At 41.3% G+C, this 141327-nt stretch overlaps 12 protein-coding genes across 17 annotated transcripts in view; 8 read left to right on the plus strand and 4 right to left on the minus strand.

The window, feature by feature from the left end:
• Positions 1-4600: 4600 nt before the first annotated feature.
• Positions 4601-11357, plus strand: LOC117462274 (phosphatidylinositol 3-kinase regulatory subunit gamma-like). The gene is made up of 10 exons (XM_034104428.1): positions 4601-4915; positions 6748-6859; positions 6944-7042; positions 7127-7307; positions 7419-7535; positions 7629-7771; positions 8072-8248; positions 8364-8438; positions 8546-8716; positions 8809-11357. The coding sequence occupies exons 1-10, from the start codon at positions 4861-4863 to the stop codon at positions 9080-9082; spliced, it is 1404 nt and encodes a 467-aa protein (XP_033960319.1). The 5' UTR covers positions 4601-4860; the 3' UTR covers positions 9083-11357.
• Positions 11358-18782: 7425 nt separating this feature from the next.
• Positions 18783-27690, plus strand: ipp (intracisternal A particle-promoted polypeptide). Its single transcript, XM_034105093.2, has 10 exons — positions 18783-18923; positions 19317-19729; positions 19808-20019; positions 20755-20974; positions 21104-21259; positions 21931-22098; positions 22184-22321; positions 23073-23195; positions 23274-23494; positions 25702-27690. The coding sequence occupies exons 2-10, from the start codon at positions 19399-19401 to the stop codon at positions 25924-25926; spliced, it is 1794 nt and encodes a 597-aa protein (XP_033960984.1). The 5' UTR covers positions 18783-18923; positions 19317-19398; the 3' UTR covers positions 25927-27690.
• Positions 27691-32689: 4999 nt separating this feature from the next.
• Positions 32690-34369, minus strand: LOC117461996 (transmembrane protein 69-like). The gene is made up of 3 exons (XM_034104018.1): positions 34229-34369; positions 34005-34047; positions 32690-33923 (listed from the first exon to the last, which is right to left on the minus strand). The coding sequence occupies exons 2-3, from the start codon at positions 34038-34040 to the stop codon at positions 33228-33230; spliced, it is 732 nt and encodes a 243-aa protein (XP_033959909.1). The 5' UTR covers positions 34041-34047; positions 34229-34369; the 3' UTR covers positions 32690-33227.
• A 234-nt stretch (positions 34370-34603) lies between these two features.
• Positions 34604-53571, plus strand: gpbp1l1 (GC-rich promoter binding protein 1-like 1). 5 transcript variants are annotated; one of them, XM_034104013.2, is made up of 12 exons: positions 34604-34697; positions 36582-37857; positions 38456-38570; positions 41183-41312; positions 45684-46012; positions 48129-48204; positions 48440-48636; positions 48926-49069; positions 49990-50145; positions 51023-51147; positions 51855-51957; positions 52961-53571. In XM_034104013.2, the coding sequence occupies exons 3-12, from the start codon at positions 38511-38513 to the stop codon at positions 53132-53134; spliced, it is 1494 nt and encodes a 497-aa protein (XP_033959904.1). In that variant the 5' UTR covers positions 34604-34697; positions 36582-37857; positions 38456-38510; the 3' UTR covers positions 53135-53571. The 5 variants fall into 5 exon arrangements, with proteins under 5 accessions (XP_033959904.1, XP_033959908.1, XP_033959905.1 ...); XM_034104017.2 differs by having other exon boundaries at positions 34606-34697; positions 52964-53571; XM_034104014.1 differs by lacking the exon at positions 34604-34697 and adding an exon at positions 34704-34835.
• Positions 53572-55174: 1603 nt separating this feature from the next.
• LOC117461782 (histone-binding protein N1/N2-like) lies at positions 55175-64007 on the minus strand. The gene is made up of 13 exons (XM_034103707.1): positions 63898-64007; positions 63651-63761; positions 63248-63328; positions 63058-63167; positions 62652-62951; positions 62489-62553; positions 61945-62027; positions 61785-61858; positions 59226-59414; positions 58561-58733; positions 58249-58320; positions 58070-58144; positions 55175-55534 (listed from the first exon to the last, which is right to left on the minus strand). Exons 2-13 carry the CDS (start codon positions 63749-63751, stop codon positions 55451-55453), a joined length of 1407 nt encoding a protein of 468 aa, XP_033959598.1. The 5' UTR covers positions 63752-63761; positions 63898-64007; the 3' UTR covers positions 55175-55450.
• A 10006-nt stretch (positions 64008-74013) lies between these two features.
• On the minus strand, positions 74014-76223 carry LOC117462174 (histone-binding protein N1/N2-like). Its single transcript, XM_034104264.1, has 8 exons — positions 76134-76223; positions 75888-75993; positions 75485-75565; positions 75296-75405; positions 74890-75189; positions 74728-74801; positions 74188-74270; positions 74014-74101 (listed from the first exon to the last, which is right to left on the minus strand). The coding sequence occupies exons 2-8, from the start codon at positions 75986-75988 to the stop codon at positions 74014-74016; spliced, it is 837 nt and encodes a 278-aa protein (XP_033960155.1). The 5' UTR covers positions 75989-75993; positions 76134-76223.
• Positions 76224-85396: 9173 nt separating this feature from the next.
• On the plus strand, positions 85397-90547 carry prdx1 (peroxiredoxin 1). Its single transcript, XM_034104381.2, has 6 exons — positions 85397-85503; positions 86602-86714; positions 87565-87718; positions 87799-87921; positions 89145-89275; positions 90115-90547. Exons 2-6 carry the CDS (start codon positions 86609-86611, stop codon positions 90195-90197), a joined length of 597 nt encoding a protein of 198 aa, XP_033960272.1. The 5' UTR covers positions 85397-85503; positions 86602-86608; the 3' UTR covers positions 90198-90547.
• Positions 90548-90633: 86 nt separating this feature from the next.
• On the plus strand, positions 90634-95498 carry zte38 (zebrafish testis-expressed 38). Its single transcript, XM_034104379.2, has 12 exons — positions 90634-91551; positions 91769-91913; positions 92779-92842; positions 92970-93006; positions 93096-93116; positions 93209-93235; positions 93341-93408; positions 93502-93650; positions 93741-93973; positions 94876-94924; positions 95005-95048; positions 95144-95498. Exons 1-12 carry the CDS (start codon positions 91504-91506, stop codon positions 95186-95188), a joined length of 930 nt encoding a protein of 309 aa, XP_033960270.1. The 5' UTR covers positions 90634-91503; the 3' UTR covers positions 95189-95498.
• aldh9a1b (aldehyde dehydrogenase 9 family, member A1b) lies at positions 95253-108050 on the minus strand. Of its 2 annotated transcripts, none has more exons than XM_034104378.2 (12): positions 107510-108050; positions 105823-106018; positions 104729-104874; positions 104053-104182; positions 102147-102281; positions 100398-100594; positions 99455-99595; positions 99191-99379; positions 99028-99115; positions 97497-97638; positions 96953-97065; positions 95253-96263 (listed from the first exon to the last, which is right to left on the minus strand). In XM_034104378.2, exons 2-12 carry the CDS (start codon positions 105977-105979, stop codon positions 96169-96171), a joined length of 1533 nt encoding a protein of 510 aa, XP_033960269.1. In that variant the 5' UTR covers positions 105980-106018; positions 107510-108050; the 3' UTR covers positions 95253-96168. The 2 variants fall into 2 exon arrangements, with proteins under 2 accessions (XP_033960269.1, XP_033960268.1); XM_034104377.1 differs by lacking the exon at positions 107510-108050 and adding an exon at positions 106236-106341.
• On the plus strand, positions 106588-112935 carry uck2b (uridine-cytidine kinase 2b). The gene is made up of 7 exons (XM_034104380.2): positions 106588-106721; positions 108879-109038; positions 109668-109764; positions 110173-110315; positions 110406-110503; positions 110888-110936; positions 111695-112935. Exons 1-7 carry the CDS (start codon positions 106617-106619, stop codon positions 111829-111831), a joined length of 789 nt encoding a protein of 262 aa, XP_033960271.1. The 5' UTR covers positions 106588-106616; the 3' UTR covers positions 111832-112935.
• Positions 112936-113618: 683 nt separating this feature from the next.
• czib (CXXC motif containing zinc binding protein) lies at positions 113619-120019 on the plus strand. Its single transcript, XM_034104951.2, has 8 exons — positions 113619-113690; positions 113781-113864; positions 114098-114154; positions 114230-114311; positions 114397-114428; positions 114931-115008; positions 119404-119469; positions 119721-120019. The coding sequence occupies exons 1-8, from the start codon at positions 113685-113687 to the stop codon at positions 119796-119798; spliced, it is 483 nt and encodes a 160-aa protein (XP_033960842.1). The 5' UTR covers positions 113619-113684; the 3' UTR covers positions 119799-120019.
• A 1327-nt stretch (positions 120020-121346) lies between these two features.
• Positions 121347-141327, plus strand: part of scp2a (sterol carrier protein 2a) — a 26805-nt gene continuing 6824 nt past the window's right edge. Inside the window, exons 1-14 of the mRNA XM_034104714.1 lie at positions 121347-121518; positions 123017-123074; positions 123207-123278; positions 123596-123727; positions 124373-124437; positions 124941-125067; positions 125199-125262; positions 126168-126254; positions 126904-127054; positions 129057-129204; positions 129330-129437; positions 133227-133380; positions 134615-134711; positions 140605-140734. Of these exons, the coding sequence (XP_033960605.1) occupies positions 121465-121518; positions 123017-123074; positions 123207-123278; positions 123596-123727; positions 124373-124437; positions 124941-125067; positions 125199-125262; positions 126168-126254; positions 126904-127054; positions 129057-129204; positions 129330-129437; positions 133227-133380; positions 134615-134711; positions 140605-140734 (1447 nt within the window). The 5' untranslated portion in view covers positions 121347-121464. The remainder of the gene's footprint in view (positions 121519-123016; positions 123075-123206; positions 123279-123595; positions 123728-124372; positions 124438-124940; positions 125068-125198; positions 125263-126167; positions 126255-126903; positions 127055-129056; positions 129205-129329; positions 129438-133226; positions 133381-134614; positions 134712-140604; positions 140735-141327) is intronic.

The raw sequence follows: 141327 nt of genomic DNA on the forward strand, positions 1-141327 counted from the left end.
AAGACGGCCATTGGCTTTGAAATTCGACTTATAATAAAATAATCAAGTACTTCCCTTTGAAGCAAACGTATATACTGATATATCACACTTGTACTCTTCACGGCCAGGCCTCTTTGAATAGACAGAGGCCGCTGACACCACAGGATCATCATCGTACGCATAACTCAGACACATGGCTGGTAAACGCTATCTGGTGGCATGCCACGAGTACCTCAGATGTCTCCTCTGTTAGTAAGATTAGGCTCAGGCGGAGTGGAGTGACAGATGATGAGTGTGTGTGACCAACGGGCGCAGAGGACAGCGACAAAGAGGCAGGCACACGCTGAAGCGTTTGGGAAAATGGCATGTCAGTTTTGCTGATGTCTATAGTAACTGTAGCCTCCAATTTGACATCCACCAAACATTGGTTTTCTGTTTTGTTTTTTTCTCTTCCTGGCTTCTCTTTGACCTCCTTTAAAAGAACACACTATGTTTCCCAGGGCCCAGCTATTTGAAGCTCATAGTTTTGGTCGTCCAAAGTTTTCTGTTCCAACTCAAGCCGTTCAGACACTGTCCCCACTTACATTTCCACAATGGCAGGGTCCTGGGGGCCAGACCATAGCCGCCCTACACTCTGCCCACAGTTGAGTTGCCTCTGGCAGGACTACTGCGTGCTTTGTGTGCTGTTCTGGCCGCCGATCAGGGAAACCCCACAGTCTCTCCATGGTGAATGTCGAAGGCCCTGCCAAGGCCATTATGCAGCCCTTCAATGGCCGTGAATAGCAGCACACTACAGTACAGAAGATTTGAGAGATGTGCAATTCACCCAGGGCTGCAGCGCGAGACCATGACACAGATACCGACATGGCTAAACTGAACTCATTCCTGACATGGTTTTTCCGCGTTGTGTCTGCGCGGATTTTCCTTTTTTTACCACAACAAACAAAACAAATCCTGATCAAACGTGTCCTACGTTGCCCCGTACGGGGAATATGAAAACAGTTGATTACTAAATTCCATGACACAGTTAGTGGACAAAGTGTAAACAAGCATTAGTCTAAAAAGCCCAGAGATTATAACACTGATTCTACGAATGGTTGTTGTCATTCAGTGTGGCTGGCTCAATGACAGCGGGTGGCCTATCATGTTCGCATTAACACTCTTAAATATTGGGATTAAAGCTCTTTCCCCACATAGTTCACTTGAACCACTGACCTAATAACCTCGAGGACACAAAAACAATCCTGTTTGCCATTCTCCATGACTCCATTGCCAATCCTGACACTCCTTTCCAGACCAGATGAATGACCACATCTCTTACACCGACTCTCCCTAATATTAGCTGCCTATAATATTCACTCTAAATTGCTGGTCAGTGTCAAAAATGCAAATCTAACAGCATCACAGTCAAACTGCTATCTGCATTTAGCACAGAGAAACATCTGTCTATTAATGTGAAACTCCTGCAGCGTTTCCCAGCACTCCCACAGGCCGGTGGCATATTGCGGTGGTGGATATCAAGATGAGTCACATCAGCTAGCAGGCAGCTGGCAGGCTTGCAGTATCAGCCTATCCCGTTAATCTTACGATTAGCCTTCACTGATCCCATCAGGACTGCCTGGATCTGGGGTGCAAAGCCTAAAGGTTTATCCTGCAAGTCAGCCCTCCCTCACCCTGGTCACCACACGTACACAAACGGGGCGCACGTACAGAGGACACATACACAGGACACATACACAGGACACATACACAGGCTATGCTACATGTTTCAGTGTAGGGATGCTCACAAGTATCTCTAGTCTAACTGGGATGGCAGATAAAGGTTTTAAAATTAAATATGTCAAACAAATTCAGCCAATCTATCCGCCAATAAAACATTTACTTCAACATGACAGGTGGATATGTTACATTAACGGTTAACCTAAGAGGAAGTAGTTATGCCTTAATTTGCATAGTGAATTTGAACAGTTATTTGAGTTTGAGTTAGCTTGGGCCTTGTAACTATTCACCAACACGTATAATGGTATGACTAGCTTGAAGTGAATATATCTACACTTGTTGTTAGGAGTTTGATCAAATCATCAACTAAATTAAATGTGATTTGAAAAATGATTGTATTTTATGTTTTTATTTGCCAGTGGGCCATTATGATAGGCAAGCATCTGTGTATTGAAATACAGGAGAGCCTTGAGTGTGTGTTTCGGTTATGGCAATGATAAACGCCAAACCAGGTGGGAAATATTGGAACAAATCTAAAATCGTTCATCCACATTTTTAGGGTTTTGTAATATTTATCATAGAGGCAACATATTTAAAACAATTTCAACTTTGTGAAGATGCTCCAAAAATCTGACGCTTTACCTGGAGCGGTCGTTCAGATCTGAGCCTCTGATAGCACCAGTCCTTATTTCTAACGACAATGTGTTAAAGTCACCGAACAGTTCATTTCCTATCGGCTTTTAATAGTTGCAGTTTCTGTGTTTGGTGAAAATTAATACTTTTTTGGCTTCCCTCCCTGTTACCGGATGTTCCTACACCCCACCCGAACATGATTAGAAATAATACGATTTCTAATCCCACTTGTGATCATTCTTCTCAATAATTCACTCGTGTGCAAACAATATGTAATGTTTTTGAGTTGAGATATCTTCATTTCAGGGGACGTTCCAAGCAAAATGGGAGAAATGGGATTAAAAGCGATTAATTAATCAGCGTGTAATGGAATCAACTTGATTCACCGTTGTAATTGATAGACAGCCTTAGTTTAAAGAGGTGGAGTTGGAGAACTGCATCACAGAGTTCAGGCCTAGAAGTCAAAGGTGAAAGGCTGTACTCTTCCATCACCAGAAGGGGGGGTGGAAAGCAACCAAGTGACATGCCGTGACAGGCCTCAGGGCTTCTTAAAGCAGGAAACACATGGAAAGTACACAAGAGAACATGCACACACCTGCACTATTACATACGGTACATGTCAAATGGTGGATATAATGCATGCCAACATCTACCACTAAACATTCACTTTTATAAGTGGTAGGCTATCAAGACAATATGCATTTTTGGATACTTTACAGAAAACAAATGTAAAGTGATATCAGTTAACCTATACACTTTTGATTCCTGGTATACAAAAACAAAGTAGCAATCTGCCTTGATTCAGCTTCGACAGCTAAATCCCTTCCTATACATACAGGTGCATGTGTTGCTGTTCACTGACCTATGTTAAAAAAGTGATGCCTTTGAAAGCCACCAAAGGCCACAAATAGGTTGCCATCTTTTAAAGAGGATTACCAATGGAAATCCAGACTGTCGTGTCATGTCCCAAAATGACCATTTGGAAAGTTTGCTTGTGTGTAAACAACATTTGCACACAACATGCAAATAATACAATAAAAGAATGTGAACGTTAAATGTAAACAAATATTTGACTGAAAGACCTGCTGATTTTGTTTCTGTACATGTGAGATCAGCATTCTTCAGCATTGCTTTCGTGCCAAGATATGCCCCCATCGTGGCAGTTGGTTTAGGATGCTTCATTGGCACTGACTGGATCCAGGAAAGAATTGTCTTACTGATGGGGAAAAGGAATGCTTGAGGCAATTACTTCCCTGACACTCAAAAGGAGACCGGCCATAAACGCCTGGACACCAACAGAGACAGACCTCTGACCATTCCGGCCTTGTTTCACTCTCCCTGCAGCCACTAACGTCAGCTGGTGTTGGAGGCCTTGGTTGTTTAAATGTATGGTGCAGTATCATCATGTGTCATGAACAAACAACAATGCATGTATTCATCCAACACAATTGCAAAAGGAAATAATAATCCTGATCCTTTTTTTGGCGTATGAAGAAAGAAACTGCAGAATGCGTCACCATAAAAAAAATACTGATGTTAACAGGTGGTAACACCTATCGTGTCTTGAACAGGTCGATGTCAGAGCAGCAATAATTACGTTCCATTTTTGCTGCAGAACATGTTTGACAAGCTCAACGAGAATATAATACACAGTTGCCAAATAGGCAGGCAACTCTGTCACCTCTCAGACAAAGGGGTTGAAGTCTGGTGCTCTCTGGATGCCGAACAGCTGAAGACACTTGAATTATCAAAGAACCTAAAGCATGATGTCATCTATTGCAACCTATTCACACGCCAGTAAATGTGCGCAAATCTTAAATGGCAGGAAATAATTTAATTATAACTTGTTATGAATATTAAAACATATATGGTATATGTAAAATGGTGTTCTTTCTAAATTATTCCATGACTACGTTTTTATTTTCCATTCATGCCCTGCAAAGATTTGTTCAGCTGTTACAGTGCAGCTTGAGGAGAACTGAATGAAAAGGTCTGGAATGTTCCATTACAATTAAGGGGGTTACGGATGAGGAATACGCAGTATCTATGGATTAAATTCAAGTTATAAAATATTCCTTTGCATAATATACTTAAAATACATTATCTTTGTTTGGATATGAAATATAAACTTAACTGGGTTTGTTTTATGTGAGGACGAATCATGTATAAGAAAGACATCCCCCCCCTCCTATTGGAGCATTTTGGACGGTGCCAAGATGATGTTACGAACAGCCCTTTAAAGTCGCTCCACTTCCGAGATGAAGTAAAGTAGAGCTCCGCCGCACCGCGAGAAGGCACGAACTGACAACCGATGTGTCAGAAATAACCCCTTTAGTCAGGATATGTTGAGAACACACCGCAGGACTCTGGGATGTTTCATGGACTCGGAATCGAAGGAGATTTTTTTGTCCTCATCTATGTAGGACGTGGCGTTTGCGAATGCATTGACTCAATTTGCCGCAAAAGAAACGTGCATTCTTTTTTATTACGCTCAAAGACAGCAACCTGGACTACTCTTTTGAAACAGGAATGGTTTATCCTCCCGAAGGTCTATTCTACATCGAAATGGATCAAGCAGCACCAGGTAAGTTTAAAGGCAGCCATTGTCTTTTTTTATATATTCGGGGGGGGAGTCGAAAAAACATATTCTGCTTTCTCCTTTAGCTGCTATTATGTTGCGTAATATCTGTAATAAAGCTGACATTTCCACAAATGCTATGCAGGTGTTAGTTAAACGTTATAATGGCCAGGTCCTCAGTGCTGAGCTCCCCCAGTGGCTTTGCCCAGGCATGCATAGCGCAATTCACTTGCCAATTACGTAATACCTTTCTGTGACCAGGCGCAGTGGCTTTTCTTTTGTCCCAGCGCTTGTGACAAAACTTGGGACACAAATGCATGGCGGTTTTGCCTGTCCCCGTGAACTAAAAGCGATTTGCTGAAGGCGTATGGCGGTGTACAGATTGCATTTTGAAAGGGAATATAGTTGAGGGTGCGTTAATGAGCGCCGCATGAAACGACTGCTTTGTTCTCCTCTGCAGCCAGCCGTGGTTAATTTGTGTGCTAGCTCTCAAAGTAGGCTATAGGCAAGCAGACTAGACAGCTCGTCTCATGACTTAACTCCGGCAACTCACCAACACTTCATGTTTTAATTGTCATTTGAACTAAGCGTTATTACAAAGGCGTATAACACTTATAATGCACTGCTATTGTGGGTTCTTCTTAAAAACAAAACAAAAAAATCTAATTTGATTAGCTCATTAAAATTGCTTACCCATACTAACATTAAAGAGTATCTTTTTTAAACTACAGTTGATACGATTGAGAAAAATACAGATCTACAATGCATTGTTCCTTTAAGGTAGGCTATGTGCTGTTGCGTTTATGTGTCAATTCAAGCGTTAGCTTTTTATGTGTTTTTGCTATTATAGAAAGTGCAGAACTGCTTTTTTGGTATTATTCTTTACTTAAATTACGTGGCTCTTGTCTGTGCTGGTATGTGCGTGTGGGTTTTGGAAGCCTGTTGACTTTCTTGGCAGGAAACAGAAAGGGGGAAGGTGTGCAGATTTAATTTTGCTGAGTTCAGGAGCCGCAGCTTTGCGTTTCGTGCCTGCCACTGTGCTGCTGCACCTGCCTTTTGTTTATTTTAAGGTCAGAAAATCGGAGAGCGGATGGTGGGAGAAACCAACATCTTCTCCTCTCTGAGGGTGCTCTTGTATTCTCCCTAACTGCCCCATGAAAGGCACTTTTGTCCTGGAGTGAAATATATCGCCCTTCACCTCCTCTTGATGCGGTTTGCCCTCCTTTTTCATTTTTAGGAAAACGCTTTCAGCCAGACTCACAGGTTTTTATTCCTTTAAGGTTGACGGAAAACTTGAGAGGGGTCTGTAAGCGTGCAATGGTTATAACGATGGGAGGGGGTGATCCAAGGGGCTCAAAATGTAATTTATTAAATGCCTTGCATGCACTTCATGGCAATGGCTGCTGCAAACTTTGCTAGATGCAAAGGCAACTCGACGCTTAAAAGCAGAGAATCTCTGGAAAATAAAATAAAACGTGTTCCATATTTGTTGACTGTTAGTGCTCGTAAATGAAGGATAACTGCCACATTTCCCTTTTTAGTGCTGACCACACTTGGTAATGATTTGGCGAGTGATACATGTTGGAAACATGCCTGGGCTTGTCCTCAGATTATGACAGGCTCCATCAAGAAAGGGGTGTGACAGAGTGTGTGTGGTGGGGGGTGGCAAACGTTCACCATTTCCTTAACACTTATACATGCGCACATCCTCTATTGCAATATTGATGTTAACAAAACGTGATCTCACTAGATCAATGCTTTACAGTCTCTGATCGAGCTCTTTCTAAGAAACCGTTATCCTGATTTTTAACCTTATCTGTTCTCTCTTTTGCTTGTAGCTCTCCCTCCCAGGTCAACAAAGCCAGTGTCCTCCACCATGAACAACAACTGCCTTTCGCCCCCTACATATACCATAGAGGACGCAGAGTGGTACTGGGGAGATGTAACCAGGTAAGGTATCTTCACTCCAAACACGCCATCATTCTCTCAAAGTATGTGTGTACATCCGTTAACTGTTAACTGATTTCCCCTTAGGGACGAGGTGAATGAGAAGCTCCGGGACACACCTGACGGCTCCTTCTTGGTGCGTGACGCATCCACAAAGCTGCAAGGAGACTTCACGCTGACGTTACGGTAAAAAAAAGATCTAATCATAACATCACATCTTACTTGACGTCAATGATCTGATGGTGTTCCTTTTGCCGTTCATGTTCTCAGGAAAGACGGGCACAACAAGCTGATTAAGATCTACCACCGTGATGGGAAGTACGGTTTCTCGGACCCCCTCACGTTCATATCGGTAGTGGAGCTCATCTGGCACTATCAGCACCATCCGTTGGTGGAGTACAACGCCATGCTGGACCTAATGCTAACCAATCCCGTGTCCCGCTTCCAGCAGGTTCGTGAGCAACGTTATGTTTGCTTGACAAATTTGACAGTCAGACATTTTTTGAAAGTATTAATAGCGTGATCATTGTACTAATTTAAGTGTATTTTTTGTTAACCACAGGTGAAAGAGGATAATGTAGATGTCGCTGGAAGAAAGTTAAAGGAGGTTCACTGTCAGTATCAAGAGAAGTCCAAGGAGTTTGATCGCCTTTATGAAACTTTCACAAAGACCTCACAGGTAAAAACCAACGTATGAAATGGATCTGTGGTAACATCAGTACTTGTTTAAAAAGTAGACATGTTCTGAATGGATGTGTTCCTTGTGATTCAGGAGATCCAAATGAAACGAACGGCAATCGAGGCCTTCAACGAGACGATGCTGATCTTCGAGGAGCAGTGTCGCGAACAGGAGCGTTACGGAGAGGAGTTTGAAATGAACAATCAGTCCGAAGGAGCTGACAAAGATCTGGAGAGGTATGTCAATAATCTGTTGTTTATTTTCGACAGTAAATATAAAATAAGTTGTCCACTCTATAAGGTGTCTCAAAATGTTTACAAATGTCAATTTGTGTTTCCGAAAGCCCAAGAGGACATTATGAAAAGTCTTGTTTTATGCACTACGATATTCTCTATTAACTAATCGAATAATATTTGCAGCTTTATAGGTTTTTATTGTATTTTTATCGTCCCAAAAAGTGTACCTAAAATTGTGTAATATGGTTTCATGTAGAGCCATCTGACCGGTGTTTTTTTTTTTTTACTTCCCCCCTTTAGCTTTTTGATAAATTATGAGAAGCTGAAGTGTCGTCTTGGGGAGATCTACGACAGCAAAATCCATCTGGAAGAAGACTTGAGAACGCAGGTGGAGGACTACAGAGAGACGGACAGGAAGATTAACAGCTTGCGGCCCGACCTCATAGAGCTGCGCAACATCAGAGACCTGTACCTCAAGTAAGTCAATTATCAAAGTATTGTTTGTGGTGTCGGTGGGCATTCGTTCTGAAGCTGCTCTGCAAAGTAGTATTCTGTATTAAAGCAAACCCTTTGTTTCCACCTCTCCTTGCAGCTGGCTAAATCACAAAGGCGTACGGCAGAAACGCATAAACGACTGGCTGGGGCTTCTGAGTGACAGCCTCGATGAGTACGTTTCAACTCATGAATTATGGAAACAAAGTTCAAGAATGCTTCGTATAATCTAAAAATGAGATTACGGAGGTGTTGCAATACAACTTTTGTTTTGTTTTTCAGCACTTATGTATTAAAAGGAGACGAGAAGAATTTGCCACATCAGGAGGAGACAAATTGGTTTGTTGGTGAAATGAGCCGGACACAGGCCGAGGAGATGCTCCAAGGAAAAGCACCCGGAACGTTCCTGATCCGCGAGAGCAGCAAACAGGGATGCTACGCTTGCTCTGTTGTGTGAGTATAACATTTTTGGAAAACTATATCCGATGTGTTTGTGACGAATCTTGAGCCGACACTCATGGATGTAATGTTATTGTTTCTTACAGCGTTAATGAAGAAGTGAAGCATTGTATGGTCTACAGCACACCGCACGGATACGGATTTGCAGAGCCATACGACGCCCACTGCTCACTGAAAGACCTTGTCCTGCACTATCGCCTGCACTCCTTAGTGCAACACAATGATGCCCTGGATGTTCGGCTGACACATCCAGTTCACGCCAAACCTGCAGCCACGCCTTCCCAACATGCAGAGGAACACAAACTATTACAGACTCCCAAACACACGTCGGGGCTCCCGCCTGCCGCTCCAGAAATGTAATCCAACGGGAAAGAGACAAAAGGACATGTTTACTGTATCCTGTGAGAATGACTGCATCGAGGTGCAGCGTGTAAAGTTTTGCACTAGAGTGATTCCATCGGTTTTGTGAATGGGATTTCACAGATTGAAGTGGGACTGGAACTTGAATGTCAGCTTGAACTTGGTTTAGTTTTTTTCAAAGAGACTGTTTAAGCTTTTAATATTTTCTTTTGTACTTCCTTTATTGCCATTTGTTTAATGGACACATTTTATGGTAGGGATGTTGAAAACCAGAGAAATCAGGTGCTGCACCTTTGTTTAACTTTAGCTTTCACAAGCAGAGTTGATGTTGCTAGAGATGTCCATTTCTCTAGTTAGTTCAGAAAATCCGACAAATAGTTTAGAAATATATTTGGTTATTATGGAGTTATATTTGTGGCTAATGTCTGAGTGTGTTATGGAACATTTTGAACACAGAAAAGTAAGCTACCACATACATTATATTCAGTAGAGAAATGTAAAGAGAAAAATGCTTATATCCACATAAGCATACAATAATAACCTCTTTCACTCTGTTTTGCACATTTGCGTACATTTAAACCGTAGAGGGTACCGCTTCTTGTTTTATAAGATTGCCGACAGGTTGTATAATGTAATGAATTAATTGAAATATTGAAGCCAATACATGCCTCCAGACTAACAATGCCTTAGCCGTGTAGCTAGCAATCACGAAGCAAGCCTATAAGCTACTGCATAAACGGCTGACGTTAGCTGGCTAGCAACCTAACCAAGATAGCTTAGCTTCAAGCTAATAAATAAAGACAAGCTAACTAAGTTCATTAAAATAGGCATGTCACCAAAACTTTAATTAGAGCTGCTTATCATGCTTCCCCCCTCCCTAAGTAACTGATAAGAGTACGAATCAGATTGGAGACACAACAGCCAATCAGGAATGACCTACTCCAGTTTTCTGATTGGCTGCCATGGTGACAAATTGAACGCACATACAGATCTAATCCCAGCAGAGATGTTGAGAATAAGAGAAAGAATGAATTTGTGTCAGAGATGTAAGAGGGAGGAAATCAGTTAGACCAATGTGCCCTTATGTGAACTTGAACAACTAAGTGTATAGAACCCTAAATTCTTTGCGCAACTTTATTTTCTCTACAAAATATAATCTGTGTGATTTTAGGAAATATTTTCCTGTGTTTAAAATGTACCATCGCGTGCTCTGGAATAATAATTACGTTACTACTACTTAGTGCATTTGTGAAGGGGGATAAATGGTGCTGTAAACAGGCTGTTTCCGTCATACTGGTTTGGTGGACCAAACCATTCTTTGGGTAAATGCCACGTGTGAATATGTGAAAAAGTCGTGGTGCATCTTGACAATTTGCCCCGTTCGTAACAGACATTCATATACAGTGGATACTTATGTAGCATTAACATCCTGTAGAATACCATTGTAAGAGCATACTCAATGTTATAACCATTGACCAAAGCACTTAATAGTGAGCAAAACTTCGCCCCTTACGTTGAGTCCCGTAATCGCATTCGGGCAAAAAGGAGGGCAATTTATGTACACCTGCTGATGTGCTGATCAAAACATAATCTGAAGTACTGTATGTTATATTCTGTTACTCAAAGAAGTATAAGCTTTTTGTATTCTATATATATTTTTTCTATAAACATGCCACAAGATGAAAGCTAGAAGAAAGTGCAATCCAACAGTGTTTCTATTGTTGCAACGTTTGACGATGACGACGACGACGATGACGACGATGATTGATGATGATGATGATGATGATGATGATGATGATGATGATGATGATGATGATGATGATGATGATGATGATGATGGTGGAGAAGGTAATGCTGTTATGAGAGGTTGACATTTGCCACAAAAATGCACTCTCCTTGATGGTGTCGGTATGATGTGGCCTCCGATGTTTGTGTGAACTGCCAGAGGTCCGGAAGTATCCTGCCTCCATTACTTGAACTGTGGCATTGCTCGAGCTATGAATGTTTTTCATGACATGCAGCCTACATAGCTTAAGAGGAAAGGAATCCATGTTGAACTTGGCACATTTTTCAAGTTTGAGGACAATAGATACTCTGTACAGAGAAACTGTAAAATGTATTTCTGAGGTTGGTATATGGAAGGAGCGTGATTAAGCCTCTTATAAAAATATAACTCCACTGGGGGATTGAGGAGACTCCTCGGGTGAAGCGAAGCAATGTGAGATCCTGACCTTTTTCTTGCTGAAAGACAATAAACTGATGAGGGTTTTGTCAACTTGCGTGATCCACTGCTTTTTGTTCTCAGTATATAACAGCTGATGTCCACGAAACGTCTAACCTTTTTATCGTTTGGGGTGAAACATGTTCAACCTGGGTAGCAAAAATATTAAAATACAAAGCAAGACAAGTTGTTATCTGGTTTTTACCTCCTGTCTCTCGTGGAGCCATTGTCGTGCGATGAGCTTATCCTTGGGTCAGCAGAGATAGGAGGCGGCGAGGGCACCGGAGGACGCACTGTGGACAGATGGAAGAGAAAGGAAGTGATAAGACAATAGCAGGATATGTGCAGGCCCTTTCCCTACTCAGCCGGGCCGCCGTTGAGTCACGACAAAACAATCCATCAAACTTTCTTCACTAATAACGTCCAGCATTGTTCAACACCACTTTCCTGAAGCTCCTGGAAAGAATGCTGCTCCACTTTGAGTCCCAGCGAGCTTCAGCAGATTGAGTGTAGTCTCTTATCATGCTCTTACATTAACATTTCTATTGGATACTCCATTTATTTTGTCTGCCACTTATTACATCTTTGAGAATGATTTAGAATTTTAAACTGAGCTCGTCGTAGTAGACAGCAGAAATATAAAATAAGTCATAGATTGTGTTTTTAGGAAACATGTCCCAGAATATAGAAGAAACCACACTATGAATACAATCTAAAACATGTTCAGAACAGTGGATTTGCATTTACCACAATCATTGTAACATCGTCTTACTTTTTTTGCAATTTGAATCTTTGCAGGTAAACCTTATTCAAAATCAACCAGGTGTTTTAGGGAATAACTTTAGTATCACAAATCATAATATTGCAATACTCAAGTGTATCAATATCATCTCACACCCCTATGCCATGTTTACAGGGGACATGACATTTGTACCTGCTGCGACAGGCAAAGACACGTTGCTCATTTTATTTAGAACCGAGCTGAAATCGTAGTTACGTTTTATTACCACAACTTTTTTTATTGTATTAACTTGAGCACCATCCACCTGTTTCAACCAACGATACAGCAACTGATAATGAGGACAACCCTGGGTGACACCACCATTGGTCCTCCCCCGTGACCTAGCAACAGGTGGCCTCTTTCATCCATCACATAAGGGCTGTGTTAGGTAGGGATTAATGAGGTGGAGAGGGCATGGGTGTGCTTGGGTGAGTGTCAGTTCCAGGCAATGGATTACTACCTCTTACCTGTGTCAGCAAAGAGAGCTGGTAGACAGGCAAGCATCTGCTCGGACGGCCCATAGGCAGAAGAGAGGGACCAGATGCAGAGGAGATGGACAGGACAGACTGTACCAGCAGCGCTGACTCAGTCAGGCTTCGTGAGTGTCCAAAAGACAAGGAGAGTGGGTAGAGAAAGTGTGTGGGGTAGACAGGCAGGGAAAGAGGAGGGGCAGGAAACAGTGCATTTTTCTAGCTCATGTACAGGATGGTACAAAATAATGAAGGCTGAAAAGGTCAAGTTAGGCCTTTGCTACATTTCCGTTGCCTTGAAACACACTCCCACCTAGCTTGTCCCCAAAGCTATTTGCTTTCACAGCAATTTAGCTTCCACTGCTTGCCAAGTCCTATTTTCCTTAGCTCCCTGAATGGGTTTAATCTATGTAAAAGCCCAGCCCCCACATCTTTTATTGCTCATTCCACATACACAGTATGTCTCTACTTTCCTCCCTTTCCTTCTTCCTTGTCGGTAGTAGCCCTCAGTCTCCTAACTCGGTCGTTTAAATTCATAGACATTTTTGCTTTATAGTTCTCAATTCAAATAAGCCCTGGCTGGGGGGGGGCAGCAGGACGAATTACCTTTGGAGTAACGCCTAAAATACACACACCATCAACTGTCTCGCAGGCTCTCAGGAAAGAGGTTTTCGCTTTCAGTTTGCCCTGAGCCAATCGCGTCTGTCCTCCCCTCTGTCTCCGTCCGATACCAACGTTTTCACGCTGCCCGATGAGCCAATGGGAAGCCGGGAACGTGCCGTGCGTCAGCCAATCAGCGACCAGTTGCTATGTTGGAGGCAGAATCGATAAAACGGATTTTTTTTCCCCCTCTTTTTTACTAGCTCACATTATAGCTGGCTTATAGGCTGAAGGCAAGCGATGCTGTTGCCTGCCAAGCAGCATGTAGGCTACGGACTGAACCATTTAACATACCAGCTCTACATTTTCTTTGAAGCCTCTCTAAAAAACAGTTAGTCTGTATGTTGTGTATATGTGTGAATTAATGTATCTATTTCTTTTTATAATATAGCTGCTCATGTTATTGGGTCGTAAAGGTAATGGCAAAACTGAAAAACTAGTAAATAAAGACAGAACATTGTTTCAAAGCCTGGAGGAGTTATGGTAAATGATGCACATTAAACAAGTTTGAAATTATGCTTGGAAAGTTTTTAATATAGGCCTATATTTCATTGTTTTCTTTTCAGGCACTATTTTATTATTTTATATATATATATATTTGCTATCATTTTAAGGTATAGGCAAGATCACAACATATCTGATTGCTTACAATAAGGACCAATGTACAGTAGTGGTTGAACAAAACCTTGAAAGCAGAATGCTGTACATATTCTACAAAATATTTAGGATAGTAACACTTAAGCTCATAGGGGTTTTTAAGCTTTATGTCATCCTTTTGACCCAATTCAAACACCAGTGTGTCTCTTGCATTAATAATCTGTGTCCTAAATTACAGAAAAATGAAGATTACACTGTGTCATGAACCCTGAATGTAATCAGTTTGAAACATGGGAGCACAAACTTTTTCCATGAGGGCCTACACTGACACGTAATGGTGGACCATGGCCCAGAAGCAAACAGCTTTGCATTTGATTGTATTGTTTAGACCCAAAGTGCTTCTAACAGGATTAATAATAGGGCACCCTACATATTTAACATTTTTACCTGTAACGGTACCACTTTACAATTATAAAGGGTTTATAATTAGATGATTAATTAGGTTGTAAACACTTTATTAATCATTAAGAACCATTTATAAACCAGATCTAACATGTGTTCATACATCAACACAGGCTCATTTGGCAAGATGACTCAGCCTTACATTGGATACTTAGTGAATCAACTCGGTGAACAACACATACCAAGGATGCTGGCTGATGAAGAAGACGAAGTAAGCTAAGTAGCCAATATAAGGCTTAGCAGTACAGATACATGTGGGCTCACTATTTGGCAAGCAACCGGCCCTGTTGATCTCATGTCTTATAAAAGCTTATTAATGATGTATACAGTGTTCACAACCTAATTAATAAATGAATTACAAACTATCCGTAAGCCCTTTATAAGGGTAGTCTTATTGTAAAGCGGTACCGACAAAAGTATATAAAATAAAATACCTATAATAAAAGAAGAACCTCTGTACTCCTCAAGCTCTCGGGACAATGTCACTGCAGGAGTTCACATCTCAAATAGATGTTGCAAAGGACTGACACACGGCAGAGAAGCTTCAGAGTTCAAATCAGAAACCAGGTTGGTCTGAAAGCACAATACTGTATGTACATTGTAGGTGATGAACCGAGCCAAGATAAAGAAGGGTTACGCGGTTTACAAGTCCTGTCAGGTGAGGAAAGGAGCCTTGTCTAGCAAGATAATAACAAACATGTCGACACCATTTGAAATACAATCGAGGGCTATTAGAAATAAGAAAGAAGATGTATTAACAACAGAAAATTGAATGCATTCATCATAAAACAGGGATTTTCCGAGTATACGTTGTGCGCAATATCATGGAAAGAATAATAAAACGTTATTCCACAGAGGGCTTTAATGACTCGTTTTGCATTATCTGGTTTGATGGCCAAGTCGTCAGTAAACGCTGAACTCTACCTACTCCCATAAGAAGCCTTAAGCTCAATTAATGATGTTTGTCTTTCCTGGTCAAAGCATCGTCGAGCCAAGAAGACAGAGCCCTGATGAAAAAGTCAGACATACCCTGCACTTAAACCCCAATGGTAATTATGGTGACCGCTTTCCAGGATGACCCTCACACTATTGACTTTTTTCTCCCACTCCAGTGGAGATTGTGGGAGCAGGGAAGTCGCACTGCTCCCATCACCACAGCGAAGGGATATTATTATTGGTGGAAATAATCCTCATGCGCGTGACAAGCACAAACATTTAGAGAGACTACAAATGAAAAAACCATACTGTAACAGAACAACTCTAACCAAAAGAAGGCGGTGTCACTACGTTCACATTTATTTTAACACCTCACCTACTTACTAAAACCTGTTTTACAAGAGGCACCTGCCCGGGCAACAGCCGAAAGAACAAAAGGCAAAAGAAAAAGCCACGTGTTCATATTGGAAATTAAAGCAATGTCAATTTGCTTAAAAGATTGATTTGATATAAAAAGCCAGAAGCCACACACAACAAATGTCTCAGTTATTTACACCAACTTCCCATGGACATATTATCATCCTGGACTTGTAGAACACATGTATGTTCCTCAATAGCATGTACCGTCCATTGATGAATAGTGGCTGTGCTCAAACTTCAATGAGAAACTAATGACGCTCTTGAATTGCAAAACAGCTCTGATCACTTCACGACTGCTAAAAATACGTAATGTGATCAACACACCTCAGGCTTGTGCTTGTGCTACCATTGAGAAAAAACGAATCTGATTAAAAGATAAAGTAAACATCCTCCTTTGAAAACGTTAATATTTAAGTTGAAGACATTTTGATCAACATTTCAAATGGGATACATTTGGAAAACATCCCAATATAGCTTGGTTTAAAAAGGTTCACGTTTATTCAGGATAAGATCAATTGAAAGCTGAATATGACAGATCTTGGCAGTATATAAATGTATTTTCTTTGTTTTACTCCATCATTAAACGCTATTTATTAATTTGCTTAAGGGTAGGCTGTCATGTCATCATAATTATTTTCATGTTCTGAAAATCTCCATAGTCTCTCGGGATGAAAAGGGACATTTCAAGACTAGATTTTCAGTTATTTGGATGCAAAGAAAGGGGGGGACATTCCAATTAGTGTTTGCTTTTTATGAGGTTTTCACAGCTATGTTTGGGTTTGTTTGTCCCAAGTAAGTCTGGAATCGACTTGCCCAAAGTACATTTGTACTTGCCCCGATAATTGTTTATTTATGTGTGGAGTTTCACCCACATCCTCTTACACCACCTAAATAATAGTGTGTTTCCAGGATAATTCAATAGCTTGCCGAGGCTGCAGCTTCGACTTTTTCTTTTTCCCACATTGGCATCTCTCAACTTTATTCTTTTTTAGAACTCACCAAATTGGGCAAATGAGTTTCTAGATTGATTAGCTCGACTTGGCTTTTCATTTGCCCCTGGGCAAGCGGGCAATTGTTGAGCCCTGCATATAGTCTATGTAAGCTGTGTCCAATGAGCTTATTGTTTAGTTAAGATAATGGCAATGGAGGATCACCTCTAGCATAAAAGGAAAAGCTGGAAATGTAACTAAACAGGGCGACGGGAGTTGCCAGGTTGGCACATATCTGTCTTTGAGTTTTAGTTTGCCAAAGTTGGTGCCACCACATATTTTCTAGTACAGCACTGGCTGTTAGATCCTGGGTGACACTTTGACATATCAGGAAATACAAGTCAAGTGACAGTTACAGGAATTTTTTCTGTAACTGTCACAGGTGTGTTTCACCTCAACTCAGAAAGGTCTGACAGGCCCAAGCAGTGCTAGATTTTGTTTAATAACAGGTTTCCCACATTATATTTAAATCCAATTTGATGTCAAGCTACTGATTAAAACAAACTGGACTACCCATTGCTAAGAGTACGTTAGCTAGCTCATAGAGGCCAAGTGTCCAGTGAATGAGGTTACAGTTTAAAGGTCCCATGTCATGGCCATTTCTACTGATCATAATTCCATTGTTGAGGTATACTAAAATAGATGTATAGCCGGAACACACACACACACACCCGCAGCCTGGCTGGGAGTTTGTGTGTGTGCTCAGTGCTGACCATGGTGCTCACACACAAACTCACAGCCTCGCCGCGTCCCGCCGTCTCAGGGAGGAGAAATCGGCGGAGCTGCAGCTGAGAAAAGATTGAGTGTGTGTGTGTGTGTGTGTGTGTGTGTGTGTGTGTGTGTGTGTGTGTGTGTGTGTGTGTGTGTGTGTGTGTGTGTGTGTGTGTGTGTGTGTGTGTGTGTGTGTGTGTGTGTGTGTGTGTGTGTGTGTGTGTGTGTGTGTGTGTGTGTGTGTGTGTGTGTGTGTGTGTGTGTGTGTGTGTGTGTGTGTGTGTGTGTGTGAGAGAGAGAGGAAGTCCGTGGATTGACATTTGGACCATAGACTGTATATATCAGTGGTTCTCAAACTTTTTCTGTCAGGCCCCCCCTTTGGAGAAAAAAAAAAGTCGGCCCCCCCCCCAACACAAATAGTCAGGCTCAGTGGCGGCGCCAGAGATTTATTTTGGGGGTACTGTGGGGTAGCTTGACGTTTCATAGAGGGTGCTAAAACATTTAGAGTTTCCCATTAATGTACCGGGCGCTACAGAGGAATGTTCTACTGCAACACTCTCCACGCATATACACAATGTACCCGCGACTGTTACAATGAAGGCTCGATAATCAGCTCACGGCATATAGATGTAAGCAGGGGTAAAGTGCTATTTTTATAGGTGGTGTGTGGACCTCACATAGGGGGGTCCGGGGGCAAGCTCCCCCGGGAAGATTTATTTTTAAATATTGAAGTTAAAAGCATCAATTTGGTGCACTTTGAGAGCAAAATGAAGAGATCTATGGATACATCTCTCAACACAGAACTGTAAACAGATTTACTATTTCTTTATGGATATTTTACAAATCACTCCCCTTTTAAACTTTATACATTTTTTAATGTCATATAGTATTTCATACCTGTTTTTAATTTAATTTAATTTATTCCCTGATCATATAAACGTGTGCCTCGGAAATAATTGTTTACATTAATGGTGACCAAAACGTTTGAGACCCACTGAGATAACACAGAGAGTCCTTTAGCTCACTGAGTCTCTCAGTCTGACAGGAGAGGACTCTCCTCCACTTTGTTGTTAGCGTAGCTCGCTAGCACCAGAAGCTAACATCAACGATCTCTGGTACCAGTGCGATCTCTGGTATCTGAAAAAGTACTATTGTGCTGTGGGCTGGTATGCTATGAATACTATGATAATGTAAATGTACAGGTTTCTGTGGCTGTTGTCAAGGACTTCCATTTGTTTAGCTGCTTGTTCAAAGGCGACACTGCCATCTGGTGTAGTGTGTTACAACCAGCCTGGCGAAAGTTATTGAGTAAACAGGCCAACATTAAGGAAGGAAGCACAACATAATTCAAACTTAGGCTAAATAACTCATACCTTCATGTTAAGCTCTGTCTCTCCGGACGGACATGCCGACAACAAGGGTCAGTGACGACAGAAAAAAATTGTTCAGGTAAAAAGCGTGTACCTCTATCGGGGATCGGCTAGTCATGACTGGACACATTCAACCGCCAGACCAGAACAGTCGATCGTGGAGGATGTGTTGACAGTCTGCAGGGCGACGGAAGTAGCCTGCATCCTCATCAGTAAACTTATGGGTAAGTCACGGCTAAAAACAAGCTGAATTTCATATATTTTCCCCCCAATACAAGTGGATTTGCACTCTTATAGAAGGGGTTGTTTCGTGGTAAAGTTGTCTCATTTCAGTGGAGTATTAAACTGATGAATATGATGGTTGAATGGCTGTCTGTGTTGGCTAGCACCTCTGGCTAACGTCATTTTTCGTTAAATGTTTAATAGCAAATAATAGCAACAGGAACGTACAGTAACTTCTCTATAAATGTACTAAGACTTTAGCAAGAGACAATCAAGGAAGTCCGTTGTAAACGTATATTCTTTATAATATGTCCGACTAAGCCTCATTGTTGTGTTGTTACACAACAGCAAAGTGTGGGTTTTGTTGTTAATGCATGAGCTTGTATGTCTTGCAGGTGTGTTTCATGCTGACACCCACTAGAGAGGAGGGTTTGGGAATACTGGCCTCCATGTTAGCACAGACCTGCCCCAGCTGCTATGTCCTCCACCTCCATGTCAGCATCCACTGGTTGTGGTGGTGCTGTCATGGCAACCCAGGCGTCGGAGCAGGCTCTGCTGGCCTCAGATCGCTACGCCAGACTCATCCTGGCCCAGATGAACAAGATGCGGCTCCGCACAGATTTCTGTGATGTGGGTCTGAAGGTGGGCAGCCGGGTCTTCATGGTCCACCGCCTGGTGCTCGCCGCTAGCAGCCCTTACTTCTCCGCTCTGTTCTCCGGGGGGATGAGGGAGGCGGATAAAAAGGAGGTGCAGATCCTCGGACTGGAGACTCAAGTGTTTGAGATTCTCCTGGACTTCATATACACAGGTCTGCATCTCCTCTGATACTCCCCACATCATCATGTTCCATCAGATCTGTTTTATATCATTGTTGCTTCCCTATCAGGCGTGATCAGTGTGACGGTGGAGAACGTCCAGGAGCTGATGGTGGCGGCGGACATGCTGCAGCTGAACGAGGTGGTGTCCATCTGCGGAGGGTTCCTCAAGGGCCACATGGACCCGTCCAACTGTGTGGGCATCTTTCAGTTCCTGGAGCAGATCGCCTGCATGGAGATGCTGGAGTTCACAGAGAACTACATTCAGGTTCACTTTCTGGAGGTAGGAGACAATATAATAATAAGAGGCACTGTTTCTGACAGGGATAATATTTGTATTTATTGATACCTGGGGTGCGACCCAGTCATTCATTTTGAAATTAAGTCTTAAGCCTTTGCAAGTCCCAGGCCATGCCTGAAAGCCCTTAACTAATGTTGAAGCCCTTATCAAATCTTAATGCGCCGCCAAGTCTTAAGTCATCAAATCTGTGACTCGAATCTGACTCAAGTTAACACCTCTGATTGATGCAAAATCCATTCTTTATTCTACTTATCAGTTTGATTCTCTATCTAGTTCCCTATTGATGTAGGTTACATTTTCTCACATGAAAGACAGTAGTCCTACACAGGTTTTTTAGCGTCACCACAGCTGTTTTAGCATCTCTGAGTCTGGACACAGTATTGAATTCCTGCCTTATAACATTTGTTAAAATACAGTACACCAATTTTACAGACATCACAAGTTGCACTTTTGCTTACTTTTTGAGTTTTTTCCCCTTTTGTCTTCCTCTCCGCAATGACTCCCATTTGTTTGAAGTTCAAGTTGCGTAGACACAGATTCTGACGTCATACCGCACATATTTTGCAGCACAAAACTGTCAGAAAAACATGCTGGCATATATCCCTAGTGTTTCTGTCAAAATCTGTTCCTTCTTTTTCTTGTAAAAAAAATTCTGACCATCAGCATTTCATCCGAATGGAAGCATTTCAACTCTGCCTATCATCTGCTTCCTTTTAGGTGTGTGTGACCGATGAGTTCAGGGGCCTGTCGAAGGATCAGCTGGTGAGGCTCCTAAGAAGTGAAGAGCTGAGGATCGAGGATGAGTACCAGGTGTTCACGGCAGCCATGGACTGGGTCCTCCAAGACATGGCAAAGAGGAAAAAACACGTAGTGGAGGTGTTGGAGCCGGTGCGCTTCCCTCTGCTGTCCCCACAGAGACTGTTCAAGTACATCGAGGGTGAGGGAACATAACATTTGGCATCCCAACGTTTATATCTTACACATGTATTGATGTAGCATTCACAATATTGCTGTAACGTTGATTACGAGCTACATTGTTAACAACATCTTGAAATGCTTTTTAAAGGTATTACCGACTTCAGCCTGCGGGTGGCACTGCAGACTCTTCTTAAGGAATACACTGAAGTCACAAAGTCTCCCAAAGAGAATAAGATGTACAGCCAGCTCCAACCAGCCAAGATGAGACCCAGAAGAAAAGCCAGAAAGTACCTCTATGCTATAGGTGCTGTTTCACATGACCTTTGTCAACATTCAAAATGCACCTGATTGATTTCCTCTAAATAAGAAACACCAGAAAAGTTACTCTGAAGTAACACTGTGCATTTTACATTTGTTAAAGTGGCCCTGATGCTTTTCAAGGCTTCCCTTTCCCGTAGTGTGTTGTATTGTTTTTTGTGCATGTCATTTGTCTGCAACGGCTAAAATCTCTGTGTTCCCTCCAGAGGGAGTTTTCTCTCAGATAGACACGTAACGGTACGTCCACACGGCAGCGTCGCGTGCTTCAACGGAGACGCTTCTCATTCACTTTCATTGTGGTTCCGTCGCGTCGCTTGGCCTTGCGACGCGACGTTGCTCGCTTCAAAAGTTGAGAAAAGTTCAATTTTTCAAGCTTCGATGGAAGCGTCAGCCAATCAAATCATATGCCTGTGTGTCCGGGGCCAGAGATTAATGTGATTGGTTGTTGGTCGCACGCCAGACACGCACACCGGCAAGACGGTGGACGTACCGTAAAAGAGTATCTCTGTTGTCTCCATCAAACTAAATATAACAACGTTAGTCTACACCTTCTTCCTGCACTCTCCCCTTGCTGTAACAATGTAAATGTCCCCACGTATGGAGGGATAAAGGACTTTTGATTCTGAAATGCCACATTATCTCTATATTTCTCCCCAGGGGGCTACACTCGGCTGCAGGGCGGCCGCTGGAGTGACAGCCGCGCGTTGAGTTGTGTGGAGCGCTTCGACACCTTCAACCAGTACTGGACCACGGTGTCGTCCCTGCACCAGGCCCGCAGCGGGCTGGGGGTCGCCGTGTTGGAGGGCATGATCTACGTGGTGGGAGGTGAGAGAGCTGTCGTGTTTCAAACCCAGGAATGAAATAACCTCAACAGTCTTCAGTCTGTAAGAAAGAATCCGTGTTTCCCCAGGGGAGAAAGACTCGATGATCTTCGACTGCACTGAGAGGTACGACCCGGTGACCAAGCAGTGGGCCGCCGTGGCGTCTTTGAACTTCCCGCGCTGTGGGGTCGGCGTCTGCCCCTGCCACGGAGCTCTGTATGCACTTGGTAAATGCCACAGTAGCACCATATTTGTCAAACACACAATGTCACACAATCTATTAGTCGTGTAGCTGTTCTTGGTCAAATAAAATGTATTGACAAAACTCTAGGTAGGGAATGATAAGGGCTGTTAAGAAAAAAGGAGGACTCTTAAAGGTTTTTTGTTATGCTTTTGAGGGTTTTCCCCTTCCTGTAGTGTGTTATATAGTTTGTGTGCATGTAAATGGTCTGCAAAGGCTAAAATCCAAAAGTTCTCTCCGGAGGGAGTTTCCCCCCCCTGCCTGAAATGCCTCCGTTAGACTCCTTTATTTACTTCCGTAACATAATGACATCACTATGTTACACTCGCGCTTCTATTGGCTAGCGCACCAACGTATGTATGTGATAGGTTAAAGGGCAGGTCATCAGACAGAGGGTGAATAGAGGTGCTGCAGCATAGACAGTATGAGGAAAATAAAGACCTTGTTGTATATTAAAGCATGTCAACTTTAAGCCTTACACTGAAATAATTAGGAAAAAAGTTAATAATTTGGAGGTAAAAATACAAAAACCTTTTTTTAAGGGCAATAAAATACATGCAATGACACAGCTGGATGGGGCAATAGAATAACATAACATGAGTGCAAAACATGGGACAATGAAAAGTTGTAAAAATTCAACCAAATAATTTAGTCCAATGATAATAAATACATAACGAGTGCAATTTGGGAAACATCATAAAAACGCACAAGCTGAAGATGTTCCTGTTCTCCTGCAGGTGGTTGGATTGGCTCGGAGATCGGGAAGACGATGGAGCGATACGACCCGGAGGAGAACCGGTGGGAGGTGATCGGAAGCATGGCCGTCCCTCGGTACTACTTCGGCTGCTGTGAGCTACAAGGTGTGTGCATAGCCTTTTTCTTTGTTATTTAAAGTGTGAACGATGACACTGCAGTGAATGTTTTACTTTTCCTTCCAGGCTTTATTTACGTGATTGGAGGCATCAGTGACGAGGGAATGGAGCTGCGTTCAGCCGAGGTGTATGATCCCATCTCTCGCCGATGGAGCGCTCTCCCCGTCATGGTCACGCGTCGGGCCTACGTGGGCGTCGCCTGCCTCAATAACTGCATTTACGCCGTGGGTGGCTGGAACGAGGCGCTGGGGGCACTGGACACGGTGGAGAAGTACTGTCCAGAAGAGGTGAAGTGGGATCAATTAATGTTCAGTAATACCTTTAAAAACAATTCAAAATCACAAATCTTTCTTAAAAGTTATTTTAGACGTTTTCAAATGAATGCTCTACTGATGTGTTAATATTCAAGAGAGAATATATATTTATTATTTGCTCAGTGTGAAAACAAAACCACAATCGAAATAAAAGTTTTCTCAGGGTTACCCCGAGCATAACCATTAAGCTCCACGATGACTATTATACTACACTACCAGCTTGTTAAAGGTCCCACGTCATGGCCATTTCTACTGACCATAATTCCATTGTTGAGGTCTACTAGAATAGATTTACATTGTGCAATTTTCCAAACTCACATTGGTTTCTCATACAGCATCTCTGCATAGTATGTGTATTCACTCTCTGTCCTAAACGGCTTGTTGGAGCTCCTGCCCCCCCCCCCCCCTTGCGGCTTTCACACCAGCGCTTTTCCCTTTCTAGCTCCGAGCGGGAGCTTTTCTGGTTCAGCTCCGGTTTCCCTTTTCAGCTCCCGCTCTGTTCACACCGCCCACTGGCTCCCCAGAGCTGCCCTTGCTGCGTCATGACGTCACCGTTTACATCGCTGATTTGCTCCCCAACGGAAACCATTACGGCGCTCACAACAACAACAACGGGGAACTGCGTCGGGTCGATGATCGTGTTGCTTTTAATCACACGAAGCCAGAACAAAATAACGACTTCTCCAACCTTATACTTTTCTCCAGAGTGCCGTGGTTCATTGTTTATTAATGTGTTTCTGCAGCATTTACCGACCGCTGCAGTGCTGGCTGCTCTTCCACGGGAGTTTATTCTCCCGTTAGCTCCCGGTTAGCTCACACTGCAGCGGCCGCTCTAAAGTATTCACTGTCCGACTCACACAAGCAGCTGATGCATATCCCCAGTTCCCTTAGCCTAAGTGAATGTGTGTCAGTCTGAATTGACGCTGTTTGGTATCACAACGCTGTTATGAAAGTTTCTCTGGTATAAAACGGGTGATGTTGGCATAGCAACCGAAGCTAAACTAACTACTTGCATCCGATAGCTGCAATAATACAAAACAACACGTCTGCCTCTCTCCACAATGATCGATAACAGTGAACGGATGGTCAAAGTAAGGCACAAATAAACAGAATCACACGAAGCCTGGTTAGTGTTGCCTGACTTTATAAAGTGTGTTTATAGGCACTACTGCTTGTAGGCAGGCATAACAGTCGACCCATGTTCAGGGGAGGTGGGTTTAGTTTCCTGCACGGCTCGACGTGAGAGAGACGTAAGCGACGTCACCTCTTAGCTCCAAAGCTCTTGCCTCTGGACCGACAATTTTTTGGAGCTGGAAGTGAACCGGATTCTGGAGCTAAGAGCCGGCGCCGCTGCGGTGTGAACAGGAAAAACCGGCGCTTTTCAGGCTCCAGCTCCGAGCCGGAACTGAAAAAGCGCTGGTGTGAAAGGGGCACCTGTGAGCCCAGTGGCCTTCTGCGAGACAGCGAGACACAGCGAAACCCAGCCCGAACACACACACACACCCGCAGCCTGGCTGGGAGTTTGTGAGTGTGCTCACACACAGCCTCACCGCGTCCCGCCGTCTCAGGGAGGAGAAATCGGTGGAGCTGCAGCTGAGAAAAGATTGAGTGTGTAACGTAACGTAACGGCTCCGCGGACGGAACGGAACGGCTCCGGCGGATTGGTCCATTTGGAGCAATTGGTCCATGGAGTCGTCGTTACGTCACTTGGTTCCCGGAAGAAAAAAATGAAAAAGAAAATGTCCAACGAGGCGTTCTGGGGCAGCATAGACAGGTCTTTTCTGTGTTAGAGTTTTACTCGCTACAGGGTGTACTTTGAGGGCTTTTGACCCGTTTACATGCATACAGACCTTCATAACACACAAGGGGACGGGTAATAACCGGAAAAGCATGACATGGGACCTTTTTAAGATTTATGTATAATATTTTGCTAGCTTGGAGTCCATTTTGCTTCATTTTGCTGCGATAAGGAAGTGCAGACTCAAAATACAATGTTTATATGTGGTTGAAGTTTCTCTGGTTCTTTAAAAAAAATGACCAGCAATCTGATTATTCTTTTGAATGTAACTGTAAGGCAATACAGTTAACTATTTTTGTATCCTGATTACGTAATCCCATTATATGTAATCCATTACTCCCCAATCCTGTTTATATCTGTGTGCCAACATTTGTTCTTACAGGAGAAATGGATGGAGGTGGCGTCGATGTCCACTGCTCGTGCCGGCGTTTCAGTGTCAGCGGTCAACGGGATGCTGTACGCCGTCGGGGGCAGGGCGGCCAGCAGAGACTTCTCCGCCCCGGTGACGGTGGACTCGGTGGAAATCTACGACCCTCACCTGGATACCTGGATGGAAGTGGGCAACATGATCACCAGCCGCTGTGACGGAGGGCTGGCTGTTCTTTGAGAAGCTAAACATTTTCAAACTGTGAACAGCCATGTCTCCTACAAACAGCATAAACTGAAGAAAAGCGGCACCTTAAGGAACACAGAAGTGTGTTTCTGCCTCGAATAGGCTTTACGTTACAACATCCTAAAACGTTTCCATTGGGAGAAACGTGCTGGAGTTTCAAAAACAGTGCAAATAAAAAATAACACAAATGTGCCAAAAAACACATGCAAATCAAAAAAACATCTTCACCAACTTGACATGCCCAGCGTTTACTAAAAGCGCTGCGTAAACAGATCGCTGCAAATACAAAGCACTGAAAATAAAAAAATCGCTGCGAGAATCTCAAAACACATGAAACGGACTATCTTCTTGCAGCGTTTCGTCTCCATAGCACTTTTAGTAAATGTGTGTCAAGTTGGTGGAGATGTTTCTTCATTTGCATGTGTTTTGGCCGTTGTAGCGTGTTTGCACCTATGAGCCACCGTAGTCCACACGTTTCTTTTCACATTCATCAGGCATATGACAGCGGATTTCAAATGGAAAAACTGCCAAAATGGCTACTTGCCTTTGTCACAATTTTTATAGTGACAATTTTATCCACTTGACACTTTTACAAGAAAATCAGTTCCCATGTTGTGTATGTAAAGAAAAAGCGACGGACCTGAGTTTTTTCTTCCTACGTGGAACATTCCTTAGACAAGATGTGAAAGCACTGTTTTTATGTTTGTGTTTTCGCCTTCTTTTTTCTTAAAGAAAGTGCATTGCTACTCGGAAGACTGATCAAACCACTTGAGCCTATTGTATTAATGGAACCGAAGTTCCATGGTAAGTGATTCCTGAACAGCACACCACCGTTAATATTCACTGGATTATTTTTGGCATGTGATTCTGTTAATAATAGTGCCTCTTAGTCACTATGTACACTCGAAAAGAGTGTTAGATCATTTCACCCATCAGTGGCATCTGACATTACTACGATATTGCAATATAATTATTAGACGTAGAAATGTTTTTACCTTTTCATGGTAATTGATGTCATCATTTGCAAGCTGAGTGCACATTAACAGTATTTCCTTTCATGTACGGTTCTCCCTTTGCAAACAGCAAAATAACAATGTTACATAACATCTTTTAGTGGTTGCTTTTCAGGCTGAATAAACTTCACAAAGAGTTATAGAGTGGGTGGACCTCTTTTCATTTAGGATGATAACAAAGGAGGGTTAAAAAGGATACTCAGTTGACCATTGTTTGCAAGATAGATAGCAAACACAAAATGCAGACACTCACTATGACTCGCGCATGCACGGTTGTGGTATGACCACCAAAACAGAAAGATTTGGACACAAGATGTGTGCAACTGTATTTAGTATCCTATCCATTTGAACATGATTCAAGTGAGGGGGGAACCTCACTTCCTCTAGGGGGGTCCGGGGGCATGCTCCCCCGGGAAGACTTTTTTTTTTAAATATTAAAGTTAAAAGCATCAATCTGGTGCACTTTGAGAGCAACATTAAGAGATCTATGGAAACATCTCAACACCCAGATGAATATACAAATATTTTACAAATCACTCCCCTTTTAAACTGTATTCTTGTTTATTAACAACTTTTTTGTATTGTCAGTATTTTATACCTGTTTTTCATTTATTCTCTTATTTTTTTATAACTATAATAATCATATAAAGGTGTGCCTTTACCTCACTGAGCTGAGGTTATCAGAGCCTCTCAGTCTTTCAGGAGAGAGCTCTCTAAAGCTCTCCCCCCGTGGCCGCTTACACAATAAATGCAATGTTAATAAAAGCACACAGAAGCTGCATACGTTTTTTTGGGAGTTTGATTTATTTTAAATGAACACAAATACAAAATTAAAACCTATTATTGCACACTAAAAGCATTATTTAAAAAAAAAGAAAGAACAATTTCACATAAACCTCTGGTTTTTACTGGGGCTGGGTCAGTTCAACTTGATTTTTTGGGGGGGGTGTGCCATAATTTATGGGCGCTGTACGCAATATAGGCGTAGTTCTGTTAGTATAAGATAATAAGATGTACTCTGTTGATCCAAAATCGGGAAATTGTGTTGTTATGAAATTTAAAATTTCTAACTTTTTTTTTTTTTTTCCCAATTTCTGGCGCCCCCTATGGGTTGATGCGCCCTTAGCATTCGCCTATACTGCCTATGCCGAGGGCCGGCCCTGTGTGGCACAAGCAAACGACCAGTTTGTAAAACAGTATTCAATATGGGATAGAAGAATCATGCAGTGGAGGTATGACTTTGCAGCATTGATTTGTCTCCGTTGACCAAAACACACTGTTTTCTGTTTGATAAGTAAGACAAAAACCAATGTATCGAAACTGCCGAAAAATTGAAATGAGTTAGCTTTGTACGGAGCACTTGGTGGTCAATAGTGTCAAAAGCCTTCCTGAGATCAAGGAAGACAGCATGGGCTCGTGTCCAACATCCGATGTCCGATAATTTTTAGGTCGATAACATAATATTTCAATATTGTGAGTCAAGTCGTTGGTTTATTTTGTATGTGACCATATCATAAGCGGGATAATAATCATCCCTTACATAAAATCGCATTGCAATGAAAATATCACAAGAATACATTGAAGTCAATGGCGAGAGAAAGATTATCTTTCGATCCCGTTTGAATTGTGCCACGAATTACACATGATATAATAATTTTAGTAAAAAAAGTAAAAAAAATTAAAATGTGTCGTAAAACTGTGAAGTAACACTTTTTGTGTGTGAAACCGCTCAATGAACTACATCTCCCGTCTCGCACCACACACCAAGACGGCCGTCACGTTGGCACATTTCACCTCTTTCTTTCCGAATGAGGCGAAAAGTATTAAAAGAGTCTGAGCATATTGAGAGCTGTACATACACTCAAGGGGAGTTAGTCGGTTCCGTAAGAGCCAGCATGCGGGACCGGGATTCTAGGATTTGTAGTCTTTCTAGTTGCGTATTTTTTGCGTCTTATATTTCAACAGTTTCACGACAAACTGTGACTTTTTTGACATGGAAATGATTATTTAAGATTGACAACATCATATGTGTAATTCATGGCACAATTCAAACGGGATCGAAAGACAATCTTTCTCTCTCCATTGACTTCAATACAAACTTTTTATAAGGTCCCATGAGTCCCACCGGAAGGGGAGGGACTTCGCCTCTCTATGGGCTCGTGTCGAACATAGATTTAACCTTTTCCACAAAGACACAGTTAGCTGTCTCAGTGAAGTGGTGAGCACGAAAAGCAAACTGCATTGGGTGGAGTGGAGCGAAACCTTTGTCTAAATGTTTGGTGATTAGTTTTGACACCAATTTCTCAGCTATCTTAGAGACACAGGGGAGGATGCTCATTGGTCTATAATTGGACATCATTGCCTTATCCCCAGATTTAAAGATCGGTGTCACCGTGGCCCACCTTCCAGGATGATGGGACCTCCCTAATGCTGATAGATTGATTTACTAGCATAGTAATTGGTTTTATTAGACCGTCGATATGTTTTTATAAAGTTGGTGTCTAAATAATCTGCATAGCCTTAGAACCTCTTAACCCTAATATTATATTTTTTACCTCAACCTCTGTGATTTCCTCCAGCTGGTTCTGGGTCTGCCCCTTCTCTGATCGTGTTTGTGAACAATGGTGTAATCCAGGGCACACCACTATTAAAGAACGATGATCACAACCTGGTTCACCTCCAGCCTGTGTATCAACCTCTGGTCCACAGACAGCCGGTGCCCACACGCACCGTGAAGAAGTGGTCTGAGGAGACTGAGGAGGCCCTGAAAGACTGTTTCGACACTACTGCGTGGGATGTGTTCACTGACTCTCACGGGGAGGACATCAACGGCCTTACAGACTGCATTACAGATTATACGAACTTCTGTGAGGAAAACGTCGTACCCACCAGGACTGTACGGTGTTTTCCCAACAACAAAGCCTGGATTATCCCTGAAATAAAGGCTGAGGTGGAAAATCAGAGAGGGGGAAAACAGCTACAGGAAGAGGATGGAGGAACAGCTGCAGTAGAGGAACGTCAGCAGAGTCTGGAGAGGCCTGAAAACCATCTCTGGCTACAAAGAGCCAGACTCCCAGGTCCGCCAAACGACTTGAATAACTTCTTCAACAGATTTGATCAGTTATGCTCCTCCCCCCCTGACCCATTCCCCCCTGCTGCACCCCCCGTTGTCTCCACTGCCTGGAAATGGCCCTATTACCTCTCTCACCTCTACTCAGCCCCCGGCCATCAGCTCACAGACACTTCTCACATCAGCCCCTGGTTCCCCTCCACCCGCTGACGACACCTTGTCCCTCACAACCAACCAGGTGAGGAGGGAGCTGCAGAAGTGTAAGGCGAGGAAAGCGGCGGGTCCAGATGGCATCAGCTCGAGGCTCCTCAAATCCTGTGCGGATCAGCTGTGTGGGATTGTGGAGCTTCTATTCAACCTGAGCCTGAAGCAAGGGAGGGTACCACAACTGTGGAAGACGTCCTGTGTGGTACCCCTCACCCCAAGGAATTCAACAGCTACCGGCCGGTGGCGCTGACATCACAGCTGATGAAGACCCTGGAGAGGCTGGTCCTTGGACACCTCCGGCCCCTTCTGAGACCATCAATGGACCCGCAGCAGTTCGCCTACCAGCCTGCCATCGGGGTGGATGACGCTGTCATCTACCTGCTGCAGAGGTCCGTCTCCCACCTGGAGAAGCCTGGGGGGGGGGGGGGGGCACTGTGAGGATCATGTTCTTTGATTTCTCCAGTGCCTTTAACACCATCCAGCCCCGCTCCTGGGGGACAAGCTGCAGCTCTCGGGGGTGGATCAACACCTCACCTCCTGGATCCTGGATTACCTCACCAACCACCCACAGTACGTGAGGACCAGGGAGTGTCAATCAGACACCATCATCAGCAGTACGGGGGGCCCCCAGGGGACGTTGCTGGCACCGTTTCTCTTCACCCTCCACACTGCAGACTTCACCCACAACACTGCAACCTGTCACCTGCAGAAGTTCTCTGACGACTCCGCCATCGTTGGCCTCATCACCAACGAGGACGACAGGGAGTACAGGGAGCTGACGCAGGACTTCACCCTCTGGTGCCAGAGGAACCACCTCCAGAGGAACCACCTCCAGCTGAACGCAGCGAAGACCAAGGAGCTGGTGGTGAATTTCAGACTGCGCCAACACTCCCCCCCGACACCAGTGAACACATCCAGGGAGCGGACATTGAGATTGTGAAATCTTACAAATACCTGGGTGTTCATCTGAACAATAAACTGGACTGGACTGATAATTCTGCTGCTCTGTACAAGAAGAGACAGAGCAGACTCTTTCTGCTGAGGAGACTGAGGTCTTTCGGAGTGCAGGGGGCACTCCTTCAGACTTTTTACGACTCTGTTGTGGCATCAGCCATTTTCTATGGTGTGGCCTGCTGGGGCAGCAGCAGCTCGGCTGCTGACAGGAAGAGACTGAACAGACTGGTAAGGAAGGCCAGCTCTGTCCTGGGGAGTCCTCTGGACACTGTAGAGGTGGTGGGAGACAGGAGTCCTCTGTACACTGTGGAGGTGTTGGGAGACAGGAGTCCTCTGGACACTGTGGAGGTGGTGGGAGACAGGAGTCCTCTGTACACTGTGGAGGTGTTGGGAGACAGGAGTCCTCTGGACACTGTGTAGGTGGTGGGAGACAGGAGTCCTCTGTACACTGTGGAGGTGGTGGGAGACAGGAGTCCTCTGGACACTGTGGAGGTGGTGGGAGACAGGAGTCCTCTGGACACTGTGGAGGTGTTGGGAGACAGGAGTCCTCTGGACACTGTGGAGGTGGTGGGAGACAGGAGTCCTCTGGACACTGTGGAGGTGGTGTGAGACAGGAGAATGGCAGCCAAGCTGTCCTCCCTGCTGGACAATATATCCCACCCCCTCCAGGACACCCTGTCCTCACTGTGCAGCTCCTTCAGCGACAGGCTGCTTCACCCCTGCTGTCTCACGGAGAGATACCGCAGGTCCTTCCTTCCTGCAGTGGTCAGACTGTACAACCAGCACAGCCCCTAGTAGACCCCCCCTCCCCTAAACAAACCACAACACAGACTATATCACCCCTTGCTGCTAAATACCTATCAACTATATGCAATATGTGCAATATATATATATATATATATATATATATATATATATGCCGTTAATAACTGTAATTTATACCTGGCTGCTAAATCCTTAGAACCGTTACAAGGTGTGTTTTTTGCATTTTGTAAATTGTGTAACTTGCTGCTGTTAAATACCATCAAACTATGTGCAATATATACATTATTATATACATATGCCATTAATAACTGTGTAATATATACCTGGCTGCTAAATCCTAAGAACTGTTACAGGATTTGTATTTTGAAAAGTATTTTGTTTTTTTATTATATCATAACTTAGTACTTTTTTTTAACATATGTAACATTAAGCTGTCTGTGGCTCTTTCCTGCTGTAACGATGCAAATGTCCCCTCTGTGGGACTAATAAAGGTATTCTGATTCTCTCCTCCAAGCTGGATGTGCCTGAAACACCTCCCTAGGAAAGCAGTCAGGTGGCATCCTTACCAGGTGCCCGAACCACCTCAACTGTCTTCTTTCTACATAAAGGAGCAACTGCTCGACTCCGAATCCTCTCACCTTATCCCTAAGAGAGATGCCAGCCCCCCTCCAGAGGAAACCTATTTCGGCTGCTTGTATCCGCGATGTTATTCTCCTTGTACTTTTGACAGCAAGGAATATGATTCTGATTAATGTTACACTGTTTTTATTCATTTCTTTGTAAGATATAACACTTTTATACATGTCACGTTTGTCCCAAAAGATATTAGAACTATTTAATATGTTACAGAGTTACAGTTCAGGGATGATGTATTGTACAGTATGAACAAATCACACCAGACTTATTATTGAGTCCATGTGACTCGGAGTAAAAACTGTCCTCGTAAATTCAGTTCTGAACGCTTTTTCTCAGTGCAGCATTTCCTCATGTTCAGGCTAGCCACCAGTGAGAAAGAAGCGGCCGAGTGATCAGAGTACGCACGGCTATTCGGCTAATAATAACTTTTCACAAACAATGTGATTCTACAAATGTTTTCTTTCAAAGCCTTTCTTGTTTTACGCTTGGCAACTTATTTGTTTTCTAAATGATATTTCACTCACATTCGTCCTAAAAGTGAAAAAACTATTACTTAGTTACATAATTACTGAGTGTCTTCACAGCTGTGCATAATTTCAATGTTTTATTGAGTCCATGTGGTTTCAAAAGTACACACTGTCCCTTTTGAATCATTTCTTACTCTCTTTAAGTTTCTTCTCAGGACAGAATTTCTTAATTGTCAGGGTAGCCACCAGTGAGAAAGTGGCGATCAGAGTGAGTATAGTCCGCATGGCTTTAAACCAGGAGGGGTAGCCCGGCAGCAGGGTCAGGTCATAGTGCAGAGACAGGCCCAATCCCATAATAACCACCAGAGCTCCCTCTGCTATATTGTCCCTGCAGAGCAGCGCCATCCAGGCCAGGAGTGCAGGAACCACACTGTTGCCCAAGTTCATCCAGTCAGGCTTAGCAGGACTACCGGCTGGGATGGCAAACCCCCAGCGGGCGCCTCCGAGGAAGGACACTATGGAGGCTCCGTAGACCATCTGAGCATACGCCACTTCCGGGTAGAAGGTCTGTGTGGCAGCCATCAGGAGAGGGGCAGACAGGAAAGGGATAAGCCCAGAGACACCGATGTAGAGGGCTGGTTTAGGAGCCTGGCTGAGGGCCCTCAAACTGAAGCCGTCTTTCCTGTCACCTCTCCCTGAGGTAGCTCTTGAGTCCCCGTGGCACAGGCGTGAGGCATGCCAGCTGATGCTCAACAAACTGTTGGTGGGAGTGAGTCTGGATGACATCAACACTGAGGAGGCTTGAGAAGGAAACAGCTGAGATGTTGTTGTGTAGTGTGTGGCTCTGGTTATCTGCTGAACACACCTCCATACTGAAACCTGAGAACATGATAAGCATCAAAGTGCATAAAAAACATGTTTTTATCAGTGCATGTGCATTGTCAAGAGTGGATTTCTTACCCCAGAAATTAAACGTCTTCCAGATGTAGTAATCATTTTGAATCTGTAAAATAAACGTTATTAATTAGTAATGACATAATCCCCATAAGACATGCACAATGGAATTGTATACATAACCACCCTATACCAACGTTGTGCTATTAACAGTTAGCATACACCCTGATGCAATACAGAGCTTTCATACTGTAACAATCAATAAAACACAGAAGTGACGTATACGTTACCCTTTAATTGTTTTGTCATTCAATGGCCACTACACGCACAATTACACAGAGTTAGTGGTCACAAAGTTAACGAGCTTAATTTAAAGGTCGTTTGCATGCTGCCATTGTATCCTTGCTCGATTAAATGCCTGTCTTCTTATATTCTCAAACTGAATGAGACTGTTCTGTTATCGACTGGTTTGGCTGTCAGTGGCGGGGGAGGTATTAAGTTATATTCAGGATAGCAATATTCCACTTTACGTGCTACCGACATAGTGTCCTTGGAGTACTTTAAATATATATATATTGTATATCACTGCAGATTTCCAGGTTCAGCCATGTATGTTATTTCAAAAGAAACGTATTTACAGAGACTATTGAGCCTGTTCGACTTTAAAAATACTAAGGGACCTCTTTAGGTTGCATATTCGCAGCAGATCTTGAACGTAGCATCATTGAGGCTGTTCGAATCCCTCAGTGGCAGCGAGTGGTAAGAAAACCCAAACAAACGTCAATAGCGTATCAGTAAAGAAGTGCATAGTTGTAAAAAAGTGCAATCTCGTTAATGTATTCAGACTATTGATATCCTTGAACATTCTGTATTGGAGACTATGTTGCTTCGGAGAAGGTACACGTCACGAAATACTGCAAGTTAGCTCGGTAGCACTTAGCAGGCTGATGAATGTGTGCTGCCGCTGCTAAGGAAGCCATTTTGAAACTGTGTTGTTCCAACGAAGCCAGGTCTGTTTACCTCTATATGTACGTGACAGCTGCCTAAATAGACAGTTTTAGTTGCAGTTAGCATATTGGATACGTTTGTGCTTTGCTTAGCCCTCTAACTGTCTTAAGTAAAGTCAACTACCTCGCAGTTATCAGTGGCTAACGTCACTTAACAGGCTGACTAACGCCAGCTATGAGCTAACAAGTGCTACGCTAACGTTAACCTTAGTTAACTAAGCAGAGTTAGCTAACGGCAGAGCTGACATAGATCTGATAACGTTGTTAGTTGGCGATTGACTTTGGTTATTAAGCTCACACCACGGCTGCATTGCTTCTTAACGTATTTCAATGCACTTTAATACATAACATTGCTCGGCTAGCGTTCGTTAGCTGGGTGAAGCGTGCATGTAACGTTACTGTGTGTTGCATGCTGCAGTGTTTGTGGACATGTGGGGGTTTCACAGTGAATACTAATGTTAAAATCCGTGCATTGTGTTGCCGTCATTTACGTGAACGTTGTTCACAGTGAAGTAACGTTAGATGTGTGTGTTGCTCTTTGAAGCCCGTGTCCGTGGCAAACTCGTTGATGTTGAGCTGTTACGTAATAGTTCAGTGGGAATACGTTAACGGTGTCTCTGAGTGTGTGCTGGCATACAGGAATGGATTTGGTGTGAACTGTATTTTATTGCATGGTTGGTCAAGGTGTAGGGGTGAACAATCGCTATTGAGGTTGTAGACCTTTCCTCCAGCATTGCACTGTCTGCACGGCCTGTTTAGATGCGCAGCAGTCTGGAGGAAGAAAGTGTTTTGAGTTATTTTTACACTGTTATAAATATTTCATTTACCAAAGCTGACACAATTTTTTTTTTAAAAGAGCCAGCTTTCAGCATGAGATCACTGAGTCATGATTTTTTTTCTTATACCACTCAAAAATGTATTTCAAGTGAGCTTTGAAGGCATCTCTTGAACTGGAAGCTATTTTGGGTTTTAAAAAAGGAGTATCTTACTCACATCCCACATAGCTGTTTTCAGTAAAAGAAGTATAAAAGAAGATATTACTTTAAGCCAAATACCGTATTATGTGAAGCAAGTTTATTATAACAGCCCTGCCTTAAACATGTTACAGAGAGGTTTCATTAGATGGCTATTTTGCTAGCTGTTGCATTGTGGTGGTGTTTTCTTAGGTGTTGATCATGTTTTTTTTTGTTTCATGTCAAAAAGGGTGACCTAAACATGATACACTCAGTAATGCAAGCCTTCAAAGAAAGCTTATAGCCCGAATCAAGACTCTTCTAAATCAGGTTTAGTGCCAAGGTTTACACATATGAGGAATTTGTCTTGGTGTACATGACGCTTACATAAACATATTTAATGAAGATAAATTGTTAAAACCAACAAACTAAACTATTATAAAAAACGATATTTATAAAAAGAAATTGTTATAACATTAAAATATAGAGAAATATTTGCAGTATTTGTAAAAAAAGTTTGAACAAAACTGGAGATTTAATTTTCGTAAGGAAGGATTATTTTTGTTGCAGGACTGGTGAATTTGACAAGCTATGTGTACTAAAGAAACTAACACCTTAGTGTTAATACGTTTATATTTGTTGAACCTGCTTTTCTGAATGAAGTCTTTTTTTCTTTTATTCAGGTCCAGTGTGTTCCTGTGCTGATACCGTAAACCCTGAGCAAGAACAACAGAAAACTGCATCGCAGAAACTTCACGTGTGGGAGAAAACATCATTGAAGAAGGGAAATACCCTCATGACACATTTTGGACGTATTCTATTTTTCAACTCGGAAGAGGACGTTGAATTGGCTCTCGTGGATTTCTGTTCAGACACTTTCTATTTGTCAATGAAGGACTTTTGAGCATCGTATGACACGCAGAACCCTTTTCTTTGGAAGATTTGCTGTTTCGCTTTTGAGCTTGCATACCTATGAAATCAGAGCTAAGCCCTACATCTGCTTCAATCATAAAACGGCAGATAATTAAATGGGGATCTTACAAATGTGAAATTAAAACGTATACAGATAAAAACGGCATTATAATGAATCATCCTGCAGCATCTATATTTCACTAACCAACACTGAACATGACGGCGATGTAACATAGGGTTTTACTTCCTTCATTGTCATGTGACTTTGAACCCTTTTGAGCATTATTTTCTTCAAACTCAGACAGTCTTTTTCAGCCGTTTAATGAGGTGAGCAATGGTTTTCAGTGACCTCCATCGCCAGTAAGAGACTGTCTCTGAACTCCTTTTTTCTTTTCTGCGTGTGTTTCGGTAGATCTTAAAATGATTCGGTAAAAGGCGAATCGAGGACAAAACATACTGGCACGCAGTGTGGCAGCTGTCTGTCTCCCCTCGTCTGGTGTCAAAGTGGAACTGCTACACAAACGGCTGTCCATGTTCCAGGGCAGACAACTTTCACAGACTGCTTCCCATAAGAATTTGTTTCATTTTTGCCATTCAGCATAAAGTCCTATCAGGGTTGCTCCTGACGATAAGAAACAGTGGCTCAAATGAGTTTGTGAAGAATTCAATCTGCCTGGGAACGAAATACCTGAACTGGAAACGGTAGCACTCGGAAATTCATCGGAGACGTGACCCGCATAGGAGCTGTTAGGGGAATCTGGTTCAAGAAGGAGAATCGCTTCTGCTTAACAATCTGACTTCCTGCTTGGCCATTCCAGATCATTCCTGCAACCTTTTGACCCATCTCCCAGTGTTTCACCCTGGAAGAAGGCATCTGCCTCTGGGGAAAGGGGCTGTGCTTTCCTGTGGGAGGTGGAGAGGGGGTCGTCGGTGTGCCGCTCCCCGTCCGTCAGTGCACACACTCTGTGATCAGCGCCAACGGGCCTGAGGAACCGAGCCACGCCGGACCGAGAGAGGAGGCAGAGGACTTCAGAGCCAGACTCTGGGGTAATGATGCAGTCTGATTTCACGCTGCAAAACATGCACCGGGTACTCTATAGCGATACATGAAATGCTGTGACTTGGCCATTTGTCAACATTGTGTCACTCGCAGGTGTTCATTTTCTACAAAGTATGCATAATGTTTTAAAGGAGGGCTGCACAATTAACCACCATTTAATGATCTGTGGCAAACATGCAACTTACACATTTTATACAACAGAATAATCTCCACCGATTTTACCATTTTTGAAGTTGAAATGCGTTGGGCAGAAGTAAAAAGAAAGTGCTAGGCTATAAACTAAAGTGGTCACATAGCTGCTTATCACCACAGCTATTCTAAATGAGCTAAATACATTTATGACATACACACTTGTATTATGGTGCACAAGATATCTACCATCCAAGCTGTCAACCTCCTTCACAGCTGCATCAAGTCGAGCTTTGTTGTGTTCTGCTAAGAATAGAACTCCTTCTGGCACTTGAGAGAGCCTTTATGCAGTGAATGTCTGAATATCTATCGGTAGACAAAACTCCTTGAAAGAAATGTGATGGAACTGAATTCCTAAAGATGTCATTCCTACTGTCTCTTCCCTTTCTGTATCAGATCCTGGCCATGAGGTTTGATGCCTCGATCCACTGACCGGAAACACTGGACCTAAATGGCGCAGCATGACTTTGTCCCTGCCTGGCTTAACTTCTCCACGCCCCAGCCTGCCAAGGTGTGTGTGTGTGTGTGTGTGTGTGTGTGTGTGTGTGTGTGTGTGTGTGTGTGTGTGTGTGTGTGTGTGTGTGTGTGTGTGTGTGTGTGTGTGTGTGTGTGTGTGTGTGTGTGTGTGTGTGTGTGTGTGTGTGTGTGTGTGTGTGTGTGTGTGTGTGTGTGTGTGTGTGTGTGTGTGTGTGTGTGTGTGTGTGTGTGTGTGTGTGTGTGTGTGTGTGTGTGTGTGTGTGTGTGTGTTGTGTGTGTGTGTGTGTGTGTGTGTGTGTGTGTGTGTGTGTGTGTGCTGTTGAATACAGAAGCACATGGTAATTGAGATAGACAGAGCTTGACAATATTGTCACTGCTCTAAATGTGTACCTGAGTGAACGTGTGTGCAGTTGGCAACATGTCAGCCAGCTCACGGTTCAGCTGAGGGTCACTGAGATATTGTGTGCTTTCATTTTAAAGTCTCGCAAAGGAAGGAAATAAACTATTTTAATAACATCAGAGCCAGAAATATTTAGTTTTCACTCAGCAGGGAAATTCTAAGCATTACAAAAGCAAAGGAACTGTGCAGACAAAAGGAAAAATTAAACTTTCATATTTAAAGGGGCCCTATTATGCAAATGTCCAGGTTCATATTTGTATTTTGTGCCTCTACTTTGACATGTGTCCATGCCTTAAAGGTCCCATGTCATGGCTATTTCTACTGATCATAGTTCCATTGTTGAGGTCTACTGGAATAGATTTATATTGTTCAATGTTCCAAACTCACATTGGTTTCTCACAGCATCTCTGTATAGTCTGTGTATTCACTCTCTGTCCTACACGGCTTGTTGGAGCTCCTGCCCCCCCCCCCCCCCCCCCCCCTCCCTGTGTGCCCACTGTGCTCTGATTGGTCAGCTCGCCCACTCTGTTCTGATGAGTCTACCACCGTTACAGCGGAACATCAGTGTGTATGTGTTACAATGGCGTTTGTTAGCAACCAGAAAATGACACCAGTAAGGACAAACAGATGAGAATGCTGCGTGGGGTCTGGGTGCCGCATTTGAGGGACGTTGGGGGGCTCGCTGCTGCGAGGAGCGGACAGTGTGAGCTGGCATACTGGTGTGGTTTCCTAGTTGCTGCGTGGGGTCGAAGAGACACAGCAAAACCCAGCCCGAGCACACACCCGCGCCCCGCCGTCTCAGGCTGAGAAATCCGCGGAGCTGCAGCTGAGAAAAGATTGTGTGTGTGAGCAAGTCCGTGGATTTGTCCATTTGGACAAATGCGTCCATTTGGGTCGTTGTCACGTCACTGTGACCAGGAAGAGAAAGAGAAATGTCCAACGAGGCGTTCTGGGGCAGCTCAGACAGGTCTTCTCTGTGTTAGAGTTCTACTCGCTACAGGGTGCACTTTGAGGGTTTGTGACTCTGCAGACCGTTACATGCAGAAAACCCTTCATAACACAAGGGGACGGGTAAGAACCGGAAAAGCATGACATGACACCTTTAATGTTCAAAAAGGTCTTTATTCTTCTCATACCCCCTGTGCTGCAGCACCTCTTTTCACCCTCTGTCTGAAACCAGAGCCCAGTCTGTTCTGATTGGTTAGCTGGCCTACTTTGTTTTGATTGGTGAACTGCTTAAAGATGTCCATCGCCTATGCGCCCATCGCATCCATTGTGTTGGAGTGCTAGCAAATAGAAATGGGAGTGTTACATAGTGATGTCACTATGTTACAGAAGTAAACAAAGGAGTCCAATGGTGTTTCAGGCAGATGGAGGGAGGGGTGGGAGAGAAATTCCCTCTGGAGGGAATACAGGGATTTTAGCCTTTGTAGACCATTTACATACAAAACCTATATAAAACTCTAAAGGAAAGGGTAAACCCCCCCCCCCCAAAAAATAGGGTCTTTTTAAATGAAAGTGTTGAATGCTCTGATTGTCCTTTTTAAGACCTTAAATGTGTTTCTCCTGTGCAGAACTCAGTGTATTCTGTGAGTCAAGAAGAAGCCCAGCTTAGTGGCCTGTCTGTGAAATCAAGAGTCAAGACAGTGAAACAAGTGCACAGTCCTTGTCCTGTTGACACATGACTTCACCTCAATGTCACCTGTCTTCAGGGATCAGTCTGCACTCACCTGTCAGGGTCGGAGCTGCAGTTTATTCTCATGGTTTGATTGCACATCATAACGCTGTAAATCTGCGGGGGGGGGGGGGGGGGTGGTATTTCCCTGAGGTGACTCTTGCAGGCATAGGCTGAAGAGAAGTCGTATTTGATCTTTGAACCTCGAGCTCATGGCGAGGATATGATTCAGAGGCTTTCTGGTCTCTGCCACGATCCTCAAGATAAAGCATTCCCAGATTCTTCTCAGTTCCTCTGAAGTCTGCTTTTGGGATCTCCAAGAATAGATCCCTGCATTGCTTTCACTTTGAGTTACTGAAGTTGTCTGAGGGAGTAAGACACCAACTATGGGGATGATTTATAAGTTTCTTCACAAGATCAAAGATTTTAAAAAATGATGTCATGGAAAATGGGCTCGGGGTAGCTGCTTCATCTATTTTGGCAATTTGTTGTCCTCAGTTTACTTTGACACATAATTCATTGTCCAGCATCTCCCTTTGACCGACCCGTCCCCTTGTCTGTCCTCCTCCAGTCCCCTGCTGCCAACCTTGAGAAACAAGGCGAGCCCCACCACCACAGAGACGGCAGAACCTCTGTGAGCCGCCGCCGCCACAACTCCTCCGATGGCTTCTTCAACAACGGCTCCCTGCGCGCTCCAGCAGGTAACCGTCACAACCGTTTGCCTCCGCTCTTGTTGTTAACACTGTTACCGTTAGCACGTGGCAGAGACGGTGAACATATGAATGAAACTGTGAGTGAATCTTCTTACAGTGAGGTGCTGGATCAAAGCTATCATAGGCGTTATTGGAAGTCTTGTTATGGGTAACCTAGAGACTGGTGCAGTGGTGTTTTTGTGTAGACCAGGAAGTTGGCATCGTCGGGGCTCCTTCGACTAAAAGCAAGGAGACTTCTCCATTGAGTCTGGTATATTCCAGAAGGAAAGTTCTGCGGCGCTCACGCTCCTGACACTCCACACGTTTTGTTCAGCAGCATAATCTTCACATATTGACCACTTTGTGATTTCTGAAGCGTAAATTCTATTACCAGAAATAAAAAGCTAATGTTAGGCTTTAACGAGCTAAATGAAAGTTGCATGTCTGTTCATCACCACAGCTTAGCTAAAAGGGGACTCATGTCGGAGGGATCTCATTTAGCCACTTGTTAGGAGCTGCAGTTATGATGACACGTTGAAGCTTCAGACAATCACCAGTGGGCTATTTACTGACATATTCTATGCCGTGGAACGACGGGTTATAATCTCTTAAACTTGTGTGAACCACAGACCTTCGTTCAGGAGTCTAGCCAATAATATGAACAAATAAACGGTAACTTCGAGAAGAGGGTAAAAAGGTAGTCAATTCCAGGTTTTAGGACTCAGTCCTGCACCACTCTCTTAGTGTGTAGTGGCTTTAATTTCATGTTGTTATTTAAAGTCTGCTGCTGACCATGTCCTGTAATTAATGAACGTTCTGAACTTGTGAGCAAGCTAACCTACTGAATACTTAAACAACAATCAAAGATGACTTAAAACAGAACCACCAGAACCAGGTTCTTCGGTTGCTGATTATAAAGACAGACACTAAAGTTAAAAACTTTTTTTGGAGCTTTCAAGACAGACCTAATGCTAGGTATGTTACCAAAATGTCATTAGTTAGTTCTAGTAAAATAATTCTGCTGAACTTTAAACTGTGTGGAGCTGAAGACGATGGAGAGCTGCTAACTCCACTTAAAGAGGACTTATTGATCTCCCTGTAGGACATGAGGCCAGCTGCTCAGAAGACAGTGGTGTTTTAATGAGTTAGACATTTACCAGTTCTGATTCCCCTTGTCTCAAAGTCAATGTGTTTTTGAATTAGTTTTTGTTTAGTGGCCTGAATTAAGGGCTGTGGTTTACACTGGCTTAAACCATTCTCATGTTTTGTGATGTAAATACCCCACTGGTGAATGTAGGAAGGTTCTAAGGCTCAGTTTTCACGGAAACAAAAACGATCAGAATTCGATATCAAAAAAGTCTTCTGTCCACACGCAATCGGCTCAATAAACGTGTCCCTTCACACGAGACCCCTCGACCCGCTAGAGACGCTGTAGTACATATGCCGGGCCTATAAGTGGCGCCGTACTTCCGCCACAAAATACACCAAAAGCAGCGAAGAAGACCCCGAGCATGGTTGCCTGGTTGCCCTTCTGTTTATTCTCCGCGGTGGATGTAGTAACATGTGGTTCATGTAGTTCTCCATGTCCACTTGTTGCTGATGGTTGTGGTAGACTCTAGAGGAACTGTAGATTTGACGCGGGGCTGAGCAGCAGAGGTGGGTTTGAGGGAGGGCTCTGGCTGTTTCGGTGGCCTCTGTTTCTCTTTTTCTCCCTCCCCGAGGCGAGCGTGTGCTTCTGCTGTAAAAGGCAGGTCCACTGCCACTAACTCTGAGCCTGGCTCCCGAGTAGGGATGGGAACGCTTTAATTGAATATTTGAAATTATTCATGTATTCGAATATGAGTTATTAATGAATTTTTTATTAATTTTTTTTTTTTTTGGGAGGTATGCCTAAGTTGATTACATATTATCAAATTGAATAATGCAATGTATACGAATATTCAAATATACATTTGCTTTCAAATTCCCAACCCTACCCGAGCAGGACGTTCAATCTCCCGGTAGTCCACCAGCAGATGGAAAACGCCCACCTCTCCGCCTCTTCCAAGGGAACCGCGCAGCAGAGTTTCCGTTAGAATTTTTTTCCGCCTGTCACCATGTCCGTTCAAATTTAAATCTTCCGGACAAAATTTAGAAAAGTGCCGGTCAGAGGTCTTCTTTGTTATTTATTGAGCTTTAAAACAAATTAATAACGACTCTATATAATAGTATAAGAATAATACACGGAGTCTCTCTTTTCCTCCCCCTCTCCTGACAGCCCGTCAGTATCCGTCTCATGCAGCTGGCTGATCCAGTAATGAGTGACCCGACAGTTAAAGTAAACATATTTATAACTAGTTTAGGTAGTTTGAGGGGTAATTAAAATAGCTACGGGTGATGATCTAACTTGGAAGTGTGTGTTTTGCTCTGCTCACCGCTCCATCACAGCGGGCGGAGCTGCAGGTGATCATGCAGAGCTGCGTGTCCATCAGCAGCAGCTGATCTCTCTCTCTCCTGTACGATTAGACTTCACTCTCGTTTATGTCCATATCGATCAAATCTAGCTAGTTCTAGCCAGAGTTCCCGTTAGCCGGTAATTACCGGACTACGACCGGTAATATATGCTGAAGACCGGCAAATCTAAATCTCTCCGATCAAAGTGTCCGTTCAAAATAATTTCCGCTTAGCGCAATACCACATCAGTTGCGCAACTTGCGCCATTTATGTGACAGACAAGAAGAGTATGTGACAGACAAGAAGAGTCAACTCTAATGTCTAACACTTCATGTGGAGAAAGAGATGTCCTGGATGGGTTGATTGTGCGTTGATCTGTTGGTAATGCCTCAGGGTTCCGGTGGGCATGTAAACAAATGCATAATGCTGCGCTATACTTTGTGGCCTCACCCGGTTGCATAGCGACACTTATTGTTTAGGTGTTTTTTAATAAGCAGATAGTCATATCAATTAGGGATGCACGATATTGTTTTTTTGAAACCGATACCGATAACTTCCTGCTTCTCAAGACCGATACCGATACCCGATAATAATATAATATATATATATATATTAAATGTACCTGTAGTTTTTGCACACCTGGTGGTAAGTGAGCAAATGACATGAGCATTACTACTATGAACAAAACAAAGCCAAGAACAGTTTTGACTCTTCAAAGTGACCATGTTTATTTTCCCAAATAAAGTTCTTGCCTTTTTCAAAAGCCTCGTCGATAGGTAAAAGCCCCGGTGCCTTTGCAGCTGGCTTTGGATTCGCCGCTAGTTTAGCAGCGCAGGCGTCTTCGTACGCTGTTAACACACCATCGTAGCGATGGCGATGTTTCAGGTGACTGATCAGGTTGGAAGTATTATAGCTCGTTGCCTTTTTCCCTCCTCGTGGAACTTCTGCATTGCATTTGTTAATACAAATAGCAAGCGAACTATCTAACTTTGAAATAGTCCCATACGACCGACGACATGTTTGTTTACTGTCCTGGCTTCACGGCCGCACACCATTTACGTCACAGCCAGGCATGAGTTAGGGAGCGCTGGACTTGTGAAGAACTCCCCTCTTCCTAAACCACTAACACCACAGTACTGGCAAAACGGGAGGAGCCGAGTGAAAAACAAGCGCCCCTCATCCCAATCCACCCACACCGCAGGATTTTTTCTTTTTTTTACCCAAAAAATAGCATGCGCTTTCACCCCTCCCTAAAAGCCCTCTCGGCCAGGTTGTGTTGTGACTTGCAGCTCTGTTTAATAAATCCATATAAACACGTTACAAGGGAAGCTTCAGTTGCCATTTCTCTATTCTCTGGTCCTCCATGCTCCGGGGTTACCAAAATAAGAGTACTGCATGTAGCAGTATAATTAAACATTACAGGTTGTGAGTGACATTAGTTATCATATTTATATATGTTTAGTAGGTTGTGGAAGTGTGCTCCAAAATATTTGTTTATCTTCTTTATTGGTATTTATTATTTTGATATTATTTATTTAAATGTAGATATAAATGTATAATTTTCTTTTTTTATTGTTTTTTCAGTTGAATTAAACTTAAAGTTCAGGGTAATCAACTGTTAAAAACATATTGTTCAAATTATTATTTTAACTTGTTTTCAAGTTCAATAAATGGATGTTTTCAAAGTCAAAGAATAATTGTATTGAATAATCGTGATATCAATATTGACCAGAAATAATCGTGATTATGATTTTTGCCATAATCGCACAGCCCTACTTCGTCACTTCAGGGTTACCCAGCATCCTCTCTGTTCAGGCTAAATGGATGGTTGGCTCACTATGAATGAACTTAAGACTCTAACTGCTGGTGTGTTTTGTAAAAAGTTTATTGTGATGTTTGTTTGCCCCGTATTGGCATCATTCTTATGTATATTTCTTCTCTCTGAAGGTGACGGGTGGCAGCAGCCTTCTCTGCTTCTGAGGCATGACTCGGTGGACTCGGGGGTAGCCAAAGGGGGGCATGGCGGGCTGGCGGGGGGCTCCTGTTGGAAAGAAACACCCAGCTGGCACGGAGTGCCGCGTGGAGCCCAGGACGGCCACCACCACCAGGGGCGCCACCCCAAACGGGTAGGAGTGGACAGGGACAGGCAGGGGGCGCACCGGCAGCGCAACGGCAACTTTCATCCCCGCAAGGGCCCCTCGTACCAGGACAAGTTCCCCAACGAGGAACGCAAAGACGGCAAGGACGACAAGCTGAAGTTCGTGGAAGAGGACTTTGTGAGTGGATCACTGCGTTCACTGACCTCAACGTAGCGCTTACATGACCAAGCTCTGTTGAAATATCAGATACTCAGTGGCAAAGCTACTCGACATTTAATAAAAAGAGGGTTCCCTTAATATAGTTGTACTCTCAGGGTGTTTATTGTTGACACTGGGTAGTAAACAATTATGTCAAACAGTTTCACTTTCCATTTTCTCCCCATATTTACCTCGTGAAAACGTACATTTCAACACTATTTTGTATCACAACAGTTTCCTCTTCTCGACCCATGAGGCTTAATCCGGTTAGCAACAACATGCTTAGATTATTGAAAACTAACATTGCTAAGGTTGTCGCTAGAGATTCTCTGATCGCCAATTTTGGGGCCGGAATCAGTATCGGCCGATCCGATCGAGTGGGCGGGGCCTATGGGGATCTTCCATTTAAAGTGATGTTTAAAACTCAGTTAACGGGGCTCATTCACTGGCGCTTCCACAAACAACAACCAACATAATTATTACATTCAAATGAAGTACATTATTCAAGTTTACATTAACTTTGGATAATAACACGGGAGCAATGAGCGGAAGCGCTCTCTTTTCCTCTCTCCCTCTCCAGGATCTCATGCAGATCACTGATCCAGTAATGAGTGACCCGACAGTGAAGGATAAACATATTTATAAGTAGGGATGTCCCGATCACCTTTTTTTGCTCCCGATCCGATTCCGATCATTTGATTTTGACAATCTGCCGATACCGATTTTTCCCGATCCGATCTTTATGCAATGCATTAAGAGAGAAAAAGGTAACCGATAACGGCTGGTCATCCAACGCGATGAATTCAGCTATCTTGGCTGTTATTTGTTTGGCCTTTTCACTGTTCTGGGGCAGTTTCTCTTTCCTTTTGAAAGTCTCTGAAAGTGTCGGTTGTTTCAGTGCCGTTACCTGAGTGGCCGCTGTGTACTCGCCGTGTTGTTGTTGGTGTTTGTTTCTCAGGTAGCGTATTAGATTGGTCGTGTTGAACGTAGCTCTGTTCTTTCCACCACGCGGAACCTCAGCCTTGCAAACATTGCATCTGGCTGTTACACTGCCTTCGCTTTCAATTTTATAATACTTCCAAACTCCTGACATTTTCGCTGTCCCGACTCCCGAGTCACCAGCTGAACGTAGCCTCTCGTTAGCTTGCTGCTACTATTAGACACTGCGCCCACTCTGTTGCCAGCTTTGAGAGGAATAAGCAACCAGGTCTGAAAACATGCCCAAAAGAAGCAACACATACATGATGTTGTGTCATTTTAAACCAAAACTAAGTCCTCAGGATGACTTTAAGACGTGAACATGGTCATTTTTGTTTTGTAACATTAAATTAATAATTAAAAAAAATTATTAAAAAAAAATCCCGATCCCCGATTTTTTGAAAATCACGTGATCGGCTCCGATCAGTGTGTTGCTCCGCATACCGCTATCGGCGGCCGATCGATCGGAGCATCCCTAATTGTCGCTATACCAGAATTTTAAACTTCGACACACTAGACTTAAGAAAACAAGGCTCTGTAACTCTTTCAATACCACGAGAAAAAGAAAAAAAGGCCTAGTCCCACATCAAATGTAATGTTCTTAACCTGCTCATAGTGTTGGTACAGAAAGTCAATAAACACATACCAACACATTTGAAATGTTTATAGAATTTAAATGACTTACATTTTCAGGACTTTCTCTCACGTCAACTAATCTCAAAAAGGTTACTGCACAAATAAACTCCTAGTGTAAAGGAATAGCATTTATTTTCCACTTTCTGTCAAATGCTTTACTTTATTAAAAGAAAGCAGGTGCAGCCGATCTATACAACAACACAGTTGCAGGGTTGACTTGTGATGCTTTCACAGAATCGTCAGTAATGTGGATTTACAGAAATAAATGGGTCAAAGCAAATAATAGATTGAAAAGTCTGTTACGTTAAGAAAATGATTTTACTTTACTGTGATACAGCCTTTAAAGAAAAGACACACTTTCGATATCCAATATCCCCAAAGGATGAATCAATATCCATATCTAGGCTTAGTGCAGGCTCACTGGGAATCAGTTTTGTGTTTAATAGCTTCCTTATTTAATGCGGGTGTTTTGTCTTTTAAGCCTTCCCTCAACCCTGAAACAACTGGAAAGCCTGGGACTCCGATGCGAGCGGTGGCTCCCCATGCTGGAGTGTGGGGTAAGACTGCGTTGATTCTCTTAAAGGGGCCCTATTATGCTCATTTTCAGATGTGTGTGTTTTAGCCTTTGCAGACCATTTACATGCACACACACCTATATAACACACTACAGTCAAGTGGAAACTCCAAAAAGCATAATAGAGCACTTTTAAATAAAAAAAGCGATGGTTGAAAAGGCTAAGCTTAGTGTTCCACTGCAGCTGGGTAACATTCGATCACTGATTTGTGTTCCAGAAAACCCCCCTAGTGGCAAACAGCTGGTGTCCAAAATGTTGGTTATCAAGAAGCTTTCCAAGGAGGACCCCGGCACCGCCTTCTCTGCGGGGTTCGCCTCCGCCGGCATCCTGCCCATCAACGGCAGCAAAACCCCCATGGCCAGCTCCAGCATTTACAAGAACCTGGTCCCCAAGCCTGCCGTGGCCCCCACCAAAGTACGGATATGTTTAGATGACATAAGATTCTTAATTGATCCCAAATTGGAATATGCTTCTTTTTTTTACAGCAGCATGTTAACTTAGCGTTACAAACGAGGTCAAAATATAGTTAAATTCTGTATATTAATATCAACAGGTAGAGATACTGTATCTATCTGAACAGTGTCTTTACAATATACATAGGTGATAATACATTTTATAATAGCCTTCTACTAAGAAATATAAAAATGATAGTGTGCAAAGTGTGTGCTTTTATCCCTTTTAACTCGTATGTCCTCTTTTCCAGAGCAACCAGTGGAAATCCGGCGGTAGAGAGATCACTAAGTCCGGCCTCCACATGCCGGGCCGAGACTCGGTGTTCACCAGCCCCATCTCTGCAGCCAAACCCAGCCCCCCCCTCAGCGCACCACAGCACAACCCCACGAAAGAGGTGAGGAGGGAAAAGACAAACAAATATCTTTTAGGCCAGAGAGTGCGAGGGGGGATTTCCAAGCGCCATGAGGATGCATTTCTCTTTTCTTTTCAAACTGTGGTGCCGTATGAGTGCGGAACTTAGTTAGCATTTAGTCACTTCTCTCTCTGGTTGAAGTCAACATCTTCCCGTAGCGTTATCGGTCAGACGCCTGGACGAAGATCTGTTGTCAACACAAAGACATTTTCACGTTGGGTTCTACGATTTTTAAATATGTAGTACCCCCACTCGTAGATGTCAGAATTGTGTCCCTACTGTGTTTCATGGGGGGCGTGTGGCGCAGTGGATAGAGCCTTGGTGTTGGGATCAGGGGGTCCCAGGTTCAATCCCCACTGCAGTCAGCATGTCGTTGTGTCCCTGAGACGCTTCACCCCAAAGTGCTCCTGTGAAGATTTCCCACAGTGTTGAGTGTGTGAGTCGCTTTGGATAAAAGCGTCTAACAAGTGACTTGTCATGTCATGTAATAAACACAGTGGTTGCTAGCAAGTGACTAAATAATCAATGTGATGCGCAGCCATGCGACCGTGATGTTGCTTGTTTACAGCCTAACATCAGCTTTATTACTTCCGGCAATAGCATTTACACTTTAACAATTACATGTTAATATGTGGAAATTATCCTGCCGAACAAAACGTGTAAATGACAACGTGTGGAATGTTCCAAAATCCCCTTGCTTTTTGTTGAGGGAGCGTTGGTGTGAAAGTCCTTGTCTGCGTCCGGCTCTCACGCGGGGCAGGAACATGTCGCTCTCTATGCTTGTTGACTGTAAAACACATCCAACATTTCTGTTCTGGCCGAGTGGATTTCGTAGATGATCATTTAGTGTCTTAAAATAGGATTTTATGAACTCTCTTTTCTTTTGCTCCCGGCCCCTGCAGCACCCTTCCAGCACGACTCCTCCCATAGACATCGCCCCGTCAAGGCTGAAGCTGATGCGCCGCGGTCCGGACCGTAAGAGCGAGTTTCTGCGAGCTCTGAAGGACGAGGGCACCGGAGAGCGGACGACCAGCAGCAGCCCGGGAACCTCAGGAGAGGTGAGCTGCACCACGCTCTCATGTCTTTCTTTGTGCTTGCTTTGTCTATTTACATATGCAGAGTTCCTCCCCCCAAACTTCATCTGTTACAAGTAGTGTCCTGCAAAATGTATGGATTTTAGCAATACATATTTTTAAAGCCCATTGTCTCCAAGTGCTTTGTTCATTTGTATCAAATGTATTCTTAAAAAATATGTACTTGGCTGTTTGCAGTATTTCTTTTTATGATGCAAAGAGATATCAGAATACCTTATGAGTCCCTCAGAGGGGAATGTGAATTGTTGCAGCAGAAAAGAGCCACAGACGGCTTAATGTTACCTAAGAAGCATGCAGTGACATCTCCACATTCCCTCCTTATATAAACTTCTCACTCTAATGTGTCAAAGCTCTTTCCCAATGTCTGTACATCAGCACATTTTAATGAGATAATTTGTATTTTTAGTGCAACCTTTTGTATATAATAAATAATGACCTTACTGTACATCATCCACGGTGTAGTTTCATAGTAACATCTAGTGCTGTGGGAGTTGAGCCTTTTGACCTGAAGCCTCTCCTTTAACCAGAACACGGCACAGTCGCTATGGAAAGGACCAATGGGCAGGTTTTCATAGTGCTGTTGCATTATATCCTGTAAAGCTGAAACCCCATTATTCTTCACAAATAGAATTCAATTGTTGTATGTAATGTCCCAAAAGAGAGACATTCTTTCTGTCGGCACAAAGACCGTTGTTGCTGATATTTAGTGGTCTTTTTTCTGGAAAAGTGCTAAATATTGCCGAAATGATAATCCACAAGAATTACAAAGTCCTGTTGTCTGCTCCACTCCATTGGTTTGTATTTACTGAATAGTGTTGTGGTGCTGTGTGAATGTCCTCAGGGTGAGAGCAGCACCCCAGAGCCCAAAGTCTACCGCGAGGAGGTGTGCCACGAGAACGGTCTGTCCTACTCGCTCAGCGACTCTGACACCGAACACCTGTCCAGCTCCCTGGAGGCAGAGCACAGGTACGACCGCCTGACACTCACTCGCATAAAGACGGGCTATTATGGTGAAATAAAACATGGAATAGCAGTGGAAAATATTCTTGTAAACAAAAACGATATTCTTTAAGAAAAACTCAACTGAATTTTTTTCAATACATTACATGTTAGACGCTTTTATCCAAAGCGACTTTCATACTCGATACTGTGGGCAATCCCCACAGGAGCCATCGGGGGTGAAGCGTCTCAGGGACACAACGACATGCTGACTGCAGAGACTCGAACTCGCTATCCTCTGATTCGAAGATCAGCGCACTAACCACTGCGCCACACGCCTATAATAGATATCCTTAATTGTATTCCAGGAGAGGGCGCTATGCCGCAAGTGTTTCGCCTGTTTCACATGCAGTCTCATCTCAAGAATTGACAACAAGAACATGATTTAGTGATTGTAGCCGATCTGATGTCTCTTCACCAACTCGTGAAGGAAAACAAGTTGATTCCAAAATCTAAATATTTAAACATTATGGCCACCGTTCTCCAACCGTCTGTTCAACCTTTATATGTAGCTACATATTTCTAAGATTATACACCTAACAAACTATCACTAAATATATACAAATACAACTTTCTGAGAAACTCGAAATTAAATGATTTGAAAAGTCAAAATGTATATAAAAAACGTCACCAAGCAACCATCAATTGAGCAAAAGCTGTTTTTGTATTTGTAGGTTGCTAAAGGCCATGGGCTGGCAGGAGTACCCGGAAAATGATGACAGCTTCCAGCCTCTAACGGAGGACGAGCTGCGAGAGTTCCAGACTAAAACTGAGCAGGTGAGCACCCCAAGGTTCTTTAAGATCTACTTCGACCCAGAGGCCCAGTTCCAGCCAGCCACGTCGCGCTCTGCCTCCATGACGCTTGGCTTGGCTTTTGAGACACTCGCTGTAAACGTACAACACTTTATAATCATATGCAGTTAACCATGTTCTAGATTGGACACATTAGACACTTATATGTGATGTAAACATTTTGTATAATTTATCGTAACCTGTGAATTTGTTTACATCTGTGTAAAAATGTCAATTTGTGCAGTTTAATAGTAAATATGTGCACTGACATTCGTACGCCGTGTGTTGCCTAGGGCACTGACTCTCGAGGAAGAGATACCCGCTCTTCCCTCATTCTTCCTGTGATCTTCAGCATAGAGCATGCGCACTTGACTTCTACTCAAGCCCCGCCTCCAATCCGCTCCAACGCGGCAGCATCACAGCCTCTCTCGGCTCTAGATTTGGCTTTCAGCAAATGTTCCAACTTGTAGGACCTAGTTATTTAAATAACGGCTATTCAAGTGTTCGTCCTGGGTAGTTCATTTACCTTAACATAAAAGAATACTCTTAATACTCCAATGTAAGACAACGGGAAGAACTCTTTTTGGGACAGATGCCGTCACGTGACTGCCACAGAAGTTGTAGTACGACCGATTGGCCTAAAATGTGCTTCAATGCCCCGACACTTCCTCGGGGCTTGGGTAGGGTAGCTGGTTAACTCAGCACTGATGCAGACTCCCTGTTGGAAGTAGTTTTCCCTCTCCTGTAGTGTGTTGTGTAGGTTTTTGAAAGAGGTGCTGCAGCACAGTGTGCAAAATAAAGAGCTTTTTGAACATGAAAGCATGGAGACACGTCACAGTAGAGGTACAGAATACAAATATGAACCTGAAAATGAGAATATTATGTCCTCCATTATTTGGAGCGGCACTTAATGTGGCCGACCGCAAGCTGAGTAAGAGTGGGTAAGGTTTTGGATTGCAATTGAGTCTGACTGTGTGTGTCCTCCAAGCAGCTGAAGAGGAACGGCCTGCAGAGGAACGGGGCTCTCCCCAGGGCGCGGGGGGTCACCCTCCACTTCACCCCCTGGAGGAGTGTGGCGGAGGAGAACGTCGAGGAGGGCTCCGAGTCCGAAACCAGTAGCAGCAGCCAGACCTCTGACGACGACGACTGCATCAAATCCTAACGTGGCTTTACGGAACAAAAACAACAACACAACATCCCAGCAAGCAATCCCCCCTCTTCCTCTCATCTTTGTTTTTAGAGCACCATTTTGACTTTCTTCCGTTTTTTTGATTTTCTTTTTGTTGTCATTCTTGCACAAGGGAAAAACCAATCATATCCCAGTGAAGGGGGAGATTCCTGCTCCGCCAGACGTTGTTTTCCCTGCGTTTCCCCCTTCACTGCAGTCCCCCCCCACTCTGTCCTCCACCTTTACCCCTTCTTCCTTTTTTCTTCCTCGCTTTGTGGAACTGACGTGTTCATCAAGAAAAGAAGGGCAATGAATGCACACTTGATTCTGCTTTAAACAGACTAACTCATTTCATTGATGATGCTGATGACACATTATTAATGATATTAATAAAAATTGGTTCCTGACAAGCTGATATGTTTCAATATGAATCTGCCTCCTGTGCTGTTTGAGTCACTTTGTTACACACTGCCTGCAGGCACATTATTCCCTTCAGTCCGTCTGAGAGGCAGATCGTGGATATTCAACAACAGCCAATAAGGCGGTAGTTTCTCGCTATAGTATTTTGTATTTGTGTTGACTGATGCCTATTCTTTTAGCTGCTACAAAAAGGACGGTAGCTTTAGGCATCATTTGGCTCCTCGGTTCGGAGTTGAAATGGGTGATCAAACATAATTCTGTACAAGCAAGAAATTGGGTTTGTAAAAAAATTACAAACTAATCAAGATGACTTCCAGCCATTGTTTGGATTCATTTCATATTCAAACAGGATTTCAGTAAGGAATAGGTTACTTTCACAAAAGCAGAGTTCAAACACATTATGGAATATGACTTAAAGGTGGGGTAGGTCATTTGAGAAACCGGCTCGAGATCGCTAGAATTTGAAAATACACAACCGGAAAAAATCTGCCACTTCCTCACAGAGCCCCTCCTCCACACACGAACGCGCACATGACCAATGAGGGCACGAGATACGTTTGTGCACAGATGAAAGGCTGACAGGCAGGTAGGCCATCCAGTTACTTTAGCCTGGCCGGCTAAAATGATTGGTTGTGCTTTTTACAGTACCACGGCTTCCACAGATGACATTTTATGTATTTATTGTCAAAGCACTTAAGATATTCATTGCTATCGGGATGTTAAGAACATTCCATGGAATATGACTGTTTCTGAAATAAATTACATGCCCACCTTTAATTATTTTCACCACCGGGGGTAAAAACACAAATGTTTCCAGGCTATTGCCCCTAAATAACGTAATATGAATACATTGATCAGATAATACTTTAACCATATTCTGTCAATTATTTCACAACATGGTCAGACTAACATGCATTCTAAAGCTGCATACTATGGGTTTTCCCTCTTCTGTCGTTCTATAGGTTTTAGTGCATGTAAATGGTCTGCAAGGGATAAAACCCCTATGTTCCCTCCCCCTTCACCTGGTCTCTCCTTTTGCATTCTCAGCATTGTGGTTGCCATAAATATACTTTATCTGGCTCTGGGTTTAAATCAAACGGCAGCACTTGCATTCATATTTATGCTGATAATGTGAAGCTCCACAGTAACTATGTACATTTACTCAAATATTGTACTTTTTTACATTTTCACTTTATACTTCTACATTTCAGCGACATAAGTACTTTTGACTCTACATTGACAAACTACAATACTCATGCAGGCTAATATAGTACTGTAAAGAGCCTGCAATAGTACTTGTACCCTTGATACTTGAAGTACATTGAGCTCATAATACTTAATTGTGCAGAACCAATACTTTTTGATGCCGATATTGACTTTAGTAAAAGTCCATTTTGAAATCGGGATCTCACTTGTAATACAAGACAAATATATTTGTACTTTTACTTAAGGATCTTAGTTCTTCTCCCACGACTGATCGCAACCAATAGTTTGCACATTTATTGCACAACGGGTAAATAGTTTGGGCTCCTTCTGCTAATGACAGATTGAACTACTCTTTTATTTGAGTAAAAAAATAAACCCACTGAGCAACTCTTTCAAGGAAAAAAAGAGTTCCAAGATTTATCAAAAGATATTTTTAATTTCTCTTAATAGGTTACATGCGTGAACAAACACAAAGATCACAGACAAACAATATTTACAGCAGCAAACGGGCGTCGGGACGGAAGAGCTCGGCCTGCTGGGGGAATTCTTCTAAAGTCCAGATACATAGTGTAGGTTAGACTCAAAAACAATCCTGTGCACTGAATCACTTGTTCTGACAACACGGTTTTGTGACCAGGTTGTTGCCGTGACGATAACTCTTACGTCTTGAGGTCAACATGTCCGTTAGTGTCCGTTGGCCTGACCGTTGTTCTGCTTCAGCTTCTTCGTCACGCCCTCCTCCTTCACTGGACTCTCCTCTGGTTTCCTCTGAAACAGACAGCTTTGTTCAGATGGAGACAATACATGTTAGCCACCAAAGGAAAGGCTAATAAAAAAACTAAATCTGTTTAAGTGTACGCTACATTTGACATCATCTTAACTGCTTTGACTTTATTTCAGACAGCCATTTATGGCAGGAAGTCGAAGTCTTGGCCACCAAACTCCTTGGGAAAACCCCCAAGGAGTTAAACTTTTCCTTTCTGCTCAAACTACTTCCTCTGGAGCTCAGAACTTTGCTGAGATGATCTTTAAAAAGGATTCCATACAGAACACTACACAGTGTGCTTGTGATCATTCTAGTGCAGGCCTAGAGGGCTTCAATCAAAGGCAAAGGATACGCAGCGTGCTTTGTTGTCATAACACACAAGTGGAGTGGACTGCCACGTCGACTTAAGCTGCATTCACATGATATGCCATTCGCTCAGGTTAGTCTTGCAGTGAAAACAGCCAGTTAAATGTTGTTCCCATGGTTACCTTCCCTGCTAGCTTGCTCCACTGAATACAGCAGTTATCTGATCGGTTGAATGGTAATCTATGTTGATATCATTTTAACTTTGAGTGCAGCGCTTTGGTCAATTTCGAGTGGCACCAAGAGCATGGAAACAGGACCGTCAGCGCAGAGCCGTTTCACCGCTGGTCATGTGAAGGCATCTTAACAGTGGCGGTTCTAGAACATTTTACATGGGGGCAAGAGGTCATGCCAGGGTGGCATGGGGGGGCGGACAGTACGTGGTATTTTATACTGTATATATATATATATATATATAACCTTTTTATTGTTAAATCATCACACAAGGTGTAAAGACAAACAAACTCAAATATAGTAGAAAACAGCAGAAAATACTCATGATACCCAATAATTCTGTTTACTGTAAGCACAGTAAAAGTACTTAGTTATAATTAAGTACACAAATGACATCACCCATCTCTTAAGAGAGCTAAAGGTGACCTGTGCAGCAACACATTTCAATATGTGTCAATACTAAGAGCCGCTAGATTGAGCTGCTGTAATGGTATATGTATGCAAGGAGAATACGAACATACCATGTGGTCCAGCTGGGGTTTCATCTGCCTCCTGATCCCTGCCTCTCTTTCTGACACTTCATCTTTATTCCTCACATACATTTCTTCTTCTTCACCAATGTCTTCATCTCCTCCTGGCTTCCTCCTGCTCTGACCCTCCTGGTCTCTTCATCTCCTCCTGGCTTCCTCCTGCTCTGACCCTCCTGCTCTCTTCAGTGTAGCCTACTGTCTTTTCCTCTTCGTCCTGATCACTTCTCAGATAGGTCTATGTCTTGTTGTTGTTGTTGACTCACTCCAGCTACTCTGTCCTGCAAGAGTCTACTGGTGAAAAGCACTGGTACAAATGCTTGTCTAACTTTACACGTTAGGGCCATGTAGCTAATAAGTAGCATAGCCTACAATAAATGTAAGATCAGAAAGTATTTATCAAGCGCACACAGGCAGCTGCGTTTAGATCCAGTTTGACGGTAAAGGATGTATCCTGATTTCATTTATCAGCCTCATTGCTGTGATGTGTAATTTACGTGGATTTAATAGTACCGCATAGTTTAGCAAATAAAGTGATCGATCTCCCAGCTAGCGCTGTCTGCGTAGTATTTTGTAACGTAGCACCCCAAACAGCTATCGATTCAAACGGCAGAGCTTTATTCATATTTTTCAAGCTCTCGTCCTTATTAAAAACAAGACTAGTGGAAGGGGAACTGCTCCCAGGGGAAGCTGATCCACCTTCAGGTGCTGGGACAGCTTGGTCTCTCTGCAGCGGTGCGAGCCGCGGTCTGTGAGAATGCCGCTCCGCAGTTTAATGCAGGGCGTAGCTGCGTTAGATGGGCCTAAGATGATATTTAAAATTATTCACTGTTAATTAATGAACTGCTTGTTTTGTTGCTTGAGAAGCTTGTGGACATAGTGTAGGTTTGGTTCTACAAGTACAGTTTAGGGACACAAAAGTTAGGGGGGCAGCTGGGGGGGACAAGGTTCTACAGTGGGGGGGGGACGCTACCCCACCTTGCGCCCCCCCCCCCCCTGTAGATCCGCCCCTGCATCTTAAGTTTGTTTCTATGGAGTCAGAGTTCTTTTGAGTGTTCAAACTAAAATTGCTGCCTAATCACACGTCTTTGTATTTAAAGATTATTTTGGGCCAGTTTAGCCCTTATAGCTAGATTTGAAAGGGTGGGATACAAGTAATGCAGCGCATATAAAAAAGGGACCCGAGAACTGAGCCCCAATATATGGCTGTCCAACTCTGACCACTGAGTTATGATGCAGCCCATCACTCTTTATTTTGAGGGCTTAAAGGACCAGATTTGACTACACGCTAAGGAGGCTAAAATAGCTTTCACTGCTGCCCCGTGCCCTCATGTTTTGCACCCATGCACCAGTAAGACTCCAAAAGAGGAGGCGTGCTGACCTACTGAAGGTAAGACACAGATTATAAGGAGGATAAATACCTCATACCCACTCCAAACTATCCCTTTAAAACCAAACGTGTGGCTCCCTCACCTTCTTTCTGACCAGGTGAGAGATGTCCGAGGCTGGAGATTTGGAGGCGTGTCCGTTGGTAGACGTGACCTTAATCTGGGTGGAGGACAAATAAAGTCAAAAACAAATAATCCAACCGTACAATTCCTGTGTAATCATTTCCTTATTAGTCCTTCAGATACTACCACTATGTGATTTACCTTTGAGCTGCTTGAGGAGTCCCCAGGGAGCGCAGTGGAGCCGGGGAAGGCCGAGGAAGTGGAGCCTCCGTCCTGACAGGAACACAACATGTAGTTAGAAACAAGCCTTGTTCATTTACACCTGTGATAAGTCTCAAAACAGGTCAAGAGTGTATCCAGTAGAAGCAGACATTATGTGGAGAGAAACCCCAAATGTCTCTTCATATGATGAGGTTTTTCTAAGTTTTGTTCTTCGACATAATACATAAATATAATACCTCCACTCATCTACTCTTAAGATTTGAAGTGTCTTAAACCCCACCCATAGCTCACCAGCACCCCCCTTGCTCCTTCAGCAGCAGCGCGGGTTATTTTCAGACCCTCCGTGGCATCCTCCACCTTCTCCTGGATCTCTGGCAGCAGGGCCTTCAGCTCCTCCATCTCCTTCCTCTCCTCCGGCAGAGCTTCCGGACCCTCGGCCTTTTCCAGCAGCTGCTTCAGTTTGTCTGTCGGGGTCAGATGGAATTTAAGTATTAACATTAAGGCTCGCCATAGCAACAAAGATTGAGAATGGGGGAGTTAAGGGACAGTGTCACCACAGTAGGAACAGATAGTGCGCACAATATGATAGCGGCTACAAGAAGACTAACAGAGGCTGAGCCCAGCTGCTCCGTGACTTCCGCCTTGTCAACGCTTAAGATGCAACATAGTCTGTTTGACAGCTCATAGAGTCCTGTTGTCCACCAGGAAATGTTGAGTAGCTACAAGTTTTATGATAGAAGTGTACGGGTCCTAAGAACATAGAAACTTCCGGATGCCAACTTGCATATGTTGGGCAATTTGCACAATTAGCATAAGTTACATATGCATACAATTAAAAGATGGTTTGGCCGAGTAAGAGAATTTTGGAGGTTATTGAGGATGAAACCAAGCTGAGATGTTTTAATTAAGACACCCTCGATCATTCATCATCATGTTTTGCCGGCACCTGCGCTTACCCAGCCTGCTCTTGATGACGGAGCTGGAGCTGTTGAGCTCCTCGATGGCCTGGCGGTACTGCAGGTTTAGGGCGTAGGTGAGCCCCAGCTGGTAGTGCGTCTCTGCCAGCAGGCGGCTGTCTGGGTCCAGGTGCTTCACCTGCAGCTTCAGACACTCCTGGAAGTCCTCCATCGCCTGCGTGTAGTTCCCTAGAAGAGAGGCAGCATCTCTCAGCAAGGACATGAGGACAGTGTCGGCTGGGAAAGGGGTTCAATCTTTCAGACATGTCCGTTTTGTTAAAACTCATTGGAGAGTTTTAAGAATTCAGGGACCAAACTGAGGATTTCAATTTTTAGCCAATACTTAAGTAGGGAGCGATAGGGTGAAAATGCTTCAACAGCAGCAAATGGACACAAAACAAGAGTTTGAGTAGACAACATTTAAAATGTAACAAAAGCTGCAAGGGTTGCTACCACCGGTTATTATTGTTTAACATTCAGGGATGCAAACTCATCAGGTATGAAAAAGGTGACAAGGACCCGAGCCCCCCGACCCCACGGACTATCGGCTTTAAAATGAGGAATAACAGGATGTTAGCAGTCAGAACAACTAAAGCAGCAGTGGTAATAATAACAGAAACGCTAAAGAGTCACATCTAATAGAAATATATAAAAGCATTTATTTTAATTGTGTAGCAGTCAGTTTATAATTTTGGCAGCACTGTTGAGCATTTTGAAAATGTATTTTCATGCCTCTGTGCAAGGCTTAGTCTTTCTATCTTTATGGCCACTGGTGTAAAGTAACTAAATTCATAAACTCAAGTACTATACTTGGGTACAATTTTGAGATACTTGTACTTTATTTAAGTATTTCAATGTTTTGCTACTGTGTTCTTCTTCTCCTCTACAGTTCAGAGGTAGATGTGTACTTTTCCTCCACTACATGTATTTAATACCTTTACTTACTTCACAGATGTGGATGAATGATGTGAAATCAGACTTTAGTTCCACCTGGAGTAAATCCACCAGCTACCCTGCAGTATACAAAGTCATTCAAACTAGCTGCACCTTTACCAGCTTTGAGAACACTTTCATGATCAATCATTATAAAACATATCATATATATTACTCTGAAATGGACCAATCTGCTCAATCGCTACTTTCACTATATTTTGATGATAATCCTTTTCTACTTTCACGTGAACATTTTGAATGCAGGACTTTTACTGTAACAGAGTATTCCTACACTCTGGAACTTCTACTTTTACTCAAGTACAAGACCTGAGTACTTCTACTTTTACTCAAGAACAAGATCTGAGTACTTCTACTTTGACTCAAGTACAAGATCTGAGTACTTCTACTTTGACTCAAGTACAAGATCTGAGTACTTCTACTTTTACTCAAGAACAAGATCTGAGTACTTCTACTTTGACTCAAGAACAAGATCTGAGTACTTCTACTTTTACTCAAGAACAAGATCTGAGTACTTCTACTTTGACTCAAGTACAAGATCTGAGTACTTCTACTTTTACTCAAGAACAAGATCTGAGTACTTCTACTTTGACTCAAGAACAAGATCTGAGTACTTCTACTTTGACTCAAGAACAAGATCTGAGTACTTCTACTTTTACTCAAGTACAAGACCTGAGTACTTCTACTCAAGTACAAGATCTGAGTACTTCTACTTTTACTCAAGTACAAGATCTGAGTACTTCTACTTTTACTGTCGCTACTTTAACTATATTTTGATGATAATTCTTTTGTACTTTTATTTGAGGAACATTTTGATTGCAGGATTGTTCCTACACTCTGGTACTTCTACTTTGACTCAAACCTGAGTACTTCTACTTTGACTCAAGTACAAGATTTGAGTACTTATACTTTTACTCAAGTACAAGATCTATATACAACCTTCATTTATAGCCTATGAAAAAAACTATTAGAAAACGAAGGCTCAAGCTAACGTTAGCAGATAGTGACAATGTATGCTAGCTAGCTAGCTCAACGATAATATTGCAACAGAAACACTTTTCAGTGCACATCACGCTCTGCCGCTCCGACAGGGAGCTCTGCTCACCAGCGGTCCAGTCTGTGCCACAGTGACTCCGGACCACAGTTAATATTAACGAACGCACCCGTAGGTAATGTGGCTGCTGAAGCTAGACCATCATCGCGGCTGCAGATTACCCCCCCCCCCCCCATACCCCAAAAATATTTTTATTGCAGATCTACATGAATCACACACACGACCTATTTTGGATTAAAAACGGCGAATTTCACCGAAAGGTGACAAGTTTGCATCCCTGAACATTAACCAAGGTGTGGACAAGAAAAGACATTTCCTGCACCCTTTTCGGATATTTGATAGATCAGTTACGCAACATCCATGGTGACGTCCGCACATGTCTTGTGTAACTCCAAAATCTATTTCATAATGATATTAAAACAGAAAAGCATTGCATCTCCATATTGAGATGGTAACGAAAAAGAAAATGTGTGCCATTTTGCATGAAAAGTGACAAACGTTAAATCAATTATGAAAGGAGTTGGGCATTTGTCTGTTTGAAAACGTGTAAATACCTGATTCAGACGAAACTTCCCCCAGTTTCAGGTAAGTCTGGGCTGCCATGAGTTGGTCCTCTTTAGACTCTTTCCTTGTGTTAAAGAAAATGAAAGAAAATCAGTAAACACAGAAGCTGTATCCTCAGCCATCACTCAATACAGCCGGTGTTTCCTTTACCTTTTGTAGATGACTTTCGCCACCTCCAACATCTCCCAGGAGAGCTGCAGGTTCCCCACCACCTCATCATCATCATCACTGTCCTGAAACACACATTAAAGAGGCCCGATTATGCTTTTGGGGTTTTCCCTTTAAATGTAGTGTGCCATCATATAGGTTTATGTGCATGTAAATGGTCGGCAAAAGCTAAAACCCTAAGTTCCGTGAAATAGGGACATCGCTACACAACAGTTGCGCTTCTATTGGCTAGCGCTCCAACACATTGTTTGTGATAAGGGGCGGGATATCTCTAAAACATTCACAACAGAGCCGGCCAGCTAACCAATCAGAGCAGAATGGGCTCTGGTTTCAGACAGAGGGTGAAAAGAGGTACTGCAGCACAGGCAGTATGAGAAAAATAAAGAGCTTTTTGAACTTTAAAGCATGGAGACATGTCCCAGTAGAGACACACAATACAAATAAGAACCTGATAATGAGCTTAATATGTCATCTCTAACATCCTACACTTCTTTTTCGTGCGCAATTGTGAGCTTTGGTAAAGTACCTTCTCTGCAGAGTCTCCTTCACCTCCTTCTGTGTCACCCTCCATTTCTGCCTCTTCACCCTCCTCTTTCTTCATCTGAAAAAGGTCAATAACGTCGTTAGTGGTTATCATTACAAGTGTTAGAAAGTAGTTTAAAATATTTTTTAAAGGTCTGTAAATTCACCTTGCGCGTCCTCCTCCTTATCTCCCGATTCTTTCTCGGTCTCCATCTTTTCTTCACTTTTATCAAATTTGCTTTCTTTAACTTCGACATTCTTTTCGTCTTTCTCTGCAGCGTCCTTATGCTTATCACCCTTTTCTACGTCTCCCTTCTTCTCTTCACTGTCGTTCTCTGAGTCTTCAGTTTCCTTTTCGGAGTCTTCAGTTTCCTTCTCGGAGTCTTCATTTTTCTTCTCGGAGTCTTCATTTTTCTTCTCCGCCATGGCATCATAAACCTGAGCCCTCAGCTCATCTCTGGTCTTCTCTGTTGAAGTTTGAGAGGACAGTTAGGATGACAGTAGTAGAGCAGCTTAAACAATTAAACAAACCCCAATGGAAAGATGGAAATGACTAGTTTTGTTTTTTCTTACCATCCATGTTTTCTGTGCTGTCAACGTTGGAGTCCTTGGGTTTCTCGCCTTCATCCTCATCCTCCTCTGGTACTCCTTCCAGGGCATTACCAAGGACAGAGTTCTCCATCCTACAACAATACTGTCCGTTAGGTCTCTGATCTTATTCCTACATTTAATTAAAGTTAAGATTGATGGACGGGGGGTTTACCGTGCCAAATCCAGCAGGGCTCGACCACACCAGAAAAAAGCCTCTCCACACTCATCTGCTGTGTCTCCATATTTTTTGGCTCTGAAATAAAAACAATGCATTGAATTTGATCTACATAGTAAAAAAGCTTGTTTCTTTATAATGTCTATAAATAACCATGCAACATAAATACATACTAATAATATGTATCTGCAAATATATTTGTGCTATTTTTATTTAAAAAATGTGGGGGCTTGATGTTACATTTTTACATCTTATAAGGATCATATACATATTAATGCAAGCAGAGGCGAAGCAGCACTTCTGACTAGTTTGTTTAAACCCATTATCTGTAGCGGTCAGAATTAAATATAATATTGTGTTTGAAGCTTTAATAGTCCCTTTTGTTAGTTGGTTAACTCACAGCAGGCCGCAGGCCTCCTGCAGGGCGCCCACCGCCTCCACCACCTTCCCCATCACCAGGTGCTTCTTGCCCGTGCCGATTAGTTTCTTGGCCTCCTCCATGTTAACTAAACTGGGCAAAAAAGAAAACTTTTTTGAAATGAAGAGTTTACAACGCAAAAGACGAACTCAAACACTAGTTGGTCCCGTATATCTGTTGTATGGCGAATTTCTTGTATGAAACATACACATTAAACTAAACAGCATACCTTGTTTTTGTTATAACGGGCAAAATGTCAATAGCAGTTGTTGTCTCCAGCTCGTTCCTCGTGACTCAGCAGACTGCTCAGTTGTTTCAATTTGGCGCGAAATATTGCTACCAGTTCCGGTCTATTTCCGCGTTCTAAAACCAGCGCGGGAGAATTCTTAAAGGCACAGAGCCAGAAATACAGCCATTCACAGGAAAAAATGTAATAAATAAAAATATTAAAATGACGGTTTTGTTGTTCGGATGCATCATCATTTATTTTAACCGTGTAAAGCCTAACACATCAAATAATAGTCAGAAATGTTTTATTAAAATGTGTATTGCACCTTTTAACAAAAATAAAAAATATATATATTTGGTAATTATTTACATAGGCCTACATTTGAAAAACAAATATTGAACATTACATTTGTAAGATTTTGAACATTTCAACTGATTTTGTTCAGATTTGTTAAACTGGAGCTCTTTTGCATGCTCTCTATTTGGCCTTTTTGTATGGTGGTATGTTGTTATATTGTATACACAAATTATGTTGAACTCTCTGAACTAGCCAATGCATTTTTTGAAGAATCAATAAGTATTACGAATTATTATTTCAACATTGGAGTAATTAGCTTGACAACAAAAAAACACATAAATATCTAAATTTCTACTTTTAATACATTTGAACTATGACATTTTAATCTTTAATTAGTTTGATTAAATTATTTAAAACAGTATTTTTAACATTGTGGTGAGCATAATGCAGACTTCATCATGAAATGCAATACAAGACACTTATACTTTATACAGAATAATTTACTCAAATACCTGCTGTATAATATTTGATACACACATTTTCAACACCATTTTTCTATGAAATAAGCTACAAAATATAAACTGATCAGAACTTGCTTAAATTCAGGAAATATTTATATTGAAATATCAGCAACAATATGAAAGTTATTGTCACCGTAACTTTTTCAATATTAGCAAAAATGGATTTGCCTTTTAAAAACACTATGCGTGCTGAGCCTGGGTAATCCACCAGAGGGCCAAAGACATGCATCACATTGCATACAACAGGGTTTTCAGGAAAGTACCAGTCATTTGGAAAATGTAGAGGTCTCAGAAATACATGTATCAAATATGATACACTTAAGTAGATGATACATCATTTGAAAAAAAGAACAGTATGAAACTTGGGTTGAGTTTAATCTGTTAGCTGTCTTCACTTCGATATGAAACTGCAGAGATGTTGAAATGCATCATCCTTTCATTCTGGTTCTTTTCACAATACCTTATATATATAAACATATATTTGTATGGTTTTTCCCCTTTCAGCAAATTTTTCTAAATTAAACATTTGCATTAAAGCTTCAGTACCTTAAAGATTAAATGATAAAATAATATATATACGTGTGTTTGTGTTTTCTGCATGTGTGTTGTGCTGCTGTCATGTCCTGCTGTGAGGGGCAGGGACTCCTCACTGTGTCCCTGCCTCCTCAAGACAAGTCTGGACCTGGCATCAAATCAAGCTCCCACTGAGACGATCCCATCGAGTCCCCTCACACTGCCACCATTAGAGACAACAGCTATAATTCCCCAGTAAAATCTACCAAAACAACGAACCACAGCTCAATGACCTTACATCTTTTCTGTCAGTGCCAATTGGTTAAAGTGGGAATATTCCGGGAGGATATTCTTAGGTAAAGGCTAAGATTGAAGCTTAACGAAACATTAAAGGCGCCCTATTATTCTCATTTTCAGGTTGATACTTGTATTTTGTGCCTCTATTTTGATATGTTTACATGTTCCCTGACACACTGGGGACACATATGTATGTATAAAAAACATAAAAAAGTGCATTTTGCAAGATAGGAGACCTTTAATGTTCAAAAAGCTCTTTATTCTTCTCATACTGCCTGTGCTGCAGCACCTCTTTTCACCCTCTGTCTGAAACCAGAGCCCAGTCTGCTCTGATTGGTTAGCTGGCCGTCTCTGTTGTGATTGGGTTAATTGAACTATTCATATCTTAAACTGCACTGTAACTTTTATCCATGTATTTTTTCTTTTAATGTTTATTTTATTATCCTTGCTTTTTAATGACTGGCCATATTCTTAATGTCTTTCATTGTTGTAAAGCACTTTGAATTGCCTTGTTGAAAGGTGCTATGTAAACTTGCCTTGCCTTGGTCAACCGCTTAGAGATGTCCCGCCCCTTAGCCTATCACATACAATTTGTTGGAGCTCTGGCCACTAGAGGCATGGGTGTTAGATAGTTATGTCATTATGTTACAGAAGTAAACAAAGGAGTCCAATGTACTTGTTTCAGGCAGACATTATTACATTACATTGCATTTAGCTGACGCTTTTATCCAAAGCGACTTACAATAAGTAAATTCGACCAGGAAGATACAACCTTCAGACAGTGACAAATGCGTTACAAAGGCCAAAAACACTTTTATTAGGAGAAACGCTCTGCAGTTTCAAAAACAATGCACTGGAAAATGTCCTTTTATTGTCTTATTTTCTTATTTTAACAATGTGATCACATGATTTCTTCCAACATTATTGCAGATCTGCTGTAAGCTTGTCACTTCAAATATACTGACCAAACTTTAGTATTGAAATAATCCCCAAACATCAACAAGCGCTCCGGTCCCAGCTGTGTGCATAACGTGTCCCTGTTTCCGTTGTGTTTGGAGTTTTTGAAGCCTTATTGTTTTTGCAGCGTTATTGTTTTTGCAGTGTTTTGTTTATTCAGCGCCTTTAGTAAACACTGTGCATGTTTCGTCAAGTAGGCACATGTTTTTTAAATGCTGCGTATGTGTTGTATGCGCATGTGTTTTGGTACATTTGTGTTTCCATATTTACATCGTTTTACCGGTAATACACATTTGATGAAATCCTACATGTGAAGCTTTTAACAATTAATGTTTATCCTCACATAAATGCACAGCACTGCATGCATTTACATTGGATCAAATACTATTCAACCGTTTTTCATCCATTAAAAAACCTGTTGTGATGATCTGCACAGCTGATGTGAGCAGGGTTATGGACAGACAGGCCCTTCAAACATCCAGGTGCTTTGCAAGCAGCAGCAGATGCACTAATTATTGGCATATTGTGAAACAGGAGATGAACGCAGGTTTGATCATTAGCCCACCACGGTGCTTCTAACAGGGTGTTATTGTCTGTCCCCCTCTTATCTAGACCCTTGATGTGTTGCCCATGGCAACCACATGCAAAGACCTCAAAGGGTATCAGCGGAGAAAGGAGGCGCAGTGGAGGGGCTGATTGAACAGATAACAGCTTTAGGAGACAGACTCGGTGAGGTGACCTAATACTCTCAAATGCCGTGTTGAGAACAAACAGTAGAACTTCATTTTGTGAAATACATGTGTCTTCATCTCCACTAAGGTACTTGATTTGTTATGGAGTCCAATTTGGCTATAAGATTTACATTTGTAGTGAGGAATTTTTAGGGTCGGAATCAGAATCAGAATACCTTTATCGCCAGAATACCTATACGCTAAGAAGGGTTCAATTATGATGAAAAGCAATGGTACAAATTAGACAAATATTATTATTATTTAACATATATTTTCCTTTTATGGCCCCAAAATGTTAATAGCTTCAGTAGTTAGGAACACAAAAACCAATAAAAGAGACATAACCCGGAACCTTTTTTTTGTTTTACGGGTTTAACAGGCACACACTCAATATTAAACAAACTACAAAAGTTTTTCTATAATAAAAGATTATTTACAAATCATATACCAGTATTTATAACCCACTGAGACAGATCCCCTAACAGGAAATGATATGCCAGAAATGGTGCCAGTCAGTATGACCAAGCAAACAAAGTTAGCTGTTCCTCTTAGCTGGGGTGAGGAGGAAATGAAAATGAAATATGCCTTCTGCAACCCACAGGAAAAGTACAAGATGATGCAACATTGCTCCACACCCCGATTAGTACAGTATATAGTATAAAGTCGTGTAGGGAATGACATTCCAGGAAACCTTGAGGAAACTGGCTGGCCTGTGCAATACAAACGGTACAATACAAGTCGTCTGTTGTCGAAAGTCTCTAATTATCATAGATTTAGTGTATTAATTTTTGCTATAATTTAATTCTACTTTGAAGAAATTAGACTTATTTTCTTAGAACGGGAAACAAATTCCCTATGATCCCTCTGAAATATACTCTGCTGACCATCAATGTGTAAAATAACAGTTGAATGTATTATGTTAGATCATGTTTATCTTTTACAAGGCTACTTGTAAGGGTCTCAGTCCTGGGAATCAGTCAATCATTGATGAGACACTGAGATGCTGCAATACAGAGCCAAGGTTGCAGCTGCAGTCTGCATGGGATTTTGAATGTCTGTTCATGAAGACAATGTGTTGGCTCCGTAACCTGAGAGAGGTTGAGCCATGTGATGAAACATGGCTGTTAGCTTGGATTAGAGAAACGCATGACATCAAATAACTGCTCTGCTTTTTGGGTTTTAAATGATTCAGTGTTATGTATCACAATTGGCGGTTGAACTATAATGTCGGTCCAGGACCAAGCCCAGGGTCTCACATGCCACATGTCACTCAAAGATACACGTAGCATCCAGGAAGATGCGCAAAATGACCACAAAAAAACATTAAATGACTAATAAAAACCAAACAAAACAACCTCAAACAAACAGAAAGCGACCACAAAGACACACACAGTTAAGAAGAGGAAACAACAAGACTTAAAATGGTGTAAAAAGAGATAAAAGCAACCTACCAAAAGAAACAGAAAGGGGCAGAACAACCAGAAAGAGACCATTTTTTAAAACAAATACACAAAGAAAACTTTAAAAAAAAACTTGTGCATTGTCTTACTAGAAGGGCCCTTTAAATGACATCTGCCCATGCATATCTGACGGATGAATATAGAGGGACAAAAAAATGGTTGTGAGACTGTAACTTTAATTGTGAAGAGTACTTCCTCCTGGTGGTTCACACAAGCTCACAATTTCCCAGAAAAGTCATAAAGGAGAAAGTGCTAAGTCATGCCTGTGTCGTGGGAGGTTGAGGTTGATACTGGAGGACTGAAGCTGGTTGTGAGCTATGGGCTCAGAACAGTCTCATAATACACACATGCATTTTTTAGACATCTGATTGGCTATAGGGTTAGGGTCCGGCGGCCCTCGGTCTTTAGTCACACCGTATGCAAGCTCTGTGCATCACTTTATTTAGCTGATTCCGGTTTGTACTGTGTCGGTTAAATCCAGTGTCCTCCTTGCCGCTGTTGTGACAACACATAGACTGGTGACAGGGTCATGTGTGTTGCTACCTGCAAGATAAGATAAGAAACTATCGCCCTACTTTCACCTGCACCCAGCAGCAGCAAGCTGGAGCGGGAGAACGATATCATACAGTTACAGTCGACCCCTAAAACAGTTCACACAGTAAATGGAACAGTGTTCATTTGTCCAATAGTCTACATTATGAATTTGATGTTTGTCTAAACTGCTAAGAAGCTGACAGCTGAGTTAGAACAGAAAGACATGCAGGCCATAATCACTAGACGCTCAAAAGAGTGTGTGTAAGGGTTACATGAACTGAACTGAAACACTGTCCATTAGTTGATTAATAAACAAGACATTCAAGTCAAAGTTTTAGGCATTTTCATTTGTAGCACTGCTGTAAATATGGACTATGAATGAACACAGTGCAATGTGGAAACACACAAATAGGTGTATTCTCAATACTCATAACAGTATCAGACACAATGACTTCACTGAGAGTGAAGATGACATGAACATATAGTTACTGATTGGTACTGAAGACAAAATACAGTATATTGCATTTACCTCTTCCTCTAATTCTCTCTCCAAAAGTGGCCTCCATTGTTGCGCACAACAAAGTGTTCAAGCTCAGGTTTCTAAGTGATCTAATTGTGTAGCTTTTAACATGTGCATTCTGGGGGCAGGGGTTTGATAATTGAGTGTGGGTATTTCAGTGGCAGTGTTTAGCAAACAACACACAGGCTGTGGTTTTGAATAACGTGTCTAATGTAAATAAGAGTGTGTCGTTATTGGTCAATCCAGTGTCCAGCTTGTCGCTGTGTGACAACGTCATGTTTGTTGCGATACCCTACAAGATGTACCTGTGACAAATGTCAGTGATGTACAGAAATGTCGACCTACTTTCACCTGCACCCAGCAGCAAGCGGGAGACATGTTTCAAGTTTTACTTGTGAAGTTACGTCTACAATTAGGAGGGTGAGTAATTAAGCTTTTATTTCTGTAACGTTAAACTTATTGTTTTTCTTCAACAAGTTTGACTACATTGAAAGACAGAGGAGGGACATTATGTGCATTCTTAATGAACATACTATGTATTTGTGTACGTGTCAGGGTGTTATGCTCCAGGTCCATGAGGACAGGCCCCACAGTGAGGTCAGGATGAAGTGTTACTGTCTTAGTTACCGTCTGGTTCAACATGTTCCTGGGGATTCGGCTCATTTCAGACAGGTTAGACACAGCCAATAGTAAAACATCAACTTTAATATAACTAGCACAAGGTAGCTACTCCCCAGAAATGGACTGACTGGTCTGTGTGTGCTGCACAGAGGTCACAGTTGTGTCTTTTTCTTCCTGTTCTGTTGTTAAAGAGTTATTTTTCTTCGTTCATAGTGTAAAAGTAAATCAATTCATATCAGTATAAGAAGTTGTAAGTATAGAAAAGAACAAAGTCATATAGGAACAAAGATATGACTTATTTTTTACTCCTTAAAATAGCACAATGTTATTAAACCAAAATGTTACCATAAAAGAAATAATACAAAGCAAACTGAATACGTATTTATTTTGTTTCTCTTCTTACAGGTGGGGCTGAAAGACTCGACCCCCGTTGAAGCTGGAGCATCATGGCTGCAGGTGTGGCGTGTGTTACTCTCCTGCTCCAGTCACATGACTCCCAGTGGGTCCCCAGTACTCAGCTGTACAGAGCAGAGCAGCAGTGGTACAAACCAAGAACTATGGCAAGTCTGAGAATAATGTCATTGTAATTCAAATGCTAAAACTACACACTCATCATGTCTCATCATTTCTATATCTTGCTTAAACCCACAGTGTGTTAAAACCAGGCCCGGAAGAGAACATGGCTGGGATGTCCACAAATCCAAAGCAGAGAACAATGTCAGAGAGAGTAAAGTGAGAGATTAGTAGTTATGTAAAGTAAGCTATGCACACAGAATAGTTGATGTGTTGATGTCTCTGAGAGCTGAGAGCTGCTGGATCTGTCTGCCCTCAAAGTGCCAGGGATCTACAAGGACTTCACCGCTGCTTCTGCACCATAGGTATCCCTGTGAGGTGCCACTAGTGGACTCTGCTCTCGGTAAAGTTCAAGCTGGCAGTCCCTTGTCATATGAACATCACCATGACAGCTAGAAGTCACACTGCTGCCCACCACCATGCTCCATCACGGCCAGATCTGCCACTGTCTGGCTACAGACTACAACCATCTGCATGCGTTTTTTGTTGTTGTGAACATCAACAGCTGCCCTTAAGGGGATAGTTCTGGTCTTTTGAAGTGGGGGTAGTGTGTGGTATATATCCATAATCAGTGTATTACCTACAGTAGACCAGTGGAGAAACATATAGGAGCATAGCCATGTACTGCTGAGGACGTGGGCAGAAGCAACATTTATTTTATTCACCCAAAAAAGCTATATCAGTTTAAGTGTACGTTATTTAATGCTAAATATAACGATTTTTTTCAGGTGGGCCTTCATTTTGTGGTGATTGCTGCTGGATTAGGTTTTGCTGCTGTGCTGGTACTCCTGTCTCTCCTACTAACTGGGGTCGTGCCGACCGCTGTCTTCTGGAGGTTATACACTGACTGGATAAGAACCTCAGCCCCATTTCAAACAATCCAAACTATCATCTTAAAGTCTCTTGAGGTCAAGAGTTATGTGCACAACAATGGAGGCCAATATCGGAGAGAGAGAGTTAGAGGAAGAGGTAAATGCAATATAGTGTATTTTGTCTTCAGTGCCATACAGTAACTATGTGTTCATGTCATCTTCACTCTCAGTGAAGTCATTGTGTCTGATTTGTGTGTTTCCACATTGCACGTGTTCATTCAAAGTCCATATTTACAGCGTGCTTCAAATGAAAATGCCTAAAACTTTGACTTGAATGTCTTGTTTATTAATCAACTAATGGACAGTGTTTCAGTTCAGTTCATGTAAGCCTTACACACACTCTTTTGAGCGTCTAGTGATTATGGCCTGCATTTCTTTCTGTTCTAACTGAGCGGTCAGCTTCTTAGCAGTTTAGACAAACATCAAATTCATAATGTAGAGACTAGTTGGACAAAATAATGCTTAACACTGTTTCATTACTGTGTGAACTGTTTTAGGGGTCGACTGTATGATATATTGTTCTCCCGCTTGCTGCTGGGGTGCAGGTGGAAAGTAGGGTGACAGTTCTGTTCACATCGCTGACATTTGTCACAGGTAATCTTGCAGGTATGCAACCAAACATGACGTTGTTCAATGGTTGTCACACAGCGACAAGCTGGACACTGGATTTGCCGACACAGTACACAACGGAAGTCAGCGAAATAAAGTTATGCACAGAGCTTGCCATACTTGTATTCATCTCTATAAACGCATATCTGCATGTCAATGCAGAAAATAACGTATCCTCGTCAGCATGGGTGCCGGAAGCAGGGGGCCAAGGGTCGTCAGACTTCTGGGTCTTTTACAGCATTGCCATTATATCCTCGTGTCTTTTATTTGAAATATGTTCTTTAACTTCCGGTCCACCGGACTGCTTTTCTTCATTCTTCAATACAAAACGGAAAATTGAATGAAGTTGTTATCAAAAATCAAAATCAGACCGTTTTTTGTATTAGGTCTTCTTGTTATCCGTTTTTTGATTCAGACAACATAAACAGGAAAACGGCTTTGGTTTCACGTTTTTTCGTTTTTGATTTAAAACGAAAAAAGGCTGGTATTTTGTTTTTTTTGGTTCAAACGAAAAATCAAACTAACAAAACGTACAGACTTTTTTTATTAGGTTTTCTCGTTATCCGTCTTTTGATTCAGACAACACAAACGGGAAACGGCTTTGATTTTCCGTTTTTCCGTTTTAAATCAAAAACGAAAAAAAGGCTGGTATTTTCGTTTTTTGGCTTTTGGTTCAAACGAAAAATCAAACTAACAAAACGTACACGGACCCTGTTCTGAGCCCATCGTGATCAGTTATCGCGAGAAGTGAGTCGTGCTATAAATACCGCATTCGAGCCTCTCACCGCCTGCAGTGCAGTCCGCTCTCCTGCTTCTGACTGTGTGGTGAGGTCAAAGCTGAGGTATGTGTCGTAGAATACATTTAATTACGTGCTGTTTTACACTTTACGTTTTTTTTGTAAGTGTTCTTTTGTAAGGTTTACTTTTGTTTTTAGTTGAGTAAGAGTATTAGGCTGCAGTTATAGTTCAACAAGTGGTTCTTCACTAATATGTAACGTTATTGTTGATTTAGAAAGTTTTCTTTAAATTTGCTTCGAGAAATAACGTTAATTTGTTGATAAATGGAAACCGAGAGACTAACTCTCGGAAAGTTTCGGGAGAAATCGACCTTTTTCGAGTTTAACGTGAATTAAATGAAGATACCAAAACGCACTCGGGGATATTAATTTAAATTTGACCATTACAAATAAAATGTACCAGAAATGTGTATCAAGAAAAAAACATATTAAAAAATCAGTGCAAGGCTAAATATACATTTGCGGAAACACCTGTGTGATATTAAACAGAAGTTGAAATGGTTCAATTCGGTGGTGTGTTGTGTTAAATACTGTAATGGCGGTCTGAGCTAACTGGGTGCAGAAGGAGCCTTAATGACACATTGTATAACGCTTCCAACAGACACAATGTGTGGTGGTACATTTAAAGTTTAGCAACACAGAAAAATGGCTCTCTTCCACAATATAACAGTGTATTGTAAAGAAGTGAAAGAAGTACTCACATCCTCTTCTTAAGTAAAAGTACTAATACTTCAGTCTTACAATTCTCCATTATAACTAAAAGTGGGATATGTTATTTAAGTAAAAGTACAGAGTTATCAACAGCTAAATGTTCTCAAATATCAAAAGTAATCAGACGAAAACTTTCCCCCAGTTTCAGGTAAGTCTGGGCTGCCATGAGTTGGTCCTCTTTAGACTCTTTCCTTGTGTTAAAGAAAATGAAAGAAAATCAGTAAACACAGAAGCTGTATCCTCAGCCATCACTCAATACAGCCGGTGTTTCCTTTACCTTTTGTAGATGACTTTCGCCACCTCCAACATCTCCCAGGAGAGCTGCAGGTTCCCCACCACCTCATCATCATCATCACTGTCCTGAACACACATTAAAGAGGCCCGATTATGCTTTTGGGGTTTTCCCTTTAAATGTAGTGTGCCATCATATAGGTTTATGTGCATGTAAATGGTCGGCAAAAGCTAAAACCCTAAGTTCCGTGAAATAGGGACATCGCTACACAACAGTTGCGCTTCTATTGGCTAGCGCTCCAACACATTGTTTGTGATAAGGGGCGGGATATCTCTAAAACATTCACAACAGAGCCGGCCAGCTAACCAATCAGAGCAGAATGGGCTCTGGTTTCAGACAGAGGGTGAAAAGAGGTACTGCAGCACAGGCAGTATGAGAAAATAAAGAGCTTTTTGAACTTTAAAGCATGGACATGTCCCAGTAGAGACACACAATACAAATAAGAACCTGATAATGAGCTTAATATGTCATCTCTAACATCCTACACTTCTTTTTCGTGCGCAATTGTGAGCTTTGGTAAAGTACCTTCTCTGCAGAGTCTCCTTCACCTCCTTCTGTGTCACCCTCCATTTCTGCCTCTTCACCCTCCTTTTCTTCATCTGAAAAAGGTCAATAACGTCGTTAGTGGTTATCATTACAAGTGTTAGAAAGTAGTTTAAAATATTTTTTAAAGGTCTGTAAATTCACCTTGCGCGTCCTCCTCCTTATCTCCCGATTCTTTCTCGGTCTCCATCTTTTCTTCACTTTTATCAAATTTGCTTTCTTTAACTTCGACATTCTTTTCGTCTTTCTCTGCAGCGTCCTTATGCTTATCACCCTTTTCTACGTCTCCCTTCTTCTCTTCACTGTCGTTCTCTGAGTCTTCAGTTTCCTTTTCGGAGTCTTCAGTTTCCTTCTCGGAGTCTTCATTTTTCTTCTCGGAGTCTTCATTTTTCTTCTCCGCCATGGCATCATAAACCTGAGCCCTCAGCTCATCTCTGGTCTTCTCTGTTGAAGTTTGAGAGGACAGTTAGGATGACAGTAGTAGAGCAGCTTAAACAATTAAACAAACCCCAATGGAAAGATGGAAATGACTAGTTTTGTTTTTTCTTACCATCCATGTTTTCTGTGCTGTCAACGTTGGAGTCCTTGGGTTTCTCGCCTTCATCCTCATCCTCCTCTGGTACTCCTTCCAGGGCATTACCAAGGACAGAGTTCTCCATCCTACAACAATACTGTCCGTTAGGTCTCTGATCTTATTCCTACATTTAATTAAAGTTAAGATTGATGGACGGGGGTTTACCGTGCCAAATCCAGCAGGGCTCGACCACACCAGAAAAAAGCCTCTCCACACTCATCTGCTGTGTCTCCATATTTTTTGGCTCTGAAATAAAAACAATGCATTGAATTTGATCTACATAGTAAAAAAGCTTGTTTCTTTATAATGTCTATAAATAACCATGCAACATAAATACATACTAATAATATGTATCTGCAAATATATTTGTGCTATTTTTATTTAAAAAATGTGGGGGCTTGATGTTACATTTTTACATCTTATAAGGATCATATACATATTAATGCAAGCAGAGGCGAAGCAGCACTTCTGACTAGTTTGTTTAAACCCATTATCTGTAGCGGTCAGAATTAAATATAATATTGTGTTTGAAGCTTTAATAGTCCCTTTTGTTAGTTGGTTAACTCACAGCAGGCCGCAGGCCTCCTGCAGGGCGCCCACCGCCTCCACCACCTTCCCCATCACCAGGTGCTTCTTGCCCGTGCCGATTAGTTTCTTGGCCTCCTCCATGTTAACTAAACTGGGCAAAAAAAAAACTTTTTTGAAATGAAGAGTTTACAACGCAAAAGACGAACTCAAACACTAGTTGGTCCCGTATATCTGTTGTAAGGCGAATTTCTTGTATGAAACATACACATTAAACTAAACAGCATACCTTGTTTTTGTTATAACGGGCAAAATGTCAATAGCAGTTGTTGTCTCCAGCTCGTTCCTCGTGACTCAGCAGACTGCTCAGTTGTTTCAATTTGGCGCGAAATATTGCTACCAGTTCCGGTATATTTCCGCGTTCTAAAACCAGCGCGGGAGAATTCTTAAAGGCACAGAGCCAGAAATACAGCCATTCACAGGAAAAAATGTAATAAATAAAAATATTAAAATGACGGTTTTGTTGTTCGGATGCATCATCATTTATTTTAACCGTGTAAAGCCTAACACATCAAATAATAGTCACACATTTTTTTATTAAAATGTGTATTGCACCTTTTAACAAAAATAAAAAATATATATATTTGGTAATTATTTACATAGGCCTACATTTGAAAAACAAATATTGAACATTACATTTGTAAGATTTTGAACATTTCAACTGATTTTGTTCAGATTTGTTAAACTGGAGCTCTTTTGCATGCTCTCTATTTGGCCTTTTGGTATGGTGGTATGTTGTTATATTGTATACACAAATTATGTTGAACTCTCTGAACTAGCCAATGCATTTTTTGAAGAATCAATAAGTATTACGAATTATTATTTCAACATTGGAGTAATTAGCTTGACAACAAAAAAACACATAAAATATCTAATTTCTACTTTTAATACATTTGAACTATGACATTTAATCTTTAATTAGTTTGATTAAATTATTTAAACAGATTTTTAACATTGTGGTGAGCATAATGCAGACTTCATCATGAAATGCAATACAAGACACTTATACTTTATACAGAATAATTTACTCAAATACCTGCTGTATAATATTTGATACACACATTTCCAACACCATTTTTCTATGAAATAAGCTACAAAATATAAACTGATCAGAACTTGCTTAAATTCAGGAAATATTTATATTGAAATATCAGCAACAATATGAAAGTTTATTGTCACCGTAACTTTTTCAATATTAGCAAAAATGGATTTTGCCTTTTAAAAAACACTATGCGTGCTGAGCCTGGGTAATCCACCAGAGGGCCAAAGACATGCATCACATTGCATACAACAGGGTTTTCAGAAAGTACCAGTCATTTGGAAAATGTAGAGGTCTCAGAAATACATGTATCAATATGATACACTTAAGTAGATGATACATCATTTGAAAAAAAGAACAGTATGAAACTTGGGTTGAGTTTAATCTGTTAGCTGTCTTCACTTCGATATGAAACTGCAGAGATGTTGAAATGCATCATCCTTTCATTCTGGTTCTTTTCACAATACCTTATATATATAAACATATATTTGTATGGTTTTTCCCCTTTCAGCAAATTTTTCTAAATTAAACATTTGCATTAAAGCTTCAGTACCTTAAAGATTAAATGATAAAATAATATATATATACGTGTGTTTGTGTTTTCTGCATGTGTGTTGTGCTGCTGTCATGTCCTGCTGTGAGGGGCAGGGACTCCTCACTGTGTCCCTGCCTCCTCAAGACAAGTCTGGACCTGGCATCAAATCAAGCTCCCACTGAGACGATCCCATCGAGTCCCCTCACACTGCCACCATTAGAGACAACAGCTATAATTCCCCAGTAAAATCTACCAAAACAACGAACCACAGCTCAATGACCTTACATCTTTTCTGTCAGTGCCAATTGGTTAAAGTGGGAATATTCCGGGAGGATATTCTTAGGTAAAGGCTAAGATTGAAGCTTAACGAAACATTAAAGGGGCCCTATTATTCTCATTTTCAGGTTGATACTTGTATTTTGTGCCTCTATTTTGATATGTTTACATGTTCCCTGACACACTGGGGACACATATGTATGTATACAAAACATCAAAAAGTGCATTTTGCAAGATAGGAGACCTTTAATGTTCAAAAAGCTCTTTATTCTTCTCATACTGCCTGTGCTGCAGCACCTCTTTTCACCCTCTGTCTGAAACCAGAGCCCAGTCTGCTCTGATTGGTTAGCTGGCCGTCTCTGTTGTGATTGGGTTAATTGAACTATTCATATCTTAAACTGCACTGTAACTTTTATCCATGTATTTTTTCTTTTAATGTTTATTTTATTATCCTTGCTTTTTAATGACTGGCCATATTCTTAATGTCTTTCATTGTTGTAAAGCACTTTGAATTGCCTTGTTGAAAGGTGCTATGTAAACTTGCCTTGCCTTGGTCAACCGCTTAGAGATGTCCCGCCCCTTAGCCTATCACATACAATTTGTTGGAGCTCTGGCCACTAGAGGCATGGGTGTTAGATAGTTATGTCATTATGTTACAGAAGTAAACAAAGGAGTCCAATGTACTTGTTTCAGGCAGACATTATTACATTACATTGCATTTAGCTGACGCTTTTATCCAAAGCGACTTACAATAAGTAAATTCGACCAGGAAGATACAACCTTCAGACAGTGACAAATGCGTTACAAAGGCCAAAAACACTTTTATTAGGAGAAACGCTCTGCAGTTTCAAAAACAATGCACTGGAAAATGTCCTTTTATTGTCTTATTTTCTTATTTTAACAATGTGATCACATGATTTCTTCCAACATTATTGCAGATCTGCTGTAAGCTTGTCACTTCAAATATACTGACCAAACTTTAGTATTGAAATAATCCCCAAACATCAACAAGCGCTCCGGTCCCAGCTGTGTGCATAACGTGTCCCTGTTTCCGTTGTGTTTGGAGTTTTTTGAAGCCTTATTGTTTTTGCAGCGTTATTGTTTTTGCAGTGTTTTGTTTATTCAGCGCCTTTAGTAAACACTGTGCATGTTTCGTCAAGTAGGCACATGTTTTTTAAATGCTGCGTATGTGTTGTATGCGCATGTGTTTTGGTACATTTGTGTTTCCATATTTACATCGTTTTACCGGTAATACACATTTGATGAAATCCTACATGTGAAGCTTTTAACAATTAATGTTTATCCTCACATAAATGCACAGCACTGCATGCATTTACATTGGATCAAATACTATTCAACCGTTTTTCATCCATTAAAAAAACCTGTTGTGATGATCTGCACAGCTGATGTGAGCAGGGTTATGGACAGACAGGCCCTTCAAACATCCAGGTGCTTTGCAAGCAGCAGCAGATGCACTAATTATTGGCATATTGTGAAACAGGAGATGAACGCAGGTTTGATCATTAGCCCACCACGGTGCTTCTAACAGGGTGTTATTGTCTGTCCCCCTCTTATCTAGACCCTTGATGTGTTGCCCATGGCAACCACATGCAAAGACCTCAAAGGGTATCAGCGGAGAAAGGAGGCGCAGTGGAGGGGCTGATTGAACAGATAACAGCTTTAGGAGACAGACTCGGTGAGGTGACCTAATACTCTCAAATGCCGTGTTGAGAACAAACAGTAGAACTTCATTTTGTGAAATACATGTGTCTTCATCTCCACTAAGGTACTTGATTTGTTATGGAGTCCAATTTGGCTATAAGATTTTACATTTGTAGTGAGGAATTTTTAGGGTCGGAATCAGAATCAGAATACCTTTATCGCCAGAATACCTATACGCTAAGAAGGGTTCAATTATGATGAAAAGCAATGGTACAAATTAGACAAAATATTATTATTATTATAACATATATTTTCCTTTTATGGCCCCAAAATGTTAATAGCTTCAGTAGTTAGGAACACAAAAACCAATAAAAGAGACATAACCCGGAACCTTTTTTTTGTTTTACGGGTTTAACAGGCACACACTCAATATTAAACAAACTACAAAAGTTTTTCTATAATAAAAGATTATTTACAAATCATATACCAGTATTTATAACCCACTGAGACAGATCCCCTAACAGGAAATGATATGCCAGAAATGGTGCCAGTCAGTATGACCAAGCAAACAAAGTTAGCTGTTCCTCTTAGCTGGGGTGAGGAGGAAATGAAAATGAAATATGCCTTCTGCAACCCACAGGAAAAGTACAAGATGATGCAACATTGCTCCACACCCCGATTAGTACAGTATATAGTATAAAGTCGTGTAGGGAATGACATTCCAGGAAACCTTGAGGAAACTGGCTGGCCTGTGCAATACAAACGGTACAATACAAGTCGTCTGTTGTCGAAAGTCTCTAATTATCATAGATTTAGTGTATTAATTTTTGCTATAATTTAATTCTACTTTGAAGAAATTAGACTTATTTTCTTAGAACGGGAAACAAATTCCCTATGATCCCTCTGAAATATACTCTGCTGACCATCAATGTGTAAAATAACAGTTGAATGTATTATGTTAGATCATGTTTATCTTTTACAAGGCTACTTGTAAGGGTCTCAGTCCTGGGAATCAGTCAATCATTGATGAGACACTGAGATGCTGCAATACAGAGCCAAGGTTGCAGCTGCAGTCTGCATGGGATTTTGAATGTCTGTTCATGAAGACAATGTGTTGGCTCCGTAACCTGAGAGAGGTTGAGCCATGTGATGAAACATGGCTGTTAGCTTGGATTAGAGAAACGCATGACATCAAATAACTGCTCTGCTTTTTGGGTTTTAAATGATTCAGTGTTATGTATCACAATTGGCGGTTGAACTATAATGTCGGTCCAGGACCAAGCCCAGGGTCTCACATGCCACATGTCACTCAAAGATACACGTAGCATCCAGGAAGATGCGCAAAATGACCACAAAAAAACATTAAATGACTAATAAAAACAAACAAAACAACCTCAAACAAACAGAAAGCGACCACAAAGACACACACAGTTAAAGAAGAGGAAACAACAAGACTTAAAATGGTGTAAAAAGAGATAAAGCAACTACCAAAAGAAACAGAAAGGGGCAGAACAACCAGAAAGAGACCATTTTTAAAACAAAATACACAAAGAAAACTTTAAAAAAAAACTTGTGCATGTCTTACTAGAAGGGCCCTTTAAATGACATCTGCCCATGCATATCTGACGGATGAAATATAGAGGGACAAAAAAAATGGTGTGAGACTGTAACTTTAATTGTGAAGAGTACTTCCTCCTGTGGTTTCACACAAGCTCACAATTTCCCAGAAAAGTCATAAGGAGAAAGTGCTAAGTCATGCTGTGTCGTGGGAGGTTGAGGTTGATACTGGAGGACTGAAGCTGGTTGTGAGCTATGGGCTCAGAACAGTCTCATAATACACACATGCATTTTTTAGACATCTGATTGGCTATAGGGTTAGGGTCCGGCGCCCTCCGGTCTTTAGTCACACCGTATGCAAGCTCTGTGCATCACTTTATTTAGCTGACTTCCGGTTTGTACTGTGTCGGTAAATCCAGTGTCCTCCTTGCCGCTGTGTGACAACCATAGACTGGTGACAGGGTCATGTGTGTTGCATACCTGCAAGATAAGATAAGAACTATCGCCCTACTTTCACCTGCACCCAGCAGCAGCAAGCGGGAGAACGATATATCATACAGTCGACCCCTAAAACAGTTCACACAGTAAATGGAACAGTTGTTAATTTGTCCAATAGTCTACATTATGAATTTGATGTTTGTCTAAACTGCTAAGAAGCTGACAGCTGAGTTAGAACAGAAAGACATGCAGGCCATAATCACTAGACGCTCAAAAGAGTGTGTGTAAGGGTTACATGAACTGAACTGAAACACTGTCCATTAGTTGATTAATAAACAAGACATTCAAGTCAAAGTTTTAGGCATTTTCATGTGTAGCACGCTGTAAATATGGACTATGAATGAACACGTGCAATGTGGAAACACACAAATAGGTGTATTCTCAATACTCATAACAGTATCAGACACAATGACTTCACTGAGAGTGAAGATGACATGAACATATAGTTACTGATTGGTACTGAAGACAAAATACAGTATATTGCATTTACCTCTTCCTCTAATTCTCTCTCCAAAAGTGGCCTCCATTGTTGCGCACAACAAAGTGTTCAAGCTCAGGTTTCTAAGTGATCTAATTGTGTAGCTTTTAACATGTGCATTCTGGGGGCAGGGGTTTGATAATTGAGTGTGGTATTTCAGTGGCAGTGTTTAGCAAACAACACACAGGCTGTCGGTTTTGAATAACGTGTCTAATGTAAATAAGAGTGTGTCGTTATTTGGTCAATCCAGTGTCCAGCTTGTCGCTGTGTGACAACGTCATGTTTGTTGCGATACCTACAAGATGTACCTGTGACAAATGTCAGTGATGTACAGAAATGTCGACCTACTTTCACCTGCACCCAGCAGCAAGCGGGAGACATGTTTCAAGTTTTACTTGTGAAGTTACGTCTACAATTAGGAGGGTGAGTAATTAAGCTTTTATTTCTGTAACGTTAAACTTATTGTTTTTCTTCAAAAAAGTTTGACTACATTGAAAGACAGAGGAGGGACAGTATGTGCATTCTTAATGAACATACTATGTATTTTTGTATGTGTCAGGGTGTTATGCTCCAGGTCCATGAGGACAGGCCCCACAGTGAGGTCAGGATGAAGTGTTACTGTGTTAGTTACCGTCTGGTTCAACATGTTCCTGGGATTCGGCTCATTTCAGACAGGTTAGACACAGCCAATAGTAAAACATGCACTTTAATATAACTAGCACAAGGTAGCTACTCCCCAGAAATGGACTGACTGGTATGTGTGTGCTGCACAGAGGTCACAGTTGTGTTTTTTTCTTCCTGTTCTGTTGTTAAAGAATTATTTTTCTTCGTTCATAGTGTAAAAGTAAATCAATTCATATCAGTATAAGAAGTTGTAAGTATAGAAAAGAACAAAGTCATATCGGAACAAAGATATGACTTATTTTTTATTCCTTAAAATAGCACAATGTTATTAAACCAAAATGTTACCATAAAAGAAATAATACAAAGCAAACTGAATACGTATTTATTTTGTTTCTCTTCTTACAGGTGGGGCTGAAAGACTCGACCCCCGTTGAGCTGGAGCATCATGGCTGCAGGTGTGGCGTGTGTTCTCTCCTGCTCCAGTCACATGACTCCCAGTGGGTCCCCAGTACTCAGCTGTACAGAGCAGAGCAGCAGTGGTACAAACCAAGAACTATGGCAAGTCTGAGAATAATGTCATTGTAATTCAAATGCTAAAACTACACACTCATCATGTCTCATCATTTCTATATCTTGCTTAAACCCACAGTGTGTAAAACCAGGCCCGGAAGAGAACATGGCTGGGATGTCCGCAAATCCAAAGCAGAGAACAATGTCAGAGAGAGTAAAGTGAGAGATTAGTAGTTATGTAAAAGTAAGCTATGCACACAGAATAGTTGATGTGTTGATGTCTCTGAGAGCTGAGAGCTGCTGGATCTGTCTGCCCTCAAAGTGCCAGGGATCTACAAGGACTTCACCGCTGCTTCTGCACCATAGGTATCCCTGTGAGCTGTGAGGTGCCACTAGTGGACTCTGCTCTCGGTAAAGTTCAAGCTGGCAGTCCCTTGTCATATGAACATCACCATGACAGCTAGAAGTCACACTGCTGCCCACCACCATGCTCCATCACGGCCAGATCTGCCACTGTCTGGCTACAGACTACAACCATCTGCATGCGTTTTTTGTTGTTGTGAACATCAACAGCTGCCCTTAAGGGGATAGTTCTGGTCTTTTGAAGTGGGGTAGTGTGTGGTGTATATCCATAATCAGTGTATTACCTACAGTAGACCAGTGGAGAAACATATAGGAGCATAGCCATGTACTGCTGAGGACGTGGGCAGAAGCAACATTTATTTTATTCACCCAAAAAAGCTATATCAGTTTAAGTGTACGTTATTTAATGCTAAATATAACGATTTTTTTCAGATGGGCCTTCATTTTGGGGTGGATTGCTGCTGGATTAGGTTTTGCTGCTGGGCTGGTACTCCTGTCTCTACTAACGGGGGTCGTGCCGACCGCTGTCTTCTGGAGGTTATACACTGACTGGATAAGAACCTCAGCCCCATTTCAAACAATCCAAACTATCATCTTAAAGTCTCTTGAGGTCAAGAGTTATGTGCACAACAATGGAGGCCAATATCGGAGAGAGAGTTAGAGGAAGAGGTAAATGCAATATACTGTATTTTGTCTTCAGTGCCATTCAGTAACTATATGTTCATGTCATCTTCACTCTCAGTAAAATCATTGTGTCTGATACTGTTATGAGTATTGAGAATAAACCTATGTGTGTGTTTCCACATTGCACGTGTTCATTCATAGTCCATATTTACAGCATGCTACAAATGCAAATGCCTAAAACTTTGACTTGAATGTCTTGTTTATTAATCAACTAATGGACAGTGTTTCAGTTCAGTTCATGTAACCCTTACACACACTCTTTTGAGCGTCTAGTGATTATGGCCTGCATGTCTTTCTGTTCTAACTGAGCTGTCAGCTTCTTAGCAGTTTAGACAAACATCAAATTCATAATGTAGAGACTAGTTGGACAACATAATGCTTAACATTTGTTCCATTACTGTGTGAACTGTTTTAGGGGTCGACTGTATGATATATTGTTCTCCCGCTTGCTGCGGGGTGCAGGTGAAAGTAGGGTGACAGTTCTGTTCACATCGCTGACATTTGTCACAGGTCAATCTTGCAGGTATGCAACAAACATGAGGTTGTTCAATGGTTGTTGTCACACAGCGACAAGCTGCACACTGGATTTGCCGACACAGTACAAACCGGAAGTCAGCGAAATAAAGTTATGCACAGAGCTTGCATACTTGTATTAATCTCTATAAATGCATATCTGCATGTCAATGCAGAAATAAACGTATCCTCGTCAGCATGGGTGCCGGAAGCAGGGGGGCCAAGGGTCGTCAGACTTCTGGGTCTTTTACAGCATTGCCATTATATCCTCGTGTCTTTTATTTTGAAATATGTTCTTTAACTTCCGGTCCACCGGACTGCTTTTCTTCATTCTTCAATACAAAACGGAAAATTGAATGAAGTTGTTATCAAAAACCAAAATCAGACCGTTTTTTTTATTAGGTCTTCTTGTTATCCGTTTTTTGATTCAGACAACATAAACAGGAAAACGGCTTTGGTTTCACGTTTTTTCGTTTTTGATTTAAAACGAAAAAAGGCTGGTATTTTGGTTTTTTTTGGTTCAAACGAAAAATCAAACTAACAAAACGTACAGACTTTTTTTTATTAGGTTTTCTCGTTATCCGTCTTTTGATTCAGACAACACAAACGGGAAACGGCTTTGATTTTCCGTTTTTCCGTTTTAAATCAAAAACGAAAAAAAGGCTGGTATTTTCGTTTTTTGGCTTTTGGTTCAAACGAAAAATCAAACTAACAAAACGTACACGGACCCTGTTCTGAGCCCATCGTGATCAGTTATCGCGAGAAGTGAGTCGTGCTATAAATACCGCATTCGAGCCTCTCACCGCCTGCAGTGCAGTCCGCTCTCCTGCTTCTGACTGTGTGGTGAGGTCAAAGCTGAGGTATGTGTCGTAGAATACATTTAATTACGTGCTGTTTTACACTTTACGTTTTTTTTGTAAGTGTTCTTTTGTAAGGTTTACTTTTTGTTTTTAGTTGAGTAAGAGTATTAGGCTGCAGTTATAGTTCAACAAGTGGTTCTTCACTAATATGTAACGTTATTGTTGATTTAGAAAGTTTTCTTTAAATTTGCTTCGAGAAATAACGTTAATTTGTTGATAAAGTGGAAACCGAGAGACTAACTCTCGGAAAGTTTCGGGAGAAATCGACCTTTTTCGAGTTTAACGTGAATTAAATGAAGATACCAAAACGCACTCGGGGGATATTAATTTAAATTTGACCATTACAAATAAAATGTACCAGAAATGTGTATCAAGAAAAAAACATATTAAAAAATCAGTGCAAGGCTAAATATACATTTGCGGAAACACCTGTGTGATATTAAACAGAAGTTGAAATGGTTCAATTCGGTGGTGTGTTGTGTTAAATACTGTAATGGCGGTCTGAGCTAACTGGGTGCAGAAGGAGCCTTAATGACACATTGTATAAACGCTTCCAACAGACACAATGTGTGGTGGTACATTTAAAGTTTAGCAACACAGAAAAATGGCTCTCTTCCACAATATAACAGTGTATTGTAAAGAAGTGAAAGAAGTACTCACATCCTCTTCTTAAGTAAAAGTACTAATACTTCAGTCTTACAATTCTCCATTATAACTAAAAGTGGGATATGTTATTTAAGTAAAAGTACAGAGTTATCAACAGCTAAATGTTCTCAAATATCAAAAGTAAAGGTATCAATTGTGCCTCTTATAAATGTGTTGTATTATTATAAAATATTTTATTCTGTTTATCATAGAAAATAGATAAGAGTTTTTCAATGAATCACCACCATGTCAATTGATTATCAAAATTAATTCTTTTTTTTGCTCTTTTTGACAGACATCATTATTTTAAAATTGATTATTTCTTTAGGTCATTTAATGTAAACTTAAAATGTTTGGGTTACAACGATCAGTACGCAAGCATGAGTTCTTGAAATGCTGTCATTTGGAAAAGATGTAATACATCAACGTTTCCTACTTCCGTTATCCTGTTAGACTGAAGATGGCTGCAGGCAAGGCACACATTGGAAAGCTGGCCCCAGACTTCACGGCTAAGGCGGTGATGCCAGACGGACAGTTCGACGACCTGAAGCTGTCCGACTACAGAGGTAAACCTCCACCTGTGTCTCCTCCACCCCTAGAGTGGAGGACATGCTTTGATGAAGCTCTCTTTTTGACTGTAATTCACTTTGCTTTGAGATCCAACAATTGTTATTTAGACATGTATTTACACTTCTAAAGACCAGCATGAAAAAGCGTGCAATTACCTTATAGAGTATTAGGGCAATGACTCCTAAAACATGGAAATTAGTTGGCATTTTATCTCTTCCACTTCCCTCGTCTTCAAGATTAGGGTTTTGAAGGTATTTTTGGTTAGAGGCCCGTCTGTAGTTAACACAAACTTTAGATATTTTCTGTTTTGATCTCAGGCATAAAATATGTCAGTAAATACCTCACTCGTAAATGTAAGAAGCTTATATGTGTCATATTACATTTTGTTTAAACCGTAAAGCTCCCTGAGACAATATAACATGTGTGATATTGGTCTATATAAATAAACGTTGATTGATTTAAACAGGTTGCTAACAAGTGACTACTAAAGGCATCACGCCAAAGATTAGCCACCTTTAGCTTATCGGTGGTGACCAAAAGTCATGCTGACGTGATGTAGTTCATTTATAGCGGAACGTTAGCTTTTAACGCTTCAAAAATCACAAAGTGGTGATAAAATGTGGACATTATCCTGCCAACAAAATGTGCAAGTATCATTAAAGTCTCTTTGCCAGAGACATTATTTTTGCAATATTCTGAAATCCAATGGAAAAATCCCATTGCATTTTGTTGAGGGAGCTCTTGACATGCTAACTTCCGGGTGTCTTCATTTATACATCAGAGAAGCACCACTATATTGTGATACATTTACAAAAGCCTTACTTGTTTCCATTTCCTTTGGTGCAGGGAAATATGTCGTCTTTTTCTTCTATCCGCTGGACTTCACCTTTGTGTGTCCAACTGAGATCATCGCTTTCAGTGACGCTGCCGAGGACTTCCGGAAGATCGGCTGCGAGGTCATCGCCGCCTCTGTCGACTCACACTTCTCCCATTTTGCATGGTAGTTACCAGCTTGATTTCTTACACAGCAGATTTGATGGATTCACTGTTGCAAAGTCCTCACTTTTTCTTACCTCTTAGGATCAACACGCCACGGAAGCAGGGCGGTCTGGGTGCCATGAAGATCCCCCTGGTGTCTGACACTCGACGCACCATCTCCACAGATTACGGTGTCCTGAAGGAGGACGAGGGCATTGCCTACAGGTGGGTTTTACAATGCAGAGTTTAAATATGCTTTGAAAAAGGTTCGAAACATTGTTAATTGTTTAGGCACAATTAAAATAAATACACAACAGATAACTTATTTAAAGCTTTTACCCAAAAATATTCAGAATGTAATAGAGTAGTGGTTCCCAACCTCTTTCTCTTTGGTGACGTGTATCCCTTGAGCTGTTCTTTAAGAACCCCCCCACTCATCGGTGATGATTCACATACATTTTGTCTTGTGTTAAACCCTGTAATCGTATTCAACCCAACCGCTCCTTAGATGAAATTCACTTGTATGACTCGCCCTTAATAAAAATCAATTTAGACTTGAGATTAACACTTATTGTGAGTGGAAAAATAATAATATTAAGACTCCCTTTTAGCACTGTCAACATCTTTTGTTAGGACTAGAGCTTTTAATTAAGACACTTGAGCTTGCTTTTCTTTCATAAGTTTTAATAGTTCAGGACATCAGGATTATAAAAATAATAATGACACATTTTATTTATAAAGGCGCCTTTGAAGGCTCTCAAGGTCGCCGTACAAGGTACACAAAAAATGTTTTAGTTGTTCCAGGGGTCCCCGTTCCCCCGGTTGGGAAGCACTGTAATACAGAACACAAGATACAAACAATTATAATAATTCAACTGTGATGGCAAACTATTTTTTACAAGCTATAATAAAAAATATAACATTTAAATTCAATGTGGAAAAAATAAAATAACTATGATTGTGAAAAGAGTATGTGTGATATTTCAGTGTGTTTGTGAGAGGGATAGTGGTTTATATAGCTGCATTGACTGCTTAGCAATAGTAATGTTAAATGCCACCAAGTAAAACAAAACAGAAATACAATATGGATACACGCATATCAAAAACACAGGGAACAGCAGTTACAAAACAGCAGTTAAATGCTCTTTTGGTTGATTTTGTAACATTTTATATAGGAATAGTATTTTGTAAGTTTGGGAAAAGCCATTCTATAAAAGGGTACCTCTGCATCTAATCGAAAATGACCCCTGCAAGTGATAAACTTGATTGAGCTGCATAAGAATGAACCTGTGATTTTGCTTAAAGTCGTTTTTGTGGTAGTTGGTGTTTCTCGCTGAGTGAGATAGCAAAAATTCAGAATATATCATGAAATTCACAACCATTAAAATGCTCTTTTACAGGACTTAATTTTTTGGTGACTGATAACCTGCTCTTTTTCTCTCTTTAAGGGGTCTGTTTATCATTGACGACAAGGGCGTCCTGAGACAGATCACCATCAACGACCTGCCTGTTGGACGCTCAGTCGAGGAGACCATGCGCCTGGTCCAAGCCTTTCAGTTCACTGACAAGCACGGAGAAGGTAAGGTAGCACTGTTACGTTATGCAAATGTGTGGCACCTGTGAGGCATTTTACCACGTATGGTAGCATCCAACTTGAGTTTGACTATTCTGACACTAAACATTTTCAAAATTGCTTGAAATGTTATATTCTGTGAGTGGTGTAATCACTCTCACCTCACTCTCCATGACCCTTATGGATATTTTAATCATTTAAAATGTAAATATTTCAAATGTTAAAATGAAAATGGGTAAAAAATATATATAGACTTTTTACCAAGTTTTAAGCTACATCTTAAAAATACAAAACGTTAGCCGTTAGCTTGTAGCCCACCCATCCCGTGTCCACAAGAGAAACACAGTCTTTTACTGCAAAACTGCTTTATTCAGCATTTTTGCCTTTTTTTTCATCAATGCGTCTGTTTGTTCAGAGAGGGGTAGACCTCTGCAGATCATTTGGCTCCTGGAGAATAACCTTGTGAACAGTGACAAATAAAAAGAAAACAAACTGGAAAAATTGACAGGGATGCCAAACTCCTCTGATCCCATACTACTTCATGACACAACTCAACTCCATCTTTGGATATTGTTTTGATTGAGGGACCCCAAGCGGCATAAATTACATATATTGTGCATTTGACAGTATTACTTCTAGTACAAATAAATCCAGAGTTGTTTGTTTGGAAAGGATTTTCCACATAGGCCTACTGTATGTCAAACAGGGAAAAGACCAGCCAACAATATGATGTTTTTCCTTGCTTTGAATCCGAAGGAAATAGATGTTGAATTATACGTTTGTCATGTTTTTTCCATATTGTTTCATCTACCGAGCCAGGACTCATTACAGGCTTATCTTTTCAGTGTGCCCAGCCGGATGGAAACCAGGAAGTGACACCATCAAACCCGACGTCCAGAAAAGCAAAGACTTCTTCTCCAAACAGTAAAAAGGCCAAGCCCAGAGTCTGCAGCCTGCTATAAGAGATTTCATTTAGAGATAATATTTAAGTCAGTCCCTGTGCCTGTGGAGGACTCGTTGTGACAGTTTTTGTAGTGTTATGTTGTGTGTACAGTGAAAAGTGCACTTATGACCAAAGTATATCAATGTGCTAGTAATGTATGCTATTTTTACTTTCAGACTGAGCAAAATTCCTGCATGTTCTTTCTTATCCTTCCTTACTGTTGTTAGATGCAAATTGCCATTCAAATTTTCATTTGAATGAAACCACAAGCACCTCTCTAAATGTCATACTTTTTTGTGTTCTTTAATCAAAATAAAAACATATTGTTTATAACACTCCTAGAGGAACATGTTTACTTTATATTTTCGTGGTATATCTAGTATAAGTCAGCTGTTTTTGTGTATTCATGTAAGATCATGATGCCCTAAACACTTTCTTAATGACAGTATTTTATTGAGGTAGTATGACGTCCTTTAATCTATCACATCTATAACCTCAGTGAACAATTACTGCACATAGTCAAACAGATTACTAAATGGAGGAAGATAAACTGCAATCTATTATAATATGGAGGCTTAAGTAGGTCCATGAATGAAGCCAATGAGTAATCATTATGTTCAAAATAAATCTGCATTTCCTTGACAGGTGTTTTTAGCTGATAAGACCTCTTCGAACACCAACTTTGAATCTTTTAATATGCAGTTATAACATATTGGGTGTTTTTGCTGCTATACTGTTAAGAGTAGTGTTGGTAACTGATGTAACTGGTTGGACATTTCAGTGAGTTACCTTTCCCTTATTTTTGACCTACATTTTCACCTACACACTTTCACCTGTGATTGAATGCCTTGAAAAGGTAATATGTCAATTTTGTATTAATTAATTACCTATACTTATTTATTTCACAGGCGTTTTAGCTTAGATAAAGTAATGTGTAATGTGTAATTAACATCAGTCAATTCAATGTAAAAATGACTTCCGGTCATTTACGTACAGTAAATCCGACAATCTACTGTTGGTGTACCGCACGCAGATTAGTGGCGGGAAAAATAAACAAAGATATCCTGCCATAGGTCGTTTTTGTGTTTTATTAACATAATCCTAACCTGCTACTTCCGATAGGTGTTTTAATACAACATAGCATAAACATATTAAAAATGAGCCCGTGAGGAAAGGTTTCATTACTTTAATAAGTGTCTGCGTCACTATCTGATATTGAATGTGTGTATTCATCTTGTTAGTTTAGTGTTAGTTTAGGTAATTAATCAGTAGCAATAGTGATAAAGTGAAAATGGCTGCTGGGAAGATGTGCACCAGGAGCAAGGAGGAAACTGCCGAGGTTTGTCCACCACACATTTAAGCTAAAAGTAACATGTTTACCATTTGTTTTAATTAGCGTGTACATCTATAAGTGTACATTAACTTGATGTTTAAGTAAACTCTGGAGGACATTTTACGTAGACAACGGCGCCATCGTGTGGGCCTTCAAGTCAAATTTAGCTCCTGTTTTCTAATTTATTTAACGTATTTGTTTGTTCCTTTTAATGTTTTAAAAGTGGATAGGATTGTTCCTGAATGACTTGAAAACGGAGCAGGAGTCTCTCGTTTTTGTCAAGAGGATGATGGCGGTGGCGGTGTCCTCCATCACCTACCTCAGAGGGATCTTTCCAGAAGATGCCTACAGGTCCAGATATCTGGAAGGTAAATATTAAAAACCCTCAAATAGCCTAGAAGTTTAGGAAAATAAGGACAATTCAGGCATTCATCTCTCAATGGGTGTGTTGTTGTGTAAATTGTAGGCTACCCCTAGCTGTACTGTGAGTGTGAACCCATGAAAATCTGAGAAGAATATACATTTTTAGGACTTTAGCCAACACGTAAAGTAAGGCAAGGCAAGGCAAGTTTATTTATAGAGCACTTTTCAACGCAAGGCAATTCAAAGTGCTTTACACAACAACAACAACAAAAAAAAAAGAGCAAGCATTAAAAAAGAAAAGCTAATCAAATAAACATTAAGAAAAAAATACATGGATAAAAGTTACAGTGCAGTCTAAAATATAAATAGTTCAATTAAACATTACAAGAAAAAGTACATGGATAAAAGTTACAGTGCAGTTTAAGATATGAATAGAATTACCTAGTAGTATAAACTTAATAAAAGGCTCTTACATATCTAAACTTTAAACAGATGTATGTGTTCTATAGGATATATGTGAAGACATACTGTACATCTGTTTGCACTCCAAATATGTACTTGTATTACAATATGGAGTAAAATACTCCAATCCTCTGTACAACAAATGTTACTTATTTCTACTTGCACCCTTTTTGTCACTTGCACTATTTTATTTTATTTCTCCTCTGACTATTATCATTTCTTTGTATGTCTTAAGTTTCTAGTATGTTGCAGTGCTGGAAGAGCCTAGGACTTTTGGGTTGGGGACTGGATATTGATATAGCTATTGTGCATATAACAATATTGCCTTGAACTTTATATTGTCTCGGTGGTAATCATTGCTCTTCATCAAAAAGTAATACATGCTGTTTTATTCTGCCATTCCCACAGATTTGTGCATCAAAGTTTTGCGTGAAGACAGCAACACTCCTGGTGCCAGCAAGGTTGTGAAATGGTAATTACAAAATTCCTGCCTTAATGCTCCCATAATAAACATTAGTACTGGCCACATTAGCTAGCTCAAGAAGTAGGAAGTAATAAGCACTTGGAGACTGAAGGTCTAATTATTAATTTTTTTGCAGGATGATGGGCTGCTTTGATGCTTTAGAGAAGCAGTATGTAAGTTAATGCATCCGTGAATAATTTACATTTGTATAATATGTTTTCTTTTCTTTTTTACTAATTTTCAATGTTGTCCTTTTTAACAGCTCCAGGTTGTTTTCATTGGGGTAAGTCAATCGATAAAGCAACATTTAATGACAACACATTGCTTACAAGAAGAAAACAGAACAATAACTCCGTACATGTTATTGCAATATAGGTGTACACCAATCCAGATGAACCTAATGTAAGTCATTTTAAAAATACAAAAAAATAAACAAACCCAATTTTGTCAGATCCCAGCGTGAAGACTGATCATCATTGAAATACATTTATCTTTCTTCTTTTGCAGTGCATTATCGAGTCGTACCAGTTCAAATATAAATACACTGAGAAGGGGCCTGAGATGAACATACTCAGGTTAGGATTATACTTTCTATGTTTGAGTAAATAAGTTAGAAAAGGCTTCCACGTGACCAAACTGATGTCGCGGTTACCTCCATGAAACCTCAGGAACAACGATGTGGAGATGCAGGTGACATTGGAGGACACCAAAAAAGCCTCAGTGCTGCTCATCAGGAAGCTCTTCCTGCTCATGCAAAACCTGGAAGCCCTCCCCAACAACGTGTACATCACCATGAAACTCTACTATTATGATGACAGTAAGATTTTGTCTCTGCCCAAACAAATAAATAAGAATCTTAGCGTCATACCTCGGATTATAGGAATCATCTCCTTCTGCTCTTTCAAAGTCACCCCGGCCGACTACCAGCCCCCAGGCTTCAAAGAGGGCGAATGTGATAGCCTGTGGTTCGAAGGCATGGCCGTGCACTTCAAGGTGGGCGAGGTGCAGACGGCGTTCCACACCTTGCTAGTGCGCGTGTCAGCCGAACAAAGCCGGCTGGAGAAGCTTCAAGACGGGAATCACCTGAGGGACAGCAAGAAGGATTCTCTGAGACATCCTGCAGAGAGCGAGACCATCGAGGTGGGGCAGGAAGGAGGATTTTTAAAGTGCTGGAATTAACTTATATATTTGTCCCACTGTAAATTGGCACAAAATTCCCTTTTTCTTCTTTTTTGTTGTAATTTATCCTAAAAAGAACTAAATCTAGCTTATTCATGTTAAACAAATGCACAAAATGACTATTCGTTTATCAGTTAATCATCCCGTGGTACCTTGAATTCTACCACGGGATGAAATATAGTATACGAAGAATAAACTCCCAATTTCACAAACTCCTAATCAACTAGTGCAGTATATTCCAAGACCCATTAGTTTGTAAACTCACTACTTCCCACTCATGCATAATTCACAAACACCTTACTATTTAAAACATTAGCATGCCTGCCCAAGTGTGACACTGCTGGTTTGAGCTGTTAGTCGATTTGTATGATTTAATAGTCAAACATTTATTTTATTTCTGTTTTGCAAAGAGTCATCTCAGTGAAGTTAATTTGAGTAGTCGTTCACGCTTTTATTTTGAGGGCTGATTCCGGCACCAGGTGAAAGTGAATCCCTTTGGAACACCACAAAGGCATGTTTTGTTTGACCAGGGAGCAGGAGAACAGGTAGAGCCATTATTCATTGTACTGTTTGATCGTCTCGTAAATGAGACTTGGATTATACTGCATGAGTTTGTTAAATAGATATGTTTACATAGTGCAAACCCGATTATCAAGGCTTCCTCAAGGTTTGTTTGAATCTTTGTTCACCCTGGAGGTGAGAAAACGTTTTCTTCAAGAATTCAAGTTTATCGGGACTGAGTAATTCATTGACCAATGGTCGTTTTGGTGGTTGAAGTATTCATTTAAAGTCATCTCATGCATCAAGGTTGTTTTTCTTGTTTGCTGTATGTTCCTTTAAATAGTTTTTAATACCGGTTACAGGACCCTCTTAAGAAAACATACGACGAAGAGGATCTGCCTTCTGAAGATGGTAAGTCTTCGCTGATCTCAAAGCTGTACATCTGTAAAAAAGGTATCCAAACTTAACGCTGCTGACTATCCTTTGAACAGAGTCTGCTGCACAGTTCAAGAAGCCTAAAAAGCCCATGGCGAAGGTACAGTGTAACGAGCAGAGGCATAATTATATTGAAGTATTCAGGTTACCGAAAAATGTGACGCAATGAAAACTTGACTCTCTTTTTTATCTTAGAGAAATGCAGCTACCAGAAATCTGTCGCGGAAGAAGAGGATTTAGCCACAACATCAAACAACACAATAAGCTGTCGGCAATGAACACACAAACATAACATAATTCTTCATTTGATTGCAATGTTAACACTGTTTAATGTTATGTTACAATTGGTTACATGTGAAAATGCGTTGGACAGTTTCTTTACATAATTAAAGTTCTAATTTACACTACTTTGTACAAAAGACACATTTGAAGTGTACAATCTAGTCTATTAATCAATACCTGTTCAAGTAGCTTCATTTATTATTGTATTTTGCATGTATACACATATTTATATGATTGTTGAGGAAATAAAGCTTGACTTGTAAACATATTTGTTCTCCGGTAGAAATATTATTCTGCATACGGATTAAAGAGGATTTTTAGCAAGAATACATACGGTGCAAATCATATAAATCAATACATGTATGCACAACAAGCGGAACATTCATCGTCCAGCAAATACTGAGGACCTATAGTTTAATCCATTTGGAGCAGATGTTAATTGAAATGTGCTTTAGATGTAAATGTCAAATTTCCGCTATAGGGAATGGGAACCGCGGTGCATTCTGGGGCAAAGAGAAGATTTAGGCAGAAACAGACAGTTGGTGTCTACAGTCAGTCAGTCACACAGACAGGGGTAAGATAGCTAATGTTATGCTAACAAAATGTCGACTTATCATGCATAATTGATCTGCCAGTACACGTATGTGCGTATACTGCGATATTTCATGTTGTAAATCATATTCCCCGTTAAGTGGTTTGTGTTGCTGTAGTTCAGCAATTATCACCACTTGCAGTATACAGTCAGCAGGCAGCTACTTTAAGGTTTAAAGGGACTTGCTGTTCATGATGTCACTTTCCGCCTCAGTTTAACATTAAAATGACATTCAGAAAAATAGAAATGGCTCATTTTCAGGTATTCCCCTGAAGCTTTGTACTGGTCCACACTTTGAGTCTCTGTCGCAGTTACAGCTCCACCTTCCTTTCCATGCGTCTCTGTCCTAGAAGAGGCTGTCCACATCTCCCATCTCCACATACACACTCTTCAGCTGGGAGTAGTGTTCAATGGTCACCTGACCGTTCTCCCGCCCTATGCCTGGGGAATGTAAAGAAAAGGAAGTAGTCTCCACAGTGATCAATCAGCCAACGACTCTTGTTTAGGGAAGGTTTTGTATACACTGAAATTATACCAATAAAACTAAAATCGCCTATGATTGCGTGCTAACCTTTATGTGTACAGTCTAAGGTCCTAAAACCCAATAATGAGTTAGCATTTGACCACCTAACCTCATCAGCCTAAAAGTGAACCGTTTTTTGAACCGGCTTTTGGTTTGACGCCTGAAATATGTTCCGTGGTTAACATCTTGTTTTATGATATGAAATATATCAATACATAGCCCATTTGTAAATCTCTTAAGCTTTTATGAGTCATAAAAACAACGGTGGCTTATAAGTGACTAAATAAGACCAAACATCATCACGCTGAACATTAGCTCAGCGGTGGCGATGCGCAGCCTTCTGATTGTGTTGTTGTTTGTTTATAGCGGAACGTTGCATGCTTAAAAAAAAATCACAAAGTGGTTAAAATGTGAAGTTTCCTGCTGAACAAATTGTGTAAGTATCATAAACGTGTGTTTGCCACATAGCTTAGTTTCTGCAGTATTTGAGAATTCCAATATTAAATCCCATTGCTTTTGTCGAGGGAGCTCCTGCGATGCTAACTTCCTGATTGGACTACAACAACAGGTCGTCACGGCAACACTCTACACAGCCTACGGTCTGTACCTGACATTTTGAAGCCTCCGAAGGGCACCTCCACAGGGGTGATGTTGTAGTTGTTGATGAAACAGGAACCAGCCTTCAGGTGTTCCACCACACGATGCGCTCGCTTCACATCACTACAGGAACATAAAGAAACAACATCTAAAGGTTCAAAACAATCTGATTTTAACCACTATTTACCCAAGCCTTTGTGGTCTACCAATAGTTCAATTTGACTTGTTTGTCCCTTCACTCCTAATATTGCTTCTTTCGACCTTAATTGTTCAGAAAAGTTAAAGATAATAACCATTTAAACATTTTCTTAAAGAAAAGATGGGATGGGAACTACAGCGCTAAGTGTTTTGACCTATGATCAACACGTCTGCAAATATATTGCAATAATATGATGAGATGTTACTGTATTGTATTTAACACATTTGTTATAGGATATTTCTGTTTAGCCCAAAATAAAATCTCAAAAGATGCGGCTCATACTTCACCAACACCACTTCTTCAAAAATCTAATTTGCTCGCCTGCGAGACGGCCCTGAACGCACGCCACACCCACCTGGTGAAAACTCCTGCAGCCAGTCCCAAGTCGGTGTCGTTGGCTCTCAGCAGCACCTCCTCTTCACTTTCAAAAGACAACACGCACATGACAGGACCGAAGATCTCCTCCTTCACACAGGTCATCTCATCCGTGCAGCTACCTTAACGAGGACAAAGAGAAAGCCAGTGGTGTAAAGTAACTAAGTAAATGTATTCAAGTACTGTAGTTAAAGGTCCCATGACATGGCCATTTCTACTGATCAGAATTCCATTGTCGAGGTCCACTAGAATAGATTTACAATGTTCCAAACTCACATTGGTTTCTCACAGCAACTCTGTATAGTCTGTGTATCCACTCTCTGTCCTACACGCCTTGTTGGAGCTCCTGGTCCACCACCGTTACAGCGGAACATCAGTGTTTGTGTTACAATGGCGTTTGTTAGCAACCAGAACATGACACCAGTAAGGACAAACAGATGAGAATGCTGCGTGGGGTCTGGGTGCCGTGTTGGCGGGACGTTGGGGGGCTCGCTGCTCCGCCCGTTGAGGCTCGAGGAGCCGACAGTGTGAGCTGGATTACTGTGTCGTTTCCTGGTTGCTGCGTGGGGTCTGCGAGACACTGCAGAACTCTGAGCACACACACACACACACACACACACACACACACACACACACACACACACACACACACACACACACACACACACACACACACACACACACACACACACACACACACACACACACACACACACACACACACACACACACACACACACACACACACACACACAGCCTAAGCTCCGAGTGTGTGTACGGAGCTCCGTGCTGCACCGCGGCTGAGATAAGGCTGAGTGAGTGAGTGTGTGCGGAGCTCCGCAGTGTCACGTCACTGTGACCAGGAAGAAGAAAATGGAAAAAGAGAAATGTCCAACGAGGCGTTCTGGGGCAGCTCAGACAGGTCTTTCCTGTGTTAGAGTTGTACTCGCTACAGGGTGCACTTTGAGGGCTTGTGACTCTGCAGACCGTTTACATGCAGAAAAAGCTACATAACACAAGGGGACGGGTCAGAACCGGACAAGCATGACATGGGACCTTTAAGTATCAGAGTCAGAATAACTTTGTTTGTCCCACAGGGGAAATGTACATTGTTACAGCAAAAGAGAAGATGGAGAACCTTTACCAGCTTTAAAAACAATTAACAATCAACAATTATAATCCAAACTTTTACTTTTATATATAATATATATTATTCTAAAATGGGCCAATCTGCATAATGAGAACTTTTACTTTTGGTACCTTGAGTATCTTGATGCTAATACTTTTGTACCTTTACTGAAATAAGATTTTAATTGCAGGACTTTTACTTGTAATAGAGTATTCCTACACTCTTGTACTTAAGTAAAAGGTCTGAGTTCTCCTCCCACCTCTGAAGAAAGCACACACACTGATGTCACCTAAACTGCATTCAGATAGTGATGAATAGTGCGCCACACTTTCAGACATCTTCTGAATGCATTACATCATGGAGGAATTGACAGAAGTCTTACCCAATACACAAGGAGTCATGTAGTATCCTCCTCTGAGCTTAGGATCTGATGGCACAAAGGGTTCACCTCCGCACAGCACCGTAGCGCCCTACAAACGGTACGATTCACGTCAAGGATATCAAAGTGTACTTGCTTCACACGAGCCTATGAGGACGAGCCTTACCTCTTTCTTCGCCTGGTCGACAAAGGACAGGACTCTCTCCAGGTGTGACCGGCTGACCAGGGCTCCCATCCTGGTGCTCTCCAACAGCGGGTCTCCTATCTGGATCGCCCGCGTCCTCTTCACCACCTCCTCCACAAACTCTGGCAGAATGTCCTCATGAACAAACACCCGCGTCCCGTTGCTGCACACCTGTGACACATTTCATTCAATCAAGTATGCTTCCATGCGCAGATTGGACACACAACATGCAAACACACTATTCACCTGGCCTTGAGACAGGAAGTTGGCCATGAGCGCTCCCTTCACAGCGTTCTCCACATCACTGTCCTGAAAGATGAGCAGAGGAGACTTCCCCCCCAGCTCCAGAGTCACGTGCTTGACTCCCTTGGATGCCATCTCCATAATCTGTGTTATCGAATTATAAGACAAACAATTCATGTTCCCATTTATTACCTGTATGTACCAGGATGTGTTTATTCAATATATCATGCTGAGAAAAGCAACACAAAGTTGACAATTCAATTCATTTTATCGTCAAATAAGACATAATGGAGATATGTGAAATGACACCCCGATAAACTATCCAAGGCTTAAAGTAGGGGACGCTAAACATAAAACATGTACAATATATATGACTAACACATGGGGATTTGGAGAGGTCATGTATCGTACAGGAACATCACAAGCTAAACAAAACTTAGAGGGGCCTATCCTGCTCATCTTCAGGATCATGTGTCCTCTGTGTCTCTCCTGTGACATGTCTCCATGCTTTAATGTTCAAAAAGCTCTTTTTTTCTCATACTGCCTGTGCTGCAGCACCTCTTTTCACCCTCTGTCTGAAACCAGAGCCCAGTCTGCTCTGATTGGTTAGCTAGCCGGCTCTGTTGTGATTAGTTAACCACTTAGAGATGTCCCGCGTACACTGTGTTGGAGTGTTACGTAGGGTTGTTCCTATGTTACAGAAGTAAACAAAGGAGTCCAATGGAGGCGTTTCAGAAAGGGGGGGGGGGGGAGAGAAAGTCCCTCTGGAGAGAACTGTTGGATTTGAGCAGACCATGTACATGCACACTAACCTCTAGGACGCACCACAGAAACACAATCGAGCTCTGTAATCAGTCCAAGGATGGATTTAGAACAGGCTTCTGATAATGAAGACGGAGACAGATAATAGTAAGACTTTCAGTTCCACCGTGTACAAAACACCGACCTTCTTTCCTGTGGGCACGCTCCCGGTGAAGGACACCTTAGCTACATCAGGGTGGTGGCAGAGCAGGCTGCCGGTCTCCTGGCCGCCCTGCACCACGTTGTACAGCCCCTCTGGAGCTCCGGCCATGGCGTAGCTCTCTGCCAGCAGGACCGCCGTCGCAGGGGTCAGCGGGGAGGGCTTGAACACCATGGAGTTGCCTGTTTTAAACGACAGACACAAGATTTGAACAGTGAGAAAAGGCAGCGACTGTGATATTGAGAACAAATCCAATCAAATGTACTTCTTCACATATGTTTTATATAAAGTTATATCAATTTAGACATGTTAAAAATAAACATTTGTCAAGGCCATTGGTGGCGCTGTGTCCCGTGCAGCTTTGCTTCCTGAAATGTCTGCTGACAAAAGGTTACGCCCGCCCACACAGCCATGGCTGGTGATATATTTTGATTTATACAAACAAATGAGAGGGGTGGTGGAAGGTCCAAAGGGTTGTTTGTTTGCAGCATGCCAGAGGTTTGAGATGCTTTATAAAGAAGGCGTGTCTTTACCAGGATGCAGTCTTCACTGGAAGGGGACATTTCGTAGAACCTCGTCAGTGAGAGCAACTCTTTGGACAACAAAGCTCTATGGAAAAGCCCCAGGACTCTTGACATTCATGAGAAAGGCTGCGACACGACACAAGAAACTAAAATAACAAGAACGTGATTTAAATATTATAGCAGATCAAATGTCATTTAACAATTCAGCTCAGGTCTAATGTTAAACGTGTGTGTGGTAGTGAAAGGGAATTCATGTGGTTTCTCACAGTTTTCCAACTATGTAGACATTATACATAGCCCTAACAACAACAACAAAATAAGACTTGTTATATATCAAACTAAACCATTCTGAAAATCTATAACTCAACGAGGAAAGACTCACTGAAAACTGTCCAAAACTTAAACAAAATGGCAAATTCCAAAATGTCTAAAATATGACCCTGCTGTAGTGCCATCCATAGCAGGTGAAGTGCCAGAACCTTTTTCAGGATTGCTCCGGGCAACTAGCATACCTAGCCTGACATGTACCTGTGGCTTAAATAGCAGAGTATGTTTGAATACAGCTCCACCTGCTTGGAACAGCCTACAGTCCAAATTAAAATGGAGCAATTTTATTTCTCTGAATGTTTTGAAGGCACGTCTGCACGGGATGCTTTCTGACACTATGGGTGTTTGTAAGTGTTGGTGAAAATGTACATATGATGTCCTCTATTGTTTGTTTTTATGTTTCATGTGGAACTAAATGGATGCAGGTCTTCCTTGTAAAAGAGATCCATGATCTCAAGGGACCTATCTGTCTGAATAAAGGTTTGAAATGAAATGAATGAGTGAGTTATAGCAGTGTTGTCCAATAAGCCACATCTAAAAGAAAACACTACCAATTACAGAAAAACTTTTCCAATATTGATCCAATAGCACAGCATTCAAGAAGGATTGTATGCAATGTGTTGAAGATGTTTGGTCCAATGTATAAAGTACTTTATAATGTTTTAACTTGTAGGTTTATCCAAACACAAAAAGGCTTTGGGATCTTCTTCACATATTAACGCCACGTTTATGATTTTTGTCGCGTTAATGCAACAGGCAGAAGTAAAAAGCTAACGTTAGGCTAAATAACAAACAGACATAGTTGACCTTACGGAAGGAATGGTGTACATATGTTGTGCTAAAGCTAATTGTTATGGCTAAGAGCTTTAATAGTCTCCGTTACCACAGGCCAGGGCTGGAGCAGATTTCCAGGCAGCGATCTGGAAAGGATAGTTCCAGGCCCCGATGCCGACGCAGACGCCCAGAGGCTCCCTGCGGGTGTAGGCGAACGATCCCCCAGGCAACTGCACATGCTGGCCTTGAGACACGGAATATAGGTGACATTTTTAGGATTCACGTTTCAGATGTGCAGCGTACTTTGGAATGTGTTGCCTAAGCATTTTCTCTTATCAACACATACAATATGACAGCAGTACTTCTCAGGGTTCAGGTTGAGTGATGTTAAATAGATCTGACAACTAAGTCATATCACAGTAACGGTGTTAGTAGCTTCATATTTTCAATTTGTATTGTTGTGCTAACATTTTGATTATGTTTCAGTTGAATTCCAGTTTTGATTGACTATCTTTGTTGGGGTCAGATATACATACAGAATAAACGTTTAGAGAACTTTGTAGGAATGGCCATAACTTTAAAATCTTTAGATGTGGGAATAACCTCAAGTTCTCTTACACTACTTCACAGAAACTAAATTGAGGTGATTAACAATAGACCTGCGAGGAAGAGCTTGGTTGAATGTGATTTGATTGAGTACAATATATCATGTTCTTGTTATTAAAGTGTAATAGACAACAACAGGGAGTATATTGTGAAGTATTAACGGTGTAGTGCCATCTCCTACAATATCATGTCTGTTCGAATTCTGTGGAATTTTTTTACAAATATTTATGATCTCTCCTTTTTTTTGGTAGTGATATATTACACCAATAAACCTAAAATATTTAGATTTTTTTTAACCAATTGATATCATTTGAGCTTAATGTTTCTTAAATCATATCGCTTTATTTCATTTTCAGTTTAATCACAATATTTCTCACTACATACAGCAACATCTTATTGGTGGCTTTCCACTAAGTGATTATATAGTTAGATATTGAGTAAAATGTCTTTCTGTTTATTAGCTACTATATTGGTTTCGAGACCTTCCACTTTGTAAACTGATATACGGCACATATTTTGATTCTAAGAGTAAATGTTCCTATTCTTATTGTCCTTCCATTTTTGTATATTTATATTTATTGTAAACATTTATTTTTTATAATCGTTTTTCAACTTAATTCCTCCTATTAGTCTCGCTGCCAGCTCACAGAGTCCTGTTGTGAACCCGGAAATGTTGAGAACCCAACGGTTTTATGAGAGAAGTATATAGGACGGGTCTCCAGCACATAGAAACTGCCGGATGCTAACTTGCATATGTTGGGCAATTTAAACAATAGGCATAAGTTGAATTTATAAGCAGGAATGACTATTTTAGCCTTTTTGGGTCGGATTTAAAGATTTAGAGGACGCTGGATCATTTGCATTGGAAAGATTGCCTATTGATTCGAAGAAAAGTTGTCCAGAGTAGAGATAATAATTTGTATCTTGTGCTCTCTATATCCAATGCTCGCAACACTACTCATGGTAGTCAAAATCAGCCCACTGAGAGTACTAATATGGCCACTTTATGGTGAACACTGTAATGTTTTATCCTGAAAATGTCAGACATGGATTCGGCATTCTCAATAACACCAAAACCAATCCAAAATTGTACAAATCCGCCAAGTCATTTTTTAAACTATTGTTTACATAGGCTATAATGCCATTCATTTCAATTAACGCAAATTATGCTAACTGTGCAAATTGTCCAACATATGCAGGTTAACATCCAGCAGTTTCTATGTGCTGGGGAACCGTAATATACATTTCTATCATAAAACGTTGGTGTACTCAACATTTCCTTGTTCACTAAGCTGGCAACTGGACTATATGTAAATTATTTACATGAGTAAACCCTACTGGGCAATAAACCTGATTCTGATCGAAAGTGGGAAAGCACGTAAGTAATGAGCGAGTTGTATTGTACCAACCTGCCAGAGTGGTGGCCAGCGCTGCATAGTACTCGATACACAGTCTGGCCGAATCCACATCCAGACGAGCTTCTGTGATGGACTTTCCGTTGTTGACTACTTCAATTTCAGCTATCTCCTCTCTCCTGCGCTGTGCATGAGATCCAGGGTAAGTGTTACACATCGTGTTTGTGTAATCAAACAGCTCAGATCCATAACTGGAGTTACAAAACAGGCCACTCTTTGTTCATCAAGTACAGGCACTCTGTGACCTTTTAGGGAACCAAATTTGACCTACAGTCAAAATACTCTCTGTTAGGACTGCATGATTTAAAGAATATGTATGGGAGGGACTACATTTTTGCAGTCTTTTCATTTAAAAAAATGAGTAAAATGTGATTTTGTAAGAGGCTCTGTAGCAAATACATGTTTTATTAAGTCTGATAGAATACTATTCATAGGCCGGGATATCTCTGCAATAAAAATATACTGCATTAAATAAATAATATTTTAACAGATATTCTCCTTCCTGCGACTTGAATATTGCACTAGTCCATATGGCGATGACGATAAAAGGTTAATTCCTTATGCAGCCCTTCTCTCTGCAACAGTTCTTATGTCATCCGGGGAAATGTACATATTCTAGTAGCAGAGACTGAATAATAATAATTTGGAGAAAATAAATTAAGAAAAACACCTCAATGATGTGAGCAGCTTCTATCATGATCTTCGCCCTCTCCATCCCAGACATTTTGCTCCAATGACCAAAGGCAGACTTGGCAGCCTCCACAGCCTGATTGACCTCCGCCGCACCACACGGCTCCAAAGGGCACAGGACTCTCCCTGCAAAGTGAGACACAAGATGGTAATAACAGTTAAGTACACAGGTTATAAATAAAATAGCATTTTCTACTTTGTTAGGCCATGACTTGTTCACATAGTATGCACTGGTTCAGCCATCCTTCAATATAAGGAAATTAAGTTTAGGCCTGGACACCACAGGATCTAACGCACTGAGAATACAGCTTAGTCTTTACACTGTCTTTTCCAATGAGAGGCAAAATAAGGAGCACCATTCCGCCTGATGAGTGGGCTGCACGCAAGCTGTGCTCAAATGGAGTCACGAAATCTGAATTAAAACAAGAAACCCAGCCAGACAGAGCATTCTAGCAGAGCACTTTTTACAGTGAATTCTAACTTATTCAGTTGGTTTTAAATTGGGTTTTATACAGATACTCTATAGGTATTTATATTTCTACTGTTGATATGTATATAGTAACTGATTATGTTTATTTTAGATATTAATGTTGTCCTTTTTGCTTATTTCTTAAACTTATTTGCAATGCATTGTAAACATGATGCTGCGGCAACACAATTTCCAATAAAGTATATCTAATCTAAACTAATCTATAACTAGGTTTTTAAAAACAAAGACATGAAGTTAATGCAATAAAAGGCTGACAATCAATCAGTACCTTTCCTTATTTTGAGGTGTGTTGTCCTAAACAAGCTAAGAAGGAAATGATCCAGCTGAATGTGGCTGACAGGTTGACAGAGAAACCCATTTTAAGTAGCATTTAAATCAACAAGTCTCTGCTGTGTAATAACGAAGTTATGTTTAATAGCCAGGAAGCGGGAACTTTTTCTCTGCTCCACTGACACTGCTCAGGGTCAGGGACCATTCAACTGGTTGCACAACAAAGGTGCCATGTGTGGCTTTTTAAGAATAGGCATATTAATAATCACACTAGAGTACTTTTGATCTGAATATCAAATAATTGTGTGTCTCACCTGTTGCAGGTTCGTAAACATTTTCCTTGTTGCATTTCTCTTGGCTCGTCCGTCGTTTCCCTGCCCAGAAGTTTAGCGGGACCTTGATGTCCACCGATCCCGAAGAAAGGCACCGTACAGCCGGCCGCCGCAGAGACGTAGCGAGCCTATGGAGCATGCTCAAAAATGGCTCTGTTGCTCCAAGTTTAGCCGATAACTGAAACATATACATTCTATGTGTAAATGCTATGCAGACATTTCCCTTATCTAAAGCAAACCCGACTACATTGGGAAACGTCAAAAGCTGTGTTACTTCAGTAGTTAAACATTAGCTTCAGCAAGTGATTCTGTAACAAGCAAGCTACTTTTTCTCGTTTTGTATTGTTTGTCATTCACAACGTTTCACGAATATATGTAAGGATTGTCAAACTTACCTACAGGCTTCTTCCCACGCGTACTTTAAGTTGATGTATCTAAATAACGCTTATGTGTTAGTTATTTTTCTGATAAGCTACAAGGGGGAGGAGCAACTAATACGACCGTTGCTGGGAGTGCCATTGGTTGATGGGTGCTGACGATTGGTTATTTTCACTGCCAATCACAAAAAAGAAAAATGCAGATAATGTCTATAAATGTATATTTTAAGTCGAATATGAACAACGTAGATCACAATTGACCCTTTAAATAAAAAAATACATGTAAATAAATTAACTTAGAAACGAAAAAGCGGATAAATAAAGTGAATGTTGATGCTGTGGGAGGAGCTCTACTTCAATGATCTTCCAGCACAGCAGCTCTGACTGTACACTGCAAGCATGGCCGGGGACAGTGAAACACATCTTAGGGACCGTGGCGAGAAAACCGACGTTATCCGACAACCTTTTCTCATCGGTGTATCTGGAGGCACCGCCAGTGGCAAGGTTGGCATCCTAGCTAGCTAAATTGACGGTTTTTGAGAATTGTCAGGGTTCCGTTTTGAGCTAAATCACAGCCAGAGGTTAGCCTGCAGCCGGTGGCTAGTTGGCCGCGTGGCCAAAGCAACGCGACGTTGAGATTTGATTGACAGGTCTCTCCTCTATTTAGCCATCGTGTGCTTGTACCTCTTGCACTCATGGCTGTAAACCGGCTGCTTTAATTGATTTCGTGTTTGTTCATTTTCCCTTTTGTACTGAGTGGGCGGTCAATTTAAACTACGTAGAAACACTGTTAGCCCACTTAGCTGTCTAACATTAGCTGAATTCCATCACATTCTAGCATTACTGGTTGTGCTAACGTGAAACAATAGCTACTGCTAGCCCTATTCTCCATACTGTTCGTACACATTTTGAACCCCACTAATGAATGTCTAGGACATATTTATGATAACACTATATACCATTGATCAGATACACGAACAGCTTGTAGCGTTAATTGTGTTTTTAAGTTCGAGTGACATGGAATAACCGCTTACGTGTAAGACCGTTATAGATGTTAGTGTAATGAATCATAACACAGGCGCTACCGGGAAATGCCATCTCTAAACATTTCCCTGAATGCGCCCACGTCCTTTGTCTTGTATACTCTAACCGTATACAGAAAATCTGACTTTGAACCGTCGATTTGAGTTCTGTAAAATGTAATTATTCAAGATCAACTTCTTCATGAATTCACCGTTATTTTAAAGAGCAAGTTCATTTTATTTTGATTTGCGCAGTAGTGCTGAACTTACGGTAGCACTGACGTCCTTCTTGTTCCAGTGAGAACACAGAGGTGGATGTTATCGAAGACGTCATTGTTTTCCTTTGTTATGAACCGGGTGGAGTATATGTGGCCTGACAGCGGTGAAAAAGGGACCTCGTGTTATCAAAAGACACCAGTTGAATTGATACGCTTGACACAACCAAACCGCAACAGAAACTAAAGTGTCTTATCCCGACTGTTAGTGGCTGTAATGGGTCTTACTGTGAGAGATCTAGGTAGCCTACAATACAGAATGAGACAAGAGGGGCCATAGCCCCGCCTCCCAACTTTGTCCCAGATACCAGCACGCTGGCAGCGGGCTTGTGTTGTGCTTCCCATAGACTGCGTGTGTATATATATACTTCCTGATAGCCCCACACAAGGGACTGGAGGAAGGAGTGACTGTAGTGATATGACGCCAGACAGGACCAGCCTTACTTGGAAAGGTGACTGCTCATTGATTGGACGATGCCAGCTTGTGCTTCCTGGTCTGTAAGCAGACTCCAGCACAGTATGCATGGAAAGAGAGGAGGGCAGATTCAGCACTTTCATCCGCCCTCTAATTGATGCTCAGTTATCACAGAAAAGCTTTTATTTGTGCTCCATCGGTATTGAACATTTTAATTTTCTTTGAAAAAAGTGCCATGTAAAATAAATGACCAGCTATGAAGTGACTTTGCTCAAATGAAAGCAATTATTTGATGTTTATGACATCTTCTTAATTACAGTTATGGCCTTAGTGGTGCAGGAATGAGTCCCAGAACCTGGAAATAAGTGAGCCTTTTCCACATTAGCGATAGCTAACAAGTGGCTACATGAGACCTTTAAACACCAAGCTGAACAAGAGTCCGCCTTTAGCTTAGGAGTGGTGACATGAAGTCATGCAACCGTGATGCAGTCTTAAAAGTAGTTTATATGTGGATATAATCCAGATAAACAAATGTCTAAGGTATTGTATGAAGTCTAAGTATCATGGAGTGTTTGCAACCAATTTTCTGCAATATTCTGAAATCCAATGGAAAATCCCATTGCTTTTTGTCGAGGTAGCAATGCTAACTTTTTGAGTCGCCCTACTAAAAATACGCCATCAATGCACCACTCTATTGGATCAAGATTAAATATGGACTGATTATCAGTCAGAGAATTGACCCTTTGATGCCACGTCCTGTGAAATGTTGCAAATAAAACAACCACCCAGCTCTAAAGTGACTGCGTCCAAATTCATTGTATTTTAACGGAGACAAAGACAACAGAGCCCCGTGGATCTGCCCAGTCAGCACTGGGTATGAGAACATTTAGTTGTGTAGGTCAGCGGGGCCAAACATGGGGTGGTCACTTATCATTATCTGTTTCCGCAGTCGTCAGTATGTGAGAAGATCATGGAGCTGCTGGGCCAGAACAAGATCGACCACCACCAGAGGCAGGTGGCCATCCTCAGCCAGGACAGCTTCTACAAGGTGCTGACCCCGGAGCAGAAGGCAAAGGCACTGAAGGGCCAGTTCAACTTCGATCACCCAGGTATGCCCACACTGGATATGGTGAAGCAGCTAATGCACTTCTCTAGAGTATACCACCTCCACCGGCCGCAGCATGCACATGTTTGCTCTCCTTATCACAGTTTGCAGTTGCCTCAAGTACTTTTTAAACAATTTGAGACCAGATACGGAAAGTGGGTTAAGTATTGACATTTTCAGACTTCTACCAAGTTAGTTTTGTATGTAAATGCAATAATTTTTGCAATAAGTAACAGCTGAGGCTGTTTAAGCGTAACAGATTTTTTAAAATGAGGCTACGGTGACATTTAATTGCTTATTCATACAAGCAATCGGGCTTGTGTGCAGCAGCATTTCTTCCAGCGTGTTTTTGGCAGATGCACTGACTCCATTTTTGGTGCCCAACTTTGCCCCCTCACGCTCCTGCTTCCTTTCTCAGCTGGTTTTAAATCCCATCAGTCAGCAGGCCTTTCTCCGAGACAGCTGCTGTACGGCTCACAAACTGAACCCAACACCTGTTACAGGAAATAAATTCCTCGCTTACTAAACATGCGGCGCGGGGTCGCACATGTCCATAGGCGCACACAAGGCCGGTTTAACTAGGACTAAGTAATACGAACATCCAAGCTGATAGTTTCTTTTCTTTCTTCTCAGATGCCTTTGACAGTGAGCTCATAATGCAAACACTCAGGAAGATCCTGCAGGGGGAGACGGTCCAGATCCCATTGTATGACTTTGTTCATCATTCCAGGTAAGCGCCTCACAGGAGATATACAACAACTGGCTCCTGAAGAACTTTGTGGTGTGTGTTGTGTTTAGAACCCGGGAATGAGTTGGCCTTTAGCATTACTGACTTCCCTTGTTTTGAATTAAATAAGGTCTGTGGCTAACAAGCTTAAATAAGACTACTAAAATGAATCACGCTGAACATTAGCCACCTTTAGCTTAGCGTTGCTGACGTGAAGTCATGCAACCATCACGTCGTTTGTATATAGCCTTACGCTAGCTATTTACTTATGGTGATTGCATTAACGCTTCAATCATCATACCAGTGGGGTAAATATGTAACTTGAACGTGTAATCGGTTAACATTGGCACCAGTCCAAGTGCAGTCGCTGACGGACATGAGGGAATCTCTTCCATGTTTGTGTTGTTCCAGGAAAGAGGAGTTCATCACGGTGTACCCGGCTGATGTGGTGCTGTTCGAGGGCATCCTCATGTTCTACTCTCAGGAGATCAGAGATCTGTTCCAGATGAAGCTGTTTGTCGACACGGATCCAGACACACGGCTCTCTCGCAGAGGTGTGTAGTTTTGAGAAGAGCACCCTCCTTCCTGTTCAGTTATTGCATTGAAGGCTTGTATTCATATTTGTGTGATATTCTCTGTTTCAGTTCTGCGAGACATCAGTGAGCGTGGCCGGGAGCTGGAGCAGGTGCTGGCTCAGTACATCACTTTTGTGAAACCGGCCTTTGAGGAGTTCTGTTTACCAGTAAGTGATGTGCCGGCCTTACAAGCGCCTTTAGTTTTTGGAGTAGAGCCTCACTGATGCACTGGGATGCCAAACAGTACTAGCCAATATTAGCTTCAAGTTTTCTGTTGGTTTTAATGTATTTCATCCCATGTAAAACAAGACATGACGGCACAGAAAAGCCAAAGATGTATTTGAGGTAATTAAGAAGTCCACCAGGGAGCACTGATTGCTTAAATACATATAATTCAAGTGTCCTTTACGAATTCTATCAAAAATGTTTGTATATATTTTGTGTTATTAATGAACAACTACTTACTAAATAAATGACTCCCAAATGTCAGTCTTCCGTTGTGCAGTATACAACTGTTACAAACATGTTTTCTCTTTCTCTATTTCTCACAGACAAAGAAGTATGCAGATGTGATTATTCCACGAGGAGCAGATAACCTTGGTATGGCTTTGTATTCTACAGTACATGGACACTGCCTTCGTGTTGATCAGGCCACAGATTTAGCACATCAAAGTCAGTTTACAACCGTGTCGAGTTAAATAAACATCAGTTGTGTTTAAAGACTAGTTTAAAAATGATGGGGTAAATCTGGGGATTTGGAGGCTACATTAGCTGCTACAGAGTGGTGCAGGAATGAGTCCTTAAACCCGCAAATGAGTTGGCGATTTAGAACTTCCGGCTTTCCTCATATCAAGGGAACATTTACAATTTATTCTACAGCATACAATACGTCAGAAAATACATGACTCGAAAATGGCTGACGTTTTTACGCGTCTTCAAACGGGACTTGCTAACAAGTGTAGTGTAGTTCGTATATAGCCTTACGCAAGCTATTTACTTATGGCGATTGCATTAATGCTTCAATATCATAACCGTGGCGTTAATATGTGCAGATTATCCCGCTGAACTAAACGTGCCAGTATCGTAATCGTGAGTTTTCAAGAGGCTTTAATTTCTGCTATATTTGGGGAAAACATTAAAAAAAATCCCTCTTTGTGTCAAGGTAGCGATGCTTACTTCCAGGCCATCCTACAAACATACATCATCACTGCATTACCATAAATCCCTGTCAGCTAGTTGGTTGCATACTTATTTCTGCATCCATTTTGATATATTCTTTATTACTGTCCATTGTGATGAATCGGGTGAGGACATTTTCCAAGATTTCTAACCATCTCTCTTTTCCTCATTCCCTGCAGTCGCCATCAACTTGATAGTACAGCACATCCAAGACATTATGAATGGCGGACCAAGCAAGCGCCACAACGGCTGCACGAACGGCCACGTTGCCCCCCGTCAGCGGCGGACCTCGGAGTCCAGCAGCCGGCCTCATTGACCTCGTGGCACCTCTCTCACAGGGCGGAGAGGGGTGTGGGAGCTGCCTGTAAATAATGCCTGTCGGCATCACTGTATTTAAGAGAGGAAAAAAAGAAATGCAAAAAGAATTGAAATGCCTATTATTATTATTATTATTATTATTATAATGACTACTCATGTTATTGGTTACCTTCATTGTAATTGTTGATCATTTTTTGCAGGAGGTTTAAAACGAGTTGTTGTGATGGGTTTAAATGACCTCATGCATTTTTCCTCCCAGGTTGCTTTTTGTTTTTTTATGTATCCCCGCTGCTCCATGGAGTTTCATGCCGCTAATGAATAAAAGAGGGGAACCCCTTTTTGTTCCCTTTTTTTTTTGTAATGACTGATAAAACTTGAAGCCGTAATGCCAGCGGGAGTCTGATAAATGTTTGGGTGTGTTCCAAACGATAAGGATTTGAAGAAGAGTTGAAGAAAACCAGGGTTGCAATGTGTATTTGTACTGACAATCTATGGGTGTCTTTCCAGCCCTTTTCTTCAGTGTTAAAGATGTGTTATTCAAGAGGTCTGTTTACTACAAAGTGTCCATCACTGACTACACACGACAGGATTTTTATAGTACTGATTCTCATGTGCGGATTAATGTGATCACCAGACCAATGAAGCCTAAGGCTGGAAGGATCAGCTGACTACTGTATCAACCCAGTCTAGGGTATTGTTACACTCTTAATGAAAATATTGATATATATATCCCAATCAAAAGAAAGCAAAGAAACACTTATTTTGAGAGTGAGATTAAATTAACTATTTCAAAAATGTAGATATGTGAATTCCTCTATGAAGTCCCTATTTTTTTTGGCTGGTTTTTCTAGCTATCACATGGCAAAAAAAGCCCGCAAGATTATATGAAATATATACTCCGGTTAGGAATACCATCATGATATTAAAATGCCAGACAAAGGTGTTCGGTGCCACAGCTATATTAGTTTCCCCCAGTGTATGGCCATTAACCACCAAGACCTACCGCATTGCCTCAGGTTAATATGTACAGCAAGTATCCACAGTAGGGGCCAGTTTCCATTCTTTAAGTTAAAGATACAATAAATAAAAAAAACCTGTTGAATCAATTTTGTATTCCATGTGCTGTATTTGTTGTGTATGGTGTAATTGAATGACTGATTTGTACCATGAGATTTGTACTGTATGGCTGTTGCATTGTCACGTTTTTTTTTTGATGAATTGTGACAGATTGCTTGGTGTTCAATAAATTGATGCAGCCGAATTTCCTTGTCTGAAACGTGGGATTATTTGGTATCAGATGCGTTCATGAGATGTTAGTGATGCGAACAAAGGAACATTCTTATTGAAATACAGTATGTTGCATAGTAGGTAATTGAGCGTCAGTGTCCACTAGAGGGCGCAATAGGCTATTAGAGTAAAGGTCCCTTCAAGTGCTAACGGATATGTGAGTATTTGGATGGTGGTTATCGTCCCATATAACTAAAAACAACCAGAAAACAATACCCGACAAGCTAGGCTTAGCACAAACTCAATGGTTGACGTACTGTAGGCTATGCGGTATTAAATGACAAATTAGTTATTCTAATAAAAATAAATAAATTGCACGTAATGTAAGAACGGTGAACGTTTTCTATATTATTTTTCTGCTACATTTTTGCCAAGGCAACGCTAGCCTATGCTACTCGACTTCTAGAACAAAAAAGCTGTGGACACGTTACTATTTTCACTCACTACTTTGTCATGTATTCATCCCAAAAGCCAACACCATCAAACAAATAAACTCGTTCCTTTTTGACTCAGAAGCCAGAATTTACGAGGGGTACTTGAAGAGGGCAGTAGGGGAGATCCAAGATGGTGGTATGTGTCACCGTAGCATGCTTCAGATGTAAACAATTAAACAATTTAGCTAATATTACTGGATTTCAAACTATTTGTCTCTCATTACAGAAATTTGGACTCCAGTTCAAAGCCACTTTGGAGAATGTCACCAATGTGAAACCATTGGGCGACGACTTCCGGTGGTTTCTAAAGGTAGGATGGCTGTCAAGCTAGCATGCTACTTCACTTAAGACTTTAGTATAGTATTATTAAGTAATTTATTTTCCTCTGTTTTCGCGAATGTTGTACACTTTATCCTGTTTTTTGTAAACGTATTGAATTTTCACCCTACGTGACAACTAAATATGGGAACGCATTTACATGGCAAATGTTTATTTAGTTTTGTTGTCACTATTCACTACTAACCAGTACAGTATGTGTTACAGCTGAAGTGTGGAAACTGCGGAGAGATCCCAGATAAATGGCAGTATATAACCCAAGTGGTAAGTACATTTGTTAACCTTTAGTGTGGCAAACTTTGCACACGTATTCAACCTGATTTTTTTGTTATTCCTCAGGAGAGTGTGCCACTAAAAGGAGGAAGAGGCAGTGCAAGTATGGTGCAGAAATGTAAACTCTGTTCCAGGGAAAATTCAATTGGTATGAGAAACTCACACCCCATATTTTTTCTGATGTAAAGTCTCTGGTGGAAGTATAACTTGTAAACTGTTTCCTTTCCTTACAGATATCCTTGGAGATACAATCACACAGTATAATGTAAGCAAACATCTCATGCTTTTACTTTGAAAAAACTCCCAAGATACACTACATACGGTGGCCCTGAAGTGCAAGACACCACAGCATTTCACAAAACGCCACAGCATTTCACATTGGATGGAAAGGGTATTCCTTAGGGAGAATACTTCTTGTTTGTGATTGGACAGAGCCAGCCATAGAAGCACTGCTGTGATTGGTTGTTTTTGCTGCCAGTCAAGAAATTACGCTTCGTGATTCGCAGAAGGATTACAAGCAAACCCTGTTTCCATGTTCCTATGGGTACCTGCCTTTGTTTTAAGACAAACTACATTTTGAACCAATCCCTTTTTTTTCCAGTAAGTTTTGTAACCTTTTGTTTTCATTTCTGCAGTTCTTAAAGTAAAGTGATTCCTTAAGATCATATCATCACTCTAAAAACACATGCAGGACACTTGTCACATACATTGGTGAGTGCTTTTTCTTTCAGCTGTGTGGTTTTCTTTTTTTGTTTGCTGGGTTAAAGGCAGAGGACAGTGAAAGATTCAAGACGATGGTGCAGTTTGAATGTCGAGGTCTGGAGCCCATTGACTTCCAACCTCAAGTAAGATACATTTTCACAGAAGAAAACAAGCACAGATCACTAATAAGATGAAAGGGATAGTTCAGACCTTTTGAGGTTTGGTGGTATAATGTCCCCGTACACAATCAGTTACAGTATGGAAGCCAAGCGACATACTGCTGTTGACAGAAGCAGCAGCAAAAAATAAACAACTTAAAGGAAGGGTTACCTAAAAAAATATCAATACAAGTTTAAATGTACGCTATATTTAAATGTTTTGGATTGCTTTCACTTGCATCCATTAGTTGTTTATTTGTGTAATTATGCTACTTTTAGATTCAGCAAAGTCACAGACACAAAGTCACTGATTGAAGCAGCGGTAGACCAGGTTCCCTTGTGTCCCCGATGCACCGTGCTCGGGGACATGAACCAATGTCGCCTGGAGACTGTGTTACCTGGGTTCGAACAGTATGTTGGACAAATGCTTTGTTAATGTTAAAGGAGCCTATGTGACTAAATGTAGACCACCAATACTGAACTCTGATCATAATGTCGTGAATATGATACCAGTGTATAAGACCACACTGAAGAGGAGTCAACCGGAAAAGAAAGTAATAAGGACATGGACAAATGAAAGTAGGGAACAGTTGAAAGCCTGTTTTGATTTGACAGATTGGGACATTTTTCAGGAAGGTTCACTGGATGAAATAACTACTGTTACCAATGACTATATCAACTTCTGTGTAGAACTAGTTGTTCCCGCTAAAGAAATACAAATCTATCCAAATAATAAATCTTATGTGACCAAGGACATTAAAACCGTTATAAATACCAGGAAAATAGCTTTCAAAAACAAAGACTATGGAGCACTTAAACAGACAGAGCAAGAACTAAAAGTCAAATTGAGGGAATCAAAACTGGCACACAGAGAGCTTTTGGAAAATGCTTTTAAATCCAAAAACCCCCAAAAAGTATGGGACACCATGAGAACCATGACAGGAATGTCCCCCTCAGCTAAACCCATTGTGACGGAAAATGAATTTTGTTTTGCTAACAAACTAAACACGTTCTTTACCCGTTTCGAGTCACTGGATAATTCTGCAAAGTGCACTGAAATGCTCGAAACCATAATACCTACTTCCTCTGACACAATTACCATCAGTGTCGAAGAGGTCAGAAAAACATTTCAGTGCACCAACACCAAGAAAGCGGCTGGGCCAGATGGGTGCAGCGGTGTTCTGCTGAAAAACGTTGCTACTGAGCTGGCTCCTGTGTGGCACCCCGTCTTTCAGGCTTCCATTGACACGCACACCATCCCTCTGTCATGGAAAACTTCACACATCAAACCGCTGCCCAAAATGCCATGCCCAAAAGAACATAAGGACTACAGACCAATAGCCCTCACATCAGTGATTATGAAATCACTAGAAAGAATTCTGCTCCGATTCCTTATCATTCCAACACGAGACAAACTTGATCCATACCAATTTGCCTATACACAAGGGTGCGGTACGGAAGATGCTGTGGCCACTTTGGTTCACATCATCACTAAACATTTAGACAAACGTAACACCTATGCAAGAGCCCTCTTCCTAGACTTCTCATCAGCATTCAACACAATACAAGCAGACATCTTGGTCTCAAAAACGGCCAAAATGGAAGTAAATCCATACCTGATTTACTGGTATGCTGCTTTCCTCACCAGTAGAGAGCAACTTGTGAAGGTTAACAAAACCCTGTCATCTGCCATCACAGCCAATGTAGGGCCCTCCCCCCCCCAGGGCTGCGTGAGTTCCGCTGTGCTCTTTACTCTCTACACTGATGACTGTCGTACCAACACACCAAATCAAGTCATCATTAAGTACTCTGATGATACTGCAATAATATCTGTGCTCAGTAACACAGACGACCCTGAGCTGCACCAACAGGCTGTACATCAGGGGCCTGTACTACGAAGCTGGTTCAACCTAACCTGGATATGTTTGAGTTAGCCGGTTGGCCTAATCCAAAACATACGCGCTCTCGCTAAACTGTACTCCGACGCTGGTTATCAAGTGGATCGCTCAAGCCAGCCGTGTCCTATCTAGTTAGGTGCGCGTTCACATGAAAGGGGTGGGATCTGGAGCATTCGACCAATCACAAACATGGAGAAGCGCACTGACAGCGCAGCGTCATACTTCCTGAATGAAAAGTGCACTTTAATACTAGTCAAAAATGAAGAAGTTAAACTTTAAACATCCATGACTTAAACACTTTATCCAGGATCAAAGCCACATAGCTGCACCTGCAAGGTGAACACAGCTGGTAAAATAAAAAGCGTTTGAATGCGTACATCAACAGGTTTATGATATCACTGCCCCGTCTAAAACACGATCTGACTTCAATTACATTTTTCTCGAGTGTTTCGTCAACTTATGTGTTGCTTAAAATAATACTTCTGCATACAGTCTGTGACACTGTGAGTGTTGCACGGCCAGATACGGCTCAGCTGACTCAGATCAGGAGATATATGATACATTATGAAGTGATATGCCGCGGACTGTACTTAATGTACTCTGATCCGGTTACTTATGTTGAGGCCGATATTTAAGTAAGCTTTCTTAACGCTAATGTTATAATAGTCAGATTGCTCTGAAGATGGAGGTGATATTCTATTCATGTTCACGTTCACACAGTCGGTGATTTTTGCCGGCCGTCTTTCCTGCGACGGCAGTTTTTCTGTATTTGCTTTCTCCTGTAATATGACTTGATCGCTTTAAACTCCGCACACTGAGCTCTGATTGGTCAGCAGGTGGTGCTTTCACTGAGTTGAGCTCTTAGCCTGCAACCTAACCTGGTCCCGACCAGGTTAGCTGCTTAGCATATATTACCATGGAGATCTAGCTGCTAAAGAGAGAACCAGCTTCGGATGACCGGAAAGCCAGAGTTTTCCCTGAATTTAGCCGGCTAAGCGAAAATCCTGCTTCGCAGTATACCCCCCTGGTGGTCGAGTGGACTGATAGCAATGCTCTTGAGATCAACACCAAGAAAACTGAGGAAATCATTTTTGGCTCACCATCTGACTCCCATAAAGTCCCCATTGTCATCCATCCAGATGAGATCAAGCAGGGAGTTTCATACACATACCTGGGTGTAATTATTGACCATCTGCTGTCATGGAAGGATCACATTGATTATCTGTGCAAAAGGACAAAACAAAGATTTGATTTTCTCCGCCGTCTTAGGTCTTTTGGCGCGAGCAGAGAGATTCTTCTGTTGTTCTTTACATCTGTGATCATGTCCATTCTGCAGTACTGCAATACTACCTGGTACAAATGTCTGTCGGCAGCGTTAAAATCAAAACTGCTCCACCTGTTAAAGATCTGCTCAAAGATTGTTGGTCCACCCTGTCAGAGACTCGATGACTCAGCCTATCATAACAACCTAGTGAGGCTGTCCAACAACATCATCTCCGACCCAAACCATGCTCTGAACAGTGAGTATGAACTGCTACCATCTAATGGGAGATACAGGGTCCCACCATTCAATAAAGTCAGACTGAAGCATCCTTTGTGCATCAGTCAGTCCTCACAGTGAACACAGAGCTGAATCCCAGACCAAGTGCACGCTGAAGGCTCTTTGAGCATGTTGTCTCTCACTGATTGTGCTGTTATGTTAAATGTTTGTGTTTCATGTATTTGTGTATGCATATTTGTCTGTTGATGTTGGATATGGAGCTGCTGTGACGTAAGTCAAATTTCAGACTTGATCTGACAATAAAGTAATATCGTATCGTATCGTTATGCCAGGTCAAATGACTGTTTTTGTCAATGGAGTCGGTGGATTTGGCAAAACCTTAGATGGAAATAATGGTTTGAGTTCCCCAGTGGAAAGGGATATCTGACGGCAAGGTAAAGGGGTAAGACACTTCCACTGCCTTGATCCACAGCAGTGTAACTCCAGTGTTGTTCTATTTACAGAGGAGGAAGTCCTGACTGCTATGTCTTGTAGGAAATACATTGACTATGAAAAGTAACCCCACTTCAAAACATCTGGACTATCCCTTCAATAAAGTTACATTCACTCCATGACCAGAGTTAGCATACACAATGTCAGGACCCCAAAGCTCCATCATTGATTGGCTTATTGACACCTGGTAATATGCAACCTAAATTGGTTGAAATGGAATAATGTTATTAGATACTCATTCGTGCTCTCTGCTATGTCAACATATTTGCTTTGGGAAAGAAAAGGATATGTTTCCAGAGTCAGAGAGTTTACTTAGGCAAGGCAAGTTTATTTATCTAGCACCTTTCAACACAAGGCAATTCAAAGTGCTTTACAAAAAATGAAAGACATTCAGAAAGTGGCATTTAAAAACTTATGTTAAGGTAACAAAATCCATGAACTGAACTAATGTCATGTGACTCTTCTCGATTTCCATGAAACCCACTCCAGGCTGGCTTCGCAGCACAGGGGGCAGAGTCTGGAACAAAGTTTCCGGAAGTCAACCTGCTAGAAAAAGTAAGTGCGGAGGGAACAACGCGTTCCTCAGTGGTTGTCGATTTTGTTTATTCTAAGAGAATATTAGACTTAAAACTACATTTTAACCGCGGTACTGCATTGATGGATATCTTTCAATACTTATTTAGTTACTGACTCTTTCATGTATTTCCACTCCTGCTTCTGTCTGAAAAGTACTTGCCAACTGTATTTACAGATTGTGAAGGCCTCTTTCATCCCTGCTACTTTTAAAATACTTGTGTGAATTTCAGGACTGGACAGACTACGATGAGAGAGTCAACGAGTCGGTGGGAATATATGATGTCACACATCAGTTCATCAAGTGTTGATGTCATCATGCGCGAAGCCTCAGAGGCGGAGTTTGAACACTACAGCCAAATATCCTCAGGCCAATTGCTAGCCTCAAGGATGCTTCATATGCTGCGGTTGGATTGATGATGAACATTAAAGGCTGTGGAATGATACCACATATCCATGTCCATATACATTTTGGATTAATCAACATGTTTTTTTTCACTGCCTCAATAAAACTGAAAGGTGTACATTTTGAGTTAAGCTTTTTCTTTGCAAATGTGAGTGTCACGTTTAATTATCAGTAGGTGTATTAAACCAAGATACAAGACACACAAAAAGCCCAGAACATCATAAAAAGGCTGTAGAAACGGAAATGTCTTTAAATGAAGACTGATCAAAATGAATGATTTACATCCCAAATTGTGAAAATGCACGACTTGAGCTGATAAGAAAGAATGTAGATGATTGTTAACCTGCTCCTGATCTTCCTGATGGGCAGACCCCAGGCTGTGTGGGTGGGAAACATCACATCCTCCACCCTGATCCTCAATACTGGAGCCCCTCGGCCTGGTACGGCAGCTGCACCGCCCTCAAGGCTTTACAGAGGGTGGTGAAAACTGCACAGAACATCACCAGGACGGAGCTGCCATCCACGGAGGACCTTTACTCCCAGCGGCTCAGGAAGAAATCCCTCAGGATTACAAAGACCCCCATCACCCCCGGCCACAAACTGTTCTGCCTGCTGCCGTCTGGCAGGCGGTACCGCAGCATCCGGACTACAACCACCAGACTCCGAGACAGTTTCATCCCACAGGCCATACAACTATATAACACCTGAGGTTGCACTATTTTTATTTGTTTGTTATATGTTTTTTTATACATTTGTTTTTATGTCTTGTAAATTGCACTGTTGAGGAACATGCGATCTAAGTTTTTCATAGATTACATAACTACACCGTAGTTGTGTACATTATATGGCAATACAACTTTGAATCTTGAAAAAACCAAGGAGAATAAACTCTGTCAGTATTTCATGGTACCGTGAGCTGTCCAGAAATGTTTATCAACGTAAAGTGGCTGGGAAAGGATTGTAACAAAGCAGATCCCACTCTCCTTCATGTTATTTGGCAAAATAAAAAAAAGTTGGGACAATTAAAAGTCAAACTGCATTTCAAGAAACACTTCTAGCAGCCATCATGCGAGAGACTGAAGATACAAACTCAGAATAGTATGGCTTATTTGCACAAATGTACCTGCAGGTTTGTTGCTATTCTAAGTGCATTAGTATCAATTAAGCTTAACCTTTTAGGTAGTCCAACTTTATTTTTGTTTGCCTACCATACCATATTGTAGGATACATTACATTACATGTTACTTGTTAGACGCTTTTATCCAAAGCGATTTACATACTCAATACTGTGGGCAATCCCCACAGGAGCAATCTGGGGTGAAGTGTCTTGGTAAATCATGTATATCTCAAGTAATCTCATCCTGCATCAGTTTGTGGAAATGTAAAAATATTTTTGGATTTAGTCAAGCTAAATATTCCTACCGAGTGACGCATCGTCTTGCGTGCAGAGGATCTTTGCTCTACAGTTGAATCAGTTGGATCCTGTCAGTGCTAATGTTGTGTGCTGTCCACAGACCTGTCTGTCTCTCTGTGTGGATCAGGTGTTGATCAGCTGTCGAAATAAAGCAACTATGGCACAACGAGGCAATAACAGGGTGTTTGTCATCGGTGTGGGCATGACGAAGGTAATATTATTTAACATGTATGCTGTCCTATTTCGCAAGACAACACCATACAGTCTATGGACAACACGTAGGACCCTAGTGAAGACTTGAGGCTAGCATTGTGGGCTGACAACAGTTTTCTGTGCATTAAACGCCTGTTTTGTTAAAATTACCCAACAGGCCATAGTGTATTGAACTGTTTATAAGTGTTAACAAAGTACAAAGCAGCTAGCTATGTTAGCTTCAACCTATAATAAACTCTGTATCTTATGCCTAGACTGTGAGTCCATAGTTCATGGCCAACAGAGTTGACAAACTGTGCTAAGGGTCATCGCTGCTGCAGGCTGCTAACGCGAGGAGCTGCTCCCCCAGAGCTTTAGCTGCTCAAAGCAGAGATGGGACAAGTACTCAGATTAAGTACAATTAGCAATACTACAGTGTACAAATAATCTGTTACAATTAAAAGTAATGCACTTACAATTGTACTAGTTAAAGGTAAAAAATAAAGGCATAAAAATCTACTCAATTATTTTATTATATTTATTTTTTATAAACTTTATTAATCATTTAAGTCCTTTACAAACCTTTAAGGCACTTATGTTCAGTCAATACAATTGAAAGGTGCAAATACAGTATAGATAACATAAAAATTAATAGTTGACATCTTACAAAAATTAAAATTACAAACAAAAAACTAGTAGACTAAAAACTAGATTAGTAAAATAATCAAAATGAAGAAGAATTGTTCACAACCATGGATAAAATTAGTGGCAGTAATTTACAAAAGAAAATGACATAAATAACACATTACGGTGTTTAGACATTATGATTGGGGATTTTTTTTTTATATATTTGGACGTAACACGTAACGCAACCTATTTGAAATGATTGGATTATCTTAGTTATAGTTATTATGTGTCACAATGACACATCTTGTGTGTTATGAAAGTGATGCTTCAAGTGGTAAAATGCTGTCATTACATACATATCTGATGCCCCTGTCTCTCTAAAGTGAATACAAACAATATTTATCTTATTTGTTTACAACTGCTTGATGAGATACATATTTGTATAGTAGTATTATTTCTTTATATTGATTATAATTTAAAAATATATGCACAAATACATCTTTACAAACAAAGTATTATAAGATGAAATTGAATTACAAATAATTGTTGTCCTTGATTTCAAAGTGATATGACAAGTAGCAGTGAAGATGTTGGAACAAGTGAATAATGAACTCAAAAGATGAATAATCAAAACAAAATCGTTTTTGTTTCTTTTTCTGTCAATCGACTTATTGTTTCATCTTGAAAAGCAAATAATAATGGTCTTAAAAGTAAAGCTTAATCCCATTGACCGTGTGAGGTTTAGTCTGATCTAATGGTTAGCTGACAATACAGTTAAATATTTACCAATGAAGAAGAATGTTTTTCTTTAATGGAGAACAGGAAAATATGTGATTGCTAATGTTGATTAACATTTACCGTTTGTCATACTTTTCTGTGTTTTGCTGCAGTTTGACAAGCCTGGAGCCCGTGGCGACTATGATTACCCGGACATGGCTAAAGAAGCAGGTGCTAATCTTCAGAATATGGACCTTGTTCGGTCGATCGAAAGATAACATTTCTGTATATCTGTGAAATGTATCTTGTTGCTTAACATGAGACAAAGTGTTTTTACAACTGTATGTCCACATCCTGTTCCAGGTCAAAAGGCTCTAGCAGATGCAGGAGTCCCATATTCTGCCATTGAACAGGCCTGTGTAGGATACGTCTATGGTAAAAAAAGATCTGCACGTCGTTCAACCCTGGTTAAAAACAAATATTATGATATTTAATTTTAATTTTTACTATATTTTAATTTAATTTCTTACATTTTATTTGTATTTCTTCTTGCACAATTTTTGATTTGCTTTCATTTCTTCAGTTTATTGTATGTAGTATAGTTTGGAGGAGCCTGGGTCTTAAGATTTCTGTTGCCAAAATACACTGTAGCCAATGTGAATATGACAAATGAAAGTTTTAATCTTTAACCACAAGGGAAGGTGTTTCTGGTCCTGGTCTAATTACACGTCTTGCCTCCATCATTCCCTCAGGGGACTCCACCTGTGGGCAGAGGGCCATTTACCACAGCCTGGGCCTCACCGGGATCCCCATCATCAACGTGAACAACAACTGCTCCACCGGCTCCACCGCCCTCTACATGGCCCGCCAGCTCGTCCGGGGGGGTGAGTCTAAAATAAAAAGGGAAAAACCTCCCAAATGTTATGGCTGTAAGAGCTCAGGGTGGGGTTTAGTGGTTTCTAATAATAACACATTTTCATAACAGAAAAAAAAAAAAGAGAGACAATACATTAAGGAGGCCCTATTATGCTTTTTGAGGTTTTCCCTTTCCTGTAGTGTAGTATAGGTTTTTGTGCATGTAAATGGTGTGCAAAGGCTAAAATCCAAAACAAACTCCCTGCCTGAAACACCTCCATTGGACTTAACTTTACTTCGGTAACATAGTGACATAACATTGTAACACTTGCGCTTCTATTGGCAGGCGCTCAAACACATTGTACGTGAAAGGCTAAGGGGCGGGACATCTCTAAGTGGTTGACCAATCACAACAGAGCCGGCCAGCTAACCAATCAGAGCAGACTGGGCTCTGGTTTCAGACAGAGGGTGAAAAGAGGTGCTGCAGCACAGGCAGCATGAGAGCAATAAAGTCCTTTTTGAACATGAAAGCATGGAGACATGTCCCAGTAGAGGCACTGCATACACATATTAACCTGAAAATGAGCATAATAGGGCCCCTTTAATTCCGTCATCTATTATTGAAGTGAAGCTGTAAAGTCCTCTCTTTAAGCACTTCTCATCTCCTGTTGCAGGTCTTGCTGACTGTACTCTGGCCCTCGGGTTTGAGAAGATGGAAAGGGGCTCTTTGTCTTCTAAGGTATGAAACTAAATGTGTGTGTTGATGGTCTGACTTGCTAACATGACGGAATACACTTGTCCTGAGAGGGATAATGATGAACATTCAAAAGCAGATCACAGCAGACACAACAGTTTAGTGTAGCTGCATCCCAGAAATAAAGATTCATGAACTTCTACCTTCTTTTATGAGGTTCCATGAACTGCTTCTTACGAATGATTTCATTACAACAACAATGGAGAAGAAGGGGTAGATTTAATAAAAAGTCAAAGCTTTTTTTAAAGCAAATATCTAAAACAAAATGGCTGAACAGTTGGTCGATAAATCAATTTATTTTATGTCACATGCCAGTACAGCCAGATGTTTATGGTGTATGGTTTTTTGACACAATTGTGTTTCAGGTAGCTCAAGATGTTGGTTCCCCCCGTTGTTTGAGTCTAAACAGAAACTAGCCTTAATAAACCCTCATTTCCCCCTTTTAAGATGTTTTTTTTTACAGCGTGTAAAATGTTCCTTTTTTCTAGTTTATGGACAGGACCAATCCCATGGACAAGCACATGGAGGTGATGATCAACCGCTACGGGATGGTGGCCGCTCCAGGAGCACCGCAGATGTTCGGGAACGCTGGCAGAGAGCACATGGAGAAATACGGTACATGCTACGTGTGTTGGATGAAGAGGGAGCTGATAGGGTGTTACAAGTAACAGTGTTGGATTGTTGCATTATGGTTGTGATTGTCCTTTATCATATAGAGTTAACATTTGTGTTTGAATGTCTTCCAGGCACAAAACCGGAACACTTTGCCAAAATCGCCTGGAAAAACCACAAGCACTCCACCAACAACCCGTAAGACTGAGATTTCAAAAGAAATAGGGATGCACCAAGTTTTTCAGCCGATATCGATATTTAAAATAACAATTTAGCCACATTTTAAATGTGTGTATTTTTTGCGAGGAAAACAAATAATTATTACATAGAAAAAATATAAACCGCCTCTCAGAACTTCATGACACCAACTGGAAATAACTTTTTTTTACAATGACCTACTCAATGAGAAATTGTTATGTACCAACAGTCAGTGGGGACTTTCTCGTTGTCCCTCATTATGTATTAAACCTGCGTTTTCTTTATGATACAAATACATATTTCATTAGATTATTTTAGATTATATTCAACTTGCACAGTGAGAAAAACTAAATACAAATAGCATCAAAATCAGAAATCTTTTATTAATCCCGGGGGAAATGTATAACATCGAAACATAAAAATGTAAGCATCTCACCAGAAGTGCAAAATAAGCAGTAGAGTGATGTCTAGTATAACATAGTAAGAATATAAGTATTTATAAGTGTATACAGTATGAACAGCCTTTATTGGTATACACACTATTAACAGTAGTGTAGAAATGAAATACACTATAGAGCCGGTAGAAATAAAGATAGTATAATATGGACAGAATAACTATGAGTACGCTATAGAAGGTATAGCTCTTTGAACAGTTTTATAAATACAATGAGTAAATACGAAGTGTAACCAGATGCAACAAAACAAACTGACTTCAAATTCAAATGTAAAAGTACCTCTACTACAGTACTAAGTCACATGACCCAGCAAAACAGATTGGCTACTGTCATCGGCACATTTCGCTTTACTTGCAGATGTTCCTGTGCATCCCAAAAAACCTTAATAATTGTTTTAATGTATCCTTTTTGTATGTGTATGTGTGAATATGTGTGTCTACATGCTTGCAGGTATTCCCAGTTCCAGGAAGAGTACAGTTTGGAGCAGGTGCTTAACTCCAGGAAGGTGTTTGACTTCCTCACTCTGCTGCAGTGTTGGTAAGCACCTCCTTTACATGTAGAGCCATCTTTAGAACATCAATGATAACCCTGCCTCAATTGCAGTGCAGTACAAAGTATTCATTTATTTTACTTTAGTGAAAATAGTAATACCAAGTTATATAATACTCTGTTACAAGAACAAATCCTGCTTTCAAAATGTTAAGTACAAGTATAAAAAAGTTTCATCAACATGTATTTAAAGTTAGAAATGTGAAAGTTCTCATTCCGCACCAGACAATTTGAGAAAAATATAGATTATTTTATTATATTTATTGATGCATTAAACAGGTTTTTCACTTTATTGTTGCGGCTGGTAAAGAACAACTAACTATATAACACTTTATATATATATAAATTACAGCCTAGATTGTGAATTTCCTTGAGGGATCGATTATAATATATTTGTTTCAAAATAACTAAAGCCGTATAATACATTTAGTGGATTAAACAGTACAATATTTGCCATCCAATTGTTATGGATTAGAAGTATAAAGTCACAGGAATTGAAAAGTGAAGTACAAGTGCCTCCAAATTGTACTTAAGTATAGTACTTGAGTCATTTTGTAGTTAGCGTTCACCAATGCTTAATGTAACTATGTCAGCAAAGTAGTTACTGATGATAACTGTTTCCCCTCCTGCTCTCCAGCCCGACATCAGATGGAGCTGGAGCAGCAGTTCTGGCCAGCGAGGACTTCGTCAGGAAACACCGTCTGGAGAAGCAGGCGGTGGAGATCGTTGCCCAGGAGATGGTGACTGACCTCGCCTCCACGTTTGAAGAAAACAGCTGCATTAAGATGGTGAGAAATGATGATGATGTAAACAAAGTGTCTGAATGATGTCATGAGGAAGACCATCTCTGTATGTTACAGCCAAGAATCACTCTTCCGTTACCGTTACTGTGAAGACAGGAGAGCTTCAGTTGGTCCCTCTCTCCATTCACAGAGGGCCCGCTATAGTAACTCAATGAGAGAGTAATGTCAAATGACAGTACAATTGACCAATCATATCTTCCCTCTAAATGGGCGGGCTTTCTTTTCGCGGACTTTATGACAAGTTCCGCCCGCTGTGAGGTCTATGCAAGTGGTGCAGTCAGCGCTGGGTGCAGTGACGCGTCCTAAAACCCAGAAGTAAGCTTCGCTCGGATTCCCTCGACAGAAAGCAACGGGATTTCTCCATAGGATTTTGGAAAATAGCTGGAAATAAGGTCTGTGGAAAACGAACCTGTTAGATAAATGCACGTTTTGTTCAGACGGATAATATCCACATGTCTACCCTACTTTTATTATTTTCAAATCATAAATCTAAACGATAGATTTATGATCGATAGATTTATGATTAGCATAAGTTCGTTCATGATGGCTCACTTCAGTGATAGTGATGACATCGTTGCGAAATTATTAACCGAGTTATTTTCAAGATTGAGTTCCAATGATAAACTGGAGTGGCAAAGGATCAGCTGAATGACCCGCAAGTGCTTCATCCAGAAGGACAGGAGGATGCACTTTGTGTTTCAGTGATTTGATCATCAAAGGTAGCCTAAGTCATTTTCAATGTGGGCCACCGTGCCGACTTAATTCATTTGTAATTGTTACTTGGCTGTGGGCGCCCTGTTATGATAGGTGTTTATATAAATGGTGTTTTGTGTGGTAGAGGGTCGCTGTCATTGATGCGTTTTGCACCCCGGGTCGCTGTTTTGATATTCCGCTGAAGTCGACGTTGAGACGTAATATCTCTTCTTTTTTTTCGAGGGAAGGGGGGGGTCAGAGGGCCTAGGTATAAAAGTCACGGCTCGCCACTGGAAAGTAGCGACAGTAAAAGTAGTCGTTGTGCAGATCGGTCCATTTCAGAATAATATATATGATGTGTTTTATAATGATTGATCATCAAAGTGTTCTCAAAGCTGGTGAAGGTGCAGCGAGTCTGAATGACTTTGTAGACTGCAGGGTAGCTGGTGAAGGTGCAGCTAGTCTGAATGGCTTTGTAGACTGCAGGGTAGCTGGTGGATTTACTCCAGGTGGAACTAAAGTCTGATTCAACACTTGATTAGATTTACCATCATTCATCCACATCTGTAGAGTAACTAAAGGTATTAAATACATGTAGTGGAGTAGAAGTACACCATGTACCTCTGAACTGTAGAGGAGTAGAAGTACACCATGTACCTCTGAACTGTAGTGGAGTAGAAGTACACCATGTACCTCTGAACTGTAGTGGAGTAGAAGTACACCATGTACCTCTGAACTGTAGAGGAGTAGAAGTACACCATGTACCTCTGAACTGTAGTGGAGTAGAAGTACACCATGTACCTCTGAACTGTAGAGGAGTAGAAGTACACCATGTACCTCTGAACTGTAGAGGAGTAGAAGTACACCATGTACCTCTGAACTGTAGTGGAGTAGAAGTACACCATGTACCTCTGAACTGTAGAGGAGTAGAAGTACACCATGTACCTCTGAACTGTAGAGGAGTAGAAGTACACCATGTACCTCTGAACTGTAGAGGAGTAGAAGTACACCATGTACCTCTGAAAATAAATACATCATATTTTATTGACGGGCACCATATGTTCTCGCAGAATAGAACCCAATAGAGCAAACAGAGCATTGTGTGAGGAACATGCACACAGTGAGGCTTTATCCACTCCCAGGATTGGTTGGATGTAACCCTCGTCTTGTAATTCTCAGCTGTACTGTAAAGCTTCCTCACAGTATCACTTATCTGTGATTTATCGACTACAATACGATGAATTAGTCTCCTACAATGAGTTCCTAAACATACCTCTTTCTGGGTTCTGATCAGGTGGGGTATGACATGTCTCGGACGGCTGCTGATAAGTGTTACGAAGCTGCCGGTCTGAAGCCCAGTGATGTGGATGTGGTGGAGCTGCACGACTGCTTCTCAGCCAATGAGCTCATCACATATGAGGCTCTGGGGCTGTGTCCAGAGGGTGAGACCACAGACTGGCAGCCTGTCTCACTGCTTGAATACAATAGTATCAAACTGTAGGGGAGAACAATCCAATGTACTGTAGCTTTCCTGTATCATCTCATTGTGTCTTCATGATCTTTGCAGGTAAAGCCGGGGAGCTGATTGACAGAGGGGACAACACTTATGGAGGCAAGTTTGTGGTCAACCCCAGCGGTGGGCTCATCTCTAAAGGACATCCTCTAGGCGCCACAGGTACACACAGCCACGACTCTTTCTGAAATATTCTCGTCGGATACTGCAAATGATATATAATCAAGTCTGATAGGAAGTGAACATATCAGACGAGGCCCTAAAAGCATTTCCAGCTAATGCCTATTCTTAACTTGTTTGGAGCATCAGTGGTATGTCGAGGAGAGTAAAGTTATACATCGATTGTGTTTTTGTAGAGTGCACACTTCCCTGGTGGCCACTAGGTGGCATGTGTCACATAGTAATGGTCAGAATCAGGTTTATTGCCAAGAAGGTTCACACACAAGGAATTCGCTTTGTTTTATATGGTTCATATATAAACAAGTTACAAATATATACCTACCTATAGTAGGAGCTATTTTAATAAAAATATTATTCAAATAAAAATAAAAAAGCAATCTCGATTATAGGCAATAAGCTGTAGAGAAATACACATTTTATTTTAAAATCTGTTAAAACAATAATTATGAAATAAAAAAGAAATAAAACAAATGTTAAACAGAAATAGCAATATAGAAAAAAGTAGGTAGCCTACAAACTCTTAAGAATAAAATATGATAATGATAATAATTTAAAGCGGCAGAACTGTGCGGTTATAAAGAGGTAGCTTTGAAAAAAGAGCTGCTGACGGCAACCAGGATTATAAAAGCCTCCGTGAAACTCTCGAGGGACGAGACCCTGTGCTCAACAAGCCTCCATCTTCCTCCCCACACTTCTAACTCTACTCTTAACACAGTTCTTTGTATTGTGCACAGTCACTCAGTTCCACTTGTGGAATGTACGGTGCTGTAGTGATGAACACTTTTCAAATCATTGAGTTTTTCAATGTGTTGCTGTTTTATATATTTGACAGCTTCAGTTACTTTATAGATCTATGTTATGAGCTTACACATCATATTAACCAACTATTAAACATTGCCGTATATCAATTAAAATATCTAGCAGCTGTATAAAAAGTAAAACATAAAAGATCCACCTTGACAAGCTGTGATGGAAACTTGTAATGAATGAATGCACTCATATTTCAGGAGATTAATATATAGGATCAGAAATGTGGCAGTTATGCAAAACAAGTGTTTTTATTTTTGGTTCTTTAAAGTTTATTTTGAAGCGAATACTTTTGCCCTTTTTAAAAAATAAAATAAAATGAAAAGCAGGACTAACCTGTAATAAGAGTATTACATGTATATATATGTCATTTAAGAAAAAAGTTGTATTGACACACACACGTTAAAAACATTTCTTTATTTGTCTCACACTGCCTGTGCTGCAGCACCTCTTTTCACCCTCTGTCTGAAACCAGAGCCCAGTCTGCTCTGATTGGTTAGCTGGCCGGCTCTGTTGTGATTGGTCAACCGCTTAGAGTCAATCAATCAATCAATCAATCAATCAATCAATCAATCAATCAATCAATCAATCAATCAATCAATCAATCAATGTTTATTTATATAGCCCAATATCACAAATGTTACATTTGTCTCAGTGGTCTTCACAGTGTGTACAGAATATCAGTATGACAATACGACACCCTCTGTCCTTAGACCCTCACATCGTACAAGGAAAAACTTCCGAAGAAAACCCACAGTTTAAAGGGAACATGGGAGAAACCTCAGGGAGAGCAACAGAGGACGGACAGACGTGCAATAGATGCCGTGTGTAAATTGAAAAGATAATACATTTGCAACATAGGTAGTCCAGATGTTTGGAAATGCATGTGTGTATAATCGGGCTAAAAAAGAGTCCCTCAGCCTTTTGCGTACAAAGTGCTGGAGCGTTGGCCAATAGATGCGCAAGTGTACCACAGTCATCTCATTATGCTCAAGAAGCAAACAAAGGAGTCCATTCCAGGCGTGTCAGGCGGAGGGAGGGGTGTGGGAGAGAAACTCCCTCTGGAGGTCACTTTTTTCAGCTTTTGCAGACCATTAACATACACAAAACTAAAACACCCTACAGGAAAGGGAAACCCCTCAATAGCACTTGAACAATATACTGTAGTAACTTTACCCACCCGTGTCATTATCAATCCCCCGGGTCACGCTCAGAGTGCGAGAGCCCGGGTCAGCGATAAGCTCCGCCTGATCCTCTGTGTTGCTGCTAATCTCTGCTGCGATCTCTGTCTCTGTTCACCGTCAGCTGAGATATCCAAGTCAATCCACATGCAGGAAGTAGGATGAGCCCCCTCAAGACAATGGGTATTGTGCACGTTAACACAACGTCCATGGGCATTAAAGGGCAGCTTGATGACGGACACACCAAGCCCTTTAAACTTCAGAATGTTGCATGTGCATTCTTTCAGAGTTTACTGAAGGACCATTTCTGAATGTTCCTTATGTATAAATAAAATGTCTCAAGTGTTTTCCAGAGGCTGTGTTTTCATAAAAAGCCCTAGCCTTGTTTTTTTCCTCACAAACAAGTCCTTGTGGAAAAGATTAGGAGAGTTGCTCAGTTTGTGAAAAAGGCACCGTGATGAGGTCCTTGCCCTTAAGTTCTTTAGCCTATTGGGATCATAGAGAAAAGCAAAAGCTCATTAAGCAGATGGGATGAAATACTTGGCTTTAACGCTAGCGCGGTAGCTGGCCCTGTGGAGATTATGGAGTTGTCAGATTAGGAGTCCATTTGTCACCCTCTTGATGAAGCTATTGTGTTTAGCACTTGCAGAATGCCAAGACATGTGACGCTGTTGTAACAACACAGTGTCTGTTTTGACTGTGACTCCACATGTGTGAGTCTTGAGTCTCGTGGCTCTCATAGCAGTCAGGCCTTGACAATAACCGTTGCCAGGTTTCCATTGGCTACCATTTTGAGAAATTGGCAACCGAGTCTTTGCTTTTTGTTCACCCAACACGTCGGGACAGCATATGGGAAAACATGCACCCTGAAATCAATCCGTCCGTCCAACTTCTCAACTTGTCCCCAAGAAAGATGCTAGCCGCCGCCCGGAGAAAACCCATTTGGGCCGCTTGGATTCGCAATCTGGGTTTTTCGGTCATGATCCATCTTTCATGACCGTTAGTGAGGGTCGGAAACAAGATGGACCGGTAGATTGAGAGCGTTGTCTTCTGGCTCAGCTCTCTTTGTCACAACGGTGCGGTAAAGTGACTGCACTCGAGAACTTAAACTCCTTCACAGGTGTTAAAATAAATATTTGAAATATGTATTGCTTAAGTGGTATTTAATTAACCTTATCTGGTTGGCCGGAGTCCTTTTGTGTGGCCCAATGTAGATGTTTCTAAAAACAAGACAGAAAAAGCAATACAATGCAACCTTTCCTCCTCTTATTGTAAGCAGAATGGAAAATGATGTTTTATACCTCACAGTCTTTTAGTCCAAAGAGTTTGTTGTCACTTGCATAATATGTGTTGGTTAACACTCGATCAAATGACTGTGTAATGTAGAAACCATAAATAATTATACCCTGACCCTGCAAAGGCCCTTTTTGAGCTTTTTAACGTCTTCAGGTCTTTGTTCTGGTTGTACAGTCCGCAAATTCACTGTTTTGTCACTCGCACTACTCTCATGGTCTCCAGACGCAAAGGGCAGCTGGTTTCAGCCCAATAGATCTGATCCCACCTGTCAGCACTTAGACACAGTTAGCAACAAGGAGGTGTACACATTGGAGCATTCAGAAACTCAAAAGACAGGTCCACTTGTTTTCTCACTTTATTCAATACAACGTTATTGTTATTATATATACATTTGCAGCTTCATCAGGCCAAAATAATGCCCCATTCCCCTCTTAAAGTCACGTCACCGTCTTTCCCTTCCATCCCTCCCCTCCCCGTGCTCTCTCAGGTCTGGCTCAGTGTGCCGAGCTGTGCTGGCAGCTCCGAGGGGAGGCTGACAAGAGGCAGGTCCCCGGGGCCAAAGTGGCCCTGCAGCACAACATTGGCTTAGGAGGAGCTGTGGTTGTTGCTCTCTACAAGTTGGGATTCCCTCAGACGGCCAGGTGAGCAAGTAGTTACCAACTGTTTGTATTAAGTTCAGGTAGGTAATATACATGGAACCAATAAACACATTTACATTGGAAAATAACTCATTTTCTTGCTGCTGGTTATAAAACAACAACTAGACTGCAGGCTCTTACTTTGAAATGCAGAAAAACGTCATCAGCAGTCGATGAAGCCATCAGATGTTTTCAGTGATATAGGTAGATTTAGCTTAAACCAGTGACATGTTAGTGAACACTGATGCCTTTACGACACACATGCCTCTTCCATAGTTGTGGTAGGAACAATAGAAAATGCTGGATTATGGAATTTTTTTGTAAATGTACAGTTCCGTTTTAATATCTGTGGACTTGCAGATGACACATTTACACATGAATTGTTGATCTGTTCATACAAATATTAGGTGCATCCATGTTAAGTGGCCTTGGCTACTTACAATTCTAGTTTGTAAAAAGTTTGTAAATTAGGCCTTGGCATTTATAAACATGGTTCATTAAGAGTGCTTGAAATGTTATATTTGTGCTAGAAATGCAGGTTCATCAGTTATTTTTTTGAAGTAAATTAAAATTTTAAAGTAAATTAAAATGTATCAGTGTTGGTACTGTGAATTAACCCTGATCCATCGTCTCAAACTTGACGTATTGGCTTGTACAGTCCTTGAACAATCCTGAATTTGTTGTTTAAGAAAGTGTGGTTTGGCTGTTTTTTAGGCAGCTTGTTTTAAAACCGTAGCTTTATGTTTTTATCTAGCCTTTCTGTGGCTATCTCCAGCTTGAGGGAACACAATCTAAATGACATGGTGATCTATTCACGCACATTTAGGAGATTGATCTATTGGAAGAAACCAAGCAATTAGATGTCAAATCAGACATTTATTTCCATAAAGCCCCAATACAACGTTTCCCAAGGCTGTGCCATCGGTGTGTGAGTGTGTGAGCATTTACATTGCAACCCGATGAGCCTCTGCCATTAGTGTATGTGTGTGTACCAATATGTGAATGGGGAAACATTGACATGTACTTTAAAAGCACTTTGAATGGTAGGAAGTCCAACAACCATACATGGATTGGCCTTGTACTGTACATTAAGTGCATTGTGCTCTGTTCCTAAGTCTGCCACATAACATTTCAAATCATATGCGTACACATGTCTGAGTCATGGTGAAATTACAGATAGCTGAAGCACTTTTTTCAGCGTGTACTTTGTATCTAGCTGCTTTTTTCTGCCCCCCAGTTCCCAAGTAGCTGCAGTTCCCACCAGCTTGGTCGGCGGTCAGGAAGGGTTTAAAGCCTACCCAGTCTTCAAAGAGATGGAAAAACGTCTGCAGGAGGTAAAGTCACTAACAAAAAGTCCCCTCACATCTTGATTCAAACATCTGATGCGTTTAATCCTTTGTAATCATTTCATTTCAAATGTGTCCTTCCATTGGCAAATGCTAACATATATGGACACATCAAAGAAAAGCAAAGTTAGTTGTAAGTCTTATATCTTTCTGTTTTTAAATTAAGGCAGTAAGCTACTGAACTGTTAATGTGCTTGAAGGCTGGAATATGGACGCAGACTGCAGTTTCACGGCCATGTAGCATACACATGTTTGTACCATTAGCATTTCAACAGTAGGGTAATAGTAAATACAAGGATGACTCCTTCATAGTTAGACATTTGGGAGAATGCTTGCTGCTCCCATTGAGTGTCAGGATCCAACTGTTTTCCTATCATCTGATGGCCCATTTCTTTTTTGACTTTGGAAGCTTAAAAACGTGGTTCTATTTTTTTCTTACCGTGTTGAAAGGGAATCCCACCACAAAGCAGCTGTATGGCATTTTTCATGTGGTTTGCTAGCAGACAACAATTGCAAGGAGGCACCTTCACTTAATTCGAAGTCAATGGAGAAGAATGTATGGTTTTCCCCTAAGGTGCATAGGGATGAATTTAGCTTTGTCTCTATTAGCATCAACATAAACACAAATCCACACAGTTGACATCTTTGCCCAATTTATGAATATCTTTTCAAAAGAGTATAAAGAGTTTCCAGCTGTGAGTATCTGCTGAAATGAGTTCTGCATCAGGAAGTATCAGAAGGACCTGGGTGTGCAATTCTCTTCCTCTCTGCCCCTTTCACACCAACGCGTTTACAGCTCCGGCTCAGAGCTGGAGCCTGAAAAGTACCGGTTTTTCCTGTTCACACCGCAGAGGCGCCACCTCTTAGCTCCGGAATCCGGTTCACTTCCAGCTCCAAAAAATTGACGGTCTAGAGGCAAGAGCTTCGGAGCTAAGAGGCGGCGTCACTTACGTTTCTCTTACGTTCGAGGCGGGTTGAAGTAGATGCTGAAGACCACAAAGAAGTCTTGCATTTCGCATGTGATGTTTGTAAAGTTCCAAGTAAAGTCGTCCCTTGTAAAGTCGTCCGATGCCTTCCATTTCGTTTCGTAAGAGGATAACCAAAGCGAACAGCGCTTCAATACAATCGGCCGTTGTTGTTGTCGATGTGAGGGATTTCCGCGCGGTTTGGATTTTATGAAGCAGGCACGTAAACGGTGACGTCATGACGCAGCAGCGGCAGCTCTGGGCGGTGTGAACAGAGCGGGAGCAGAAAAGGGAAACCGGAGCTGAACCAGAAAAGCTCCCGCTCGGAGCTAGAAAGGGAAAAGCGCTGGTGTGAAAGCCGCAACTTAAGCCCCTTTTTGAGCACCCGATTGGCCAAGAGGAAATGCACCCAGCTGCTCTCAATTCTTAATCGGGAGCCAGCAGGTGATCGGTATTTTTTGTGATTGCTTGCTGTTTTATGTTACAAGAAAAGGTTTAACTGTAGCTGTATATTGAGTTCAAGGCTAAAAAACACACTATACCTCATTCACACCAACGGTGTTTCAAATCCAGTGGCGAGCCGTGACTTTTCTACCTAGGCCCTCTGACCCCACCCCCCTCTTCCCTTGAAATTTTTTTTTTGTATTACGTCACAGCCTATAGTATACTTCTTCAGCGGAATATCAAAACAGCGGCCCAGGGTGCAATACGCAAATTAACGCGTGCGCACACACACACACACACACACACACACACACACACACACACACACACACACACACACACACACACACACACACACACACACACACACACACACACACACACACACACACACACACACACACACACACACACACACACAGCCTTCTACTTGCTACAAACTTAAAAAAAAAGACGACGCACACACACACATCATCTCGGCTCGCGCAGCACACACACAGACAGACATAGATTGCGCAATAATGTATTGCGCACCTTGGAGGTGCAGCGCAGGCATATTGTCACTCAAGAGATGCGTAGTTCATTTGGAAAACATGTTTTTCTTTTAGCCTATTTACCTCGTTAACGTAAATAATACTCTTTCATGCTATCCGTCATTACACTTGCGACAGCGCTGATCAGGTCATTCTGAATCCTTGAAGATGTGCCGGTAAAGACTGTTGATGTGGCGAGGTGTGTGTGAAGGTCGCTGTCATATTCTGCCACTAAATCCAGCAACTCTATGTAATTCCCCTTGTTTGATGAAGTTACACTATCATCGTGACCTCGGAACGGCAACTCCTGCTTGCCCAAGTACACCACACAATTTATGAGGCGTTTCAAAATTCCTCGGTTCCTCTTCACCTTTTCATTATGAATGATGACACCCCGGCGTTGTTGCTCATCCAGCTGGAGCTCTATCCTGGTGTCCCCAAATGTTTTAAGCCGAATAGTAGCTCTGAGGTGACCTGAAGCATTCTGATGGCGATGTGCTGATTTGGATAAACTTCCTAAATCAGAATATCCATCTTTGGCCCATGACCCACTGTCCGCTCCAAAAAGCAAGCAATCCCAGCAGTACAGCTTTTGTTCCCTGGTTGATCCGGTCATCCAGTTGTATCTGGCGTAATTGCCGATATTAAAATGCCTCTCGAACCGTTTGGTTTTTTGAACCAAAATAAGCTGTGGTGTTGGTCGCCCTTTGGTAATTAACTCCAATTTATCCGTGTAACTCATTCTTGAAAAAGACTCAGTTAGTAGTTTCGCAACGATGTCATCACTATCACTAACGTGAGCCATCGTGAATGAACGTATGCTAATTATCTAATGCATAAACATGCATAAACTTGGCAGCGCAGCGGGCGGAACCTGTCATAAAGTCCGCGATAATAAAGCCCACCCATTTAGAGGGGAGATATGATTGGTCAATTGGACTGTCACTTGACATTACTCTCTCGTTGAGTTTACTATAGCGGGCCCTCTGTGAATCGCAGAGAGGGCCAGACGAGCTTTTTTCATGTAACGGTTAAGCTAACCCTTCACATTCAAACAGAAACTGAACAGGCAGATTCGAAGGATTTATTTCTTTGGAAATGTTATTTTAAATACAATTAAATCAAGTTTTTTTCGGTAAAACTAATGAAAAATATAACAAAAATAATATTTAAAAAATATATATTTAAAAAAAAGATATATTTTTTAAATGTTTTTAAATATTATTTTTTAGAATATCTTAGGCCCTCACAGAGGGCCTAGAGGGCCCTGACCGCTCGCCACTGTTCAAATCTATAAAACTATAAATATTAAACTTCACATGTTCATTTGAGAACAGCTGTTACATACCTGGGTGAAGGTTACAGTTCATTTAAATGAAAGATACAACGTTACTCCACACTCGTGGTTCAGTCCACCTTAAGAAATAAGACCGACCTCGGAAACAGTTTTAAAAAAACCTTTATTGACACAAGTACACTTTTTTATAAGAATATAGTCTAAACCACAGAAATGACTCCGGAAAAGCTGCAGATCGAGCCATAAGAAATGAATGCAACTGATTTCATCCGCGCGGTTTGGCTTTATGAAGCAGGCACGCAAACGGTTACGCCATGACGCAAACGATGACGCAATGACGCATTACCAGTCGGACTCTGGGCGGTGTGAAAAGAACCGGAGCTAAACCGAAGAACCGGTTCTGAACCTGAAAAGCTCTAACACGGAGCTTGAACCGGAGTTGCGTTGGTGTGAATGAGGTATAGGTGGGCAAGTACTTTATGTGCACAAGTCAAGCTGTTACAAATGGATGCACACTTTCTCTCGATGAACACCCAGGCCTCTCTTACTGTGTTAGAATATTACTAGTTAAAAAACGTGAAGTTTAAGGCCAGTGGCGGATTTAGGATTGTAGGAGATCCAGGGCTTAGCCTAGGATTTGTGTTGGGGTGCAGGGGTAAAGTGCTATTTTTTACAAGTGTGGGGTGGACCGAACATCCTTTAGGGGAGTCGTCGCCTCCTCTAGGGGGGTTAGGGGGCATGCTCCCCTGGGAAGATTTTTTTTTAAAATATTGAAGTTAAAAGCATCAATCTGGTGCACTTTGAGAGCAACATTAACCCTACCTTAATAATACCTTAAAGCGGACAAAAGGCACTGGAGAACACGTATTCATTAACACCCTTTAATGAAGCAAACTAATGCCTTAACTCACTCAAATACAGTCGTTTACTTATTTCGGTGAAACGAATGTGCGTAGAGTTTTAAAGAATGCGGATAGTCTCACCTTGATTCTGGCGCATTGCTTATCGTTTTATAGATCTATTCTCATCCACCATCTTTGTTTGTGACGTAAAGAGTGTAAGAGTCACGTTTCTGAATCGGACACTGAAATTGATTTAACTTCTGTTAGACAGCTATCATACTGAATACATATTTACTGTGAATGTGTGCAAAAATGTATGGCATATAGCTGTCTAACAGAAGTTAAATTCATTTCTCACTTATTCTGATTCTGACAATGTACTTAACCCCAAATAAAAGAACCCAATAAAAAGAGTTGTTAAATAATAGTGAAGTCACGTTGTAATAACAATAACTCATCTCTCTCGAGTTTTCCTTTTGAGCTTTGCCAAAAGCCACTGTGTCAATGTTGTCCTACGTGGGTTGCCGTCCGGCGTTGTCCAATATGGTGGACCATCTCGCACATGCGCACTGCAGATCGGGCAGAGCTGCAGATCGGGTAGTGACAATGTGTACTGAAACGAGAGCCGGTATAATTCCACGCGAGAAAACTAAATAAAAATTGGAATATGTTATTTTAGTGTCTTAAAAGTAGACTGAGGTATGAAGGGTTAACGTTACATCTTAGGATAATTTTTAGTCATGTTCTGTATACATACTAACATATAAGGGTATACTTAGTGTGGTTACTCCATGTTTACTAGCTATAACATTAACGTTACATCACTCTCGCAGATATCACCATTAGATTCACAAACCTGAAACATCATCCATTTCTTCACTGCTGGTGATGACATTGTTGTCAGCTGCTGATACTGCTGCTGCTGCAGCTTGTGGCATCTGCTTCGATGAAAATAACTTTCTAATATCCATAACTTTATAGGCTATTAGCTTAAAACTCGTCAGGCACTAGGAAGGATCACTTCTTCTTCAGGGCAGGGAAGGCTACGCAGTACGAAGGCTAATGTCCCGCAGTGGCTGCCTCTCTGCTGGACTCCGGTACTACACATTACTCAAGAGACATTTCCAAACATTTTTGAAAACAATTTTTTTTAAGTGAAACATCCGGGGATTTTCAGAAAACATCCGGGGCTTGAGCCCAAGTAGCCACCCCCTAGCGCCGCCACTGTTTAAGGCTCTCAAAACCGCATAAGCCTGTCATTGATTGTCTATTATAATCTACATGTGACTGTGGCTGCTGCATTGAGCTGCTTTACAATAAAGGTGTGGAAAGGTGGGCAAATGTAAAGCTTGTTCAAGGGCGGCTGATGTGCCTGGAAGCCTCGGGAGGGAAGATTTAATATGTGGAATATGCAATATATGCCTCTGTATTTGAATTGGGCTGTCAGGATAACAGAGGGTGATTAAGAGTGGAAAAATAAAAAACTGGATTATTTACATAGTATTATCATGTGTATTATTACCATGAATATCACAGTTATCTTCAATACCAGTGTAATCCCTACCTCTGATTTAAATGCTATTCACTTCAGGCCAGAATTCCGAGCATTCAATGTGTGATATTATGCCTCGTATCTACATTTTGATTATTGAATTGCCTTGTGGTAAAAATGAAGAAGTAATTACAGACAAGGGTGTTATAGTTTTAACAACACTCATATGACTGTGATTTAAATGATTCTTGTCTATGTCTCCAAACATTATCTGTGAACTGAAACAAAGCCTTGTGGACTCCCTGCAGGAAGGAGAGCAGCTTGTCAAGAAGATTGGTGGAGTGTTTGCGTTCAAAGTGAAGGATGGACCCGATGGGAAAGAGGCGACTTGGGTTGTGGACGTGAAGAATGGCAAAGGTTCCGTCAGCAATGATCCAGGTGTGTATCTGCCAGGAATGTGTGTGATGTATTTTCATTGCAATGCGATTTTATGTAAGGGATGATTATTATCCCGCTTATGATCAGTGTTGGGCAAGTTACTTCCAAAATGTAATATATTACATATTACTTATTACTCTCTTTTGAAAGTAATAAGTTACATTACAAAATTACTGTCTCTGAAATGTAATGAGTTACACTACTTTAGTTACTTTTCTAGTTACTTCCACCAAAATAACCGCAAAAGAATGGCTAGGTATTTTAAATGCTAAAATGTAGTTTAGTGCAGCTCATTATACATCCAATGAAGGGCAATGTGGTATAGCATAACAACTGTGTAGGCCCTTAAGGCTACTAACAACTTGTATTACACGGGTTAGTTGAATACTCGATTCTGATTGTAACTTCTTAACAGGTGACACGTTGTTAATACAGTAGTACAGACCACTGTCAAGGACTATAATGAAGGTTGCTAAGGAGGATCAAGAAAGAGAAAGGAAAAGAGGTTAAAAGACGGAGCGCTGGACGTCAGATATATCACCAGAAAACTGGTACATCATCATGTGAGGTTGACTTTGTGACCTGGAGAACAT

This window comes from Pseudochaenichthys georgianus, chromosome 17 (assembly GCF_902827115.2).
Source record: "Pseudochaenichthys georgianus chromosome 17, fPseGeo1.2, whole genome shotgun sequence".
Classification (NCBI taxonomy): Eukaryota; Metazoa; Chordata; class Actinopteri; order Perciformes; family Channichthyidae; genus Pseudochaenichthys; species Pseudochaenichthys georgianus.

Bases quoted from the DNA above. Each gene is read 5' to 3' on its own strand.
- LOC117462274 (XM_034104428.1), top strand. From the start codon at position 4,861: ATGGTTTATCCTCCCGAAGGTCTATTCTACATCGAAATGGATCAAGCA. The intron at 6,860-6,943 runs GTAAGGTATCTT...ATTTCCCCTTAG, and splicing joins TACTGGGGAGATGTAACCAG to GGACGAGGTGAATGAGAAGC. The intron at 8,717-8,808 runs GTGAGTATAACA...TGTTTCTTACAG, and splicing joins TGCTACGCTTGCTCTGTTGT to CGTTAATGAAGAAGTGAAGC.
- ipp (XM_034105093.2), top strand. From the start codon at position 19,399: ATGTCCTCCACCTCCATGTCAGCATCCACTGGTTGTGGTGGTGCTGTC. The intron at 19,730-19,807 runs GTCTGCATCTCC...CTTCCCTATCAG, and splicing joins CCTGGACTTCATATACACAG to GCGTGATCAGTGTGACGGTG. The intron at 21,260-21,930 runs GTGCTGTTTCAC...ATTTCTCCCCAG, and splicing joins AAAGTACCTCTATGCTATAG to GGGGCTACACTCGGCTGCAG.
- LOC117461996 (XM_034104018.1), bottom strand. From the start codon at position 34,040: ATGATTACTACATCTGGAAGACGTTTAATTTCTGGG. The intron at 33,924-34,004 runs GTAAGAAATCCA...TCATGTTCTCAG, and splicing joins GAAGACGTTTAATTTCTGGG to GTTTCAGTATGGAGGTGTGT.
- gpbp1l1 (XM_034104013.2), top strand. From the start codon at position 38,511: ATGGCGCAGCATGACTTTGTCCCTGCCTGGCTTAACTTCTCCACGCCC. The intron at 41,313-45,683 runs GTAACCGTCACA...TTCTCTCTGAAG, and splicing joins CTCCCTGCGCGCTCCAGCAG to GTGACGGGTGGCAGCAGCCT. The intron at 51,958-52,960 runs GTGAGCACCCCA...GTGTCCTCCAAG, and splicing joins TCCAGACTAAAACTGAGCAG to CAGCTGAAGAGGAACGGCCT.
- LOC117461782 (XM_034103707.1), bottom strand. From the start codon at position 63,751: ATGGAGGAGGCCAAGAAACTAATCGGCACGGGCAAGAAGCACCTGGTG. The intron at 61,859-61,944 runs GTAAAGGAAACA...CTTTAACACAAG, and splicing joins GCGAAAGTCATCTACAAAAG to GAAAGAGTCTAAAGAGGACC. The intron at 58,734-59,225 runs GTAAGCGCAGGT...TGACCCCGACAG, and splicing joins CGTCATCAAGAGCAGGCTGG to ACAAACTGAAGCAGCTGCTG.
- LOC117462174 (XM_034104264.1), bottom strand. From the start codon at position 75,988: ATGGAGGAGGCCAAGAAACTAATCGGCACGGGCAAGAAGCACCTGGTG. The intron at 75,406-75,484 runs GTAAACCCCCGT...GTATTGTTGTAG, and splicing joins GCCCTGCTGGATTTGGCACG to GATGGAGAACTCTGTCCTTG. The intron at 75,190-75,295 runs GTAAGAAAAAAC...AAACTTCAACAG, and splicing joins CAGCACAGAAAACATGGATG to AGAAGACCAGAGATGAGCTG.
- prdx1 (XM_034104381.2), top strand. From the start codon at position 86,609: ATGGCTGCAGGCAAGGCACACATTGGAAAGCTGGCCCCAGACTTCACG. The intron at 87,719-87,798 runs GTAGTTACCAGC...CTTACCTCTTAG, and splicing joins CACTTCTCCCATTTTGCATG to GATCAACACGCCACGGAAGC. The intron at 87,922-89,144 runs GTGGGTTTTACA...TCTCTCTTTAAG, and splicing joins GACGAGGGCATTGCCTACAG to GGGTCTGTTTATCATTGACG.
- zte38 (XM_034104379.2), top strand. From the start codon at position 91,504: ATGGCTGCTGGGAAGATGTGCACCAGGAGCAAGGAGGAAACTGCCGAG. The intron at 92,843-92,969 runs GTAATTACAAAA...ATTTTTTTGCAG, and splicing joins GCCAGCAAGGTTGTGAAATG to GATGATGGGCTGCTTTGATG. The intron at 94,925-95,004 runs GTAAGTCTTCGC...TCCTTTGAACAG, and splicing joins GGATCTGCCTTCTGAAGATG to AGTCTGCTGCACAGTTCAAG.
- aldh9a1b (XM_034104378.2), bottom strand. From the start codon at position 105,979: ATGCTCCATAGGCTCGCTACGTCTCTGCGGCGGCCGGCTGTACGGTGC. The intron at 97,639-99,027 runs GTAAGACTTCTG...GTCCTCGTTAAG, and splicing joins CATGACTCCTTGTGTATTGG to GTAGCTGCACGGATGAGATG. The intron at 97,066-97,496 runs GTGGGTGTGGCG...ATGTTCCTGTAG, and splicing joins GCTGCAGGAGTTTTCACCAG to TGATGTGAAGCGAGCGCATC.
- uck2b (XM_034104380.2), top strand. From the start codon at position 106,617: ATGGCCGGGGACAGTGAAACACATCTTAGGGACCGTGGCGAGAAAACC. The intron at 106,722-108,878 runs GTTGGCATCCTA...CTGTTTCCGCAG, and splicing joins GAGGCACCGCCAGTGGCAAG to TCGTCAGTATGTGAGAAGAT. The intron at 109,039-109,667 runs GTATGCCCACAC...CTTTCTTCTCAG, and splicing joins GTTCAACTTCGATCACCCAG to ATGCCTTTGACAGTGAGCTC.
- czib (XM_034104951.2), top strand. The intron at 114,155-114,229 runs GTAAGTACATTT...GTTATTCCTCAG, and splicing joins GGCAGTATATAACCCAAGTG to GAGAGTGTGCCACTAAAAGG. The intron at 115,009-119,403 runs GTAAGATACATT...AACCCACTCCAG, and splicing joins CCATTGACTTCCAACCTCAA to GCTGGCTTCGCAGCACAGGG.